This window comes from Vicugna pacos, chromosome 2 (genome assembly GCF_048564905.1).
Source record: "Vicugna pacos chromosome 2, VicPac4, whole genome shotgun sequence".
Classification (NCBI taxonomy): domain Eukaryota; kingdom Metazoa; phylum Chordata; class Mammalia; order Artiodactyla; family Camelidae; genus Vicugna; species Vicugna pacos.
In genome coordinates, this window is record NC_132988.1 from 68,797,258 (window position 1) to 68,904,247 (window position 106,990).

Here is a 106,990-nt window from a genome sequence, read left to right on the forward strand (position 1 = left end):
TATAATACGGCTGCACATCACTGAGATGTGATCTCAATGAGGGTAGGAACCATACTGATTTTGTTCCCTACTATACTTCTTGTACATATAGAGTGCTGGGCACATGGTAAATGTGCATGAAATGAAGTGAATGAATGAAATCAGATTCTTAAACATTTGCATGAATGAAACATTACATGAATACCTATGCATGGGTAATTATACATTATTGCACCATTTTAATTAGTACACATACAAAAGTGGGCTTTTCTCTGCTACCAGTGTTAGAGGCAAATTTGAGCTCTCTGACCTTTTTTTGCTATACACACATATGCAAGAACAAACAATAAAAATAAAAGACGTTGTAGTACAGAAGAGAAATATATATCAATGAAAGTATAAACTGACAAAAGGGCAATTTCTAACAGGTGTTCTAGAGCTCAGTAGCTTTTCTGAAGCTGTGAGCTCTGCTCCTTTGACAAGGTATACACATTTATCATTTCAGCCATTTAACACTGTGAAGCAGTTTGTAGCACAAACACTGTGGTAAGTTCACTGAGCCAGTTAGTGTTTCTCTCCTTCAGATGGATGAGCTCAAGTGCTGAAAAACAGATTATGACCTCCAGATTATTGTCACTCCAGCACCTCATTGACTACTTAGAGAAACTTGTGTTCAGGTTAATTGCATGAGTTAACTCAAATAAAGCTGTTTGAGAAGAGGCAATTTTACTAAATACAATATGATGGAGAACCAAGAAGTGAACAATAACAGAAAATATTTTTCCCATAAAAGACATTACAGAAACCATAGCTATTCATTCATTTCCTCCTTCTATTTTAGACATAAATATTAGTAAGTTTACTTACCTGGTTTCCAGCACAGATAAGAAATAGTAAATTAGCAGCAACAAGATGGCACTGCAAGAAAATAGCACAAAAAGAAGTGATAAGAAGTCATAAGCATGGCTGTTGAGAGCAGCAGGAGGTTACAGTAAAATGACTTGGGACAGTGATTCCTTATCAATAGTTCAAGTTCAGCTTTACCATTTCCTAATTGGTGATCTCAGTTTCCCCATCCAAATAACCAAGATAATAATAGTACTTACTATGTGCTGGAAGGGATCTTATTAGATACAGCAAGTAAAAAAATTTTTAAAACTATTTGGACACAGTAAGTGTTAAGTAAATGCTACATGTTTTTCTTTTATTAATTTTATTATTACCACTTATATATGTCATGTAACCTTAGGAAAGCTACTCAATCTCTCTGAAACTCATTATCCTACTTTGTTACATATGATTCTAACAATAATCAACTAAGAAAATATATATGGAAGCTATTTTTAAGCTGCTAAATTAAAAAATAAATTTCTAAAGGAACAAATCATCCTTTACCCTTTTGTATCCCCAAAGAGCTATAGTGAAATGGACCAAAAAAGGTTAATGGTGGTCATAATAATCTTGAATTATCAAAAATATATTTAATTAATTTCATTCATGTAGTCAACTAATATTTATTAAGATGCCTCAACATACCATGTGCTGGACCAGACTACAGTCTGATCAACCCTCGGACTTCTCGGTCTGATACAGAATAGTTCAGATACTTCAAACATAATATGATAAATACTGTAACAGACCACAGAAGTAGAAGAGAAAGTACTATGAGGGGATGATGCAGGGAAATTATAGTTGAATTACGTGGGTATTAAAAGCTCAGAAGGCATTTACCTTTGGAGAAGAAAACATTCCAGTTGGGTATGGAGGGGTAAAAAGGCATGGCGTGTTTGGGAAATTATGGAAAATGCAGGTGTGTCCTGGGGATAAGGCAGACTAGAGAGAAGCCTGAAAATAAAGGCAGGGCCTTGTATGACTTACTAAGGGGTTTGACTGATATCTGGAATTAGGGGGGGTTTGTTGCAAAAAATAGGAAAACACACGCACACACACATATCACAGTTTGCAGGATTCACAAAATTAGCAAGAAGTGGAAGATAAAGATCTGAAAAACAGAAAAAAACAAGGTGCTCCTTCAGGTTAAAAAAAGAAAGTACAATAGTTGCTTTTAAATTGTAAATAGACTGGCTAGGAGGCCACCTCCACCCACGCGGGATGCTTCTGCAGGTTCAGTGAGTAGATCTCAGTGTCCCTTGGTTCTGGTATAACCACCTGCAGGGTCAATGCCCTGGGCGGGAAGATCCAATTCCTCCCCACTTCAGTGTCCGTAGTAAAAGATGGGCACGGAGTCCTACTGAAACCATACACAACAGCAGATTTTCCAAAAATAGGAAAAGGAAATTGGGTAACAGCAATAACAAAACCAAAAATAACCCCACAAAAACAATTCTGGCAAGCAACAACAACAACCAAAAAACCAGTGCAGAATTTTAAGTCGGTAGTGACAAGATCAGATTCACGTGGGCTGACATGTTTGTCTGCACTGCCCAGTTTCAGCAAGAATTCTTTTAAGTCAGTTTAGACACAACCCGCACCCTTGATAACTAATCACCCTCTATATCTGATTCCTTATCCTCCACCATCCCCCAGGTGATATCTGATCACCCTGGACTGCCGTTAGCAGAAATCCCCTTTTACCCTTGATTTTCCTTCCAGTAACTTTTCACCCACTGATCTCCACCTTGTTCCTTGGCTATAAATCCCCACCTGTCCATGCTGTATTCAGAGTTAAACTTCGATACTGAGTTCTCTTTTCCCCCATTGCAGTAGCTGAATAAAACCTGCTTTCACTGATTTAACACAGCTCTGATTTTTCTTTGACACTGTGTTGTTTCTCTACGTGGCAAAAGGATTAAATTAAGAATCTTGAGATGGGGTATTATCTTGGGTTAACTGGGTGGGTCCAATGCAATCACAGGGTCCTTAAAAGATAGAAGAGAGAGGCAGAAGAGTGAGAGAATGAGATGTAATGACAGAAGCAAAACCTGGAGTGATACAAGGCCAAGAGCAAGGATTGTGAGCAACCTCCAGGAGCTGGAAAAGGTCAAGGAATGAATTCTTTTCCCCTACAGACTTCAAAAGAAACATAGCCCAGTAAAACCCATCTGGACTTCTAACCCTCAGAACTATAGGGTAATAAATTTGTGTTGTGTTAATATACTAAATTTGTGGCAATTTGTTATAGCAACACTAGGAAATTAATAACCCAGTCTTTCAAATACTTCCCTCCCTCTTACTTTTTTAAAATAAATAATAGATACTGTTTTTCTGTATCTTTGCTTTTATCTCTTAGTAATAATTTGAAAGATCATCCAAAATCAGTTTATATGAATGTGCCTCATCTATTTAATAGCTGTAAAACATTCTATTTATGTATTTTTCCCCGTTTTAAAAAATTGTGTTGTGATCTTTTCTTACTGAATTAAAAGAGCTGCTTATAAAGCAAAGAAATAAGGACTACCTCTGTAATATGCTGTAAATATTTCCCCTAATTTATCCATTTAAATATTTTGTTATTAATATCTTCACTATTGGCAAATTATTTTTCATTTACCGGATTTCTCAATATCTGCTGTGAATATCTGTGTGGATTTGGATTCTGGAGTTATGTCAAGCTTGAAGGGTTTTCTCCTTAATGAGGTTATTAGAAATTCTTCAGTGTTTTTTCTAGCATTTTTATGACTCAATTTTTATGTGTAAAACTTTGATCCACTTACAATATAATTTGGCATAAGAAATTAAAGTAGTGATCCAGGATTTTTCAGATGGCTATCCAGTTGTCTCATCATCAATTACTGAATAATCTATTTTTCTTGCATTAATTTTATATATTTTTTGTCTCTGTTCCTTCTGTTCCATTGATCTAGCTTTCTTTATAAATTTTTAAACATTGTAATTTTATAATGTTTTAATAACTGGTAAGCTGACCAGCTCTCACTACCTTTATTTTTTAAATTTTTGGTTAAAGTTTTACTAAACTTGCACATTTAAGTTTTTCTGAAAATTCTTTTTTTTTTTTAAAATCTCCATCTGTGGGTTTATTTTTTGGGTAGAGAATTGCATTAAATTTACAGTTTAATTAGGGAGCACTGATGTATTCACATGTTCCATTTACTTAAACCAACTTCTTGATGTGTGCAAAAACACACTATGTAGTGTGAAATGACATTCATTTAGGTTATGAAACACATTATTAATCAATCATGGAGACCAAGCGCATTCTCCCTACAAGCTGGCAAGTGGCCTCTAATGTGGCCCAGGTAAACGGTTTTGTCCAAAAATAGATGAATTATTGGCTAAGTCAATCATCATCCCCATCCTGGCAATTTGAATTACAAATGCAGAAATAATTAGCCAGTTGGGAGCAGGATGGAAGAAAGTAGAAACATTTAATATAGCAAGGTCACACCAATGCAGAGCATAATAAGGTTTGTGAATTCCATTGCCGAGTACTCCAGAGCCGTCTTGACTCTAGAGTCAATCACCAGGTCTCCTTGAGACTTACTTGGCTTTATTAAGGCACCAGTTTTAAGGTTTGTTTGACATTCACTCCCCATTGTTGTTCCATGAGTGTTTGCATAATAAACTCTACTATGAATGACTAGTTGAGTAGATTTATTATTCTTTTTAAAAAGACCCTTCCAAGAAAAGATATCTTAACAATTACCTATCAGTTTACAAACCAGTTTACAGTGCTTTCACTTACCTCATTTAATCTATCAACAACCCAGTAAACTAATGAACTTCAGAGATAAGAGTTTTTTGGCATCATTGAAAATCATTGAAAGCAAACAATTTACAAGGCTGAACAACCTAAGGCTGAACTTTCATTAAAGGCATGGGATAACTTCCAGAGACAAATTTCTTTTAACATGCTCTGAATATGGTTGGGTGTGAGTGCGAGGTCCCAAACTGCTGTAGCCAATTCACCACGAAGCAGAGGATGAAGCTGGCCAGACTCAAGGGAACTGTAGAAAAATGGAGCTGGAGCCACGGAATTAACATCACTTAGAGACCTCCCAATCTCTGACCTTCATTTCTGCAAGCCGATAGATTTCCTCCTAATTTCAACCATTTGAGGTTGTAGTCTTTTGCCGTCTGTTACTGAAAACATACTAAGTGATATGGCATCAGTTACATTTTTACATGTACATGCATTCAAAAAGCAGGGACTAGAGCCTTGGGAGAAGGGAAGAGCACCCTGCTTTGGGAGGCAGGGGTATAAGAAGTCTGGACAAAAGATGTTGCCTGTCAGCTCATGGGTGTGTGTGCAGAGGGAGGTGTTGGGTGGCAGACTGGAAGAGAAGGCAGGAGAAGAAAAAGGAAGTAAAAAAAGGAGGGGTGAATTTCATGCACTTACTAGTCTAGCCCCTTCTAAGTTGTTTGAGTATTTTTAGCTTTGATAGGAAACTTAGAACATAGTCCAAAACCTGCAACTAAAAATAGTACTCTCTGATTTTTAGAATTTAATTTCAAATAGCACTGTCTTAGAGCAGTGTTTCCCAAACTTCAGTTTCTCCCATTATATGTTGAAATGGTTGTCATATCTAAATATAGTTTTTATCTGATATTTTCCTCTAAATCAGTGGTTCTCAATCAGGGGTGATTCTGCCCCCAGGAGAACATTTGGCAATGTCTGTTAAGTTTTTTGTTTGTCACAACTGGGAGCTACTGGCATCTAGTGGACGGAGGGCAGAGATACTCCTAAACATCCTATAATACACAGCACAGCCTCTAATAAAGAATTATCTGGCCCATAACGTCAGCAGTATCAAGGATGAGAAATCCCGACTTAAATCAGTTCACTTTCTTTTAAATTTCACAAAAACATTTATTGAGCAACAGTATATCTTAAATATTTTTCTTTTTTTTTACATTATTTTTCTAAGTGCTTAACCCACAACATCTCACTGAATCCACACACCAAGCTTATGTGATAGCTAATACCATTAAACTTATTTTACAGGGGAGGAAACTGAGGGTTGATTAACTTGCCCAAGGTCAAACAGGTAGAAAGTAGCTGAATCTGGACGGTATGATGCTGGAGATCCTGAGCGTAACCAATAGGCCTTACTTTGTATCACCACTACAAATGAAAACCAGCATCACTGCCTTCCACAGTAGAAGAACATAAATAAATTCAATAAGGGCAAACATTATTAAGCTCTACCTAGATATTGCTGCCTGCTGACGTCTCTGGGTCTAATTCTTAGAAAGGGAAACGAAGTATTAGAAAGGTGTTTAAGACATACTAGCATCAAACCAAGATTTCCTTCTTGATACAATCAGAAGAAACGAAAATGAATTTAAAGGGGGCAAATTTCTTATTATGTAACTCAATGTTATATAATGCTGTGTTTCCGTTCCACTTAAAATCCCAACTCTTCAACCATATAAAGCTCTAGGATGTTTTGATTCCCCACTAATTAGGTAAATCTAGGTTCAAATTCTGGATCTGATACCACATATATTAGATGTGATTTAATATCCTCATCCAGAGAACTGGGCCAATAACATCTGCCTCCTAGGGATGTGTTCAGAATTAAATGAGATATAAAGAGTCTTGCAAGATTACTGGCAGAAAATCACACAATAGAAAATAAATATTAGTTTCTTATTTCCTGAAGATCCTGTGATCTATTTCCAGCACTGGCTTAGATTCTCACATTCTTCCATGATTACACAAGTTCTCTGAGAGCCATGGCAGGACAGGCAGCAACGGTTGGCTCCAGAGTATCACAGGGAACAAAGAGCTGCTTTATCCAGAGTAATCACTGAGGCCTCCTGAGAGGAACTGGCCTTTTGAGCCATGCTGTGTAGCCACCCCCTCCCCCCATCCCCACTCCTGTGAAGGCTATTGATGATCTAGGGAAGATTTATGGAATTGGCAAGCATGACAGCCCTGAGATAGTGACTCTGATAGATGACACAGGTCGCTGGAGGTTGCCAGGGGGAGGAAAGAAGAAGGGGAGAAAGGGGAGGCTTTGCTCCTGAGAACAGTGTTGTGGGTCAATCCTAATTTCTTTGCACACACATGCCTACTCCAATTTTAGACCCGGCAACTGACCATGCAGCCATTGAGTCTATGGCTAAAGGCTGTACTTTAAATATTCACAGCACCTCCTGTAGGACTGGGTTTGTGAGACTCTGTGATATCAACTAAAGCAGAGTTCAAACGAGCATTGGAACTCATGTCTGCTTTTGTCTTGAAACTGTGACTCCAGAATTTCCTCCCTACTTGATTCTTGATACCTTTATTCTTTTAAAATATTCCTTTAATAAGACTTGGGATTTCATGTCATGATTAGGGATAATTAAAATGCAAATACAACTAGACAGTTAATACATTGACAAATTCAGAATACCTCCTCCTCATTACAATGTAAACTTCTTGGGGTAGAGACTTAGTTTTGTACCCTAGTATATCCCCAAAGCTTAATAAATATTTAAGTCAAATGAATGAGAGATCATAATAAGGTATAAATCATTGCAGCAGTTAACATTTCCTTTACCTACACGTGTAATTTTTTCATGCCTCTGGGCTTTATATATGCTCCATCATCTTTCTGCAATACCTTGTGTCTGCCTCTTACGTCTCTATCACCTTCCTTACCTGGAGAAAATCTACTAACCCTTTAGGACTTGCTTTTTGGGTAAAACTCTCTCTGATCCAATCTTCCTCCTTAAATTAACACTCACTAGCTGGGTTCCTATAGCCCTTTCCATATAATCCTGTAACAAGAGGGATGATTTCATGCTGTAATTATGTTATTTGTATGTGAATCTCTGCCACTAGAAACCAGCTCCTTGAGGGTTGTAATGTTGTGTATTTCTTTTGTACCGTCACCCTTACCATGGGTAACTGGTTCATGGTAGATCTTCAATGAATGTTACTGGCTGAATCTTGTAAATGGTCCCTAATTCTGCAGTGTTCCAGGGCGATCTCAGATAGATCCTTCATAAGGAGTGCATTACAAGATCACCTCCTTTAAAAGTTCTACTTTGGATAGGAAATTTTCCTGCCCATTGTGGTTTTATTTTACTAAATCCCTTTGTCCTGTACTCAAAAGGAATGACTGGTGTGGAAACACAGAGTACAGACTATAAATAAGGGATCTGGATATTCTGGGTCAGATATTTCAGGGTGGGGCTGAGTATCTTGGTCTCCTTCCCTATAGATGCTTCCTGGTTGCCCTGATGCCAAACAACCTTAAGGACAGTGATCTGGGACAGTTGGAATATTTCTCCTGAGGGAAAACAAATAGTTTGACTATGGGGCCAGATTCCTGTTGGTTCAGGACAGGGGAATTATACCATGTAAAGCAGTAGCTCATGTCTCCAGCTCTAAGAGGACTGTGGCTTGCTCAGGTTGTGACTATGACAACGATGGAAAACATAAGAAAGATGCCAAGAAGAGGGTGTGGTAACAGCCATGAGCAAGAGAGAACAAATGGCCAAGACTAGGGACTGCCTAGGGTCCCCGGAGTCCAGTGGTTACACAAGCAGGGATTCAAGACTTGACTTCCACATTTCATTACTTACATTGATGCAAACCAGACTGCTCATAAGGTGACCCTTTGCATTCATCCATTCTGCTGTAAGTTACACTGATGAACGGAATGGAGATGGGGGAGGCAACCTAAGTACCTAGGGCACAACCCAAAGGGTTGCAGGGCTTGAGAACAGGCACAATTTAATTAAGCCAACTGTGAATTTGTGTGGGTGAAAGTAACAGCTGCTGATTCTTAGGGTATTTTTAAGTTGCAGCCAGTTCGGTTACTCTCTCTGCCTATATATGGTCCTTCATGTTAAGGACCTCATGGAGATGGGTGGGCTAAAAACATAGACTCCTTGAAACTACACCATCATCTCCTGGTCTTTGACAGCACGTCAGCAGCCTGCTCTCTGGGAAGCTTCAGCAAGGTTAGAAATTAAGCCTCTCATCTGACATGCTCAGACTCCTCCATCCCCCACCCCTACACCCACCACACTGTTGCTAGGCTTTTTTTTTTCAGATTAAAGGAGAGACGTATTTGTTTAGTCCCCATATTCTTTCAAGCTGCTTAGTTACCACATCTTGTGCACAACGCACACTCCAGGCAAACAAACTTAAGAGCACAGCAGATTTAAGCAGCAAGCAAGCCTTGCAGACTGAGCCCCCTGAGCCCATGTGCTATATGAAGCAAACCAAAACACAGCTGCTGGAGTTAATTTTAGGCTTTCTGACCTTGGCAATGTCCTATCAATTGGGGAAAAGCAGCTCTGAATAGGTTCAAAAAGGAGTCTTTCTCCTCCTCCCCCCCCTGCAGCTGACTGGAAAAGTGGCTACATGGTTTAAGTTTAGTGGGAAAAACAATTAATTATAAACAATAGTAAACTTGTCAGATCAAGAAATTCAACACTTACTGAGCAAGTGCAAGGTCTATGCAAGAAATCTTTTAGGATATTGTCCCATAAACCTAGATCCTCAAAATTATACTCAAAGTAGCACCTTCTGAAAAGTTCTAAAAGATTGGCTTCTCAAAAACAAAAATGAATTTCTGTATCACAGTGCTTCAAGACAACGAAAGCGTTTGGCAATTATAAGAGGGGAAGTACAAGCTTTATTAAACTATGTTGTTTATACATATAACATGAATTTAAACGCCAGGAGTAAATACATACTATTCATTTCTGAATGCACAGGATCCAATTCTCTGACCATCAAAATAGGTGAGGCACCTGTAAAACACTCACATACAACATGGACTTTCCTTCCTGACAATTTCTTACTCAATTTCTAATTTTGCTTTTGTTTGATTGCCTGTATTTCCCAATGATCTACAGATTCATGATGGCAGGATATATCCTTGTTTTTTGCTCACAGAGGCCCATAACAGACAATAAATACTTGTTGAGTGGGTAACTAATGATTTGCACCTCATCATTCTCTTACATCTAGCATTCTAGTGCCCAAACTTCATTCTTAAAGGAACGAACAGCTTGAAGGGAAGGGTAGGGGTTAGGTTTGGGATCAAGGGAAGATCCTTCTTCCACTGTAACATTATTAAATAAAAAGCTTTGTGCTTTGATGCTTTATGGCTTTTAGTGACAAATGAATGCAGAGAGACACAAAGCCTCATGAACCAACATTTAATACTTTCATTCTTTTCTATGACATTAAAATAATATGTCCTTGAGGAGCATTTATAATTATTCATTTGTTTGTAGTTAATGAAGATACAGAATTAAAATCTAAAGAGCATTGATTAAGGATCAAGATGAATTGCTAGCTATGTTAAGTGGAATTGTGTAGCATGCCAAAATTCATTTAGAATATATTCATTCTAATTTAGGTCATCCTGGGAAGAGGGGAAGGAAATGGGCTGTACTGAATTCAGATTGTACTTACTAGCTATGTGATCTTGAGCAAGTTACATACATAATCTCTCATCACTAGCTTCCCTGTCTATACAAGAGGGAAATAACACCTGCTATCAATACCTCAGGGGCAGTGCAAGGAATAAATGAAAGGGGTAAAATATATGAAAAGCCTAGCAGAGTGACTGACCCCTCAGAAATATTCAGTCAATGATAGCTAAAAAAATGAAAATACTATTATGCAATAAACTAATTAGAAGGACCAATTACCACATCAATGTAGATATTACGAAACCAAAACAGTCCTGCACAACAGAACGTGTTTTATCAGGTTACTAAGGATCTGCTGCCCAGGTACACTTTATCTAGTGTTTGTTGTTCAGGCATCTATTCTTTCAGAGTCAGATCACATTTCTGAATCAGAAAAGAACAGCTACCCAAGAAATAACTGAGGCTCAGATTTAGCCACAGGGTTTGAATCCAGCATTTCTTCTCTCTGGCATTCGGAGCATTTGCTTTGAGTTTTACAGATAAAAGAACACCTTTTTAGATACAGGCAGAAAAAGTCGGAGAATGTGAGGGCAAGGAAAGAACTCTTTAGCCTCAAAATTCATCTTCTATATCAACATTTGAATATTTGAATTCTTATTAATAACAACACTTTTCCTCGGCCTTTTCAGAATGAGACCTGTTACTTGCTCACTTTCTTTTCCTTGTAGAAAATTTCAAAACTAAACAAAAGCAGACAGCACAGTATAATGATCCTAACGTGCTCATCACCTGGCTTCAACAATTATCACTCACAGCCAATCTTGCTTCCTGTACACTCCTACTTCCTTTCCTCTCACACATTATTCTGAAGCAAATCCCATATTATTTCATCTGTAAATATTTCAGTACATATTTCTAAAAAGTAAGGGCTCTTATAAAAACATAGCCACAACATCATCACCGCAATTAATAATCACTCCTTAGTAACATCAAATATCCAGTGTTTAAATTTTTCAATTGTCTATAAATGACATTTATAACAAATAACTATTTGTTGTTATTCTTTTTCAGGTTGCTTGTTTGAATCGGGATGCAAATTAATCTACACATTACCGTTGGTTGATACGTCTCATATTTCTTTCGACCTCTAAGTTTCTCCTTCAGCTCTACTTTTCCCTGCAATCCATTTAGTGAAGAAACTAGATCCTGCACAGTTTCCCCAGTTTGGATTTTGCTGACTGTATCCAGGTGGTGTCATTTCACATGTTCTTTACCATATTCTTCTGTTCCCTGTATTTCTGTAATTTGATAAATTTGATTTAAAGGCTTGACCAGATTCAGGTTCTATTTTGTTGTCAAGACTTCTTTACAGGTGATGATCTATTCTTCCATCAGGATGCACATACAATGTGGTTGTCTCTCTCAGCTGTTGGTGATCAGTGTCTAGAGCCATTAATCCAGTAGGGATTGCAAAAATGGTGATATTCTAATAATAATTCAATCATTCCTATTTCTTTTCTTTAAAACTGAAATATTTCTATAAGGAGAAATTTCCTTTCATCTGTTTGGAAACTTGGCTCTAGCGGTGTCTTCTTGGGGAAGGGTAACATGTTAATTAACACATTGGAAGTGATTAATTTATGCTGTAACAAGGTATGATGAATCATTTTCCTTAAGGTTGTAGAAACCCTCACCCTGAGAGAAAAGGAGAATATAAATACAGCCAAGGGAGAGGAAGTAAATGGTGATCAGAAATTTGAAATATCTGAGAAAAGAAGACAGAACACAGATGCTTAAATGTAACACTTTGCTATGCCTGTTCTTATCTGGCATATAAATTCCTATTTGGAAGCCCACCTTATGGCTCTGAATTCTACTTATTTACTTCGGAGTCCCGCATTCATCCTTCCAGTTCAGATCTCTCCCCAGGCTTTGTACAGTAGTCAAAACTCTACCTGACATGGCTATTTTGATGTCTAAAAGACATTTAAGTGTTAACATATCTAAAATGGAACTTTTAGTTTCACCTCAAAATTGTGACTCAGATTTTCCCTACTTCAATAATTGGCAGCACCACCCACCTGTTACTAAAGCCAAAAAACAGGAGTAATCGTTGAAGTCTTTTCTCCAATCCCCATAATCAATCAGTCAATCAGTCACCAAGTGCTGTTGGTTTTACCTGGAGATTATTTTCTTCTATTATTAATGACACCACCCTAAACCAAGTCACAATTGCTGAGAAACAACTGAACTGTTACAACAGTCTTCTGGCTTCCCTGCTGACATGTTGGCCCCTCTAGTCCATTTTCCACAAGGGGAGTGATCTGTCTAAAATGTTAGCCAAGGATCATGAGCTGATAATTGTTGAAGCTGTGTGATGGATTTGTTATGCTAATTTCTTCCCCTTTGTATATGTTTGAAATTTTCCACATTAAAAAAATAAAATATTATTCAGATTATTTATTTTACCTTACTATTTTACTTCCCAACTGACTTCTCAATGTTCTTCAGATAAAATCCAGATCTCTGGCTTAGGCCTGTGAGTCTCATTATATTATATCACATCACAATTTATAATTATCTTGTTTGTTTATATTTATATGTAAATATACTTACTCGTTTATTATTACAAGAAAGTAACTTAAGTGAATATCTGAAGAAAGTGAAGACTATTCATTCTATTTGTGTCATAATTCCAATTCTTTGAAAACTGGTGGTTAGAATACAAACGTTAATAATCTTGCTTCATAAGCAAAGATTTATCAACAAAATAAGAGTTTGATCAGGAGAGTAACTTCTTGAAATTGAAATTGTAGGAAAAGAGCAGTATGAAATATTGACTGGTGAAGCAGAAATCGGAATTAGAAATCTCTATTTGAATATATCCTCTCTTTGATTCTAAATTGCCCCAAAGTTTTGAAGTGTCGAATAATTTTAAGTGATAGCCCATTGTTTGATTTAAATGTCTAACCTCTGGAATTATATTCTCTATTATTAACATGACACTTCTCATGTTTTTAGGACCAATATATTTAAGTTTTATCAGCTGTTAATTTCAGACAATTCTCCTAGTGGTATGATAAAGAAGAACTCAGCAGGTGTTTTTGCAGAGTCTGTTCTCTGCCAATCATTGTGCTGACTGAGAGTCACAGGATTCATTTAAACTGTGTTAGACCAAAAGCACCAGTACATAAGCCAGCCTACCAAGTCAGGGAGCAGATGGAAGTTGACTGCCAGTCATGTGAAGGATGCCCCTGGCATGACAGAATTTTAGAACTGGAAGATACCTTTGGATTGTGTAATACTAAGGCCCTCATTTTAAAGGGGTGAAACTGTTGTTCCAATAGGTTAACTGACTTACTCTTCCCAAAGTAAAAGATAATATCCTAATCTGGTAATTCAAGTCTTACTTTCAGAAAACCCTTAAGGAATTATAGAGTAAGGTAGTCCCATACCAAGATCTGGAACACAGGGATTTTATGCCATAAATCCATTCTTTTCATTATAGTAAGATAATTCTTCCTTTCCTCTCCTTCCCAGCATCTTTGGAAACTTTGGTCTTTTCAAATTACTCCAGTGACCTCTGCTGTTCCTGAGATAGCATCAAATCTTCAATAATTTCTTCTGTTTTTAAAAATGGTTTGATTTACCAACATGCCAAACTAATAGTGCATAAACTCAGCAGAGTACATTTCATATTGGCATTCTATTAGCCCAGAGTGGGTTACTAGCAGCACATACTTAAAGTTTTGTTCAGATTCTTTGAAAACTGATTCGTGGATTTGATGGGTGTTGTGAGTAAAGAAGATGGACAGCTCTTTGTAAATTAATGGGTACCCAAACTGACAATGCTGTGGTAGCCTGGTCATCAGTGACAATGCTAATTAAGCACTTGTGAGGCTCAAGTCCATCACAGCCATCCAGCACTCTGATGCACAAGACATTATAGAAGCTAGAAAGGATTCAGTCCCCGTCATAGAGGGACTTGCATTTCATAGCTAAGGGGCCCAGGGCAAGGCTTTAGACTCTATTTTAAAATGCTCCACATACCTTGAATATGTCACCACAGCAGTTTTCCCAGCTGCTGACGACAGCCTGGCTTGCCTGTAGAGACAGTGATGGACCCCGACCATCTCCTAGTTCAGGGTTTTAAAATATGCCCATAATACGACAGAGACCTTGAAAACCCATTTAGATCCTTTCCTCTCTTCTGGGGGAACCACACCCAAACCATTCCAACCAGATGAAATTCCCTCCTGTTTTTATATACCTAGCAGGGAGACTCCATAACCTTTCAACTGAGCCCTCACAGTGGGCAGAACTCTGGCGGCAATTCATCCCTCACTGCAGGACTGAGACACCTCAGAGTTGAAGCCCACTTCCTTCCTGACCGCGGAAACCCAGCTAAGCAGCTCGGAGCGCTCGGCCACGACCCCCAAGCGGGTGGCCTGGCCTCCACCGGCCGGGCGGCCCCAGGGTCCTCGCGGGGCGTGGTCCGGGGCTGCAAAGGTGCCCGGAATGCGAGGACTTGGGCCGCAGCGGGAGGGGCGGGGGTGGGCGCGCGCCGCTCTCGCGAGAGCTCGCGAGGTGGGAGCAGCAAGGGACAGGGGACTGGAGGTGGAGGATCCGCGGCGGCTGTTCTCCCGGGAGCAGGCTAGCGGCCCTTTCCCCGCCTCCCTTTCCTTCCCCTCCCATTGAGTGATTCAAGCCGTGTGCTTCCCACTTCCGCCCCCTCTGCCTAACATTGGAACTAGCAAAGCCGAACAAGTTGCGGCGGCCGAACAGCCGGGGCTCCCCGCCTCCTCCCCATCCTCGCCTCCTCCTCCTTCTCCTTGCCTGGCCGCCGCCGCCCCAAGGCCTCGCGACCGCCGCGCCCGCAGCCTGCACCGCGGCCGACATGAGCTTCTTGTTGTGAGTAGTCAAGGCCCGCGCGCGCTGGCTTTGTTCGGGCGACCTGGGCCTCGGGCCCCCGCCCGGCCGCTCGCGCTGCCCGCGCCGGGCGTTCCCACCGAGGTCTCCGGGAACCGGCCCCGAGCGTTCGCGCTGCCTGAGGGCCACCGCCTCCCCGGCTCGCTTCGAGCACGCGGGGCAACCCCCCAGCCCCCAGGGAGGCTCTCTCTCCCCGGACCCCCAACCTCAGCATATCCCGATGCCGCGCCGCATTTCTCCATCACCCCACCTCTCGCTCTCCTGCGTTTGTTTGCACGCTCTACAGAGATCTCACTCTCCCGCAAGACGCGTATCCGGCGTGTGCCCCGTCGCTTGTCTCCGTCTCTCCTGTTCATTGCTTTTTTAGGGGGGGGGGTCCCAAGCACAGAAGATAGAGCCCCTACTTTCTCCCGTCACCCAGGACCCTTTTTACTATTCCCCACGTAGGTTTTAGGGGTGGGAAGTTGGAGTGACAAGTCCTGTGGACGTTAACAGTTAACGAGGCTGCTTGCGGGTCAGGACCCCCGGGTGACCGTCTGGGGTCTTGCTTCCCCGAGGTGCCCCTCCTCCCAGCATGCTCTCCTGAAGAGTGCCCACTTTATCTTCTTAGACAACCGCCAAATAGGGTCTAGGTAGTGTGCCCTAGGTTGATTAGGGAGTTGTTTTGCAAATCATTTGTAAATGCCAACTCAACGTCACATTTAGTGCTGGTCATTTTTTCCCTTATCGTTCATTGCAGACGAGTTGAGGGGGATGGGCAGAAGGCTAGGATGGCCGGCGGGAGTATGGTGGCAGCAGACAAGGCTCAGGTCCTCGGTAAACAGGACCTTACACCGGGGGAATTCCTCTTTTGAAGGCTTCGTTGTGATTTACCTATGTTTAATCTGTGGTTGGAAAGCTAATAAAAACTCAGAGATTGAAACTTATCCCAAATGCTCCTTTACTGTTGTGGAGAAAATCAGCATTTAAAGATTATTTTTTTTTGTTCTAATACTCTTCTTTCCCCATCTCCTATAATATTTAGTCATCGCATTGACACCTGAATCCTGAGTATTTAATTGACCCTTCTTTTCACATGTTCATATCTAGAATACTAACCCTTTTTAGGGTGTTTAAAAGCAAAACTGAGCGATCGCAGAAGGCTAAGCGGCAGGCGGACTTGCTAATATTTCTGATATGTACAAGGGGTGCCTGGCTTGTGTCAGCCTGCCTAACATGTTTGAGCTTGTGAAACGTTTTTCTTAGGCTGATTCTAGAAGTTGATACTGATTTTGTCAGATAAGTAGTGCTAGATGAGAGGACTGTGACCTCATCAAAGTCTTTGTTCCCTATTTTGAATCAAGATATCCAAGCATCTCGGCTTGAAGCTTCTTCTCTTGAGTGTTTTTTCCATTGCTGATGTTTGATTTCTTCAAGAATTTAAAAGCTGCCTTTGAAATAGCAATGTAGATGATGTCTTGACTGCTTCTGATGGGCCTGTGTCTTTGGGAACTCGTGGCTAAAATTGGTTGAAGAAGGGAAGAGAACCATATTTGGCTGAAACTAGGGGATAGAGAAGGTTTTGGTGGTATTTCCTGAATATAAATACAATAGTATCCTATTTTTCCACGGCTCAGTATTTAATAATTACAGACATGCAGAGGATAAATTCATTTTTCCTTAAGTATATTATTAGCTACATAAGAAAAATCTTGCTCTAACTAATGTATATAGCACTGTTACTCTTTGAAACTATTTTGCACTATTTGGAACACAGTTTTCCAGTGAGGTTACATTGTAGCAGTTGATAAATTCTCAACTTGTTTTGCCCATGTGCTTGACAGTCCCCAAAAGTTAAACCTAACATTTTTGGTTTTGATTTTTGTCCACCAGTAGTTTAAAATCTGAAGTGAAGACCTCATAAATAGAAATAATTATTATCAGAAGTGAAAGAACAGTTTTGGTTATTCAGTCTATTTGGTATAGTTTCTTGAATATTTCTGTACCACCAAATAAGCAGAGAAGTTAAGAGTTGCAGTTTAAGAGTTAAATACAAATATTTTCCTCCAGTTCTTGGAAGCTTACTTGTAAGGCTACTATACGTGGTTGAAGCTGAGGAAATAAGGGCGTTGTGAGATAGGGTTATGAAGGTGATGACTCATAACTCTTGAGGACTTTAAGAAAGAAGGAAAGATTGATTAAAAAAATCATTTTGCAGGCACTGAGTATCATTTATGAACAAAACAGACAAAAATTCCTGCATTAGTGGAACTTATGTTCTGGTAAATGACCATTAAACACTGAACATCAGTACATTATATAGTATGGTAGGAGGTCGATAAGTGCCATGGAACAAAGTAGAGTAGGATTAAGAGGTTTTGGATAAGAAGGTGAGGTAGCTAGGTAATATTCAGAGTGTTTAGATAATCTATAGCAGTGATACCTTTGTGTCACTTTTGTACAAATGGCTCAGAATAAATTTGCACTGCACATGTAAATCTGACAGGGACAAAGCTTTGGTTGTGCTGCAAATTGGTCTATGTGTATCTTGAAATTAAGCTTAACTCCCAGGTGGTGCATGCAAAAACTTTACAGAAACCTAATTTAACTTCGTAGACTCAAATCTTTAAACACATCCTTAGCACCTCTTATGTGCTAGGCATTGTGCAAGATGTGAGACTCCAGAAATGGCGGACAGTTTATAAATAGTCATCTATAGTAGATGCTATACAAGCACTGGGGTCCAAAGAATACAAAGCTGTTTGTTCCGTTTGAGCAGGAGGAGGGTCTCATTGAAGAAGTGATGGATAGTTAATGAAAGATGTAACAAGAGTTCTCTGAAAGGGTAAGAGGGCATGAGAGATTTCAGTCAGAGGAAATGTCATAGCGGCATGAAATTGCCTGTGAATTGGCCATTTTCAGATTTGTTCAAGATGCTGTAGAATTTGGTAGCTAGATAGGATCTGTCAGTAATACAGCTTACTCCCCTCTTTTTTGCTAAATTGGCAAAATCATGAACTTCAGGTTAGTGGCCTAATCAATGGTCTGGGTAGAATTGAAACACAGGTCTCTTGATGTACAGTTTTTCTTCTGACATTTTATGCATATGAAATTCAGAGAAATTTAGGATCTGAGTGAGTTCTTAACAATCACTCCAAAGATTTATTGAGTGTTATCTAAGTTTCTAGCATTTTTAGATTGCAGATCTTTTCTGAGTGATGGAATTCCACAGAAACATTTGACTTGGAAAAGACCAAGGTATAATTTCCTAATGTAAGGCTACTTAGTTGGAACAGAATTAAAACAAGTATAGTTAACTTTAAAATGGAAGTCTGTAGGAAAGGTGGTTTAGGAATGTGACTGAGTATAAACCAGGTCTATTTCTGTATGGAAAGAAACAAAGAGAAGGTTAGGAAAGGAAGGAAGAAAGGAAGGAACTATTTATTGAGCCTTATGCCAGATAACTTCCATTTGTGTTTTCAAAAGAATAGCAGTTTAGGAAAGAAGACCCAGGGTTTTCGCTGTGTTCATGTGTCTCTTTCTGTCTCTCTCCCTCTTGTACTTCTCTCTTCTCTCCTTCAAACCCTGCTCCCCAGTGCCCTCCCCCCCCCCATCCCAGCATCTTTGTTTTCATGCAGATGACCTGGTTTTAGTGCTTCAGTATCCTCACCTGTAAAAGAAGTTAATAATAAAAATAGTAATAGTAGAAATAGCTTGCTAAGCGTTTACTCTGTGCCAGGCACTAAATGCTTTAAATCAGTAACTCAGTTTAATAACTAGTAGGAATACCATTTTTACAGATGAAGAAACTGGCAAACTTTTCTACTTAGAAACTGACAAAGAACTGGTTAAATAATTTGCTCAAAATTATGTATCCAGTCAGTAGGGTAGCTGAGATATGAATCCTGGCAGTCTAGATCCAAAGAACCTGCCTCATATTGCCTTATCTATAATTGATAAAATGATATTAAAAGGTGGTATTCCGATAGACCTTGTATTTAAGAGAAGTCTTTTGTTACCAGATATTAACTATATTAAAATAGTCCTCATACTGCTAGGACAATTTTATAAGGGTAACCAAGAATATAATGGTGGAAGAGAAAATAGAAACCTTTATATTTAAGTAATACTTTCATTTTTGGTGTCATGCACATGTGGAGTAATGATGAAATACTGATAAGAAAAGAAAATAAAAATTACTCATAATCACATCTCCAGAGATAATTGTTGTATTTTGTGATATTACTTCCTAATCTTTTCTGTCACATTTTGTTTGTACATATTTTAAAACATACAAATGGGTCCCTTCTATACATAGACCAGGCTTTTCACTTGTGAATTTTTTAAGTCGATAAATTTATGTCAGTAAATATACTCTGAACCATCACTTTGAATGGCTGTTGACCAAGTATTATCTTAACAGTTGTGTTATCTGACAACCTGATTTAATATGTTATGCTTTTTGGTGGGGAGAAGGAATGGAAGTAAGTATGGTCATCTTTTCAGAACTGTAGTTTTGGAAATTGCAAATACTTGGCTGGCCTTAGTTTACTTTTACCATCTGATACAGGCTTGCTTTTGTTTTATATTTCTGAGTGCAAAATAATTACTGTGTGATTACTTTTACCATTAATGACTTTTTTCCTTGATGTAGTTGAAGAATTTTTGTACCTTTGGAGTTTTTGATATATGAAATCACATGTAGTACTTCTCTTCAATTGTGTATTTGATGCAGATCAGATATAATTGATACTTGATCAATATTGAAGCAGAATACTTGTTACTTCTTGAAAAATATGAGAAAAATGATACCTGTTAGAAACGTTAAATTAAGTCCTAAAGAGAACTTTTAAAATCTCCTTTCTTTCAACATTTCCGTTTTTTTTTTTAAGATTGAGATATAATTGACCTATAACATTGTATTAGTGTCAGAGTGTAACTTCTATTTTTGTTTTATATCAGTTAACTAACTTAAGGCCATCTTTTACAGTATGTTTAATTAAAAGTGTAGCTCTGAAACCTGTTCATTTGCAGAAGTGATTTTTAAATTTTATTTTGAAACATTTTCAAGTTTTTAGGAAAGAATAGCACAAAGAACTCTTATATATTCCTTATCCAGAGAACGTATTTAGTTTCATTAGCTTCTGTAATACTGTCATCCTCAGCAAAAGGAACCAGTCATGAATCATGTATTACACCGTTTTGTGTGTGCAGCCTTCTTTAAATGGAAATATTTCCTTAGTTTTTCCTTGACTTTCAGGATTTTTACATTTTTGAGGATTATAGGCCAATCATTTTGTAGAACATCCCTCAGTTTGAATTTGTCTGGTATTTCCTTGTGGTTGACCTGGGTATGCATTTGGGGCAGAAATATCACAGAAGTGGTGAATGCTTTTCTTACATCATCATATCAGGTGAATATAGTGTGTGTGTGTGTGTCCATTATTGGAAGTGATTTCTTTGTTTACAGAGATTCCCCATTGTAAAGTTATTATATATATTTTTCCTCTTTGTAATTAATATTTTGTCAGGAGGTATTTTGAGGCTGTATAACCATCCCATTCCTTATTCCATTTTCACCTACCAGTTTTAGTGTCCATTGACGTTTCTTCTCTATATTATTAATGTGATGCTTGCAATGCTCTAATTCTATCATTGCCTTTACATTTATTTGACATTTTTACTGTAAGGGAGCACTTATTCTTCCCATTTATTTATTCTTTTAATGTTACTGTGGGCCTATTTTATTTAATGAGTTATAATCTGTAACTACCATTATTTATTTTGGTGCTCAAATTGTCTTGGTTTTGGCTTGTGGGAGCCCTGTTCAGTCTAGCTTTGGTGTCTCTTTGATTTGATCCTGTCTTTCTCTGAGCATTTCCTTACTTTCTGGCACAACCAGATGTTCCAGGTTTATCTTACACTTTCTCTGTCCCAGTCCTGGAACTGGCTGTTTCTCTAAGGGTCTTGGTTTTGGCCAGTGGAGAACAGTATTTGGAAACCAGAATTTTGCAGCATATGTGCTCATTAGTACAGATGTTTTGCTACTCCCAGGCCCTCTCATTGGACAATGCTAGAAAATACATACACACACATATTTACATCCATTTATTTTTTCTGTATCTATCCATATATATTGAATGAGTTCACACTAATACCTGCAATTCTGAGCACAAGTTTCATTGTAGACTTATCCCTTTACGTGTTTTTCACTTCCTTCTTTGTTGGTGAGAACCTGGCTCCAATATCCTCAATATACTTTTAGTTGAGACCTCTATATATACCTATTCTCCTAACCTGACCACCTTCCCTTGTGGCTTGGGCTGCAGCTGTCATCAGCCACCATTACTCCTCTCCTGAGCATGTGTGAGCCCCTGCTTTGGCCATATTAAAGATGAAAGCATTCTGAAACTCCACTGTGTATGGTATGAGGGTGATAGTAATCTAGTTTTTCCTGCCATGAATCCTGTTTTAGGACCAGTGCCTCAGAGATGTGGGGAGGATTAGGGATACTGAACGTAAAAGGCCTAGCTCAGTAAATTGTAGTTATGTGCAACAGTGATGTCTAATTCATTGTCAGTATCTTAAGTGTGATGGTTGCTTGTTGCTGTTATTATTTTTTATAAACATACTTATTTCCGATTAATAAATTATAGCCAGTTTCTGTTGGTTTATTATCATATGTATTAGTGCTACTTTGATTTTCTGAGGTTAGGACTTAAAAGCAGGAGTTTGAAGGTAAACATTATCTGGGTTATAGTCTAAGTACCTCATAGCCAAGTAGCCTTGTTGTTGTTATTTGTAATGAAAAGTTTGAGTCTTCTTTTACTGCTACTGCTGTTTTATCTGTCGGAGTTCTTTTGTTGTTCTCAAGCTGAAATTTGATGGGAATAGTTCAGTCGTTGCAGTATTGAGTATTAATATTTATGTTTCTTTGTAGAAATAGTTAATGGTTTAATGTAAATACTTTCTGTACAGTATTTGGTGAAAATATAAAGTGGAAGCAGTAGGGATAAAAGTCTTTTATGGCAGCTTTTCTGGTATCTCGGGCTCAGATCATGTTCCAGACAGATGGGCAGCGGCATGACCTTCTCTTTAGAGAATCTGTTTGCTGGTGCCCTGCAGCGTAGACTTAACTACTGAAATAACTCTTTGTTTAAAAACTCCCTGTTGGTTATAGGTTTTCCTCACATACGCCTGGTTGCATTCTCTCTAACCCTTCCCCACACCCTGCCAAATGTTCAGCTGGTTCTCTTACTTTCAGGTCTTAGCAATTGCACTTTTGAGTCAGCGAACAACAAACCAATTTGTCAAAATTGAAGTCTGTCAACCGGAGCACAGCATTGTTTTGAGGACTGATGCTTATGTCTCCACTCTATTGTTAAGGACTCCCAAACATGTCTTATCTGTCAGACTGTTCAACTTTTTAATCGTTCCTTTGTTAACCTTGTCAATTTTTAATTTGGGAAATGGCAAGTTATCAAAAACTGAAATTAAAACATTTTTTTCAGATTATAGTTAGAGCCAAACCATACCAAAAATTGGAGACCAGCCTGTTACATGAATGTGCTCTTCAACAGTTGTGTTCAACTCATTGGTTTTAAGTCCATGGCTGATGAAGGTTAAAGATGATTGATGTTGCATTGAGTATACAAACTTCTTTGGGTGTAGGTGTGAAATGGTTGCATTCGGTATTTATGAAAGTTATAGGATATGTCTGGTATGTTCATGTATTCAGAATAGCAGGAATTTTGCAGATATGTGCTTCTGTATTTTTTGGCAAAGGCTGTTTCTGTTTGGGTGGATTTGGAGGCCTGCTCTGCTTGATTTTGGCGCTGCTGTCTCTATTGCTCCACTCCAGCATCGCTTTTTTAATAAGGAAAGGAGGTGGCTGGACTCCTTTCTTTGGCCCTCTGTCTTCCTGCAGTGACCATGGGCTTTTCAGGTAGAGATGGGAATGGGCTGGAAGTGGCTGGCAAAGTCCCAAGGCATTGAGGGCCCCTAGTGATATGGTGTTTGCCTACCACTCCAGCCTCATCTGCTCCTTCCGCCCTGTTCTCCTGTACAGAGCTTAGCCATTTTATTTGCATTTCATTCAACATGCATTTCTCCCACGCTGCCTTTGTAAATGCTATTCCTGTTGTTCTGGTTGGACTGCCTTCTCCATCCTACTCTCATTTCTTAGTTCTGGAGCCAACTCTTTTTCCCTGACTTGTGCCCTCTTCCCAATTTGTTAGATATCATTTCAGTGTCCTCCGTAGTCCTTATTTTAGCCTGTGGCAAAAGATACTGTACTTGTCAGTTTTCAAGCCTTTCTTCCTCATCAGAGTATGTGACCTCTTTGAAGACGCAGCAGTTTCAAAAACTATTTTTAAATCTCTACCATCTAGCATAGTGCCTGTTATATATTGGTAGCAAAACCTTTTTTTAACATATCAATGACATTTTCAAGTATTTTCATGGTGGTAGGTGGAAGTACGAGTGAGTCCCTTCATTCTGCTCTAATTTTGCCCTTCCAAAGACTTCTGAGAAAATAGAAATAGATGACTAATGTGCACAGAAAGACTTGAAACACTTTTTTTTTGGATCTTTATCTTGCAGTTTTGTAGAGACATTGTTGTCTTACCCTTCTTTCAAAGATTGACATATGCCGGCACGTTCCCTACCTGCCACTGTAAATTGTGTTCAGTAGTAGTGGATAAAGTGCTCATATCCCTGCGTCCCCACCACCATTGTGCACTAAGAATAATAATCATGAGGGTTTCTTGGCTTCTTGGGCTTTTTATATTTATATATATTCAGATATAACCAAATAAAGAAGTTAATAGTAAAGATTCTTCCAAAGAATTTGTCCTCTTTATTTCTAACAGCATGGTTAGGGTGCTTGCTCTTAATGCCATTAACCTTTTCTCTCCATTATTTTAAAAGGGGAAAATAAATGCCTCTTCTGTTAACATTTAGAATGTAAGCCTTTTTTAATAAGTGAAATTTAAAAATTAATAGTCATGTGAAAAGTAATGGTAGAACATAATTTTAAAATCTTGCTAGGAAAATACTACTTTTCTCCAAGATAAGCATGGATCACCTGTAAAGGTGGATTTTACAAAATGAAATCTTTAACTCCAATTGGATTTCTTTTTTTTTTTTAACATTTTTTATTGATTTATAATCATTTTACAATGTTGTGTCAAATTCCAATTGGATTTCTTGTTTCTTAGTTATCTTCCATATATTTTAATGCAAATGTAAGAAGCTGATAATTTAATGCAAGTAATAAACGTGTTTGGAAGGCAGATGGCATACTTAAAGCTGTAAAAATGACCTATAGATTCTGGAGGTAGATCTAAAAACTGCTTTTCACTTACTACTCTTGATGCATATGTTGCTTTTCTCATGGGGTCTGATAGAGAGCTCTGCCAGGGTTTTTCTTTCTGGGTAAGTTCAGAGTGGAAAGTCTTTCTCCCAAACTATAAGTGAATGGTAGTGTCCAGTTGCTAGTTAATCTGAAGAATATGCCTTTATGATACGCTTATTGTTTCTGAGCACTTACAGGTCAAACTGTTATGAGTGTGAGTAAGTTATATGTTACGACAATTCAGAACACTATCATTTTATCAGTAAATACTTTGCATAATTGTATGTGTGAGAAAACCTGCTAGCCTTAATGAATTTGTCCCTTTTTTAACAACAGTTCTGATGTTTACATTTTACATAGTTCAAAAAGAAGCTGGGGAGAAGAGGGGAAGATTTTTGCATTATGTTTTATGCATTTTTTTCTCTTTTGTTTTTTCCTGTTTGATGGCTTTTACTCCTGTTATTCTCTTAGTTTTAAATGGCCACAGCTGAAGCCGTTTCCAAGAAATGGGGAGCTTTGCTGAATCCCAGATAATGTAAAATGTCACTTTTGCAGTTGGCTATATTAGGATTAAAGGGGCTTTTGAAAAATTATACCTTTCCTGGAGTTTTATACAGCCCTTTCTCTGCCTTGTGTTCCCAGGTTTGGCTGCATCTGTGTATTGTTTTCACAGGGACCTTTCTAACATCGCACTGGTAACCATGAACCATTCTTGTTTTTAGCCTTTGTTTGGAGGACTCATGATTGTCCTGTACTTGGGTACCGTATGCTCATGCTGAAGCTGTTAGTGATCTGAAGGATGGAAATCCTTGCTTCTGAACAGAAAGGGAGAATGAAACAATCTTTTTTTTTTTTTTAACATTTTTATTGATTCATAATCATTTTACAGTGTTGTGTGAAACAATCTTGAATAAAAGAAATATTTTCCCTCAGTTCCTTTATGAAGAATTCAGTTATTCTTGTGATCTGCAGTATGTAAGTTGGGCAAAATCATGGTCCTTTTGTGCCTCATTTTCTTATTTCTAAAAGGACAGTTTTATATTTGACAACATTCAGTGTTTCTTCCTAATGGTGTTTGAAAGGTTTATGGCAATTTGTGGGATGAGATCAAATCTCTGGATAAATAATTTACATTTAGTGATTTTTAGGAATGGAAATGATTTTGTTCCAGCCTCTTTATTTTTAGATGAACCAGTTGAGATCCTGAGATCTTTGATTTTTCCAAGGCTATACTTAGTCAATTACATAAACAAATTCTAATGACACTAATCTCAATTATACTAAGAATTCCAAGTGTCTTACTATTTTAGTTGTATTTTTTGACATGACATGACTTCCCACTTTTTACAGTTGCTTATTTAAAAAGTACAAAATTAGATATAATGTAGCTTATTTCTTCACTACAAAGGATAAAGAGATGGTACAGATATTTTTAACTGATAACAATTATTGAGCACTAACTCTGCACTGGGTGGTGCTTTATATTTCTGTACATATTATTTGGTTTCAGAACCATCCTACATGGTAGGTGATACAATTTCTCTTTTTTTGCATTCAAAGTGTTACTGAACTGAGGTTTGGCTGCTTGCCACTCAAAAGCCAATGAACAAGAGGCAAGTGTCCATAGAAAGGGAAGGTGCTTTAATCAGAAAATCCAGCAATCTGGGGAGAAGGTGGACTCACGTCCAGAGATCAACTCTGAAGATTCTGCTCAGCCATGACAGTTTTTCAAGGGAAAAGGTCGGGAGTAGGGTGGGTAAAGAATCTCAGTGAATCATTGAGACAAGAGGTTGGTTTCTACATCTTTCTCTATTGCTTTGCAGACTGGCTGACTCTCTCTTCAGATGTTATCTTGCCACGTGATCTGCCTGCAGGATTGCTGAGAGAGCTGTTGGGGGTAGAGGGCTAATCATTCTTTACTTCATTCTTCATTCTTCTTTTCATCTAGGAAAAGAATCAACAGGTTAGGCAAGATGTGTACATTCAGGAGAGCATAAATCTGGAGTTATTTTAAGTTGCCTAGTGATCTCATTCCTATTATTAGGTTCTTTTGAGGTTATAGGGGAACAGAAAAGAGGCAAAAGGGGGAAAAGTCATTTTCAAGAGCGATAAATTAGCTTACCTAAGGTCACCTAACTAGTATAAGGCGAATTAGGGATTCTAAACCAGGAATGCCTAATTGCACAGACAAGATTTCTACTATTCCATATGGAGAAGATAATGCTTGAGTGAAATAATAATAGTACATGGCTTTCATTGATCTTTGTGCCAGGCATTGCATTATTTTACTTACTGGTTTCCAATGTTTGAAACAACTCTGCAGCACAATGCTTTCTTCATTTTTAGATGAGGGAAATAAGGCTCCAGAGAGGCTAAGTAGTCAAGGTCTCTTACTAAGTGGGGAAGTGCTCTCTGATTCCAGGGCCGTAGGTTCAGTCAGCAGTCACTTTCCACTACCCTGTGCTGCTTTTACAAATTGCAGCTTGATGTGTATCTAACTGATGGCTTTTGGTTTCCTCAGGGGCCATTGGCATATCAAATTGATTGAATCTGGCAAAGTTTCTAAGATGAATGAATGTTTTTGAAACAATTTTTGACAGTAGAGCTAAGGATGATGGCAGTAGCCACCAGCTAATAAACCTAATGGAGGAGAAGTCTGCATACATAGAGGTGATTTTGGCTTACTTGTCTATAGTCTATTGTAAATATGCTGGGGTCATACATACATTATTGTGCAGTATGCTTAGATTTTAGAGATAGACCAAGTTTATTAACATTTCTGTACATAACCTATTTTATTGCCATGTTTTGATAAGTGTTCAGACTTTAAGATTTCAAATTTTTTAAAATTTAGTTTTAATTTTTTGTCAGTATTATCATGTACATGATTTAATTTAGCATCAAATGGTTCTGTAAGACTCGTCATAAAAACAACCCCTCCTTTTTCTGCTTCTAGATACAGATACTTGAACTCTTACCTGATTATTTTCACTTTTAATTTCTTATCTCTAACTTATTTATATCGTTACATATTAATTTTTCATTTCTAGGCATTAACTATTGAATTCTTATGGAAGGAGAGGATGTCACTCCCCCCTCCCCATACCATATATATATACATACTTCATATCCTACCAGCTTCTCATTATAATTAGTACTATATAAACTCTGTTGATAGTTGAGCCAAGTATACCCTGTAATTTTATTTCTCCTTTCTTGGACATCTTTATGCTGTTTCTGGAAATTTTTTGTTTTATTTTCCGTGTACTCAGTACGTTTTTTTTTAAAGTTAATTAATTAATTTGGGGGGGTAATTAGGTTTTTATTTATTTATCTTTAATGGAGCCACTGGGTACTGAACCCAGGACCTTGTGCATGCTAGGCACATACTCTACCACTAAGCTGTACCCTCCCATAGAATAAACTTTTAGCTTCTAGTCTTTTCTCAGGATGAGGGTAGTATAGAAGTCCACTGTATAGATTGCAGAGGGGGTCCTGAGTGTGTAACTCCTTAAATGAACTGTGAAAGTCTTGTTCCATCTTCACTCCTACTTTCAGAATAACCTGCTTATACTAATTCCTGAGCCTTTTATGGGATCTGTGGCTTAAATTGAGTTGCTTTTAAGTTTAGGGTTAGAGTTTTAGGTATGTTAATTCGGTTATTTATTCATCTGCTTTCTAGTTCCTAAAATTTTGTTGTTGTTTCCTCTTTCACTCTTTTTTTGTCCTTATGGGATTGATTATTTTGAAAATTCACTTTATTATCACTTTGAATATGGAGTGGAAACTATGTGTATTTTCAGCCCACCAACTTTAACCATTGTTCTTCAAGATAGTCTTCTTATGGGTACTGATCCATTTTATTGCCATGTTCTCTGCTAATCATCCACAGTTGTATGCTATCTCTAAATGAAAGGAAATTATGTTATTGTGTTAAACTACTTAATGTTTTTTGAGTTCTTTGTTATTGCAATGTATTAGTAGGTAGTGAGTCTAAAAGTCCTTTTTCTAACTGCGTTGCATAACTCACTTTAACCAAAAAAAAAAAAAAAAAAGGATTAATCTAAATTTGAGTTGTGAGGAGCTACCTTTTATTTATTTATTATTTATTATTAGTCTTCACTGATATTCCAGATTATTCATGTTATACTTCTAAAGTATGCTTTAGCAAATCTCATTTAAACTTTAATGTCTTTGACTTTAATTATCCATTGGTTAAAATTTATCTCCAAATCAAGAATGATGTTTGGTTTTATTAAAAAAAAAACAAAATAAAACAAAGCAGCAAGCAAAAACCAGTCAGCTGCATTTGACATCAGACTTATAGGAGAAAAATTATTTATAACTTCTGTGTTCATGTTTCCAATATCTTCCTCTAGTTCCAGTCCTTAAAAGAAATAAAGGCTTTTCCCATTTCCCAGGACACTTAATCAGTTTTTGTAGACATCAACATGGGCTTCTTTATTTTCTTACGAATATTAATTTAATGCATTGAATTTTGCATAAATGCTGTGATTTTGAACTTTAGTATAAATTGTTTTACAAATATGAGCAAAGCTTTCTGTTAGAGTCACTATTGAATAGAAAAAGAATAAACCATAGAATATAGACTGTAGATTTTTTTTTCATTGAGTAAAAGACTTATCTTAAACGTCTGCTTGGTTTTATTCAGAATACATCTAAAGGACTAGAAAATAAGTTAGAGTCTTAGAAGGTTTCAGGAGAAAATGAATGTTCTCCCGATAGCCTGAGAGAAATGAGACAGACTAGGGCAGGAGTTCTTTTTTCTGGGTTTATGAACAGGTTTTAGCACCTCCTTGATTTTATGTGTGCAAAATATTATGTTTCTATGAGAGAAGTCTCATAATGTCTTTCATATTATCAGAGGCTCAAACTAGATTAAGAACTAGAGGCAAAAATGTCAGTAAAAAAAATTATTGTATAAATATTTAGGAACATTATGGGAGGTATTTCCCTATTATGTAGCTCAGAGATATGTATGAGTAGGCTCAAGTTCATTGCTTTAAGTTTATTTTTATTTTTGTTTTATTGAAGTATGATTTACAAATAGTGAAAATGCTCAGGTCTTAAATTTATAGTTTGATTATTTAGACAAATGTGTACCCTTGTGTAATCCACACCCCTTTCAAGTCCCAGAATATTTTCATCACACCAAAATCTCCCTTAATTTTTAAAAGTAAAACTTAAAAATAAAGTGGGTGTTTGATGCAAGGGCATACTTCCACTTCACTTCATGAAGTTTTAGAGATCCCATTAGCTAAATGAGTAGCTCAGCTTTTACGGAGGAGGAACAAGTAGTTTACTACTGCCTATTATTTGCACTTGCTGCTTATTTTCCCCCATTGGACAACACAGCTTTTTCAACTATAATGATCCTTTAGGTGAGCAAAACACTGGGATGACACAGTACTTCAACTCTAGGTCATTGCGTCAATTCTTAGAGTTAATCCTGTTCATACCCATAGTGATGAATCAACATCTAAGATAGTTGAAAGAGCCTTATTGAATAAACTTTCCTAAACATCAAGGAATAGCAACTTCTAAAAAGATCAAGAATTTTTGATCACTTATTTTAAGCATTACAAAATAGCTTCTGAAAAAATACCCACACAAATAAGACATGAATAGGACTGGCTCCTAAACTGCACACGTTAATAGGGGAGACAGATGAGTTAGTTTGGCAATATGATGATAGGAGACTGTACAGAGTTAGCAGTACCTGGAGGAGAGCATGGTTAATTCTGTAGGGGAGGGTCGAGAGTACTTCCTCTGAGAAGGTACCTAACAGGTTTGTGTGTAGATAACTGAGAGAATCAGTTGTATCAGGCTGTAGCTTCTAACTTTTCATCTGCCAGTACCTTTAGTGAGCTTTCAAGTGGGTAGAGACTAATCCAATTTTTGCAGGACCTTTCTTGAGAAAATGAATAAAAAGTTATGAATATAAAATTAGGTAACAAAGTAAATTTTAGAATGAGAAAAAGTTACAATAGATTACAATAATGTAAAGTCAAATTAATAATAATATGCAATTAAGCCTGATATCCCTTAATATTTTTTAATTTATATTTTTAGCTCCATACTTTTTGTCCACTTCTTATGTCAAAAATTTGTAAAATGGGATGATAGTTTTTAATAGAATAGAAAGATTATTTACTTTTTCCTCTAGCTTGGCTGATCAAAATGTGTTTATTATTACTGATAGTAGACATATTCACATTCCCAGCTCATTTTACTGATAATGTCATGGAATATTTTAAGGTTGTTGTCAAATCTGGAGAAATTTTCATTAAGTTTCTTCCATATATGAAACACTGTTCTTACATTGGTGCCAATACCCTGTGGAGCTCATATCCAGGTGATGCTGGTCCTGCGCATTAGTACAAATGATCAGGTAAGGCAGTGCTTGGGTGGTAGGGATACTCCTGGAAGTAATTCCTATACTGAGACTGGCAATCATCTAATCATACATGGAAGTGATTGTGAACTGCGTGTGTCCTCTGAAATCTAAACTAAATATATCCTCAGTTCAATTCCCTTTAGCCAAATACCCAGAATACCTCACTGACCAAGGAAGAAGTTTGCTGGAGGGGAGTCAGAGACAGCAGTCTTAACCAATTGCAGTTAGCTTACCTTTGCAATTTTCGTGAAAACAAGCTTACTTCTGCAATTTTTTGTGAAAGCACACAACCATGGGAACACATTACCAGCACTCATTCCAGTACCTTGGAAGGGACCCTGCTATAGGGGGTCCTTGAAGTTTAAACTGACAGTGTCATGTAAATCCTTATACAGTCTTGTGCTGTAATTTTGTGCTTAGATGATTCCATTTGTTCAACTGAAGTACCGTAATGTTAGTTTAAAACATAATGCATGTACTACTATGCATCTGTAGTATGTGCGGTGCTTCTGTATCTTTTATGACTGGGCATGTTTGTATAAGCTGAGAATGTAAATTTAGCAAATGGCAAAGTATTTGCTTTACCTTTATGTTTTTGACCTGGAATCCTTTATCAGTTTATCTCAACAAACATTTATTAGGGATCTGTTCTGACCTAGACCTCTGCTAGGTTCTGGAGATGAAGTGATGACTTGATTCAGTCCTTGCCTTTGAGACTCTTGTGGTGCCTATAAAATAGAGACATATTATAGTGTTACGTATGAACACAGAGAAGATGTCCTCAACATAGCTTAGAATATCAGTGAAGCTTCCTGAGGGAAAAATAACCCCTGAATTAATTCTCTAGGGATGACTAGGCATCCAATGAAAAAAGAAAGTTCACTTAAAAGTATATGAGATAAATAGGCTACATCTGATTTTAACTTTAGGTTTTTTTTCCTTAGTCAGGCTGGCTTTATTTTAAGAATTTAATTTCAGAGCATTTAGACCATAAAACTGCTATGTCACGATTGCATTGATATCTATCATGTTACTGCTTCAAACTTGAAGGCAAATGATGGACTCTAGGAATTTTAGGTGAACTTTTGCTCTGGTGTTAACTTGAGATTTGTATCTGATATGAAGATTGTACTGTTACCATTACCACCAAGACTATAGACTTGATCTTTTGTTACACCCTTTATAATGAGCTGCAGTTTTAAATTAAATGCCAGGGGAAATTCTGTTCTTTTACTTTGGGGGAAAAAATCCTATTACTACACGGAAGTGCCTATTAGTTTTTAAAGTATAGTTAAATTACTCTAAACTATGGGAGGAAACTGCAACCTATCAAAAATAACTAAATAAAATGAAAAATAAGATCTACATTCTCTCTACTCCTCCCCTCCCCCAATTGGAGAGTTGCTTAAAGTGAAATGTCTTCCTTTGAATGACCCATTTTTCAGCCAAGGTGTAATAGGGCAGGACTCTAAAGGGCCTAAGATGGAAAATGAAATTTTGGTGTCAGGCGTAGGAAATATTCCCAATCCATCTGTTACTTCTCTTGCTGTAGTTAAAAATCTTTTAGATTTGTTGCACCAAATAAAGATAATGGATCAATCCTTTTCTTTAATTCTGGTAAAGCAACTGCTTCTTGCAATAAGAGCAAGATTTTTCTCTCCTTCAAATGGGACCTAATTAAACTCAGAAGCTTTTGCACAGCAAAGGAAACCGTAAACAAAGTGAAAAGACAACCTACAGACTAGGAGAAAATATTTGCAAATGATGCCACTGACAAGGGCTTAACTTCCAGAATATACAAACAGCTCATACAACTCAGTAACAAAAAAACAAAACCCAATTAAAAAATGGGCAGAAGACCTAAACAGACATTTCTCCAGTGAAGACAAACAAATGTTCAGTAGGCACATGAAAAGGTGCTTAGTATCACTAATTATCAGAGAAATGCAAATCAAAATGACAATAAGGTAGAATGGCCATCATTAAAAAGTATACAAATAATAAATGCTGGAGAGGAAGCAGGCTGAGACTTGCTTTCAGGATGGTGGAGTAGAAGGAGCTGGGTTCACCTCCTCTCACAGGCACACCAAGACCACACTAACTGCAGAACAACCAGCGATAAAGACTGGAAACTACCAGAAAGGATCTTCGGTAGCTAAAAACTTGAGAAACCGCAAGAAGACTGGTGGGGGGGGGACTTGCAATATACCCTATTCCCCTGGGTGGGTGACCCGCAAACTGGAGAATAATTACATCATAGAGGTTCTCCCACAGGAATGAGAGATATGAGTCCCATATCAGGCTCCCCAGCCTGGGAATCTGGCACCAGGAAGAGGAGTGCCCAGAGTATTGAGCTTTGAAGGCCAGTGGGGCTGGATTACAGGAGCTCTGTAGGACTGGGGGAATCAGAGGCTGTATGCCTAAGGATCACACAGAAATTCTCATGCTTGCTGAGACCAAGGACAAAAGCAGTAATTTCATAGGAGCCTGGGCCTGACCCCTATGCTGGGTTTGGGGGTCTCCTGGGGAGGTGTGGGTTGGCTGTGGCTCACCCTGGGAGCATGGACACTGTGGCGGACGTTCAAGAGTGTTCATCTGAATGAACTCTCCTTCAAGGAGGCTGACATCTTGCTTGGACATTAGCACCGATACTTGCCCCCACCCAACAACCTTTAGGCTCCAGAGCTGGGATGCCTCAGGCCAAACAACTAACTAGGTGGGGACATATCCCCACCCATCAGCAGACACTGCCTAACACTGACGCCACAGCAGCCTCTAGACATGCCCTTAGACAGCCCTGCCCACCAGAAGGCCAGCTCCACCCATCAGTGGACAGGTACCAGCCCCTCCCACCAGGAAGCTTGCGTCAGCCTTTAGACCAGCCTCACCCACCAGGGGGCAGACATCAGAAGCTATTAAACTTTGATCTTGCAACCTGCAAAACAAGTCCTCAAACATAGGCCAGAATCTACCCTGGGACCAGCTGGCCACAGGCCCCTGGGTGACGAGCAGGGAGTACATTGCTGGGATACATAGTACATCTCCTACAGAGGGCCACTTCTCCAAGGTTGAGAAACATAACTAACGTACATAAAAATGCAAATAGAAATTAGACAAAATGAGGCAGCAGAGGAGTATTTTCCAGGCAAAGGCACAAGATAAAATCCTGGAAGAAGAAATAAGTGATGAGGAGATAGGCAACATACCTAAGAAAGAGTTCAGGGTAATGATTGTGAAGATGATCAGAGAATAGATGCACAGAAGGAAGTTTATAGCAAGGAGTTAGAAAATATACAGAACAAACAGAGTAGAAGAATACAATTACTGCAATGAATAATACACTAGAGGGAACCAAGAATAGACTAAATGAGGCAGAAGAACAGGTCAGTGAGTTAGAAGACAGAGTAGTGGAAATCACTACTGCAGAACAGAAAACAGAATGAGGAGAAATGAAGACAGACAGTTTGAGAGACCTCTGGGACAGTATAAAGTGCACCAACATTCACATTATAGGAGAAGAAAGAGAAAAAGGGCTCCAGAAAATATTCGAAGAGATAATAGCAGAAAACTTCCCTAACCTGGGGAAGAAAAGTCACCCAAGTCCAGGAAGCACAGAGAGTCCCATACAGGATTAACACAAAGAAGAACACACCAAGACATAATTAAAGTGTCAAAAATAATTGCTACAGAGAGTATGGAAAAAAGGGAACCCTCCTATACTGTTGGTGAGAATGTGATTTGGTGCAGCCACTATGGAAATCAGTAGGGAGATTCCTTAAAAAACTACAAATAGACTTACCATATGATCCAGCAATCCCACTCCTGGGCATATGTCTGGAGGAAAATCTAATTCAAAAAGATACACTCATCCCAGTGTTAATAGCAGTACTGTTTTACAATAGCCAAGACCCTGAAGCAACCTAAATGTCCATCGACAGATGATTGGGTAAAGAAGATATGTGGACTACTACTTAGCCATAAAAAATAATGAAATAATGCCATTTGCAGCAACATGGGTAGGCCTAGAGATTATCATACTAAGTGAAGTAAGTCAGACAGAGAAAGATAAATATGTATCATTTATGTGTGGAATCTAAAAAAATTACACAAATGAACTTACTTACAAAACAGAAACACTCACAGATTTGGAAAACTTATGGTTACAAAAGGAAGTGGGAAGGATAAATTAGGAGTTTGGGATTAGCAGATAGAAACTACTATATACAAAATAGGTAACAAGGTCCTGCTGTGTATAGCAGAGGGAACTATATTAAATAGCTTGTAATTAATTACAATGAAAAATAATATGAAAAAGAATATATATAATTGGATCACTATGCTGTGCACCAGAAACTAACAAAACATTGTAAATCAACTCAACTTCAATTAAAAAAATATATATATACACAAAGAGGCTTAAAAAAAGACTTCTCTATTTTCAGTATCATTATTTAAGATAGTAAATATTTTTTTAAAAAGATAGTAAATACTTATTACTGCTATGGTAAATATTATTACCTGCTATGTCCCAGGTTCTGTGTTAGGTACTGGGGATTCAAGGATAACACATGATCCATATTCTTGAGTAATCTACAATCTAGTGAGAGAGAGAGAAAAATATAATCCAGTAAGCATGAGGAGGTAATGTTTTAAGCTGATCCTTTATGGGTTAGTGAGAAGTCTGGCAGGAGGATTGCTGTGGTCTGAATGTGTCTGCCCAAATCCGTAAGCTGAAATCTTAATGCCCAGTGTGATGGTATTAGGAGTTGAGGCCTTTGGAAGGTCATTAGGGTATGAGGACTCTACCGTCATTATTGGAATTAGTGCCCTTGTGAAAAAGACCCCACAGAACTCCCTAGCCTCTTCCACCATATGAGGATGCATTGAAAAGTGGGCATTCAGAAACCTGGAAGAGGGCCTTCACTGTACCTGACAGTGCTGGCACTCTGATCTTGGACTTCCAGTCCCCCAAACAAGGAGAAATAAATTGTTATTGTTTATAAGCCACCTAGTCTGTGGTATTTTGTGACAGCAGCCTGAATGGACTAAGACAGGATCTATATATATGTGTGTGTGTATGTGTGTGTATGTGCATATACCTGAGTATTCACTGAACATTTTTAAGCTGTCATTTCCTATATTGCACATTTGCTATGTGATAGCTACCTCAAAACTAAGGTGCTTTAAATGTATTCATTCATTTAATTGTCATAATGGTCCTGTAAAATTGGTGATACCATGTCTAGTTTTTTAGTTTTAAGCTTAAAGAAGTTGTATAATTTATCCAAGATTTCACAGCTAATAAGTTAAAAGACAGGATATGAAACTGGGTCTTTACTCCAAATCCTTTGCCCTTTCCTCTGCTGTATGCCAGATATCATATTAGTCAGTGTAGTTACAAAAATGAAGAGGACACAGTCTTTCATGTTCAACAGCTATGTAAAAGAGAACACACACACGTATATGTATATATGTTATAGGTTCTTTAAGCTACAGTGAGACACTAGAGAATGGACAGTTTTTCATGGAAGGTCAGGAAATGTTTTTATAAAAGAAGTGATGTTTAAGCTCCCTAGGTATTTCTTGGTTGAAATACCAGTATGTTTGAAATTACTGCCAACTCAGTTGCAGGTTGATGCTCATTCTGAGCTCTGTATGTGCAAGTTTTGGTTTCTTCCTTCTGACAGTCCCCGTTGTATAGTATTCAGAAAGTGTATTTACTGCTGTTGCATGGAAATCACCTAGACATTCGACTATGGGCACTTCCTAAAATCTCCTTTGGTCTAGTACCTACGTACTGACAGGAATAATGAATTTAGTGCTGAGCAAAGGAAACTACAGCCTGTATACAACTCAGAATCTCAAAGGGTGATCAGTGATAAGTGATAAAACTTTAGTGTCTTCATCTCTAGATGAGATAATACCTAACATAACTTCACAGAGGTAGAAACTAATTGGCCTTTGCTTGTGAAGTGCTTTATTATTTTCTAAAAGTATTAGATTATAAAATGTTATGGGGTATTAAATAGTGAATTGACCAACCCCTCTACCTGTTCTTGTATGAAGTCACTGAGTGACTTTATAAAACTGAAGTGCTGTGAGTATGCTGTAAAATTGGGAGGTAACTCAGTTAGCATTTTAATGTACTAGTGCGGTGGTCCCTACTCTGTGTTAAAGAACAAGATGTTAAAAAGTGGAATAAAAGTTCCCATGCCTAAAGATGTTTGGGAAATGCTAAGCTAAACCATAAACGATTTTCTTTACTATAGGACTTCCCATAGTTTATAAAACACTCATTTTAATGATATATACTGCATCTTTTGGCACTGTCCCAACTAGTCCTCACTGGTTAGATTATTAGTTACCCTCAGTCTGACCTTTCCTCTGAGCCTGAGATGTATATGTACAACTGCCTACCTAACTTACTCATTTGGGTGTTTAATAGGTATCTCAAGTTATTATGTCCAAAACCCATCTCCCCAAACCTATCTCAATAAATGGCCCTTTTCTACCTACCTGAGGCTAAAAACCTAGAAGTCTTCTTGATTCTCTCTCCTTCACCACTCTCCACAAATCCTGAAATCTCCTGTTGGTTCTTCCTACAGATATTGGAATCTGGCTTCATCTTTCTATCCCCATTAGTCCAAGCCATCATTCTGTCTTCTTTGTAGTACTTTCCTAACTGGCTTCTCTGTTTTCACTTTTGCCCTCTTCCTAGTCCATTCTTTTTTTTGTTTTGTTTTAATTGAAATATAATCATTTAACAATGTTACGTCAGTTTCTGGTGTACAGCATAATGTTTTAGTCATACATATACATATGTATGTTTGTTTTCATATTCTTTTTCATTATAGGCTACTACAAGATATTGAATATAGTTCCCTGTGCTATACAGAAGAAATTTGTTTCCCAGTCCATTGTTTACATGGCAACTGGAATGATTAGAACATTAAGGCATATTATACTTCTGTTTCTGTTTTTTTTTTTTTTGAAATCTCCAGTGGCTTCCCATTTATGCTTAAAATAATAATCTAAATTCCATGCTTTGGCCTCTAAAATCTTACCTAGTATGGTTCTACAAGCCTTTCTAATTTCTTATACCACTGTTACCATCATTCATGATACCTTAGTCACAGTTACCTTTTTACCCCTCTTCCTGAAAAAGTCACTTTTGTGCTGGTTTATCCTGTAAACCTGGAATGCTCTTCCCTCTTCCCCAGATTGTTCTATGGCTGATTCCTTCTTCTGGTCTTTCTGGCCTTGGAGAAGCTTCTCTAACCACATAATCTACTGTAGTGCCTTGTCACATCACATTATCTGTCACATCATTCTGTTTTTTTCACTATAGCAGTGCTACTTAGAATATAGTAGGTAGTCAGAATATGGTAGTTGGATGAAGGAATGCAAGAGTGCATAAATGGATGAAAGAAAATGACTTATTGAGGAAGTGAGGAACATTATTGGGAGACTATTTTTTAAATAGTAAACATTAAAAAAATTTTAAATTGAGCTGTAATTCATATACCATAGAATTCATTCTTTAAAGTGTTCAATTCAGTGTATTTAATATATTCACAAAGTTGGGCAACCATCACAACTATCTAATTCCAGATCATTTTCATCACCCCTAAAATTTGTATTATTAGTAGTCACCTTTCATTTCTCCTTCTCCAGCCCCTGGCAACTACTGATCTACTTTTTGTTTCAATGGAGTTGTCTATTCTGGATATTTCATATAAATGGAATCATAAAATATGTGATACTACATATTTTGTGTCTTAGTTTTTTCTCTTAGGATAATATTTTCAAGATTCACCATGTTATAGCATGTATCAGTATTTCACTCTTTTAAGGGCTGAATAATAGTTCACTGTATAAATAATACCATGTTTTATTTATCTATGCATCAGTTGATGGACTTCTGGGCTCCTTCTACTTTTTGGCTCTTATGTATAATGGTGCTATGAACATAAGTGTACACGTTTTTGTGGACACATATTTCAGTTTTCTTGGGAATATACCTAGTCATCTGTCCTCCCTTCCCCCCAAACCCCTGGCAGGCACTAATTATTCTACTGTCCTGTAGCTTTTCCAGAGTGCCTTGTATTTAGAATCATACACTGTGTAGCCTTTTCAGTCTAGATTCTTTTACTTAACAACATTTAGTTAAAGCTTCTTCCATGTTTTTGTTTTTCACTTTTCTTTGTGTGTGGCTCCATAGCTCATTTCTTCTTAATCACTAAACATAATATTCCATTTTATGGATATACCACAGTTTGTGTATTGATTCACCTATTGAAATGCATCTTGGTTGCTTCTAGTTTTGGTAACTATGATTGAAGTTGCTATGAACATTCACTGGCAGGTTTTTGTGTGGACACAGGTTTTCAGCTCAATTGGGTAAATACCTAAGAGTGGGATTGCTAGACTATAGAAAGATTGTGTTTAACTTAGTAGCAAACTGCTGAACTGTCTCCCAAAGTGGTTGTGCCATTTTGCATTTTCCATTCCTAACAGCCATGAATGTTGTTCTGCGTCCTCATCAGCTTTTGGTATTGTCAGTTGTTTTGGATAGTAGCCATTTTAATAGGTGTGCAGTAGTATCTCATTGTTTAAGTTTGCAATTCCCTGATGACAGATGATGTTGAGCATCTTTTCATATACTTACTTGCCATCTGTGTATCTTCTTCAGTGAGATTTGTTTATATCTTTTGCCCATTTCTTCATTGGATTGTTTTCTTATTGTTGAGTTCTAAGAACCTCTTGTGTATTTTGGATACAAGTCCTTTATCAGATGTATGGTTTGCAAAGATTTTCTCCTTGTCTGTGGTTTACAGTGTCTTTCACAGAGCAGAAGTTTTAATTTTACTGAACTGCCTACAGAGGAACCTCCTTGCCCTCAAAGCTCTGAGCTTTAGCATAATGTTAAATACCTGCTGCCTCTTGCCTACTTCCCAGAAAAAGGCCACTGGCAGAGCAGGGTATTGGGATTCGCTTGTGCAAAGACTCTAAATCAACGTCCCATATAATTCCTGAAGCATCTCTCAGAGTCCTTTTCCTCTGCTGTACTCCAGACTCTGAGCTTGGAGCACAGCGGGAACCACTCTTACCTTCACCGAGTCCTCTGCTGGGCATGTTCTAGGCTAGGTTTTTTTCAGACTTTCTCTGTCGCTTTATTACATCAACTTTTTCATCTTAACCAGATTTCCTCAATTTCTGATCTGCTTTTGGTGTTCTTTCTTGCTTTCCAGCAATACTAAACGTTTTTTACTCTCCTAATATTAACAGCAACTGTATCACCTATAATAATAGTGATTTTTAAAGGCTGTAAGGGAGATATGTAAATAGATATGTTTATTTATATTGCTGACTTTCTGAATCAAGATTGTCTTTTTGGTACTCTTGGCTTTTAGCCTTTAGCTTTATTATTTCTAGAATACATTGTACTTGACCTTGACAGTTTTTTTTTTTTTTTGACAGTTTCTAACATGTTTTGCTTTTCCCCCTTTTGGGGGAAATGCTCTCTGGTAAAATTGTATTTTTTCCAATGGCAGCACTAAATATTCATATAAATTAGAAGAGGTATGAGGTATTAGGTAGTCTGAAGATTGTTTTTTAAAATGTGCCTATTAATAACACTCTAAGTATAAATTAGCCTTGTATTGTTTCATAAGTGGCTTGATTAAACTGCGATAATAAAGGAAGAAAATTGTTAGAAATAACTGGGTAGAAGATAAGGGTAAGCATCATGCAGTGTTGGGTACTGGATAAAAGAATGAGCTTTAAATATTTAAATCCTAGATTTAAATTCTGGCTCCTTGATTTATCAATTTTATAAGCTTGAGCAAATTATTTAAGTACTTTAAGCCTCAGTTTTGTTACCCATGAAAATAAAGTAATAACATGTACATCATAGAGTTATGGGGTTAAATGAGATATTGCATGTAAAATAATCATCAGTACAAGGCCTGCAGTAAGTGTTACTTAATATTAATCATCTTGATTACTATCCTAATGTAGGAGTTCTCAGTCGGAAGTTGACTGGAACTATCAATTAACAAGTGTTTATCAAGTCCCTGATCTCTCATTTTGAACTTAGACCAATAGAAGGAGCTATTGATGTGAATGATAGATTGGTACCTAGAGGTAGAATAAAGAGAACTAATATTGGTGGAGTTCTTACCACAGAATTCAATAGTAAGTGTTCAATAGGTGTTATTATTCCCATTTTATAGACGAGAAAGCTGAGGCTTGGTAACGTTAAGTAACTTGTGCAAGATAATGGATTGTTGTTGAATTCCACTTCTGACATTTAATTAGTGGGGTGATCAGAGTAAGTCACTTAACTGAAGGTATGGCATCATTGACACAAATAAGTGGATGTTAGTTTGCTTCTAATTTTGAATATATCGACATGTTTTTCTATGTCAAAACACACAGATATCTATTCTAACCTTACTAGTGTACCCTTGTTTTGAGTTCTCTATAAATCACCCCAATTCCTTCAGCCTTAAAATTCTTGAGTCCAACTTAGAAAATACCAAGTTTGTTGAGAGTTGGACTGAACAATAAAGGGTTAAAGTTAAGGGTAATGATGGGTGTAGCTATGTTGAGATGGTAAGAAATGGTTTATGGGAATAAATGTAGATATCATAGTGGGGCCTAATCTATTCTTTAGGGTCTCAAAGAAGAAAGAAATGATGCTTTTGAAATTTACAAAAGGTAGATCAAATTGGATGACTGATTATAAGGGATGTGTATTCATATTTCCCTTAAGGCTCAATTATTTACTTGTCAAACCATCCTGTCTTGCTCTAGAAATAGAATGGCCTTCAAATATGAGTAAGAGGACTGGGGTAAACAAACCTGAATCCTGGATATTTATTTGGAAAGATAAGACCTCAGGGTAATGCTATGAAATGTCAATCACAATCACATTCTAATCAGAAAGCTGTAAATTCTCATATAGTTATGATGCTGTGTTGGGAGCTGTACAAGAGAAACTAGCAGTTGAATCCCTGTCCTCTAAGACTGAAAAAGTATATGGCTACTCTCAAACATTGTTAATGGGACTTTAAAAGTGTACACCTTATTTGGGGGGAAAAATAAGCCTTATATAAAACTTTAAAATGTATATGCTCTTTAGCACAGCAATTTTACTTCTAAGAATTTATGTTTCATAATACGAGGATATTTACTGTAGCGTTGTGTGAAGTGAGAAATGACTGGAAACAACCTAAGTGTTTATCAATAGGTGATTGATTAAAAATATTTTATATCTGTATAAGGAAATACTGTTCAGTTTTTAAAAAGAATAAAATAGAACTACTTCTACCTTAATATACAACAATCTCCTGGATATATTAAGTGAAAAACATTATTTAGTATACTATAGTGTGCAACAATTGTGTAAAAACAAACAAACAGGCACAAGCATTTTTATGCTTGTATGGACATATGGACAGAGACTCTCTGGAACGATACACAAGCTATTTCTCCTGAAATTCTTCGATATACAGCTTTCTTCTGAGGAGAGTGGGGTGGAAGGGCTGCATACTTTATGTTATTGAAAATGTTTTTGAATATTTGCATCAAATATCTTAACATGCCATGTGAGATATATACTTTTGGTCACACATTGTTACTATTAAAGCTTGCAGTCATTACTGAGGACTTTTGTGTACATGCTTTGGTATTTGTGCTTTTGAATTTGTCTGGGTCTTTTGACATGTGAATGAGGACCAGTATTGACTACCCCTTCCAGGGTAGGGTGCATCTTGGCTGAAGTTTCAGGTAGCAGTTGAAGAAAAAGCTGAATATAGTTTCAAAAAAGAATATTTTAAAAAGTCAGAATATTGTTAGTTATTCTGCCTGAATAAAGCAGAAGGGTCATAGGGATAGGGAATTCAATGGAGGACTTGAAAAGCAGTTTGGAAGTATGAATGTACGTGGAAATGGAGAATGGAGAACTAAAATACTTTATAAACATCATCTCATCTCTAAATTATACCCTTTTGTTAAAAGTTATTTTCCAGACTTTCAAAAAACAAAATAAAGAAATTGAAGCTCAAGATGATAATTTGTGGTTTCTTAAGTAACATAAGAAGAAAATAGCAAAATGAGGACCGGGACCTTGTTTTCTTGATTTCCAGTCTAGCCCCAGGGTTATTCTGAGATCACCTGAACCTTGATATGGGAATAGCACCAAACACCAAAACAAAACACTTTTTGAAATTCTGTTTGGAACTTGATATGTAAGAGCACTTGTTTCAAAGTAAGAATATATTTTTCCCATCCAGTCTTAGGAGATGAGAGTGGGAATAGGGGTTGAATCCGGCTTTGGACATTGCACTGCCGTTTTTTTGTGTTTGTTTTTGTTTTCACCTTAGGTCATTCTGGTTCAGGAAAAAGAAGGATAATGAGAGTACTAACATTTGCACAGCATTTTACAGCTTATTTTCTCATCTTGCAACTAACTGTTCTATGATACAGGTAGTAGTGGTGTTTTATTATTTTTATTAGGCTTTCACTGTTAAGAAAATAGGCACAAAATAGTTTGGTAATTTGCCTGAGATAATATTGCCGATAAGTGTCAAAACTGGCCTTCACAAAATCAAATTCAGATTTCTTTTTTCTTTCTACCTAAGTGTAAGGTCTTCTGAGGTGGTTTGTTGAGCATTGTGGAAGAGCAGTTCTGGGTGGGGCATCAATCAAGAGAGCATTTGGAAGCTCGCAGTTTCGGGGCAGAGTGGTTCAGTAAGTAGATGGTTGGGGGGCAGATGAGGCTCTGACCCTGCCGAGTGCAGGCACAGCTGATATGCTTGTTCTCAGGGACTGCCAGCCCTTCTCAAAGCAGCTTGTCACGTCCTCAAGAGCAGTGGGCCCGTTAAAAGGAGTGTACTCAACACTTGACCTGGAGGCATGCACCAGACTGGTGTTAGGAGAGCTGTTTTTGTAATTGGCCACACATAAGTTAGTAAAGTGTCTTTTTGTAAAAATGTTTGTTTCTCACACTAAATTTTAATAAACAAAGGGTGAGAAGAAGCAGGAAAATGAAATAAGCCTCAGGCTCAGTAGGCATAATGATCTTTTCTATGTTTTTGTATTTTAGAGGTGCTGTGAGGGAATTTGGTGTTTGATACATTATCTGATTAAACTGAAAAAGAGTTTCCACACTCTGATGTGGGTCCAGAATTTGACTGTGTCTAATATTTGACTTCAGGATTTACTCTGAGTAAAGCCACTGAGTGGTTGTAAGCAGAGGAGTAACATCATCTGATCAGTGTTTTAAAGATTCCTTGGCTGTTGAGTAGAGACATCTGGCAGGGAGAGGGGCCAGTGTCAGAGCTGAGGAGCATCCTTTACTCTAAATAATCACCTGAGACTTACATTCAAAGGAGAATGCCATTATCTTAGAGTGAAAATACCTGTCACTTGAGTTGGATATTTGAGTAGACTGGTAGATTCTTCTTTTTTTTTTAATTGAAGTATAGTCAGTTTGCAATATTGTGTCAATTTCTGGTGTACAGCATAATGCTTCAGTTATACATATAAGTACATATATTCGTTTTCATATTGACTGGTGAAGTCTTAGTTTATGTTAGGATCCTCAGTACGTTTTGAAAGCTTTTCAACTGATTATAAAATGTACCAGGGATGAGACCTACTGCTTTATCTTGGGGAAAAAAGGAACGATCTTGGGGGTAAGCTTGGGAAAAAGGGGTTGGAGAGTTTGAAGAGTATAATTATTGTTTATCTGTTCTCTTTGGAATTTTATTTTAATTTTCATGTGTTCAAATGTCTGAATATTATGGTGACATGAATTTAATAACATTAAATTTTATGTAATTCCCACTTACCCAGCCTCTTCTAATTCAGTCTTTCCCTAACTATTCCTTTTCATAAGAAGAGGAGGTGTCTAGAGAATGGATGACTGGAATATTGTACAGTTTGAAAAGAATTTGCCAGCATTAACAGAAGACTCCATCTCTTAAGAACTCTTAAAAACCATTTCTAAGACTAGTTTGATTTGATCCATTTAAAAAATATATTTGTATGTGTGTAAATATACACATACATTTAGAAATTTGAGCAACCATATTAATGTCTAGTCACTTACCTGCATACCTGCAACTCTGGATTAAGATTGCTGGTGCTTCCTATAATTGGATAGAAGATGTAGCTTTTCTTTCTTGCTCTAGGATTTTTGTGCTTTATTGATATAAAATTATATCTTTATGCTTTCTATACAAAGGAAACTGTATTAGGGTGAAAGACTTAGAATAAGGGTGAAAAGGAATACAATGACTAAAAATTATCACAGAAGTTACTTTTTGTTTTTATAGATTACAGTTTATAATCCTGAATTGTTAATTTATTGTTGGATTAGTTAGCTGGGTTAGTTCTAGCTAAAAATCCTTTTTCTCCTTGGGAGTTACAGTAGGGAATGTAGAGAAGGTTTGTAGGAGTTTTGGGTAATCAAACACAGTAACTACAGCAGTGATACTGCCAGAATTTAATGTAGCCTGTATGACTTAGGACAGTTTATTTGTGGACTTTGAGGATCACCTCTCTGCTGTTTTATCCAGGAACAGTGTAGTAGACTCTCTTGAAAGTCATGCCTTAAATACTAAAGTGCCCTTTCTTCTTTTCTATTCGTAGTGGTAGCCGTTCCTCTAAAACCTTTAAACCAAAGAAGAACATTCCCGAGGGTTCTCACCAGTATGAGCTCTTAAAGCATGCAGAGGCCACACTTGGCAGTGGAAACCTCCGGATGGCTGTCATGCTTCCTGAGGGGGAAGATCTCAATGAGTGGGTTGCAGTGAACAGTAAGTAGCCTTTCTGTTTCTCAGAAGACTCTACCATAGGGTAGTAGCCTCATTGTAGGTGAGTGTTGGGGTGCTGTCTATTCGAGGATCTAGTTAGCAACCTAATATCACAATATAGTGATATCTCAGTAAAATATGTTTATGGTATATTCTTAACCTCTGGGAAGTAAAAAATATAAATAGAAAATAAATATATTCTTGGAAATTTAGCCAGAGAAAGTTGAGAAATAGAAGTGGTACTTTTAATATTGAGGGCTTTTCAGCATTGGTGAAGAAATTAATAGAATTTTATAATTGGAGGCAATTTATATGACTAGTAAAAATAAAATGAAATTTAATTGAAAATATACACTAAATGTCTATGCTTTGACCAAAGAAAAACAAAACAGTACTTTTAATGTAGTATTTGATGGTGTCTTATTATAATTTGAAACATATCATGGGATTTATAAATTGAGCTGCCACCCACTGGTAACTTTCAGGAACCTAAAGGATTTTACTGAAATGTCTTAAAACTTCGATGTGACAGCATTTACATAAGAGCAGTATTTATTTAATACAGTTATCCTCCTGGACCTAGGGAGTTTAGTTACTAAAGAGATAAAGTGGTTGGTTTGTTTTATTGATGAGGCTGATCTTACCTATATAGATAGTTCTGTGACCCCTCAAGGACAAGATTCAGAGTAAGTTTCCAGTATATGTGTACATTCTTTTGGGGGGCACTTGTTTGTGCCTATTTGTACCATTTATTTGAGAGCTCATTTTCTAATTTAAAAAATCTAAGGAAGGCATCACAGAGCTTCTGTTCTACCTGAAATTCTGATTTTTAAGTATAAAAGCCGATCATCATTTTCTGTCTGTATTCTCTTTGTCTCAAATACCAGAACTGAGTATCTGTACTATTGAAATGCCTAGAGCTCCAGGAACTTCTAAAGTTTCACGGGCATTTTGCATTTATAGCTAGAAGAAAATTACTTTGAGCTGAAATGTTAGAACATTCCCTGTAGAACATAGAGTTCTGCCTTTAAAATACAACATTTCACTCAAAGATTGGATTACAATTTTTTTCTGATTTATAGTAATTTTCCCAAATGACAGTTGATGAAGTGAGTGGGATTTGATGCTAGACAGATATTTCTGTTCACTGACAGTTTCAGGTACTTGAAAGAGTAAAGGGAATTTGTTGATAAGATTGGCATCTTAATGGCCTTCTGGCTTCAATTTACTTACCAGATGAAGATAAAGTGGTAGAAGGTGGGAAATTTTACAAATGCAACAACTAGTCTTATAGCCAGAAAGCAGAGCCTGGTTTTGAACATTCTGCTGCTATAGTGACAGCTTAAAGAAGCTAGAAAGAAGGTTTAGGATTTTGGAAGAAGCTGGATGGATGCTTTATAAATAATTTATGTGACACAGAATCTCGAGGCCATTTCTTTGTGGAAGGAAACTAACATTTACTAAATGCCTACTTTATGGTAGACGCTTTTTTTTTTTAAGCACTCTGCAATAAACCCAATCTTAAAGGTAAGAAACTGAGGTTCAGGGAATTTAAGTAACTCAGCCATTTAGTATAGAAGTTGAGATTCAAAGCCATAGATTTTCCTCTATTCATGTGGAGGACAACTTAAGAGTCATTAAGTTGCAGAGTCATTACTGAGTAAATCTAGGCCCATGGAGAGGAAAGAGGGCAGAGGAAAACTCGTAGGATTAAATTAGTATAATGCTTATTACTGCTCTACTTTCATCTGTAATTAATTCTGACTCCGTTTAAGTCAAATTTTTTTCCTTCTGGTGCTCTAGAAAGTCTGAATTAAAAAAGCAGAGTGCTGTTTATGGGCAATTAATGGGATGGAAAGAGGCATAGGACTGTATAAATAAGAAGGAACAGAAGCGTAACTCATAGTCACCATATGTGGTATTTGTTATTAAACATATGGTTAAATAGTCCCTTTTTGCCTGAGAAACTTAAAAACATATATTTTTGTCCAGGAGAGCATAGACAATAGGGTATTAGAGTCTGGCTAGATAGATGTCAGTGGTTTTGGAACACTCCTTGTAGTTTTGTTAAGTTAATTTGTGCCAAGTTCTTATTGACTGTTTTATACCAACAGAAAGGGCACACTGAGGGGAAGCTGTTTGCTTTCACAACTTATACTTTCCTTTATAATAAGCTCAAGTGATATTTTCCTATTAGCCTGTAAACTCAATGAGGACACGAGTTGAGTCAGTTTTGTTCCTTATTCTTAGAAACTAGCATGGTTTCTGGCATATCTAAAGATCATCCATTGTTTGGAAAGAGCTAAAAATACTTATTTTTGTTTGGACTTAGTTAAATCAAGGATGCTTGTGTTATACGCTAGGACAAGAGTTAACACATTTTTTTGTAAAGGGCCGGACAGTAAACATTTTAGGCTTTGCTGGCCACATGGACTCTGTTGCGCCTATTGAGCTCTACTGCTACAGTGCAAAAGCCGCCATAGACAGTCTGCATCCAAGTAAGCAGGGTTGCATTCCAATACAACTATTTACTAAAACAGGTAATGTGCCAGATTTGCCCTTTGGTCATAATTTGCTAACCCTTGATCTATGGTAGGACTGAAATAATGGTAAATGAATGTATAATTATCTGGCTAATGGAGGAGAAAAATAGACCAGTAAAAATAGTCCTAAAGAACATAAAAAAGAAAAGGAAAAGAATCACATAATAGGATAAATAGATACCAAATAGTAATATGATAAATTGAAATCCCCAAATTAGTAATTGTGTTAAATGTAAAGGACAAAATGCTTCAATAAAAAGACAATTATGTTAAGACAGTTGAAAACAAAACAAATCTAAATTCTGTTTCTAAGAGGCATACTTTAAATAGATGATACAGGTTGAAACTAAAAAGGTGAACACTAATCTAAAGAAAACTGATGTAGTCATGTTAATGTAAAATAAAGTGTACTTGAAGGCAGAAAAACTTGAATAAGGGAGATTTAAAAATGAAAAATGATTTAATTTACAAAGAATATATGAAGTTCTGAATGTATCTTTAATCGGATCCCCAGAATACCTTAAAATCAGTTCCCAGAACTAAAAGAAGAAATAGACAAATCCACACTCATAATGAGAGATTTAAGCATCCCTCTCTCAGAAATGGATAGAAAGTATAGAGGAAAAACTTTATTAAGGAATTAGACAGATTTGAGCAACATAATTAACAGACTTGACCTGAGGGACACATGACCTAAGCACCTCAGACTATGTACATGCACGTCTTTAAAAATTAAAAGGATTGAAATCGTGTAATGTATGTTCTTTGACCATAATAGAATTGAGACAGAAAACAGTGACAAAAGCTGGGAAATCTATCTGTATGTGTTTGGAAAGAATAATCTCAATGGAAATTAGAAAATATTTTTCGCTGAAATATGGTAATGAAAATACTATGTGTGAACACTTGTGGGATGTGACTAATACTGTGTTAGAGGAAAGTTTAGAGCTTTACATACATATATTAGAAGAGATAAAGTATTAAAAATTAAAGATCCAATCATCACTTTCCAGAATTTAGAACAACAGTAAGTCAAATGCAAAGAAAGTTAAGGTACTGGTAAAGATAAGAGCAAAAGTTACTAAAATAGAAAACACATATATAATAGAGAAAATCAACAAAAGAAAAAATGATAGTTCCTTGAAAAGAATCTAATAAAATTGATAACCCTGCTAAGGCTGATCAAGAAAAAGTGAGAGGAAGGACAAGTAACCAATTTCAGGAATGAAAAAATAATTATCACTAAATATCTTATACAATATTAAACATAAGAGAATATTATGAACTAGTTTCATGTTTATGCCAGTAAATTTGAAAATTTAATTGAAATAGGCAGATTCTAAGAAAAATTTAGCATAGCAAAGGTGACACAAAAATTTAAAAATCTGAATAGTCTGGTAACTATTTTTAAAAATTATGATCCAATTAGAAGCATTCCCACAATAGAGATTTCCACCAAACACTTAAGGTAGAAGTTAACACCAATCTTATTAGCAAAAGTAAACAAATGGGACGTAATTAAACTTAAAAGCTTTTGCATAGCAAAGGAAACCATCAACAAAATGAAAAGACAACCTAATGTATGAAGTAAATATTTGCAAGTGATATATGACTGGTAAGAGGTTAATGTCCAAAATATATAGACAGCTTGTACAACCCAATAAGAAAACAGACAGCCTAATCAAAAAACGTGCAGAGGACCTGAATAGATGTTTTTCCAAAGAAAACATAAACATGGCCAACAGGTACATGAAAAGATGCTTAATATCACTAACCAAAGAAATGCAAGTCAAAACCACAGCAAGATATTACCTCATACCCATCAGAAGGGCTATCATCTAAAAGATCACAAATAATAAATATTAGTGATGATGTGAAGAAAAGGGAACTGTAATACACTGTTGGTGGGAATGTACATTGGTGCAACTACTATGGAAAACAGTATGGAGACTCCTCAAAAACAAAAATAGGACTACCATATGATCCAGCAATTGCACTCCCAGGTATATATCTGGAAAAAATGAAAACACTGATTTGAAAAGATACATGCACCACAGTGTAACAGCAGCACTATTTACAATAGTCAAGATATGGAAGCAACCCAAGTGTCCTTCAGATGAATGGATAATGCAGTGGAATATTGTTACAACAACATGAATGGACTTGAGGGGTATTATGCTTAGTGAAATAAGTCAGATACAGAAAGACAGATAGACTGTGTGCTATCACTCATGTGGAATCTAAAAAATAAATGAATATAACAAAACAAGACTCACAGATATAGAGAACAAATTACTGGTTGCAAGTAGGGAGAGGGTAGGCGAAGGGGCAAGATAGGAGTAGGGGATTAAGAGGTATAAACTTCTATGTAAATAAATAAACAACAGAGATATATTGTACGGCACACAGAATACAGCCAGTACTTTATGATAACTTTAAATAGAGTATAGGCTATAAAAGTATTGAATCACTGTGTTGTGTACTTGAAACTAATACAATATTGTAAATCAGCTTTACTTTGATGAAAAAAAGAGAATGAAATATCTTAGCAATGTCCAAAAAAAAAAAGAACCCCAGTCTTACTAAAGCTCTTATGCAGAATGGAGAAAATACTAGTGTTATGAACTTTACATGGACATTACAAGGAAGAAAACTAGGTCATCTAACTTACGAACTTAGATGTAAAAACCCTAATAAAAATATTAGAAATTTGAATATAGCAATACTTAAAAAGTATAACATACCATGACCCAATTGAGCTTATTCCTGAAAGAAAAGGTTGGCTTAACACTTAAAAATCAATTGTAATTCACCATTTAGCCAAAATAAAGGAGGAAGGGAAAAAAATCATATGATCATCTCAATATATGGAGAAAAAACATTTGATAAAACTCAAAATCAATTCATAATTTAAAAACTTATCAAATTAATAGTTGAGAACTTTTTTCTGATAAAGCATATCTATTTACAAAAAAGGTATAGCTAACACTATACTTGGTAATGAAATGTTGAAGTTATTTTCCTCAGATTAGAAAAAAGTTAAGGAACCACCACTCTACTGGAATCTTAGCCAACGCAGTAAGGCAGGAAAAAGAATAAAAGATAATGACTGGAAAGGAAGAAAGAACATTTATACTTATTATAGCCAATATGAATGAATGTTGAAAAACCAAACGACCAAGATTGTTATTACTACACCATGATTAATATTACCAATAGGTAATTTTAATAAACTTGTTGGCTCTAAGGTCAATATAAAAAATTATGAATAGCATCAAAAATATCAAAAACCAAGGAATAACAGTTTTCCAGTGAAACATTTGAAAAACTATTCCTTTATGATTGGTGCTTTTGTGCTTTTCTTAAGAAATATATCCATGCCAAAGTTCACGGAAATATTTTTCTCTGCTTTTAAACTTTATTGTCTTGTCACATTTAGATGTATGATCCACTTGGAATTGCTTTTTGGGTATGCTGTGAGTGAAGGGTCAAGTTTTATTTTCTGTAGAGATAACCAGTAGATTCATAGCTATTTGAGAGGACTGTCCTTTGCCTATTGTTCTGTAGTGACGGCTTTATTATAAATCAAGTGTTTCTTCTATGTTTACATCTGTTTCTGTTCTCAGTTTTGTTCCATTGGTCTACTAAGTCCACACTGTTTTATTCATTGTGCTTTATAATTTTTGGTATGCACCTTGTCCTTTTTTAAGAATGTGTTGGATATTCTTAGCTCTTTGCATTGTCACTTAAATTTTAGCCTTTTTGATGGCTATAGAATGGCATTCCACTGTCATTTAAATTTTCAGTTCCATGATTGCCAACATCTTTTCATATGCTTTTTGACCGTCTGGAAACTTCTTTTGTGACATGTAAGTTCAAAACTCACATTTTTTACTGTGTTGCCTTTTTCTTAGTTATCTATAGTAGTTTTTTATATATTCTGAATTCAAGATTTTTATTGATTATATGTGTTGCAAATAATTTCTCCCACTCTGTGCTTTCCTTTTTACTCCCTTAAGGGAGTCACTTAATAAACAGAAGCTCCTAAGTTTTGTGAGCCAAATATTTGTTTGTATGCTTTTCACCTGTTCTTTGTTGAGGAAAGAACACTGATCTAAGATTCTGCTTGGATAAAAGATTCTGCTTGAGTAAAAGTAAAATTTAATTTTTATTTATTATGTATATTTGCTTTGCAGCTGTAGATTTCTTCAATCAGATCAACATGCTGTATGGAACAATCACAGATTTTTGTACTGAAGAAAGTTGTCCGGTGATGTCAGCAGGCCCAAAGTAAGACATGATTCATGATCACTTCTCATTTTTACTTTATCTTTGTTCTATTTTTCTAGTTACTTTCAGCGTAAGCATACATTATTTGAGGATTTTCTTATTTTCTTAACACAGGCTTGTATTGCTATAAACTTTGCTCCTAGAACTGCTTTTGCTTCATCCCTTATATTTTGGGTCATTACGTTTTTGTTTTCATTTGTCTCCAGGTATTTTTTTAATTTCCTCTTTGATTTCTTCAGTGATCCATTGCTTATTGGGTAGCATGTTGTTTAGATTGCACCTATTGGTGATTTTTGCAGTTTTTCTCTAGTATTTGATGTCTGGTCTTACACCATTTTTGTTGAAAATGATACTTGATATGATTTCAATATTTTTAAATACATTGAGATTTTTGTTGTGGCCTAGCATGTGATCTATTCTGGAGAATGTTCCATATACACTCAAAAAAGAATGTTTGGGTGAGGGTATAGCTTAGTGGTAGAGTGCATTCTTAGCATGCATGAGGTCCTGTGTTCAAGCCCCAGTACCTCCATTAAAAAAAATAAATAAATGAATAAGTAACTACTTTCCCCCTCAAAAAAAAAAGCCAAGATTTTTTTTTTAAATGTTTGGCTCCTTTTTTGATGTCTAATATTCTGGTCATTTAAGGCCAGTGTTTCCTTACTGATTTTCTGTCTGAATGATCTGTTCACTGATATAAATGGGATGTTACTGTCACTTATTAAGGTATTATTTTCAGTTTCTCCCTTTATGTCTGTGATTATTTGCTTTATGTACTTAGGTGCTTCTGTGATGGATGCATATATATTTATAATGTGGTATCTTCATGTTGGATTGATCCCTTTATCATGATGTACTGTGTTCTTCTTTGTCTCTTATTACAGTAATTTTTAAAAAATGTTTTATCTGATAAAAGTATTGCTACCCCAGCTTTCTTGTTGTTTCCATTTACACAGAAAACCTTTTTCCATATCCTTAATGTCAGTCTGTGTGTGTCTTTAGATCTGAAGTGAGTCTCTTGTAGGCAGTATATATATGGGTCTTGTTTCTGTATCTGTTTAGCCATTCTGTGTCTATTTTTTGGAGCATTTAGTTCACTTACATTTAAAATAATTATCAGTATGTATGTCCTTATTGACATGTTCATGATTTTGGGTTGTTTTTGTATTTCTTTTTTGCTCCTTTCTTCTTTTGCTCTCTTCCCTTGTGTTTTGATGACTATCTTCAGTGTATGTTTGGATTCCTTTCTCTTTTTTGTGTATCTATTATAGATTTTTGATTTTTGTTTATTATGAGGTTCATGTATAACAACCATATATTTATATATATAATATATATGATATATAACATATATTGCAATCATATATATATGGTTACTCTAAGTTGATGATCTCTTGAGTTTGAATGCATTATAACCACCCCTATGTTTTTACTCCCTTGCCTCCTAAGCATTTAATGGTTTTGATGTCATATTTTATATCTTTTTGTTTTGTGTATCCCTTAACTACTTATGGTAGATGTAGATGATTTTACTCCTTTTTTCTTTCAACCTTTCTGTTATCTTTATAAGTAGTTGATTTGCTATCTTTACTGTATGTTTACTTTTACCAATGAGATTTTCCCTTTCCTGATTTTCATATTTCTAGTTGTAGCCTTTGCCTTTTAGTTTAGAGACACCCTTTTAACATTTCTTGTAAAGCTAGTTTAGTGCTCCTGAACTCTTTTAGCTTTTGCTTGTCTGTGAAACTCTTTATCTTTACTTCAAATCTGAATGGAAAACCTTGCTACGTAAAGTATTCTTGGTTGTAGGCCTTTTCTTTTATGACTTTGAATATATCATGCTCCTCCCTTCTGGCCACCAAAGTTTCTGCTGAGAATTTGGCTGATAGTCCTATGGGAGATCCCTTGTATGTAACTAGTTGCTTTTCTCTTGCTGCTTTTAGGATTCTTTCTTTATCTTTGATTTTTGCTATTTAATTATAATGTGTCTATGTGGTCCTCTTTGGGTTTATCTTGTTTGGAACTCTGTGCTTCCTGGACCTGGATGTCTGTTTCCTTCCCCAGGTTAGGGAGGTTTTCAGCTATATTTCTTCTAATAAATCTTTTGCCCCTTTTCTGTCTCTTTTCCTTCTGGGACCCCTGTAAGGAAATAAGTTTTAATTTTTAGTACTGACTTTTTATAAAGTACATTCTCTCTCCCCCCCACCGCAGTTATATCCAAGATTTAAATATTAAAACAAAACAATAAAACAAACTGCCCAAACTTACTGTTGCCTAGGAGTGTTACCATTAGAAGTAGTCACTTTGATTTCTCACCACATACTCTACTAATGTTTTCATTGCTCATAATATTTTTGGTAGATTTAAATTGTAGTGTCAGAGTCAAATAACTACCCAAGAGATTTAGTTTTATTACTTAATAGTCCTGCTTTACTTTTTGACCGGTTCACATGTTGAACAAAGTATTACCTAGTTGGAGTAATCAACCTATGCCACAGATTGATTCCAAATGAGTTTAGATGTTTCTCAGAATCCAGTCCTTTTTAAAAAGAATTGACTTTTTGCCATCGTCAGTGATGTTCAGAATAATACGGTTTGAATATTTCCTAAGGTAATTCTTTTGAAAAGGACTTGTTTTTAAACTGTTTCAAACTTTGAAAGTTCATGTGGTTTTAAGTGTACAGAAAAGTTGCCAGAATAGCTCAACGAATTCCCATATCCCTTTCACCCCGGTTCCCTAGTTATAAACATAATTTACTGTACCTGCTTCATCACCTACTCCCTCTAAATGTATACTCATTAACATTAATTTTTCTGAACCCTTTGAACAAGTTGTATACATTATGCCCCTTTACTCCTACATATTTCAGCTGTATTTTCCAAAAACAGGGATACACTTTGACATAACCAGAATATGAACCCTCCGGATCACTTCCTCCTGTCAATAGACACCATTCACCATTCATCAGCAGCCTCAGCAACATCTCAGTTTTTCCTTTCTGGTCCAGGATCCTATCTAGGAGTATGTTCTTCATTTTTTTGACTTATCTCTTCTGGTACCTTGAATCTAGAAGAGTTCCTCCATCTTTCCCCATATTGGCTTTTGTACAGACAAGAGTTAACATTGCAATTCTGACTGCCATCTTTTTAAAGGCCTATTTACCAAGTTGACCCTTGGATGGCATCTGGGAACTTGGAATTTTGAAGAGTTCCTATCACCCTAACTTTTAAGAGTGGCTCTCTGTGCCATTTTTGTACATACAGTATAGGTTATGCTTTCCTTCTGAAGTGTGGAATTTTAGTATGTGCTATGCAGAGATGCCTACTTGGCCATCCCCCAGTAGAAAACCCAGACATTGAGTCTCTAATAAGCTTCCCTGGTGGGAAGTATTTAACACATGTCAATTTTCAGAGAATAAAGTGTGGCCTGTGTGATTCCACAGGGAGAAGACTCTTGAAAGCAAGTGTCTGGTTTCCTCTGGACTTTGCCACTTTTGGTGATTTTGGTTTGTGTTCTTTCATTGTAATAAATCATAGCTGTGAGTACAGCCAGAAGCTGAGTTCTGTAAGTCCTCTTTGCAAATCACTGCACTTGGAGGTGGTTTTCAGGATCCCTGCTACAGTCTGTCTGAATTTTCCTTATGATCACATTCAGGCGGTGCATTTTTGGTGGAACACCACAGAAATGATACCTTCTTTGTCAGGGGATCATGTGAGGAGGCGTATACGTGGACCATCCCATCACCGTTGATGTTAATCCTGACTGCCTTTTCATGTTAGTGTCTGCGAGTTTTCTTCACCTAAAATTTGTCATTTTTTCCCCTTTTCTAGTTGACTAGTATTTTACTGGGAGGTTTTTCTGATATTACACCAATATCCTGTTCCTGTGAACTAGGAAGAATTACTGCCAGTTAGAATACTGCCCTTGTCACTTTCCCCAGAGAAACGTTATCTAAATGGCTGGTGTAGGAGGAATGTGCCTACATTTTCAGAAGTAACAGGCACAGGATCTCTATAGATACTACAAAAATGAGAAGTGATCTCCTTCCTTCCATCCCCCTAACTTCCTTTCTTTCCTCCCTCCACCTCTTCTTCTACCTGCCCTTCTTCCTTCCTTTTTTTTTTTTGGGAGAGCCTTAACTTTTGCCCATTGTTAGTGCTGAGAAGATGTAGTTGTTGCCGTGGTTTACCATCTTTACCAGCAGATGCTCAGGATTGTACCACGGAGAAGTATTTGCCAATAGCTGGTTAAAAAAGCTGATTAGCACTGGTTCCTTGCAAAGTGGTACTGAGTGATGGCTCATAGAATTTTTTCCTAGTTATTATTTATTATTATTAACTAAGAAATGAGTATTTTAGAATTTGCAGTTTATAAGTTCGTACCATGATAACAGAAATAAATTTCAAAGACAGTAGTCTGTCAGAGGTGGAATTAAAAAGTCAATGGGGGCAAAATAGAGTTACAAGATGAAGTCATCTTAAGTATAAACATGGCAAAAGTAAAAGAATCAGGGAATCACATTCATAAACTCTAGAAGTATAAGCAATATACTTTTGTTTTATTTTTAAAAAATCCTTAAGACATTGAAAATTGGTATTTTTTATAAAGCTTCAGGATATTGAAAATGATTTTTTTGCTTACTCTGTCTGCTTTTGATTTTTGCATTTAAAAATGACTATGGAACACCTGAGGATCATTAACAAAATGGAAAACATGACTATAAGGGAAAGGTAAAGACATTAAGGTTTCTTAACATAAGGGAGAAGACATGGGTGAGTTCCTGTCTTTAAGAAGGATAAGTAATGATAGTTAAAAGTCATGTTTTCTGTCTCCTGAGAGATTGAAACAAGAATGGGCTTAAGTCAGTCAAGACTTGTTTTATATTAGGAAGATTCTCTTGACTGTGAAAGTGATTAAATAGTGGAACAGGATGCCAAGAAATGTCGGGGAATCTCCACTTGGAGACCTTCAAAGTAGACTTGACTTGCATCCCTGTTGCCCAGGGTTGGCAATAAGGTATGCTGTTAGAAAGTTTATTCACGTATATCCTGTTTAAGGTTTACTGTTCAAATGTAAGTAGCTATGATTAAATAGGAAGCATCCTTATGTATCCTATTGCAAGATAATTTTCATTGTTTAAAATACCCTGTCATATTTTTCCATTATATTCCCTTCAGTTCCTTTACTAGGCTTACTCACCCATCATTATATCAGTTCAAACTCTGGGATGAGGCTAGAAAAACACAGTTGATTTGAAGAGAGAAGCGAAGTGGGAGAGAGAGCCTTTCAGAAACTAAAAAACTAAATGCTAGTTCAGTTTAGACATTTTTATACTTTAGAGTTTTAGCTGCATGCTTATTTCTTATCTTAAAAATCAGGTTGTGGTTGTGTGTGTGTGTTTGTATGTATGTATGTAATTTATTAGCATTCTGTTGTACTATTTTTACATGCTTATTTACAAGTTTGTCTTCTCTGTCTCTTCTCCTTGAGAGTAGAGAAAATGTCTTTCATCTTAGTGTCCCTTGTTCAAGAACAGTATTCCTTGACACAGTATTTCTCACATGGTAGGTGCGCATTAAATGTTTATTATACCAAAGGACAGTGTTAGGTTAATACCCAAATACTATAGGCGTCTTTATTTGGGTTGCCAGTTTTCCTCAAAGGCATGTTTAGCTCCTCAACCAAATGTATTCAAATAAAATCATTCTCTTCTACATTCACCTTACTTTGACATGTCTGTGTTATTCTCTATCCTTAACCCACAATTTAAAGCCCCAAGTTAAAAAGAATTGTACTGCCTAAAGAGAAATGTTTTTTGAAGAAGAAAAATAATCATAAAGATGGGAGGTAAAAAAGGTTTTCTACTATGGTAATTTATACTATGTGTGATTCTAAAATACAAATGCTATATATGAAGGAAAGCTCATAAAAAATGAGTTTGATGGGATCTGCTTAGGTTGCATTCTGATAAATGCAGAACAGTCCAGTACCAATTTAAAAATGGCTAGATTTAAATGTCATATGCAAAAAATCTTTTTTTGGAGGAGCAGATTGTTTAAAATATATCCTGAATACATTCATAATAAACATACATATGTAATTTAAAAAATATACACACTATGTATAGGTATATACTGATGGTCTGTGTGCTTTTTATCTTTCTACTGCAGATATGAGTATCATTGGGCAGATGGAACAAACATAAAGAAGCCTATTAAGTGCTCTGCACCAAAGTATATTGATTACCTGATGACTTGGGTTCAGGACCAGTTGGATGATGAGACATTATTTCCATCAAAAATAGGTATAACTGTTTTGTATAACTGGGATCCATCGTGATTTATGTAATTTCACACATTTCTAGGGCTTATTGGCTCTCTATTCCAGGAACCATGCTAAATTACCATACCTATCAAAATATTCCTAATGTTATATACTTTAAAGAGTCCTATCTTTTTTACACCAAGTTTGTCATGAACATTAAAGTAAACCTCCCTATAATTTTAAATGGTAAGAACTTCAGTGCATCTTGGATAGTAACAAATTTGGCCTGTGTTAGGAAAAAAAGAGACTAGACGTTGGATCATCTGCTGTAGTCATATCCATTTTTTTGTTTGGGAAGGGAGTTTATATGACTTAAACCAGTTATACATTATTCTTATGGCAAAGAGGGTTTTTGTATTCATGACCCACAGTGTGAACCTTACAAACTGTGAAGTCAGGCTAGGTGAGAAGAAAACAAGAAGATTTGAGGGGTGAGCCTGTTATCAACTGTGTGACACTTGCTTTTTTAATATTTGTTCTTAAGGAGGACTGACCTTTCAAGTGGAAATTGTTTACATTTAGACAGTTCATATGATTTTACCATGTCAAACTCTTTAGAACTTTGTTTTCTGAAAAAATTAAGAATTTGCCCTTCTTGGCTTTTTGACTGTATTTTATGCTTTTTTTAGTTTTGGGGAGAAGTATGTGGTGGAGGAGACAGCAGTGTAAATATTTGCTGTTATTATGGGTTGTTTTAAACACATTTATTGAATGCTTTAACTATTTGAAGCTTTTGTAATAAAAGGTCTACTACTTTTCTACACTGCATTTCTTATATACATAGTAATGGTTTGGGATAAGTGCCCTCATCTTATTTTTTATCTTCCATAATATATTTGTTAATTTTCTATTTTAACCCAATTTCAGACTTTTAGAAAATTTGTAAGAATCGTGCAAAGAATCCTTATATATCCTTCTTCCAGATTCTTCAGTTGCCAACATTTTAACACATTTGATTTCTCTCTCCCTCTCCATCTCTCCCCACCCCACATTCTCTCTTTTTCCTAAACTGTTTGAGAGTAAGTTGCATATATGATGTCCCTTTACCTGTATGTGCTTCAATGTGTATTTCCTTAGAAAATCACAGTATAACCATCAAAATCAAGAAATTAACACTGATACAATACTGTTGTCCAATTTATACATCTTATTCAGATCTTTCAGTATTTCCTAGTCATAACCTTTATAGCAAAAGAAAATGTTTGACATTTATTTTCATTCAGTGCCATGTCTCTTTAGCCTACTTTAATGTGAAATACGTATACTTCAGTCTTTTTTGATCTTTCATGACCACTGACATTTTTTGAAGAGTGTAGGCATACTATTTTATATAGTGTTCCTTCATTTTGGTTTGTCTTATGTTTTCTTGTGACCTATATACTATTTTTAAATGAGCAGTAGGCAATGTGATGACATTGAGTCCAGAAGTACTGGTGTTTGGTTGTGTTTTGCCAATCTGGATCATTTAGCCAGTTTAACAAAGGATATGGAATTTTGTATTTTTCCAGTTTTGTATTTGTTTAATGCTGTAAAAGTGCTCAATTCATAAAAGAAATCTCTCTAGTTGAGCAGAGACTGCAGCTAATTTCAGGTAAATGTAGATCTGGAGTAGTAATGAAAACATTTCCATAGAAAAAAATATATTACAGGCATTTTAAACAAAACTGAACATGATTAATACATTATTTGTGTTCAGCATAAGTAATCTGAAGATCTGAGTATGAGTTTTAGCCCCATTACCATCTTAGGCATTTATAAGTTTCATTTTGGTAAAGTGGTGATACATTAGAGACCTAAAGGGCTATGTTGAAGACTAGTTCTTATTCCATAGAAGTGTTAACGTTTATTATCATTCATGATATATTGAGAACATCTGAAAAGTACAACAGGTATATTAAGTAGTAATTCACAAATACTTCTTATTTTCAGCCTTGTCTTGGTAATTTATGTTACCATTTGCTGACAAACTCATATTGCTTTGCTCTTGTCTCTTGTTTTTAATAGAAGGGATTGTGTATCTATTTTCTAGGTGTCCCATTCCCGAAAAATTTCATGTCTGTGGCAAAAACTATACTCAAACGCCTCTTTAGGGTTTATGCTCACATTTATCATCAGCATTTTGACCCTGTGATCCAGCTTCAGGAGGAAGCACATCTCAATACATCTTTCAAGCACTTTATTTTTTTTGTCCAGGTAAGTTGGATTAGGAGGTTGTTTTTCCTCAGTGAAAGCAGTTATCTGCAGTGTTATGAGGTGAATGAATCCACAACGTCAGGATAAAATTTGCCGTATCTCTCTTGTCTCCATCCTCTTTAATACATGCCATGATGACAGAGACTGGCCTTTGGTTTCTGATTCCATTGCAAGTCTACAGTGAATCTGAGAGGTCTTAGCTTGGATTTGCTTCAGTTCACAGGCCGTAATGGAGCAACTCAATATGAAACCTGGCTAGTTTGGTAGACATATACATGAACTTGGTCTCTGAGCACATCTCCTACTTCTCTTAACCCTCAGTTCCTGTCTACTCTGGACTTTCTTTAGCATACTCTGGCCTGGAAATGGACTCTTAAGTATCACACCTTTTTTTCTTCCTTTTTAAAACAATATATCAAGTAATTTTTAAGTTAGGTACTGTCCATTATTCCAAAGGGGGAAAAATGTCTCAAAGAACATTCATATTCCAGAAGTCCATTAATCTTTGATCTGCCTCCTTAGTTGACCTCCTCTTTCTTCTCTCTTTAGTTCTCAGAGAACTGGCCTTAGAGATGTAGACTTAGAGGAGTGAGGCTATTCTTGCCCTCCTATAATAATTACAGAACTAACAGGTAGGAGTGAAAAGGAGGTAGAAATGCATAAGCTGACCAACTGTTTTTTTGGTGGAGGTTGGAGAAGGGAGATGGTAAGCAGGAGAAGTCCAAGGCTTGAATCTGTGTTGTATTTGTATATCTGTGGGCATAAACTGATAATACTTTCCCTATGCCCATCTCCAAAAAGAAAAATCTGTCTATTTTCCCTCTATACACACTCCTCACACACAGGGCACACATTTCATATTTTAATTTCACCTATACAAACAAATTTTAGGAGATCATAACTTGCCAAAACTGTTGCTCTGAGCAGTTACTTTACTGTCGTATCGCTTCTACAGACACCCATAGAAACAAAGAAAATGTTATCCTAAAGTTTGCATCCATGCTTTGGTTTAGGCAGAACATAACTGCTTGAGGTTTTAGTGGTTTGGGAGAGGATATTCTCCCACCAGACAGTTTTAGTTTTACCTTACTGTATGATAACTCCTAGCAAATAGAACGAGATTAACATGTGGCATTCTGAGATTCAGAATTCCCTGCCCACATGGTCCCAAGTGTATTTCTAGGGTCTATATGGATCTTTTCCTTTGGTTCTCTCTTTCGAGGGAAGGTCCTATCTCTGATGCATATCCATACCTCTAGACCTTAGGAATACCCAGATGGCAGTTGGTTGTAAGTTGCATGGACATTGTCTTTATAAGCCCGCCAGGATGTCCACACAAAGGGCATGTGAGGCCCTTTGAAGTGCAGGAGGAACTGGGGTTAGGTAGATCGGGGAGGTTTGCTGAGGACCAGGGACTGGCTCTTTATGTCACTGCTTTCCAGTACAGAATCCTGAACTATCTTAAGAATTCAAAATTTGAATCTGTTTCCTGGCCACTGTGAAGGTATACATATGTCAATGCAGGAGAATCAAATATATATTAACAATATATTAATATATTAGTTTAATGTAAAATAAAATAACTTAGTCATGTGATATATATCCATTTGTGTTCTTGGTCCAGACCCCACAAATTTTAGGAGTAGGCTTGCTATTAAGTACCTTTTAATGCTTCTCTCCAGTACTTACTGTAATGCTTGGCACATGGTGGATGCTAATAAATGAATATAACTGGGAACTCAGAAAGCCCCACCATGGCAGAATATCAAAAGATCAGAGGTTTGATAGCCTCTATTCGTTAGCCTTATAATTTATTGTTCAGGGGAAATCTATTCAGAATAGAATTTCAGAATGACTGTAGTGGAACTTCTAAAGACGTACATAAACACAGGCTTTCTTATTTGTTCTTTATAGGATTTTATTTATCATTTGTGGACTCCGTATTATTCATGCTATTCTCATACCACATATTATGGTAGCTTGCATGTATGTTCGTTTAGGACATAAACTAACTTATTTACTCTTCATATAGTACTGAAAGTTGCCTGAGATGCTAGATTTTTTAGACCCTGTTTCTTTGACAAATGGTGCCTAAGTTATTCCTTTTAACAGGAAGCAGCAACTCTCATTTATTGAGTGTTTACTTTGTGTGAGGGATTACATGAAGTGGTTAACACACAGTATCACATTTAGTTCGTACAATAATCTTATTAGGTGGGAGGATTTACCCTAAAATTTTTACAGATATAAAACATATCAGAAGTGGTTAATTGATTTGCCTGACACAGAGCTAGGGAATAGAAAAAAAATTCTTTTGAAAAAACATCTGACAAATGTTAATGGAAATCTGTTTTGGAGTAAGATGTAAGTAATGCGTTTTTCCTGTTTCTTCTGCCTCTGTCATGCATAGGAATTCAACCTTATTGATAGAAGAGAACTTGCACCACTCCAAGAACTGATTGAAAAACTCACCTCAAAGGACAGATAAAAGGATGCAGAGCTGGCAAATTGTTCCTCAAATGAAGCTGTGTGGAGTGTATTTGGATTTTATTGTATTTTATTTTTATCTTGGTTGTTTTTGTGTTAGGTTTGGGGGATTTGTTTGGGCTCCTTTTTCTTTATTCTGAATAAATGAAACCATATTCTATTGCTAGAGGAAGCCAAGAACATACATTTGATAGGGATAAATTTTGTCTTAGTGGCATACAGTATTTTTTTTTTAACTTGGGGGAACTTTTGATAATATTGTATGTTGAAAGAAAATGCTTATTGATTGGACTGCTGATGGATGGGGGTTCTCCATTGTGCAAATTGTGGCAGATTTTTGAAATCCCCAAAAGACTTATGTTTTTAAGTGCCTTGGCAGGCTCACTTCTGAGGTGCAAAGCACAGACACAGAACTGAACAGGGCTTGAAACAATATTAGGATTACTACCCAGGGCACTTACTGATGCATGTTTTAAAATATCTATTGATAAAAGCCATAATTTACCTAAATTGGTGATCTCCAGCTTTTACTACATTAAAGAAACACAATTTGTAAAGGTGTGCATGTAGAGCATAAAAAATTAGTATTTCTTAATTATTTTTGATATTACGGTAATTCTGTTCAACAGATGCTTAAAGTTCTACAAGCAGGTCTTTTCCATCTCTTGATATCTGTGATATTGAAACTTGAAGATGTTGAAATGTAATACCCATTACATTTTGGCTTCTTTCTACATGTTAACTGCACTGTAGGTGTGAAAATTCAGGTTATATAGAGGTTTGCCATCTTCAGAGGTGATGCTGAACTGTGAGGTTTCTTAGCAATTGCCAAATGAGCCATAAGTCTGCAGAATCCCCTTCTACTTTGAAGAGGAGGGGATAGGAGTGTGTGTTTGGTTGGGGGGAGGTGGGGGTTAGTTTGTATGGGACATTATGGATGGGATTAAATATGAGGAGTCAAATTCAAGAAAGCCCTGTCTCAGAACCCTTGAGTAGAATGGCATGAAGATTTTAATCAGTACCTTGTAAACAAAGTCTTAGAGACTTCCTTTTAGGAATCGACTTCCATGAGAAGTTAAAAATAAATTATTAATTTTAGGTATAGATATAAACATGGAATTTAAGGACTGTTTAGGGAAATTGATCACTTTCCAGCATTTCCATTCAGTGAATGGAGCTGGTGTTTGCCTGTCATTTTAAAATGATACAGTACCTTCTTTGCTTATTTTAGGCCCAATTTGAAGTATTCTGACTTCTGATTTTTCCACTGTGAAAGGAAATCTTTTTCTGTGCAGTGATATCAAACAAAGTGCTAAATTAGTAGTTATTAACTTTTACATTTTTTTTTGCCATGACTCTCTAGTGAACTATTCCTGTAAGTAAAAAGTTCAGAAACTTAGTTTTTAAAATAAATATTAATGTTTTTCACTTTGGTGTTACTCTTGAGAAATGTCCTTTTTAGACTTCCAGTTTTAATTTTGTCATTGCTAGTAAATCTGTTTTCTTCACTTAGAAATATATCCTCTTCCTTCAGTTAGAAATATATACTTTTCTCCTTGTAGAATAGAAATCTTGCTCTGAAATTGTATAGACTAAAAACAGTAGAAAAGAATCTAAGATGAAATCAGTTTGTTTTTACCATTAACATGTAGAGCAGTGATACAGTTTAATGCCATTACAATTATGATCATTAGGAACTGCCTTTTTCTCCATTTCATTTCTAGCAATCATTCTCCAAGTACCAACAGTAGAAGTAACAGGAAAGCCTGGCAGAAACAAATAATACTGGACATTCACTGGCAATACTTAATAAACTTCAGTGAGAACTAGCTGATTTCCTTAAAACAAATCTTTTAGTATGCATATATGTAATATCAGCCACTGTGGTTTGATTCACAAATAAAATTTGGTATCTAGTGATTCTTTGGTCCTATCTAACTAGGAAAATGAACCACATGATTATTCAAGTAGTCTTCCATACTGCATCTAACCTCATATCAACCTAGTAATCAAGGGGTTGCAATAGCCAAGTGTGGAGAGAAAAGTGAGAAATTGTTTTTGCTCATTTAAGCCTTATACAGTAGTACACTGTACACAATTGTTATTATAAATTAATGTTTAGTAGTAGGACCTACTTTTCCACTCTATGTAGATGAGTTTCTTGTCACTGTGCCAGAATCTCAGGTGCCTGCTTCTGAGTATTCCTTTAAACAGAGGTATTGGGAAGTAAGGAGATATGTATGTGTATATACAGTAACAAAGTAGAGACATTCTCCCAGGGAGAGGCCTGGCATTGTACATGGTGTTATGTGGGTGCAAGTAAGGAAACACCACAGCATGTGAGAAATAACTGATTTAAAAAAAAAAAAGTTGCCTTGATTCATTTGGTTTCCATGATCATTAGTAAGATCCCCTTTATAAAATAAGGATCAAATCTTGGTTTTACAATAGAGTTTGCTTGTAAACACCTCTTGGATTCTTTCCAGATCTCTTTATGTAATTTATAAATAACTGGGATAATGCTCTGCCCCACCCCCTACTCTTCATACAGAGATATGAAGCAGAAGTTGTTTTCTCATCTGCTAATGAAAGCATAAAATATAAAGTAGTAAGTTAACACAGTATAATTGTCACAATGCTTTGTTTAAATGTTGATATGGAGAAACTTAGGAATTCTTTTAAATGGTAGAGTAATGGTGGTGGAGAGAAATTAACAGGAAAGAGTGAAAATCTTTTCATTAGCTGTAGGTGGTGCTACTGGTTTTCATTTGCTGGCTTAATTCTGTTTTCCACAAAAACCATGGCATTAGGCTGCACTAAAACAGTAAGGATATGGTCGTCAGCTGGTAGAGAATTTGGAGGTCAGTTTACCTTAAATAGAAAAATTTTAGATTTTTATCTCTTTGTACCATTGTTTGTCGTTTGTAAATGCTAAATGGTCAGCATAAAATTAGGTAGGAGAAGGCATGTTTGGTGTCTAATAAATGTGTCTCAGTGTAAGTTACTGCCTGGCTAATCAGGAAGGAGAAAGCACTGCATCTCTTATATTCAGGAATTACAGATAATGTAGATATCTGTATTTTACATGTAATCATCACACTCCATTTTCTGTATTAGCATTTTTCTTGCTTATGGAAAATAGCAAAATGACAGATTTCTTTTATACCTTTGTCTACACCCTCTCTGAGAGAGGTTTTGATAACCACTGAAATGGTGAAGTATATGAGGTACAATTCTTAAGTTGTAGGACTTCTTTTTAAAATAAGTGTCATATCTTAAACATCCAGGTGAGAGTTGATCTTCAGAGTGTTTTCTTTGGCAGGTCTACTTCTAGCAATGCTGCAAAGGTATAAGTGTTTTGGGAACACTTTCAGAAATCCCTTGAGAATCGGTTTATGACTTTGCAAGAAAGTTTATTTTATCATTTTAGTTGAACCGAAAACTTTACTGGAAGCTTAATATGACCTGTCTCACTCACCAAAACAACTCTACTTGGCTGTTTTCTTAGAACTAAACTGTTACGGACATTCAAAAGACTGCCATGGGCTCTGAATTTGCAGAAGAAAATGTTTTGAGCATTGATTTGTAGCATCGTTTAATAAAGGAGTAGTTTCCTGATGTCACTACTTTGAAGTAGACAGTATCATTTGGATGTATAAGTTTTATTTTATTTTTAAAAATTTAATTATTTTACAGTTAAATATAATTTAAAAAATCAAAGTCTTTTTAAAATTTTCTGTTTTTTGTTCCTTTCTCTGATAACTTTTGGATCATACCTTGATTACTGTAGGGTAGTTTTGATTGAATGGATAGTAAAAAAAACCCAAAAAAACCCCAATATTTAAGATAGGAGTAGCTTAAGGAAACAACTTACCTCCATCCCTTTTTTTTAAACTTACTTTCACTCAAACGAACAATTTAAAGAGTGGAGGTCATTGTACAAAGAAATTGGAATACATTTTGTGTATTAATTATGCTGAATTAAAGTGTGTATCACAGATATAATATTTCAAATTGTATAATCATTTTATATGTCATTTATAACTAACATTTTGAACATCTTTTTAAAGATACAGGACAAGAAGTATATTTGTCACTACATACCAAGAGGAAAACCTATTTTGAAACTTACCTGGGATATTAAGGAATATACCAATTCCTAGAAACACTATTCTAGATCTATACTTGAAGGACCACTCCTAAAATAATTTAAGTATCAGAGTTTTGTCATAATATTAAGTATCACCATAGGAATTAAGCTATCAGTTTAATGGTGTATGAGATACTTATTTAGAGGTAAAGCTATTTCAAGATTTAATGGAAAAGTTTAATTTTGAGATATAACAGTTCTGACTGCAGACAATTTGAATTTTTGAGGCTTTCCTAATGAGCTCATCATGGAGAAAAATTCATTTTTGAAAGTATAAAACTGTGCTCCATGTCTGCCACTTGTAGCTCAACTGGAACTTAAACTTTGACAAAAGAGAGAAAGTAACATTAAAATACTGACTACTCTCAGTTTTGCAAGTGTGATGCAAATTTCTTTTCCTATTAAAATACTATACAATAGAAAACTTTGGATTACAATTCTCAGAGCGAACTCACTGGCCTTTCCAAGCTGTATGTTTACCTGTCATCTTCTACACTGCCCCCACCCCGTACCCCTGCAACACACACACAGACATGAAAAACAAAACAGGTTGATTGTGTAGGTCCTCATTGTTAGTGATTCTGAAGTAATTGCTGTCAGTACATAGTTTGCAGCTGAAGTGTTGAAAGATACAACTTAACATAAGCATTTTTGGTTGTGGTTGATGGCTTGCTTTCTGTCACATAAGCTGAGATTATGAGTGATATAATTTTAAAATTTTAATATTTAATTTCTGTTACATATTATTAAATTCTTATATGTGTGGGTGTTTCTTACAGATTTGCACGTTTTCATTTTTTTTGTTTACTTAATTGTGCAGGTTGTGAAATAGATTAACACATTTTCATTTTAAGAACACTTCTCTCCTTAAATTGTTCTGCAGAGATAACTATTTTTAGGGGAAATAGTTTTTTACAGCCACTAAATTGTATTTCTTATTTTTGTACATGCATAAGTAGGTTGGTAATGGCACTAATCTTGTGAGGAAAACTTTTATTTTATTTGAACTTTTCCTATACATTACTACTTAAAATAATCTACCAACAGCATCATGAAATCTAGGTTGAGAGAGAGTACAATAAACATGAGACCACTTAAAGTTTGAATAGGATCATTTCTGAGGACAAAACTGCCAGTGCCAGAAATGGAAGCAAGAGGCAGCACTCACACTGCAAGTATTGTAGAACATGAGTAAGGACAGGACCCTGCTCTCCTGGAGATGGACAGTTCCTCTAGTAAAGTAGCTGGAAGGGAAAAAAATGGTCTAACACCTGAAATGCAGTGTGGGCGCCATATTGTAAACTGTGCCAAGATTACTCAAATTGTTGTCGTCATTGATCAAACTTCAATTGCTTCGTCATTTTTGTTTTAAAGGAGGATACTGAATATCAGAGAATCTGTAATATGTTTTAACTGAGAGATGTAAATAATGTATACAGACTTGTATGTGATGGGATTGGAAATATTTAAATTTTAGGGTTTTTTTAAAGGAAGAAGCTGAATGTTTATTTAAAAATAATAATAAATAGTTATGTTTGGCCATGAATCCTGACTTTGCATTACTATTTATTTTTGCTTTAGGTATTCCCACACTGAAAACGTTCCTAGAAAAATATTGAAGGTGTACGAAATATGTTGAACATTTAAAATTTGTTAGGCATTATATTTTTTTATAATGTTGAAAACAACCCTAGAAATTAGTGTCTCTGTCTTCTGTACTAGAAAACAAAAGTTCAGAAAATTGTGTAAGTCACTGATTAGGACTAGGGTTTAAAAACCCAAATATGCTTGACCTTGAAGCTAGTGTTTTGTTTATTCTTTAAATATACTATTACCTTGAAAATAGTTAGCAAAATAATTATTTATATATATATATATAGCTTGACCTTTTTTTTAGTTTGATTAGTCTTTTTTTAAAACATTTTTTATTGATTTATAATCATTTTACAATGTTGTGTCAAATTCCAGTGTAAAGCACAATTTTTCAGTTATACATGAACATATATATTCATTGTCAACATTTTTTTCTCTGTGAGCTACCATAAGATCTTGTATATATTTCCCTGTGCTATACAGTATAATCTTGTTTATCTATTCTACGAGCTTGACCTTTCTGTCAAGCTAAGATTTTACTTAATATTTTGTCTTCATTATAGACCATTAAAGAGTATGGGAGAATCTTCATTTTACCCTGATACCTAAGTATCAAAAGGAAATGTGTATTTTAGAGTATTCTTAGAGTATCATTATTTAGATGTATTTATGGTTAGAGGCATTTGTGTTTGGACCATTAAGTTGAAAATATTTTGATGGTAGTCGCCAAAGTAGCCCAATGTCACTAACTGGTATTTGAGATAAAGACTAGGAGTAGAAAATGTGAGTCCATGCTGATGTGGACTGTGTCTGCATGCTTTAATAAAAACACCTTGTTATTCTGCACATATAGCATGTACAAAGCATCTACTGTGTGTAAAGAAGTCTACACATACTCATATAAACATTAACTATTCTGATAATTAGGTTGATCTGCCTCTAATGTATTAAATTTAAATAGTTAATTCTTTTATTATATAATGTCTGGAATGATAATGATGCATTTTGGTAACAAAGGTTCTAAATAATTACTAAATAATACTTGAACAGCCATGCTTAATAGATATTTTACACTGCTGTTTCAAACAGCATAATTATTACAGTGTCATTATTTTTTGATGACTTAAGTTCACCTTTACAAGAATGCAGCAAAATATAAGTTCCTTTGCTCTATAGGGCTGATGGCTTCTTCCTATGCTGAAAGCACCCTGACTTCCCACTCTTGCTTTTATGATGGCTTCTGCATCCTTCTGTTTTCTAGGCAGTAACAAAGGTTGCAAGGAGAAATTTATTAAGCAAGCTGATTAAGTTGACAAACATCCTTTTACAGATGTTGTTGGGTTAGTGTCCACAAAGGCATGGGCTGTGTGACCACCACTTATCAATGTTCAGAGCCTGATATTTTTTCTGCCTTTGTTCTTGTTTTCTCAGTTGGTTTCTTCTTAATAAACCTGTATGTTATCAGTCAGGAGACCCTGTTTCATTCTTAAGTTACACCAGCATTTCCGTAAGAGAGAAGGAATTCTCAAACTGAAGGAGTAGGAAAATTTCTGGCAAGGAAGAGTTAAGATGGTAGAATGGTCAAGCCTGGTTGAGTGTTCCAATACCCTGTATTCTATCTGCAATTCCAGAATCTGAAAAGTTCAGAAAACCGGTATTTTCTTGAATTCAGTGCAAACTGAACCTGATCTGAGATTAATAGTCTTTATCCCACTTAATTTAAAAACGTTTTCACTGCAGAACGTTAGTGTATTTAACACTTATGCAGAAGAGTGCGGAATGGCTACATAATATTTATATAGCATATGACTTTCTTTTCTAATTTCAAAGTTCAAAGAATTGTGAAACAATTGATTTACAAGGGTTCAGATAAGAGATTGTGGACAAAAATTAGGGAGGTGCCTTTGAAAGTGCTTTTTCTCTAGTCTCTTCCTGGTGTTCTCCACAGGTTATGTAGGGTAATGGGAAATTATGCTGAACTTGATGTCAGCACAGTTAGGTTCCCTGTTTCCCTGTTTACTTCATTTGCATTTTTGATGTACACTCTTAAATGTGGAACAACTCAAGTTTTCACAGCCAGAAACTGGCAGAGCTGGAATTTGTTTCTAGTGCTTAAATTCTTAATCACTCCACTATACAAGTATTTTTTTTGGTTTTGGTTTTTGTTTAGTTTTGGGGGGCTGGAGACCACACTTGGAGATTTCTACTTCTTAAACCCAAACATCTTTATCGGATCCATATGGGACTTAGTTCCACTTTCCTCCTGTTTGAAGGTCTCAGAGACTTACTCTCCCTTATTCCTCTCTCAGTAGCTGCCCATACCCTTACCGTTTCCTGGTTCATAGCTTCCCCAGCTTCCTCGCCATCCTGATGTCAAGTATTAAGGCCCTTTTCATTTCAAGGATTCTGCTACTAATCACTGTAGGGATAAACAAAAAGTAATACACATAAAATAACAGTGTAACAAGATAATACAGAACTGTTATCAAAAAAAAGATATTTGCAGTTTTCATTCTAGAGTTCCCCATGGAATCACATTTTGATTTCTGCCCTTTATTTCTGAGAACAGATTCACCATTTACCCTCCTTTTCTGACCTCACTTTTAGATGCATCTCAGGTCATGATAGTTGTAAGGGAGAAAAGAACCGGGCCTTTGGTTTCTGTAGACAATTTGAACTTGGGAACTTCTAGACTGGGGGGTGGTCTGTTTACTAAGTCTTTACTATGATTAAAAATGAATTCCTCTAGGTGTTTCTACAGTGCATTTGTCTGCAGCTAAAATAGTCATCTAGCAGAGTGTATGGCACATAAGTAGGCATTCAAAATTCAACATACATTAGTTAACTATGTGCCAAGTGTAGGTCATGCAAAGCTAATTAAGCTTATAGTCATGCTGAACAGAAACCTACCCAGTATGGTAACTTCTTCACGGCATGGTAGGGGTGGAGAAATGTTCCCTCTTAGGTTGTTTGACTTGTCTAATAATTAAATCGATCTCAGACAGATTAACAGGAGAAAAACCAATTACGTGTGGGAGCCCCATAAAAATAGGAGACTCAATGAAATGACCAAAGCAGGAAGGTTTTATACCTTTTAGAAAAAGAGGCAATAAATTTGTGACGATTGACAAGGCGAAGGGGTTTGGGCCTGCTGTAGTAAACTGACGAAGCAGTAACAAGGTTTATTCATCTAGCCTTCTCTGCCTTAAATTTCCAATATCTGGTGATAAGGATGCCCTCTACCTTCCTGATACAGGGAGGGTACCTTTTACTTGGGAGATTTATATGCTGCTTTCAGGAGGAACAAGAGGGTCAGGGTGTCCTTATTCAAAGTAATATGCCTAAGTGGCACATTTTGGAATGGCCAACTCTGCTCCCCTTCAGCACAAACAAGGCATCCAAATCAGGATATGAGAGATCAGGAAAGGCTTCCTGTGGGGTGGCATCTGAATACCTAAATTCCCATTCCGGTTCTACTCACTGACTTTGAGACTTTCAACAGGTAACCTCTCAGTGTCCGTTTCCTCACAGGAAGAGGATAAATAGGGCTAATGGTAGGATCTCCGGCATTCGATTGCTAGTTACTCCAGTGTGAAGGAAAAGCCCAGCTGGGCTAACAAGCTAACTCACAAATCTAAGTGTAACAAGTGTCGGATTACTGATCTGAGTTCTGCTGGGCTAACTTATAAATCTGAGTTAATTATTGTTGGTTTGCTGATTCCCTGTTCATGTTTTTTTTGTTGTTGTTGTTGTTGTTAGCCAGCTGGATTTTCAAAGAGACATATCTGGCCTTGAAATGTTGGTTTCCTGCCTCCCTGCCTCTACTTTTGTGATAATGATGTTGCTAAAGCTGTTCCATGCCTACTGGCCAAATACCCCAAGCTTGTAGTTAACCCTATAAAACCTCATGCACACGTCTTGAAGGTGCTCAGAGCTTTGGAGCAGAAGCCCCTCTGAGCCCGCCGGCGTAATAAATCTGAGTACTCCAACCCTCCGAGTGGTGCTTGTTTCTTGGCTGGCCTGTCATTTCCGTAACACCAGGAATAACGCTGGAAATAATGTCTGGCACACATTAAGAATGCCATACATTCCGTGAAAGCTGGGCTGCCCAGCGCCACCTGGCCTGATGATAGTCCTCCAGGCTTAGCACACAGGGTAATTAATACGTTCGATTTTCCTGCTACTCACTGCCCCTCCCCTGGAGAGTTCAAAGTCTCAAGTCCAACCAGTTCCGTCCAGACGCTCTGAACCCACACGCCCCACGGGACAGGCGAATTCTCCAAAGCCCAGCCCACTCTAGGTGAAGAGGTCAGACAACGCCCTCTGCCCGCGGACGCCCTCCGACCTGGGGCGCACGCCCGCGGTTCCCAGACGATCCCGGGAACGCCCACGCCCCCATGTACCGGGAAGGAACGCCTCACGGCGCGCGCGCGGCCCCGCCCTCCGCTGCGCCGTGACCCGACGTGCGGGCGCGCACGCAGGCGCCCCGCTCGAGGCGGGCGAAGGCCTGGGGGCCGCGGAGGGTTCGCAGGTTTAGGAGACGGCGGGGGCGTGGCTTCCCGCTGGGCGGGCGGCCTCTTCGCAGTCCCGCCCCCGTCGGCAGCGGCCTCCGCGCGCCAAAATCAAACTCGTAGATCCGCCAGCCGGAGAGCTTCCAGTTCAGGCTGCAGGTCCCGGCACATTTGGCGCCGCGAGCCCCGGCGCGTGCACCTGTGGACACCTCCCAGCGCTCGCTGCCCGACGCGCTCGGGCCGCCACCAGGAGAGGCATGGCCACCCCACCCAAGAGGAGCTGCCCGTCTCCGGCAACCAGCTCTGAGGGGACCCGTGTCAAGAAAATTTCCATCGAAGGAAACATCGGTAAGGCACCTCGGGAAATGTTGGTCCCAAGGCAGGGACGGCGATGGCTGCGGCTGAAGCGCCCCTTCGCTGCATCTCTGCCGCTCCTCAGTGAGGGCTTTCCTCCCTTCCTGGTCCTGGGGATGCGGGCAAGCACTCAAATTCCCGTTCCGCCGAAAGCATCCGTCTGCCCTCCCCAGCTTCCCTCCGGTGCCCCGAGGGTGGCGGCGGCTCCTGGGCGGGAAGCTGCGCGCCTTGGCCTGCGGGCCTTGGTGAGGCGCGCTTGGGAGCCCTTTCATCCTCTTTGTTGGGGTCGCGCAAATGAAGGTTTGCTTTTAAAAGGGAAATGTCTGTGTGTCAGTTATTGAAGTACAATTTACATAGATTCATTGTCCCTTTTTAGGTGTATTCCTCCATGAGGTTTGACAAACATAATGTTTTATTACCACCAAAATCAAGATTCAGAACCTTCCCATCAATGCAGAAAGTTCCCTCGTGCTCCTTAGTAGTCAACCCCCTCTCCATTCCTGTCCCCTGGCAAACAGTGTCTGATTTCTATTGCCTGTCAGTTTTGCCTTTTCCAGAATGTCATATAAATGGAATTAGACTATGTAGCCTTTTGTGTCTTGCTTCTCTGATTTAGCATAATGCTTTTAGATTTATTCGTGTTGCTTGTCTCTGTGGTTTGTTCTTTTTTGTTGCTAAGTAATAGCCCATTGCGTGGATATACCACAGTTTCTCTCTTCCCCAGTTGTGGACATTTGGATTGCTCCCAATTTTCAGATTATGAATAAAACTGCTATAAACATTCGAGTACAAGGAAAGAGTTTTTTAATGATCTCAGCAGCATAGAGTTCTGAACTCCCCTACCCAGCATCCAAGTAAACATTGTGTTATAATTCAAAGACCACTACTATTTCTGTTCTTAATCCAGATGTCATTTTACAGGATATATGAGAACTTCTGGTTCTTCTCTATTCCTACCACAGGAAACCTATGCTTGATACTTCCTGTTTTGATAGGATTTTTTTTTAGTTCCAAGTTAGATATTGGCTATTCATGCATACAGCAAGTGTTTTACTTCTTACCACATTCAAAGCACTTATACCTGTTTTAAAAGGCAAGACAAGCAGATACTTTAGTGGCATTCCAAGGAATAGAAAAAGCTGAACACACCCTCAAAGAGGACATCTTGTTTCATTGCTCCAGTATTAAGGCACCAGTGGGAAAGATTCATGTAATAGACTCTCACCTTCTTATCTGGATAAATTCTTTGAAGGTGTATGTTTACTAGTATGACTCCTCACAGCTACTTATTGGATATGGAAGACCAAATATAAAGACAGAGAAAGTAATTGAACAAAGCCATTTCAAAAGTAAATTTGAATGAACAGCCTCTCAGATCCATACCACAATGAATTAATCCCTTCCCTTTCCTAAATCTAGTTAAGCAACATATCATAGAAGAAATTTACTTCCTTCCAAGCATCTTTAATCTTCTTGGCACCTGAAATTATTTCCTAATATGTCACCCCATCTCCAGTTTCTCTGAATTCTTCCAGAGCAGTCTTCATACAAATGTGATTGTTTTATCCCCTGCTTAGAATTCTCTGACCTCCCCATTGCCTACACTGGAAGGAGTTGCAAAACTGATGGCCTGCATTTACACAATATTGGCCTGTCCAAATTCGAAAAAAAATTTTTTTAATTCGTTGGTAGAATTTCACATTTTTGAGATATCCCATAAACGTCTAGGTTCTTGGCTTCCTTTGGAAAATCTGAAGATCTGGCAACACTGCGCCTGCGTTTTTGTAAGACAACAGTTTGCTGTTTGGATGGAATATATTCCTTACCATTTAACTGTTTTCCCCAGCACTGAGGCTTTGTCAGTAGCTGTTTATTAATGCTCTTGTACTATTGTTCATGTGCCCTCTGCCTTATTTGCCAGACCCAAATAAGCTTGAAATGTACAGATCACTAATCTGGGTGTAGAAGGGTATTTCGTGATTCCTCTGTTTTCTAGAATGTAAACTTTAACTGATTATTTTCATTTCATACTCATGTAACTTGTTTTCTCATGTTCTCTGTTACTAAAATACTCCCTTATGTTAAGTTTTGGAGGCCTTACCTACTTCTCATCTTAATGGCCTGTATAGAATAATTATTGACATTGTAATGCCTGCTTGGCATTAGTAATTTTGTTAGGTCCCATGACTTTTTAAAGTATTAACATCAACATCAGTGTCCTTGGTTCTTGTTCTCCTTTGCCTTCTTAGAATATTAATGAATTAATTAGCTTGTTTTCAAGCCCCCCTCTTCCTCCCCCAAGGTTCAGGAACTGGATATTAGTCTGATTGGGAACTGCAGGTAACAATTTTTACACTGCTTAAACTAAAGAGTAATTTTATAGAGTAACTGTTATTAATCTTTAAATTTCAGAGTATGACCACATGAACTTCTGTTTGTAAGCAGTGTCAGAAGAAAGCTGAATGCTCTGGCCTTAAGGTCTTTCAGACTGGCTGACGGCTGATGTTTTAATGTGTTCCTTGGGTGCTCTTAACATCAGGTTTTCTTTCCTTCCTCCTTCTAGCTCAGTGAATGTCTGGTGAGCGTTTTATGCTTCCTTACCCTTCTTCTAAATGCCTTACAGTTTCTATGCTTACCCTCTTCATGTGAAATCCATGGTTACCAGGGTTTTTTGGTTTTTTTTTTAAGATTAAACCTGATGGTCACCTAGTTCATTCTTTAAAGTTTTTTTTCTCCTGTCCTTTGATGATATGACTTTTTTGTTTTGATTCTCAACTGTCGTCTTTTCCCTGTGTCACCCTCTTACTGACCCTCTTTTTTTTTCCTGTGTGACCCTTTAAAATTCTTCCAGTTTTTTTTTTTCTGTTGCCCGCTGTAATGTTTTAGGTTTGATTATTATTCAAGTCAAAGGTCAGCTCTTTTTGCACTCTTTGGATCCAATTTGTAAGAAAGAGGCGGCTCTGCTGCAGTTTCTTTTTTTTATGTTTATGTGTGTGTGCATTTGTTTATACATATGGAGAGAGAGAGAAAGCATGCCGACCAATGACTAAATCACATTTGGTGACTTCAGTGGAAGGGTGTGGTGGTCATTAAGAGTATTGCTACATCCTGTGAAATTCTAGGTCATGACTTTTCCTACTATTAAATTAAATGAATTATCAGGTAATTTTAAAGTAATGAATATAATGTCTTGATTATACCTGAGCTGTTTTTTTTTCCTCCTAAATAGCTCAGAAACTAGTAAATGATCAGGGAGAAGTAAAGTACATACAACTTTTTTTTTTTTTTAAGGAGTCGGATAGAGTGCACGGAACCATGAAAATGAAGCAGAATAAACATGGCTATTGTTTGTAGGAATTGCTTTACAAACATATTTTTATAATTTCTGTTAGCCATCGTGCCATATAATTAGTGTCATAATAATAATCATATTATTTCCTATCCTAAAACTCTAGGCATTGGATGTGTCTTTATATTAATTTTGTAATTTAGTTGTTTCTAAATTGGTTTCAGATAGGAAAGACCTGAGCTTGTTTGTAAACTGAACAAATAGAGCTAGCAGAAAGGAAAATTTTGAAAATGCAAGGGTCTTGTTGACTTGTTTATCACAACAGTTCCCTTGAGGAAGATATTATTACAGTCTCCATTGTATTATGAGAAAACAGGCTCAGGGAGGTTCCGTGACTTGCCCAAAATTACATAACCTAATTAAGTGGGAGCATAGCCTTAACCACTTCCTACAGAGTTATCTCCAACTGTTTTCTTAAGGAAAGTAAGTCTAGGACTAGGATTTTTAAATTCTTCTGTTCCATGGCTTTGGTACACTAAAAACAGTTAACAAAAAAAAATGTGCTTAATACAAGTTGGTAGGGACACTTTTACTTTTCTTTTTAAAAAAATCTAAAAGAGAAAGTTTAGAAAATTGAGTGTTTTTCTTTTTGTATGGTTTGCTATTAGAAATTTTGTAAAAGTTGGTGGCCATCTTGGCATTTTTTTTCCTGATAAGTTTCCTTCCTCAGTTTCACTTTTCCTCTCACAACAGCTGCTGGAAAGTCAACATTTGTGAACATCCTTAAACAAGTCTGTGAGGATTGGGAAGTGGTTCCGGAACCTGTTGCCAGATGGTGCAATGTTCAAAGTACTCAAGATGAATTTGAGGTATGAAAATAAATTTAACTATTTAGTAAAAAAAAAAAATCTTTTCATTTAGACAAGCAGTTGTATTTTTGGGTTTTTTGTTTGTTTTTCCTTTTCTAATAAAACTTTCAAATATAGCTTTAAGTCTATATCTTCTTTTGGGCAGTAGTTACGTGAAAGTGTATATATGTAAACACTCATTGAGCTATGCACTTAGGATCATGCACTTCATTGCATCTAAGTAGAATTTTTAAAGTTTTAAAAAATTAATTAACAAGTTTCAGAAAATCTAAATTGTAAGTTAAATTCCTTTAGTGGCTTTTTACATTTTGAAAACAAATAAATGAGAAAAACAAAAACAACTATCTGATAGCTAAATTTGATTAGTTTAACTTTTCAAGCCTTTTGTCTTAGAGACAGTTGTTTATGTCTCATTTCTTTGTACTTTGATTCTTGTCAGACTTTCACCCTGGACACAAGTTTCAAATTCCCAGCAATTTCTGTCCTACATTGCAAATGAGGAAGAGGGAATAATAGTTAAATCCCATTTTTTTACAGCAAACTTTTAATGTATGTATATGAAGGAGAGAGATTGGATTGCTAAGATTTTCATTTCTGGAGAAAGAAGAATTAAAATTGAAAGCAATATAGAAATCTTCAAAATGGAAATGCATGCTAGAAACTTTGTTAGGTCTCAGGAGGACAGAGATTTTTTGGGGAAAAAAGTGTATTTTTAAAAGTTTAGCTGTTGGTATGAGGAATCTGGGAATAATAATTGAATATTTAAAATGTAAATCATGCACACAAGGAGGAATCACCAGCAAGATGCTCTACAGACTTTGAGGATATATGGCTTTGAATAACTGAAAGTATTTTCTCACATACCTGTTTGCCAAGCATGGTTAACTTTAGGTCTGGAACCCAGCTCACTACACCCCAATCCTTTGAATAAACCAGGACTAAATCCTGAAGGGACTTCCTTTCCATATAGGCTCCATCTTCTTAAGAAATTGATATTTCAGTCTGGTCTTGGAGGAAAGGCAGGGTTAGCCTTAAGCAGAGTTTTTAAATGGATAGATTTATTTGCTTTTTTCAACATTTTTTATTGACATTATGTAATTATAGGAAGGTATATGTATGAAACCTATGTACAGTTTGAAGAGCAATTTGAAGGCTGACATCTTTATAACCATCATGTAGGTCAAGAAGTAAAACATTACTCTCATTCTAGAAGTCCCTGTTTGTCTCACAGGACACAGGAAAGTCACAATATCTCCTTCCCAGGGGTGTTAACTCTGCTAGGGATAATCACTCACATAGAGTAATTTTTGTGATAATAATTTTCCTACTTTCTAAAAAGAATTTGATGTACATAAATATATCTCTAAGAAATGTAATTTAGTTTTGCTTGTTTTTTAATGTTATATGAATATCTCGAGTTGGCATTCCTTTTCCTCTTCTTTCGCTTAGTAAGTTTGTGAAATTTATCTATATCGTTGTATGCAGCTATAGCGTGCTCATTTTCATTGCCGTATGGTATTCAGTTGAGTTCATATCCCTATTTGTCCATTCTCTATACTTTTGATCAGTTTTTGAGTGATTCCTGGTTTAGTTGCTGTAAAAACAGCCCTGTTACGAATATGAATCCTGGTATACACATGCAAGGGGTTCTCTTGGAATAAGAAGTAAAATTGCTAGGTGGTGGGGTATGTGTATGAAGCTTGTTTTCCGAAGCAGTTTTACCAGTTTACACTCCCCACAATGTAGTCTACTCAGGCTGTCATTAGTCCACCCCTTTGCCTTATTTAGTATTGTCCAACTTCCTAATTTTTGTCATTATGTTGAACATTTAATATCTTTTATGTTTTTAATTTGTATTTTCCTTATTGCTAATGAGATTATGCTCCTTTAATTAACTAATTTATTAGCCATTTGGATTTCTTTTGTGAAGCCCCTCTTCAGGTCCTTTTACCCATTTTCCTTTGGATCCTCTGTTCCCTCACCCTGCGTTTTAACCTCCTGAAGTATGTCTTGTGGCCTGTTTCACTGAAGTGCTCTACTCAAGTTTGCTTACCTTTAGGAATGAGAGACCTGTGTTCTGAAAATGCTTTCTCCCCCTTATTTCTAGGGTCAACTATCAGTGCAATTTTTCTCAGGGATAGGTGGAAAGTAGTCAAATTAAACCAATGTCAGAAATAGAGAAGGGATTCTTTCATTGGGGGAATGTTCCACTAGATTGGATTAGGTGACCTTCATTTAAGGTCCATTCTGGTTTTGATATTATAGCTTCTAACTCATATTAAATATGTATAACTGGTGTGTTGGCACATTAAATGTCTCTGTCTCTCAGTATACCTTAACAGTAACCAAATGCACAGAAACATATAAAAACCAAAATGTCAAAAATTTTAATTTGCAGAGAGAAATATAATTATCAGATTCATTGAATTAGGTCAATCCATTCTCTATGTAGGCCCATAATTCCCAACCAATGGAAGAAACTCATAAGAATCTCAAGAATATAGAGGTGTTTTTTTCAAACAACAAACAATCCCTTGGGAATTTAAATATGTGGGATGCTTCCTGGTTAAAAATGCCCTAGTGAATCACTGTTGGTGTGGAGAGTGTTGAGCCCTTTAGTTATGTTGGAGAGGAAAGGTTGAAAACATTGCATTAATATACACGGGAAGACAATGTATCAGAAAGTTATTAAGCTTAGAGTCAGAGTCCAGGGTTATTAGTTACATTAGCTTAATGACTGATGTCATAGACTATGATGCATTGATGCATCTCTGTCTCCATTTTTAGACTCTGTTGGCTTCATGGATCTGATATGTTTGTGGGCTGGGGAATTTTCTTCCTGTGTACTAGAGTCAAAATTCCAAACTTTATAGCTACCATGCAGAGAATCCTATTATTATCGTTAAGATATACTTTTATTAACATATACTTGCCTCAATTTAGTGTACATCTGTCATGTCTCCATGATGTTACAGTTCAGTTACCTTCATTGGATTTTAGTGTACATTCTTAAAAGTTAGTTTTATTTTTGTCTGTGTATTCAAAGCTACTATGTTGTTAATCCCCTGTACTTCTAGGTGGAGTTTCAGACTATGGGAATAGTATTTTGGGGATAAGGTAGTAGAATGTGAGGGTAGTAATGGGTGGATGGGTTTCCAGGATCTTTGGATATTTTCTTCTTTTTTCTTGGACCTCAAAAAATGAGATTTTCTTCTTTCATCCTGGAGTAGTCCTTCTTTCCCAGACCCATCCCCGATCTATCCCTTGTGATTATGGTGTGAATCACATACCAAATCTCAGCTTTCTTAGCATGCTGTCAGTAGTGAGAAGTAGATCATCTTCAGACCCAGCCCTGGTAAGGCCGGTCCTTTGGATGTTCTCCATTTACTCACACTCCTAGGCAGTAGCTATAGAATTGGATGAGTTGGGCTCTTGGTACCTTTGATCTCTTCCCCTAGTCAGTAGCTTAATTTGCACCTGCATACTTAGCTTGTTTTGTTTTTTTACCTGCCACCTAGTGGCTGAAATGTTGCTATACTATTGATGAGCTGCCACCAATTTTAGCAAAGTAAGGAGGCAAAGTGCCTAAAAAGATTGTTATCTCCCCCTTCCATGATAAGATCATCTTTAAATCACCCAGATGATTATCAGTCTTTGAATTAAAGGTTTATTTCAAATAGCAGTGTGCTTTATTTGATGATTTGTTATTATTTAGGTGCAAAGCTTTGATTTGATTGCTTCCTTTTAGCTTATTTTTGAGATATACAGACAGGGAGATATCTTTACTCTGTTCCTTTGTTATTCATTGTGAGGTGCTATTTTACTTTTATCTAACCTTCTTACCACTAAGAAGCCACTGAAAAATTAGTAAATCCGAGAAAGAAAGAATAAAGTGTACTTATCTGTAAAACAACAGCATATTTATTGGTAACTCATTTTTGAAAATTAATTAGGAATGCTTGATAAAGTACTTTCCCTCATACCCTCTGAAATCACCTAACTTTTGTTGACTATTGTATGATTATCATGTTTGGTATACTGATTCTTTTGATTGAACTAACTCTTTTGTAGTGTTTCAAAGGTTAGATTAGAATTAAAAGATAAATGATTTTGTATCTTTGCTTGATAATTCTCATTTTTCCTTATGTTGGCAATAATCTGCCCTTTCTGTAAAATCATGAAGTGTTCTATCATGGAGTGAATTACAGCGTTACAGATATGAATTAGAGAAACAGAATAAAACTTATTCATAATCCCACCACTCTATATGTATCTTTTACCTACTTAAGGTGATAATTTATTTTATCCAACTTTGACAGATGGGTGGGGATACATAATTAAAAAAAATGAAAAGTAGTAAGTACTCACTATTCAAAGTTAAGAAAATATCACTACCAAAGGAGGGAAGTAAAACTTAACTATATCTTGTCACCCAGAGAAAACTAACTACAGGTCTTACTTGGCCCAGCAATATACAGTTTTATACCTTGCTTTTTTCCCTCACAGTGTTTATATCATTTTATATCTAAAATGTCATTAAAAGTTTACTATAAATGATTTCTAAAGGCAGTATTTACCATTATTTACTTAATATAAATGCCTAATAGAGGAATGATAGCCTATTTGCTTAGCACTGTAATAATTGTCTTTGTGGTTAAATCTGTGTTTTGTTTTGTTTTGTTTTTTGGTGGGGGTAGATAATTAGGTTTACTTATTTATTTTTAGAGGAGGTCCTTGGGGATTGAACTGAGGACCTCATGAATGCTATGCATGCGCTCTACTGCTTGAGCTATATGCTCCCCACCCCCCAATCTGTATTTTGGATTATTTCTTTAAGATAAATTTTTCAAAAGTGAAATTAAGTGGGCCTAGGGATACAGATTTTTTTAAAGTAAATATACCCAAACTGTTTTCCAAAGATGTTCTATTAATTTTTACTTAATGTAATTTGACCCTGAGGCATTCACATTTTTTATCTAGGTAGTTTTTAGAGAGGAAAAACTAATAAAATTATACATAATTTGCTGAAGATGATACATAGTATTTTTTGGGTAAATTTCTAATAAGTATTTTATTCTTAACATTTGTAATTGCATATGAAAACCCCAGCAGTTTGTAGTCTCAAAAATATCATTCATAGGATTAGAAGAAAAAATTTTGTATGGGCTCTTAGGTTATCCTGAAGAACTAGAAAATGATATCCTGGCTAATAGTTAATTTTCTAATTTGGTACAATGTTAAACTAAGAGCCAAAACTAACGTCTTCAAGGCTATAAAATTTTATTACAGACTTTTGATTTAGTTTTAAGCATTTGTATTTTTAGAACAACTAGCTGATTATTATTTTTATAATTAGGTGGTGAATCAGGATTGGTCCTCTAAATTATCTTCATATAGCAGACTTTGGGATTGCTTTGGGCAAGAGAGATTACATTTATTAGGAAATCCAAATAAAAGGAGATGTGTGGCCGTTGTTTATGTGATTAATTTTTTATTGTGGTAAAAGACACATATAATAATTTTACCATCTTAATCATTTTTAAATGTACAGCTCAGCAGTATTAAGTATTTATATTGTTGTGAAACAGATCTCTGGAAGTTTTTGTCTTGCAGAACTGAAACTCTGTACTCTTTAAACAACTCTCCTTTGCTCCCTTCCCCCAGCTTCTGGTTACTGTCATTCTGCTTTTTATATCTCTGAATCTTGACTACTTTAGATACCTCATATAATTGGAATCATACAATATTTGTCATTTTTGTGACTGCCTTATTTCACCGAGTATAATGTCCTTAAGTGTATTCGGAAAAAGTTTCAAACTTCTGTTCACTCTCTGTATTGTAACAAGCCCATTTAATTTTAATATACATGCCCTATTTTGTTATTTCAGTATTATTCACAGTACATAGCAAATTGATCCTAAGTGCTTTCCAGATGAACCAAGTTCACTTCTGATAGATTTTATTAAGTGTATCAGGTAAATTTAAAGTAACACGTACTGCTATAGTAAACTCTAAAATCTCTGGTTTAAGACAATAAAATTCCATTTCTCAGTCAGAGAACAGTACAATATGGTATTGAGTGGATGGCATACCATGCTATGACTGAGAGACCTCGGCCCCTTCTAGCTTGTGGCTCATCAAACCTCTGGGACAGCACTTCAAACTTTAATGTTCATTAGAGTCACTTGAAGGACTTGCTAGACCACAGGTCTAGGCCTCATCCCTAATTTTTCATTTAATAGGTTTGATGGGGAAATACCAATAACTCGCATTTCCCACAAGTTCCCAAGTGATGTTGTTGCTGCTGTTCTGGGGACCATACTTCAATACCTCTGCCCTGCAGCTGAAGTTGAAAACTGCTGCTAGGGCCTTGGTTTCCTTTTGCTTCCAGATGATGGATAAAGAAAGAATCATATTTATGAGGCTTCTGTGAGTCCAGCCTGGACCTGATATGCACTGCTTCTGCCCTACTTCCTCTGTCTAGAAGTGAGTCCCATGGCCACAGTTAATTACAAGGGAGACTGGAAAATAAAGCCTAGCTCTAAGTCCAGGGAGAAAAGCAACCTGGTGTTAGGGAACACATAGCAGTGCCTGCCACACACAATTTCTAAATAGAAGTACCTTAAATTTATTTTTTAATGTAACTTCAACTCAGAAGTGCTATGTTTAATTAATTAATCTGGAAGTTGTTGAAATTTATTTTAAAGTTGATGATTTTGGTGAGACGTATTTGTGCAGCAAAGACAACCTGAAATAGCTCAAAGATAAAGACAAAAAATTGTTTTTCATGGTTAGTTTTATTTTAAAAAAATAACTCAGGTGTATTTTCACTAGTGAATCTGTATTTATGTCATTAGTGAATTCTCTATCGTATAATTCTGTAAAGTTGTCCATGTCTAAAATAAAATTATGAAAATACAGAGCACCAGCACCAGTTAATCATCCACATACTATCTGAATATCTCCTTTCAAGAAATCAAATGTAAGTATTGTTTACTTTATAATTATACTTCAGTATTTAATAGCAGAGCAACATTTTGGAAAGAATGTGGCTTTAGAATCAGTCTTAGGAGAATCCTCGCTTTGCTGCATATCAGGCATATTGATATTAATGAGTTATTCAACATTCTAAGCTCCTTTTTAAAATTTATTAACTAGGTTTCATAGGTTTGATATAATGTATGTAAAGTTTTTCATATAGTCCTTGGCATAAAATAGACAATAAATGGTAGGTATTGTTATAATTATCATTAAAATTGAAGTACATTTTCTTAATGAAAGGATATTTTGAATAGTGAACATATTAGTTCTTCAACAGATATTCTCTATTTTCTAATTCTAAGACATACAAAATAAACTTTTGGAAAACATATGCCCTTTGTGCTCACATTCCTATACACACTTATTTTTTTAAAACCATGCCACATAATCTATGGATAATGTAACCGAGGATAGAGCAGACTAATCTAAGACTTAAATTTTCTGTTTTGAATTAACATTTATGCTGCAGAGAATTCCATGTATACATGAATACTGCCACCACCACCTTGCCCTTCTTTTTTAGTATCAAATAAATCTTTTCATTAAGTGAAAAAAACTTTTTATATTTTTCTTGATTATTTAATATTGAATAACTTAGTATTTATGTATTTACTATTTTACTATATTTTTTATTAAGATGTAATTGACCTACAATATTGTATTAGTTTCAGGTGTACAATATAGTAATTTAACATTTGTATACATAGTGAAATTACCACCACAGTAAGTCTAGTTACCATTTGTCACCATACAAACAAGAACAAGATTTTGTTCTCTTTTATGGCCAAATAGTTTTCCATTGTATACATATACAGCATCTTTATCCATTCACCTATCGACGGACACTTAGGTTTCCATATTTTGGCTATTGTAAATAAAGCTGCAGTGAACATAGGGGTACATATATCTTTTCCAATTAGTGTTTTTGTTTTCTGCAGATAGATACTCAGAAGTTGAGTTGTTGGATCACATGGTAGCTCTATTTTTAATTTTTTGAGGAACCTCCATACTGTTTTCCACAGTGACTGCACCAATTTACATTCCCACCAGCAGTGTATGAGGGTTCTCTTTTCTCTACAACCTCACCAACACTTGTTATTTCTTGTCTTTTTGATAATAGCCATTCTGACAGGTATAAGTTAATACCTCATTGTGGTTTTGATTTGCATTTCCCTGATGACTAGTGATTTATAGATCTTTTCATGAGCCTGTTGGCTGTATGTCTTTGGGAAAATGTCTATTTAGGTTTTCTACTAGTTTTTTAATCGGATAGTTTTTTTTGTTACTGAGTTGTATAAGTTCTTTATATATTTTGGAACTTAACCCCTTATTGGATATGTTTTGTAGATATCTTCTTCCATTCAGTACAAAGTCCTAGCCACAGCAATTAGGCAAGAAAAAGAAATGGAAAACATACAAATTGGAAAGGAAGAAGTAAAACTGTCATTATTTATAGATGACATGATATTATGTATAGAAAACCCTTAAGACTCCACCAAAAATTGTTAGAACTCATTAATGAATTCAGTAGAGTTGTAGGACGCAAAATTAATATACAAAAATCTGTTGTGTTTCTATACATTAGTAATATCAGAAAGAAGAAATCAAGAAAACAATCTCATTTATAATTGCATCAAAAGAATAACATACTTAGGAGTAAATTTAACCAAGGAGGTGAAAAGACCTGTACACTAAATTTGTAAGACATTTATGAAAAAAATTAAAGAAGACACAAATAAATGGAAAGATATTTTGTGCTCATGGATTAGAAGAATTAATATTGTTAAAATGTCCATACTATCCCAAACAATGTACAGATTCATTGCAGTGGCTATGAAAATTTCAGTGGTATTTTTCACAGAACTAGAACAAGTAATTCTGGAATTTGTATGGAACCACAGAAGATCCTGAATAGCCAAAGCAATCTTGAGAAAGAACAAAGCTGGAGGTATCACACGCCCTGATTTCAAACTATACTATAGAGCTATAGTAAATCAAAACTCTATGGCACTAGCATAAAAACAGACACACGGATCAGTGGAATGGAGTAGAATAGGTAAACCCATGCATGTATGGTCAGTTAATTTACAGTAAAAGAGGCAAGAATATACAATGGGGAAGGACAGTCTCTTCAATACTGGGATGTTGGGGAAACTGGATAGCTACCTCTAAAAGAATGAAACTGAACCACTATCTTACACCATATAGAAAAATTAACTAAAAATGGATTAAAAACTTGAAGGTAAGACTTGAAACAATAAAACTCATAGAAGAAAACATAGGCAGTAAGCTTCTTGACATAGGTCCTAGTGATGTTTTTTGGATCTGACTCCAAAGGCAAGGGAAATAAAAGGAAAAATAAACAAATGGGGCCACACCAAATTTAAAAGTTTTTCACAGTGAAAAAAATTATCAGCAAAATGAAAAAGCCACCTACTGAATGAAAAACCTTTGCCATCAGATGAGTGCTAGCACCTGCCATGAAATCAGCTGTAACTTGTGAATGATGGATTAATGAATCATGACTGATAATTTTTTTCATAAAGTTTTTCATAACTGTATCTCTGTATCACTTTTTTCCCCTCAAGCTGTTTTGAATTTCAGTTGCTTTAAAATAATCACAACTCTCCTCCTTTCTGAAAAATAAATTTGCCTAAAATCTGGTGTCAGTACTGAAAGAATTTTAATGTGGCCTAGTATTTCTGTTTTATTGGAGTTTTGTTTTTGTATTTTTTTTGTTTTCCCCACTGTGGGTATATGCCTAAATTTTTGGTCCTACTCAGACCCTTTTTCAGGAGTAGTTGAAATCTAAGAAAGATAAGGAAATTTTATTAAGAGCTTGTTGATCTGTCAAAAGTTTACAACATTATCTTAGGCCTCCTAAACTTTACTTAAATGACAATACATGATGAAAATATACACAACTTTAATTAAATTTTCTTTTGAGGAGAGAATGTTTGCAATAGTTGGAAGTACTGGATAAGGGAAGTACTGGATAAGGGACGCACAAACAGCTGAGAACAAGGAAGGAAGCAGATCATTTGAGTGGCCAAAATGGAGGTCCCAAAATTATGCATTAAAGTTAATGTGGTTTAGTCATAGGGTATGTAATTACACTTTTGTCACAATCTAATAAACTTATTTTTTATTAGGGCTGTCAAGGGAGGAACTGTGAAGAGGCAGCCATGTCAACAACTTGACATGAAAGGAGGAAACAGAAAAACTGAAAAACAGACATAAACTGAAGAGTAATGCCAATTTGAGCTCATTTAGTTTAAGATGAAATAGCAACGTAAACATTTTGTGCCTGATATTTTTATGTGCCGAATAGAGACTTATGCTGTTTGGCTAACTTCTCTTATAAATCCAGCAGTCACTGTTCATAAAGTTGTCTCAGTCACTAATTTTCAAACTGCTATACTTACTATGGTGGGAAAATATACACTTGTGTCCTCTTTATAAAAATAACTACACGAAAAGTTTTAGTTGGGTTGATAAACTTCATTTAGCCTGAAAAATTCACTTGCATGAAACGTTTTCTCCATGGAGGATGATGAATAAGTGGGCAATTTGTAATTAAATCAGCAAAGCTCTTGAAACTCTAATAAAAATAAATTTATTCTTTAAGCAGTTTGGGAAGGCAACTACTATACCCTAATTTCAGTTCATCATCTGCTCAGTATTTTCTAAACAGACCTATTGTTGACTGTTAGCCTCTAGCCGTTTTATGCTTTTTCTTCTTCAGTTTTGAGAGGAAGTTTCACTTAATTTTGTGGTTTGTGGTATGAAATTTAAATTCTGCCTCCAAGTGCCATGTGTTTGTGTGGTTTTTAGTTCTTAACTGAAACTTTGAGGTCCGTTGTAGTATTTACACTTCTGAACTCCATCCCCCCGTCCTGCTCCCCCCGGAATAAAACCACCTACTTTGAGCATGGACTTTCAGAAGTGTTCAGGGGTATTTATTTGAACTAGGATTGAGAATAGGAATTAAGCAGTCATATTTTATTCCTTAAAAGTTAATAAACAAGATTAAAGACTTGATACAGCTTTGAGGGGAATCTTCACATAGCTTGACATTATAGAAAAGGCTGATGAAGCATCTCTGGGTCCTGGGTTTTTGTTTTTTCTTTTTTAATCTGACAACTCATATCAAAAGTATTCTACTATATTCTGTTACTGTGCAATCAATTTTAATTTAAAAAGACAGAAAATACTATCACGCAAGGGAAGAAATTTCAGTGGCTTCTTTCTGTTCACCCCCTTATTTTTATTTGGAAGCCTGGAATGATAGGAATTGCTGAGTTTGGCCTGTAGCAGTGAAGTGGCAATGGATAGGTCTCAGATGCTCAAAATTATTTTCTATATTTTTTGCAAATTAGAGATTCATTTAGGATACCAAGCTTCTTTTTTAAAAAAAAATCCGTAGATTAAATAAGATATTCCCTAACATAAGTTGCTTTAATCAGACTATATAAAAATCTAATAACAAGAAATCGGCTATATAGAATATAGAATATTTTAGTGGATACTGTGGTTGGAGAGAGATTAGCAATAGGCCCCACTTAAGTATCTCAGGGGTTTTTAAGTGTGAAAGGAGTACTGGGAGGAACCTAAGATGACTTTGTGTATTTAATTACTCAAACACATAGTACTTTGTCCAAAGTAGATGCTAAGCTAGAAACCTGAACAAAGCAGTGAAACATGTTAGTAGTTAACTTCCTTGATATTTTGAAAGAGTAATGAATAATTTTATTATTTCCAGAGGCAAGTGTGAATATCTCATTGTTTTGATTTGTGTTTCTCTAAGTCAGCAATGTTGAGCATCTTTTCATGTGCCTGTTAGCCATGTGTGTATCTTCTTTGGCAAAATATCTATCAGATCTTTTGCTCATTTTTAGATTTGGTTGTTCGTCTTTTTAATTTATCCAAATTCTTTTTTTTTCCAACTTAAAAAATATTTAAATAGCCCTATTAATCATTATTTTGCTTTTTGCTTCTTTTTTCAAATTCAAAATAGGAACTGACAACGTCTCAGAAGAGTGGTGGAAATGTTCTTCAGATGATGTATGAGAAACCTGAACGATGGTCTTTTACCTTCCAATCATATGCCTGCCTCAGTCGAATCCGAGCACAGCTTGCTGCTCTCAATGGCAAGCTCAAAGATGCGGAGGAACCTGTGTTATTTTTTGAACGATCTGTGTATAGTGACAGGTATATATAAATGATAGTACTTGTCAGTTTACAATATTGGCTTAGAACTGGACTTTTTTCCCCCTGTTTCCTGGGAATCAAAGTAATAAGAGAGGCTGAGTTGGAGATTTGAGTTGGAAGATGGCATTTTAATACCTTCAGCAGTTTGGAACCAGTGGCTTTAGGGAAGTTCTACATAATTGCTAGCTGCTATGGAAACTGCGGTGGAATGTGGTGGTCATCTCATCTCATTCAAATTTGCAAAGAATTTTTTTCCTCCAACTCTCTTAAAGTTCTTATCTGCTCTGGTTAAATCTGGATCTGTATTCTAGACTTGTACCTGGAGCAAGGAGATCATATATCTCTAAGGAGGGCTTGGAATTACCTGCTTATTTTGTGAGGGTTCTTTTACTAGCTTAAAATTGAGGTTCTCAAACTTCAGGACCCCTTTCCATTCTTACCAGTTATTAAGGAGCCCAAAGAGCTGTGTGTCTTAGAGATATTTATGTTAGTAGAAATTAAGATTGACAAATATAAAAAATTATTACTGTACTTTAAGTTAGAAATAATCAATCTATTATATATCAACATAAATAACATACTTGTGAAAATTAAATTTTTCAAAACAAAAAATTAGAAAAGTAGCATTTTTTACATTTTTGCAAATCTCTTTCGTGTCTGACTTAATAGAAGTCAACTGGATGCTCATTTGTGCTTCTATTTTTAAGCTGTTGTAATATGTTCTTTTCATTGAAGTATAGCATATAAATTAATCTGGCCTCACAAAACCCCCAGAAGGATCTTGGACTACCAATGGTTCTCATACCATATTTTTGGGAACCGCTGACCAAGGCCATATATTCTATGGTTGGAGATACTCTTGTTATTTTTTTTTCTGTTGTTATTTTTTTTTCTGCTAACGAAAGCATTATCTGCCTTGGGTTTTAGGAGAATGTTTCATGTCTATTAGAAATTGGATCTAATTTCTCTTTTCTTTGTGCTTTTTGGAAAGAATTTATGAGTTGACATAGACTCTCTTTCAGGTATATTTTTGCATCTAATTTGTATGAATCTGACTGCATGAATGAAACAGAGTGGACCATTTATCAAGACTGGCATGACTGGATGAATAACCAGTTTGGCCAAAGCCTTGAACTGGATGGAATCATTTATCTTCGAGCCACTCCAGAGGTGAGTAAAAATCTGTTTGCTCCATTGACATTTCAAAGTAATATTTAGAAATCTTTTCAATGGTATGCAGTGAAGGCAGTTCAGTTAACTTCACTCTCCACCTCCAAATTAGAAACTCATAACTGTGTAGATAGGAGCATTCTATTTTCTCAGCAAACTGTAAACCCAGATTTGGAAGTTGCTCTTGTAGGCGCTTTCTCTGGTCTTCCTCAGTTCCATTCTTCATTATTTGTTCCTAACTATTGCTTATCTATCATAGCTAGATTAAGAAACTTGCCCAAGCAACTCTTACAATGTAGGCTTCATGAGGTGGGACTTTGGGTATTTTAATTACTGTTGAATTTCCAGTGCCTAGAACAGGGCCTGAGTACATAGTAGGAGCTCAATTAAATATTTGCTGAATCAGTGGCAAAGTTGATAGAGGTTCATTTCAAGAAATCTTTTATGATTATTTGTGGCTTGGAATGTGGCTTGAAATGGGTAGGTGGTAGCAGCTGCAGTTGAGAAGAGACCTAGAAGACCATTGTCAAGTTGGAAGTGTGCCTTTCATGATAGGCTGTAAATAGCTATTCTTGTTTACATATGAAATTATGTAATGATTCCAGGAAGACCAAGTACATAGATGCCTTTCATAAAATTAACCTAAGAGCTTACATTTGTTAAGAAATTTCTGGTTTTGCTGCTTGCATCCCCATTTTTCTCTTGTTTTTTATTCCTGGTTTTTCCCTAAGTCACAAAGTAGGCTCTGATGTACATGTTGCTATTGAAGCTGAATTTTCAAAGAAACTAGGTTTGTAATGATTTTGTTCCTCTTCTAATATCAAGTAAGCTAGAATTTAACAACAACAATTTTGAAATCCACTTTTATTTTTGAAAAGAATTTTTCGTTTTTATTATGAATTATAGATGAATATGAAGAATACAAATAATTTCATTATCTAGAAACATTCATAGTCAATATCTTAATGTGTAAAACAAAATTTTATTTCATCAATATTGTTTATGATATCATTTGATTAGAGGATCATTTAAATTTGAAAAGAGGGGATTTATAATAGACTTTGAAGCACAGTTTGTATACTGAACTTTTTAATTTTTTGTTTTTTAAACAAACTTATTTTATGCAGTATATTTCAAGTATGGATGTCAAAAGTTTATAGACATATTTTGACTTATTTTTGAGAGTACTACTTGGTTTAGAGCCACCAGGTGGTTGAAAAGTATAGGGAGGGAAAAAATGAACTATTCCACCTTTCTAGTAGAAATAAATAGAGATTTTGGCTGGCACAACTAAAGAGACACTGAAGGAAAAAAATTTAATGACAGCTGACAAGAATAAGTGTTCCTTGCCTCCCTCACTCCTCCTATCCCTTACTGCTTGCTTTTAGAAATGCTTGAATAGAATATATTTACGGGGAAGAAGTGAAGAACAAGGTATTCCACTTGAATACTTACAGAAGCTTCACTGTAAGCATGAAAGCTGGCTCCTGCATAGAACACTAAAGTAAGGTTTCCATATTCTTATTTACTCTTCATTTTTAATACCTTTATCAAACATTAATCCAAACAAGTACAGTTTTTCCTTTTCAGCCATTTTTATTTATTAGTTTTGTAGGATCTCCCAGAATTAAGTGGATTTTTTTTTCACGGGGGAGGTAATTAGGTATTTATTTATTTATTTAAATGGAGGTACTGGGGATTGAACCCAGGACCTTGTGCATGCCAAGCATGCACTTTACCACTGAGCTATACCCGCCCCACTAGGTGTGGATTTTGATTCTTTTTATTTTCTTAAAGTCTTTGTAGCTGATCTCCCCCAGTGATATTTGCGACATAATATATGGAATTTCACATTAAGTGATAAAGTAGGAAATATATCTATATACATTATTTAAGTACAAGCATACCTCATTGTATTGCACTTTGCTTTATTGCACTTTGTGGATATTGTACTTTTTACGGATGGAAGGTTTTTGGTAACCCTGTTCAAGCAAGTCTCCCGGAACCATTTTTCCAATAGCATTTGCTAATTCTGTGTTTCTGTGTCACATTTTGTAAATTCTTGCAATGTTTCAAACCCTCTGCCAGCAAAAAGATTACAACTTTCCAAAGGGTCAGATGATGGTTAGCATTTTTTAGCAATAAAGTATTTTTTAATTAAGGTATCTACTTTTTCTTAGACATAATGCTATTGCACACTTAATAGGCTGCATTATAGTGTAAATGTAACTTTTATGCTCACTGGGAAACCTTTTGATTTGTGTGACTTCTTTTGTTGTGATATTCACTTTATTGCAGTGGTCTGGACCCAGATCTGCAGTATCTCCTAGATATGCCTCTACTCTTTTTTTTTTTTTTCTTTTTTGATGGGGGAGGTATTAGGTATTACTTATTTATATTTCAGAGGAGGCACTGGGGATTGAATCCAGGATCTTGAACATGCTAGGCATGCACTCTACCACTTGAGCTATACCCTCCCCCATGCCTCTACTCTTGTTCATAGAGAATTTTAAGATATTTCAAATTTGTTTCTTAGATCACCGTACTTTGTCATTAATCAGATCTTAGTTCAAATCCATCTCGCATTTTAATGTGCAACCTTAGGCAATTTGTGAGCCTCAGAGTGACCTCCCTGAGATTCAGTTTTCTCATCTTTAAAAAAAAAATTCCTACAACATTGTAAAATGACTATAAATCAATAAAAAATGTTAAACAAAATTCCTACTTTATGGTATGATTTTGGTCTTTAAGGAGAATTACATTTCACAGTGCCTAGCTTTATATAATTTTATACCTGAGGTTTTTGGATATGTATAGTAAATGTAGGTGAGAAAAAAGTGACTACCAGATGAAGTACTTGCAGGATAACTTTAATATAAAATGATTGATAACATTTTGATTTTCTAATGATGACATAAGAATAAACTTTTAGTGTTTCTCTTTTATTTACTGCCTTTTCTAATTATTTTGTTCATCTCTCTTTAAATAGAACCAACTTTGATTATCTACAAGAAGTGCCTATCTTAACACTGGATGTTAATGAAGACTTTAAAGACAAACATGACATTCTGGTTGAAAAGGTAGATTTATACAAAGACTATAAAATAACATTTGTTTTATCTTGTCTAAAGAAGTGTTCTAACTTGTGAGAAAACAATTTTATAACAAAAGATTACATAGAGTTACAGTAAGAGACAGTTAAGAGCTTTAGAGGGATTTAGACTGTTTAGATTCTCATCCTAACTTCAAATTCTAGCTTTGTAACACTACCTAAAATAAAGAACTTCTTTATCCTTGAGTTTCTTTATCTGTAACACAGAGTTAATTAACCACATTGACAAAAGTTCTTGCTCACCCTCTTCTCTGCTTTGTTCTCTTTTCTTCCCCTCTTCCCTATACCACCAATCTTTAGATATTTTAATAATAAACTGTGAAATTAATCTTTTTCTACTAAATTCAGTATAGAAGATGTTTGAAATTATAGGATATAGATCTTATTCATTTTTATATTTAGCTTAAGTCTTGAGATTAAAGACTTTTAGGTTTGAGTTTTATTGGGGACCTTCTCGATGGTGAATTGGCATTGTCTAATCATTGAGTCATTGTCTTAATCAGAGTTAATTTATCCTCTTGATATTTGGGAGTTGACCATATTCTGTTGGGTGAAAGATGCTCATATTGATAAAGGGGCTGAGAGGGAACCTACTGATGAACACCTGAGAGACAATAGTAATGGGAATTGTGTAACAAATGTCCCTGTATCCATGTTAATTAACTTAGTGATCTAAGCTCTAAAGAAGAAGCCACATTTTTTGTTTGTTCAGTTTTGAGAGAAACTTGATTTTTCTTTTTGCTTGTCACAAAACATCTGTTGTTTACTGTAATAGATATTTAACATTCATAAGGGATAGATATCAGGAATTTTGAAAATTTCAGCATATGGATAACTACTATAGCATATCATTATGTTCCCCATGATACAAAGAAAAGCATATCTGGAAAATTCAAGTGACTTCTTCATACTAATTAATGATAAAAATATAGGATAGAATTCACTTGTGATACTGTTAAAATAAATTAAAAAAGTAAGTCAGCCATGGCAGTACTAACAGCCAACCATCATTTTAACTGAATGAATCTGTAAAACCACTTTTTAATTTTATCTAACACTTCTGTGTTTTGATTAATAATCATTTTATGTTATTATTTATTTTTACTTTCATTAATAATGCTAAAAGTTGGCCTTCTTTTTCAGGTATTTTTACAAGGCAATAATCTTTGTCTATTCAGGAGAATTACTGTGTAGTCTAGAATATGTAGAGAATAGTGTATCTTTTGCAGGGGCTAGGTAATTAAGTTATTTATTTATTTATTTACTTACTTACTTACTTACTTATTTACTTACTTGCTTTAATGGAGGTACTGGGGATTGAACCCAGGACCTTGGGCATGCTCTACCCAAGCTATACCATACCACTGAGCTATACCATACCACTCCCCTGACAATAGTATCTTGTTTTGTGATGTTGATCAGTTGGCTAAGTTCATTCACTGCTTATGACCTTTCCTCACACATTAATATTACAACATGTATATATGATTCAGATCTGTGCTTCAGAAAAATTATAAATCTATTATATAGATTACATACATAATCAGGACCTTTGGAGTTATTTAACTCATTGCAGATATTAATGTTATCAATGCTAAAGCTGTACATGTCTGTGGCCTCTAATATAAAGAGATAACAAAATTAGTGTTATGGCTGTTTAGAACTGTATCAATCTTAGATGTAAATTTAATAACTCCTGTAGTGGCATTTTAGGTTAGTCATCTTTTACTATTGAAATATTTGTTAATATTTCCTTTGAAAGTAAATGCTCTGGCTTTGTGATAGAGTTAACTTATAAAAGTGTGATTCTTCAGCTGTTAGATACTTTTAAAAGAAGATGAATATTAGATATCTCAAATTAGCCAATGAATTAAATTAACATTTTTTCCTCTCCTCAGGTAAAAGAATTTTTGAGCACTCTGTGATCTTGCTGAAGACTACAGGCAGCCAAATGATTCCAGATACTTCAGCTTTGTGTATCTTCATAGCTCTGTATTTACACAGCTCTCTCTAGAAAACCCAAGTTTTTAACTGTTTTTGTTAAAAAAGAAAAATTTTTTTTGATGACTTCAATACAAAACTTTATAACCAATTTCTTTTTTTTTTTTCTTTTTTGCGGGTTTGAAAAAACAAAGACATTTAATTATTCTTTACAACAGGAAGTCTGGAGGTAAATGGTTCCAGAATCACTATAGTAGCTAAGCAACATTATGAAAGACCCAGCCGCCTTCTGTCTTTCCCCTCTGTTCTCCTCCTCAGCGGGTTGACGTTTTATTCCTGGTGCTTCTGGTCTCGCTGACCAGTTTCTTAATTGCAGACTTTAATGTTACATAGTAAATGGTAATGTGTCCTGTGTAAATTAGTACACCTATTAAAAATTGAAAAGTGGAATTTAAGGAATCCTTAGAAAAAGGATTATGAAGTTTTATTTTAAATACTTTTGATCAGGTGCCTTCCCTTCCACTGTAGTTTATGTGGAAGATAAGACCACGTTTAGTATTTAATCACTTCATTGATAGTTATTAATATAACATATTTGTAGAGGAGGTTAGACTTTGTTCCCAGTTTTTAATGGCATCACTTATAAGTCATTTAATCTTTTTCCTGCCTTTGTTTCTACATCTGTGGTGTGGGTGAGACTTCATCTTTTTGCATGGGATTTTGGAGGGTTAAAGTAGAAATGTTTCTATACTTAAAAGATAACTGAAGATTATTACATGAGCATAGAGATTCAGTTTCTTTGGAACTTAGCTACTTGCTTTTTCCCTTCTCAGACCATTCTTTTGGAAACAGTATTTAAAAGGTTGATTTAAGCTATGATTGCCTTTAAATCATTTGAGGTGGAAGTATAGTTTTCCCTGAATTTCTTCCCATTTTTATAGGCAAAATGTTAATAGGAAATAGTGAGGGATTAGTTTTTCCGTGTTATTCTTTATTGACCCTCTACTGGGAATAAGTAGTCTTTCTTCACCTTTACACTTGGTAAGAAGTCAAAAGGGAAACTGAAGACAGTATCTTCTTAGCAATTGAGTCTGTTTAGTTAGAACTAACTCCTGCTTCCTGCCTTATCCTACTTTCCCGACTGTCTGGAGTAGTTAGGCAACCTGCTATTTTAAAGTTTTATTTACAAGTAAGTAAAAGTCACACATTTCTACTTCGAAAACATCATAATCACTCTTCAGTTCATAGTTTGCTTGCTTCTCTGTTGTGTTATACCATCAGTTTTCCCCTTCTAAGAGAAATTACTGATAAAAATGATCTTGCTTTATGTTACACATCTTGAAAGCAAAATCATTTTTTGTTGATTATATATTAGAGAATACACATGTTAATAAAGAAGACAAGGGGTATAATGGTTGTAATTTTTAAAAATGTGTGGATTCATTTCAAGTATGTATATATAGATTTAGGTATGTAAGTATAGATTTTTTTCAACTTTATTTAGTAAAAATGTGCAGTGTGTTTGTATTTAACCTTTCTGCTTGACATTTTAGAAAAATTCTATGGTTTTGAAATGAGAGGAAGAGTTACTTTTACTTTGAAACTATAATTTTCCTTTTTAAAATGTCATCTTTTGTTTTTGATTTCTTAACATTCAAAGATGATGATTTATTGAATTACACAGTCTAGATGCACTCATCTTTGAGAGAGAGACTTGGTTTCAAATCTGTAATTGCCATGAATATTTGAATTGTCTCATGATATTGTATGGGTTTGTTTTTGTTTGACATATATGGGTTTGTTTGCTAAATTAAATATTTGCTTAATAAATAAGTATAAATCATATGAACTCTAATGGAGCTACACTCATTGAAATGATTGTATCTTTTTTAGAAATAAAATTTATTCTACTTTTGAAGAAAATTATGACTATAAAAATGTTGACAATGGTTTATATAAATTGACATTGGTTTTATTTTAAGTGGAGACATATTTCAGAGATTTTTCTATAAACTTTAAAAATGGTTAGCTTAATGACTTTTTAAATCTGTAGAATTGAAAAGCTAAAAAATGTATTATTTGTCATAACTCAAAATAAAAGCTATACCACTTTTATTTTGGGCATAAAGGTATTGAGCCAGGTGGTGCGCATTATCTTTTGGATCCTGTCTCCCATATCAGATCATCTCGCATCAAAGTATATGTTCTACTTTTTATAGTTTACTCTTCTAAAAGGTAATTAGTTGTACAAGGCTTATACCCTCATTCAGAGTTTTCTCATCTTCTATGCCCAAAACTTAGAGCACTGTTTACCAAGCCCCTAGGTCTTGGTAAATTAGGTCTGTGATATTTTAAAGGACAAGGAGTCCCAAAGTGTTTTTCACATAAAGGTGTAAATCTCATTATCTCCAGAAAAATGCTAGAAAAGTTTCTTAAGGGTTTTACAAATCCTGGTAGGTAATAGCCTTCCTCATTTGAAAAATGTTATTATTTAAAAAAAATTTTTTTTTGGAAATAATTTTAGACTCACAAAAAGTTACAAAATTATTAGAGTTTCTGTGTACCCCCATGATAACATTTTACTTAACTATGGTATATTATCATGTCTAGGAAATTGACTTTGGTACACTGCTATTAATTAAACTACAGAACTTATTTTTAATAGGGCTTTTTTTTTTTTTCATAGAAATTTTAGGTTCACAACAAAGCTGAGTGGAAAGTACAGAATTCCCATGTACTTTCAGCCCCAGCACTTGCACAGCCTCCTCCAATGATCAGCATCCCTGACCAGAGTGGTACATTCGTTGTATTCAGTGAACATATATTGACACATCATTATCACTCAAAGTCCATAGTTTGCATTAGGATTTACTCAGTGTTGTATCTTCTATGGGTTTTGAGAAATGAATAATGACATGTCACCACCATTATAGTTTAACTGCCCTGAAAATCCTCTGTGTTCTGTTCATCCCTCCCTTCCCCCTAATCTCTGCCAATCACTAATCTTTTTATTGTCTCCATAGTTTCTCTTTTCCAAGGATGTCATAGAGTTGGAATCATTCAGTAGGGAGCTCTTTCAGTGGCTTCTTTTACTTAGCAACTTGCATTTAATTTCCTCCATGTCTTCGTGGCTTGGTAATCATGTCTCTTTAGCACTGAAAGAATATTCTGTTGTCTGGTTATACCACAGTTTATCCATTTACCTACTGAGGGACATCTTGGTTGCTTCCAAGTTTTGGCAATTATGAATAAAGCTACTATAAACAACTGTGTACAGGTTTTTGTATGGATATAAGTTTTCAGTTCATTTGTATAACTACTAAGGAGCGGAAATGCTGGATCATATGTTAAGAGTATGTTTAGGTTTCTGAGAAATTGCCAAATTGTCTACCAAAGTGGTTGTATCATTTTGCCTTTCTGCCAATAAGAGTTCCTGTTGCTCCACATCCTTACCAGCATTTGTTGTCAGTGGTCTGGATTTTAGCCGTTCTAATAGGTATGTGGTTGTATCTTCTTTGAATTTGTAATTCCCTAAAGACATATGATGTTAACTATATTTTCCTACGCTTACTTGCCATCTGTGTATCTTCTTTAGTGAGGTATCCATTAAGGTCTCTTGCCTGTTTTTCAATTGGGTTCATTTTCTTAATACTGAATCTTAAGAGTTCTTTGTACGTTTTGGGTACTAGTCCTTTATTAAATGTGTCTTTGCAAATATTTTTTCTATCTGTGGTTGTCATATTCTCTTGATACTGTCTTTTGTAAAGCAGATGTTTAAATTATAATAACATCGAGCTTATCAGTTATTTCTTTCATGGATCATAGCTTGTGTTGTATCTAAAACATTACATACCTAAGGTCATCTAGGTTTTCTCCTGTTATCCTCTAGGAGTTTTACAATTATGTGTTTTATGTTTAGATTTATGATCCATTTTTAGTTAATTTTTATGAAGGATGTAAGGATTGCATCTGGATTCATTTTTTTTGCACAAAGAGATCCAGTTGTTCCAGCACCATTTGTTGAAAGACTATCTTTGCTTAATTGAATTGCCTTTGCTTCTTTGTTGGAGATCAGTTGACTATAATTATGTGGGTCTATTTCTAGGCTCTCTATTTTGTTTTATTGATCTATTTGTCTATTCTTTTGCCAGTGCCACAGTCTTGATTACTGTAGCTCCATATTAAGTCTTAAAGTTGAGTAATTTTGCATTTCCTAGAAGCATGAGCTACTTAGGTTTAATAATATTTTGGGTGCTTTCTGAAGCTATCCTAATAAGATTTTTCTTTAAATAATTTATTTGTATAATAAAGTCATTTTTTCTCATCTTCAGTTAGATAGTTGAATATTGAAAATGAAGGCACATTTGATATAATTCATTTTTTTCCTTATTCTGTGCAGTTCCTTGGAATGTTGTCATTAATTATAAAATGTATTAGTACTGAGATTAGTAATGCCAAAAATGTTTAAATACAGTCTTCACTTGTAAGAGCTGTTCAGTTAATAACTTTCTATCATAATATCTCTTAAATGATTATATCATTTTCCAGACAATCACCTGTTTTTCTCCTTGGATATAAAGGCTCTTCCCACTTCAAAATACACTAAACAAGTTTGCAACCAAGAACGATATTTAAACATTGTCATCTCAGACAAAAACAATAATTTACTTGACACTTCCTACACAGAGATTATCATTTTGAAGACATTTGAATTGTGTATCCTGCTATTTTGCTTTGATTAAGTATGTCAAATGAGAGGATGAAAAGGTTAAATCTTCTAGGACTCTGGTCTGTTATGTGCAGATGCCATTTTCATGTGTTCTAAAGTTGCCTAAAGGTGTTTTCGTGTGTTATAACTTAATTTTAAGTAGAGTTTGAATGCATTAGTTCCCAAAAGGATGGAAAATTGGTGGGGGGAAATGGTGCAGAAAGCAGAATTTACCTTCCAAAGAATGATTTCTTTATTTCACCCCACCATCACCAACTATCAAGTTTTCTTCCTGGGCAAGTACAATAAACCTTGTTTAGAATATATTTTATGCACAGTCTATCTTGTGTGTTACTTATAAACTTCTATTATTCAGTTGGTACTTTTTTTGTATCCTAGAGTATAATATAATGTGCCCTATTAAAATGAATGGAAAAATTTTATTTAAAGCTTTTTACTTAGTGACAGTGCTTTCAGGAATAAAAGACATTAATTGAGGGATAGGTATGTAATTTGAATCTGATTCAGTTTTACCTACTCCCTTTCCCCTAGCTTTTTAACGATTATTGTGACTACAGCTCTGTAATTGTATGTTTAATGAGGTATAAATTCTTAGTATGATATTGATATTCTCAGAATATTTTCTATCATTGAAGATTTGGATTTGGTTCAAAGATTTCACAAAATATTAACACCAAGTTCTGGTTTGGCAGATTTTGAATTGATAAAGTGTTTCTTTTAAGAATTAAGACTATCCTCAAAAAAGATTACTAGCAATATGGCTACTCTTTGAATTTGTTTAATTTTAGTTCTAGGTGTGGAATAAAATAAGTACTATACCAATCAGTATCCATTGCACTAGAATAAAAGGTGATAATTAGAAGTCAGAGTAGGTAACAGTATTTTAGTTTTTGGTATAGTTTTATAATGAGCTTAAAAACGTTTTAGATATAGAATAGTAAGTACCATAAATAGAATAAAAGTACACATAAATACTAGATATTAAAATCCTTTCATAACTATTTTAACCTTGGAGTCTGTTGTAGACAGAATTTATTACCATTTTACTGATGTGAGAACCTAAGGGATTTCTCAAGATTCCACAAAAAATTAAAGCTGAAACAAGAACCCAAATATTACGACTTTCTAGTGAGGGGGTTCATTTTGTTTTAGTTTGTTTCATTTTTACCTCTGCTCTTTATATCTAAGGTCATTTTTCTCTTCTTCCCTAACTGGGCAGTATTTAATCCCCATTTAAAGTAGCAATTTGAAAATAAAAATCTAATAATGAAAGTAGTTCAAGTCCATGATGATTTCATACTTAAATCAGTAGTTGTAGTCCTTTGCCACATGAGGTCATTATATACTTGGTTCTCTGCTTTGCTCTGGCTATAATCCAGGCATCATTATCTTGATGGTGAGTGGCTAAGAAGGATAAGAGCTGATGAGAGGTCTTTTGCACTGCCAGAGCAAAAGCATTAATAGATTAATAAAAACTTTATTGAGTGAGATTGTATGTATACAGATGTGGGGGGAAGAAGAAAATGAGCTGTTGGATTAAATATAGGCAATCAGAAAGGCAGTGTTTTTAGAATTCTCTTACTTAAAGAAAGTCTGGTACACAACTCCCAGCTGCTTCACTAAGTATTAGATTGAATATTACCAATCGTTGGGGTTTTTTATGGGATGGTACTCGGTTAGATAATTATGCCTAACAGGTTGCCAGGAAATTTAATTTTCTAATGTTCACTCTTTAGACTTTGTATTAGCTATTTTGCAAAACTGTTTGCCATTTACTTAGCAATTATGTATACAAAGAAACTTACAGTTATTATTACTACTCTATGAAACTACATGGAGCTCAGATGATTATTTTTCCAAGAAGAAAGTTTTGCTTAACAAAACCGTGATCTAAAAAGTGATTCAGTAACAGAGGTAGGTGAAACCTGTTCTTCGATTGACGCATCTTCCGAAACATATCACCTTTTCATGTCACTTGACGTCACTTCACAATGGTGGTGGTGATGCTGGTGTTTTGGTGATATACGTGTGTGTGTGTGCACTGTTGTTACTGTTATCCTTTGTTTAAACTAATAATATTCAGTCAAAGGTGAAGCATCTCCTAAAGCTACTGTTTTGTTCTTGCTGTTACTGTCAGCTGGAGTGGACTCCCTTTATGTTAGAAGAGTAAATTAGGAAATTGGCTAATGTTATGAAACAATTTATGCTTCTCTTGGCTCAGCAACACGACTTTGGTATGTTATACTGTGCTTAAAATACTAGCTGTTAAACCACTGGCTTGGGGATAGCGTGGACAGTATGGCTGTAAGTTACTGTTGTGTTGGTGGTTGACAAGAAATGGTTGCTAGATTAGTAAGTGAATGAAACCTGTTAACTAACTTTTAACAGATTGACCTTAAACAGGCAATTGAATATTGCCCTCTTCAGAATGGTTATCTTGAAAGACTATACTTATTCCAAAGATTCTGCCATTATTCAAAACACGTGTACCCTTGGACCCGAGTTTAGAGTCTGAGTCATATATTTTTCCAATGTTGAGTCAAGTTCTTTTTTTGTGCCTGACTGGATATAGTTTTTTATTTTTTTTAATGACAGTAAATCATTTAGTGACAATTCTTAAGAACAAAATGGGTAGTAAAAGTTGAAAAGAGCTGCTTTTGGCCATAAAAAAAGGTAACAATAGGCACTTAGATCCATTTTTTTTGTTCAGCTTATGAAATATATGTGAGGGAAATTCATATTTTTTTTTACTAATTCAAGTGTTTTTGACTGATGGCAGACTCTAAACTGAACATATAACCTCTTGGTATGGTTACTTTGAATGCACTACTTCGTGTAGAAGGTTCTGGTGTAGTTAAAACATACCCAGACATTGTATCCTATTATGTTTACATCAGCCAGTTGTTAAGTAAGAATTTATCTTTAGTGGTTTAACATCACAGAGGCAATACTGATTAAGAACACAGGCTCATAAGACAGACATCTGGCTTCAAATCCTAGCCCTGCCACTTATTGTCTAACTTTAGGCAAGTGATTATAATCTTGGGCAAGTAATACTTGTTAATTTCTTTGTAAGAGTGCTAGATGTAATACTACCTACATAGAAAGTTGCGCAGTTTTAAAGTGTAGTATATATAAAGCATTTAGAACAGTGCTCAATACATGTTTGCCATTACTATTAGTACTTTTATTTCCTTTCATTCAATATCTTAGTTGCTGAAAGCATCTGGAAAACTGTTAAGTTTGTGCAGTTATTTAAAGAAGAATGAGTGAAGTGAAACTACAGTAGGATATTCACTGTATTTTTTAAGTGGAAATAGTTATGGTATGTATCTCCCACTTCTTCCTCCCTGGTGCATGTATGTGTGGAGACAGATTCACCATACTTCACTGTGGTTACCTCTGGTGACTGGGACTGGAGTGATGGTTGAGATTCTTGGGAGAAGGTCTTTGGCATAAAATTTTAAATTAGGCAATTCATTTACTATTAAATTTATTCATTCAGCAAATATTTATTGACTTCCTACTGCATTCCAGGGACTGATGAAGGAACATGTAAGTTGTTAGGAATTACTCTTCCCCTTGAGGGAGTTTGAAGCTACATAAAGAAGATTAGGTTGCTATCCAAGTTCTTAGCATTTTCTTTTATTTTTATTTTCTGTACTTTAATTTTTTTTTAGATATAGAACACTTCATGAATGTGCATGTCATCCTTGTGCAGGGGCCACGCTCATCTCTGTATCATTCCAGTTTTAGTATATGTGCTGCCGAAGCGAGCACTGTACTTTTATGTTTTGGGTGGTGCAGAATATAAACATTCTTGGTATCTCCACTGGTATTTCAGGAAATTATAATTTCTCATTTGTGACTAGAATCCTGCTAATTTTGAAATAAAGTAGCATTATTTTCAGATTATAAAAATAATAAATATTTGTTACGGAAAACTCATGAGAATTTGATGCTTGATACTTCTAACATCAAGAGACCTTCCTTCTCTTGGGAAGTAGATGAGATTAATTGGCCATGGTTTTTATCTATTGTTTTTAAGCAAGATGCATAAGGATCTTTGTACCCCTTCCTAGAAGATAGGTTGCAATGAAGAGACCTCTTAATGCCTATAAATTATCTTTGAAGTCTGTTTAGAAATTGCCTTGCTCCTTCTATTTGTGTTAAGGTTAGGAAGAAATCTATTATTCTATTCTTATTTGAGTAAAAGAATATTATTCCTAGTGTTAGGAATCTAGTATTTCTGCCCTGGGAAAGTGATAAGGGGCAGAATGCTCTGTTCCCCTCCACCCACACCCGAGCTGTTACCCAGATGTTCCTATGAGTGAATGGCTATAGGCTAGAGGCAAAACTCCTGTGTTGGTCCCGTAGTTGGTCGGAACCCCAGGATTATTCAGACATTAAAGAATGCTGTCTGTTTTTGGTGGAGTAGTGCAGGTAATTCCTAGGTAATACTGGGTATTATTTAATAGGGACCAAAAAGGAAGTGAATGAAACCCTTGACTGGTCTTGGTGTTCTGCAATTTCTATTTTATTGCAAACAAAGTAATCAAGGTAAAGGAGAGAGGGGAGGTATTTCTAATTTCATGGGTCCTAGAGCAATATTTAGTATAGAAAGTTAAACAATCTAGAAAATTATAAAGAAAAAAGTATAGTCTGCTAGAAATCCTACCTCATCCCTGCCCACCAGTTCACTGTATATAAATCCTCATAGGTTGCACGTATGCATAGACGTAGACCTAATTTCTACATTTGTGTACATTTGTAATCTTTAGAGGGCTTTTGTTTATATTCAGAAACCAAAATCCTGAATTCTACATTGAAAATATTACTGTAATAATACAGAGTTTTTTAGACTAAGATTGGATTATCAGCAAAATTTACTGACTTTTATGTTTAGTGAGAGATACTTGTACCCAACTTAATGGGCACAAGCTGAAAGTTCTATAAATTAGAATTTAGGTACATTAATGTTTTTCCAGTGATTTGTAATTTGAGATAATTTTTTTAAACTCCACTTGATTTCCAGTTAGCAGTGACAGTAAGCCTAAACATTTTTCTTTTATTTATAAAAGTACAACATGCCCATTAAAACAATTTGGAGATTGCAGAAATGTTAAAATAAGATAATCCCTGGATCCCATCATTCAGAGGTATCACTGTCCTAGCAGACTATATCGTCTTCCAGTTTTACGTACTTCCATCTATAAAGAAACATTTTTCTTTCACCAGACTGAGACCACATGATAGATTCAATGTTCTGTCCTGCTTTTTTTTTTCCCTTAAAGTATATTGTAAAAAATTTTCTTACATCTAAGTTATCTTTGAAAGTGCAGTTAAACTCATAATTTCTTGGCTCTTTAAAGTTTGAAATGTACAGAAA

The 106,990-nt window shown here is 35.7% G+C and overlaps 2 protein-coding genes and 1 non-coding gene across 3 annotated transcripts; 2 read left to right on the forward strand and 1 right to left on the reverse strand.

The window, feature by feature from the left end:
* Positions 1–14,930: 14,930 nt before the first annotated feature.
* Positions 14,931–69,327, forward strand: MOB1B (MOB kinase activator 1B). The gene is made up of 6 exons (XM_072941121.1): positions 14,931–15,198; positions 45,630–45,796; positions 52,533–52,626; positions 58,798–58,931; positions 60,981–61,144; positions 63,555–69,327. The coding sequence occupies exons 1-6, from the start codon at positions 15,185–15,187 to the stop codon at positions 63,630–63,632; spliced, it is 651 nt and encodes a 216-aa protein (XP_072797222.1). The 5' UTR covers positions 14,931–15,184; the 3' UTR covers positions 63,633–69,327.
* A 3,613-nt stretch (positions 69,328–72,940) lies between these two features.
* Positions 72,941–98,987, forward strand: DCK (deoxycytidine kinase). The gene is made up of 7 exons (XM_006212515.4): positions 72,941–74,233; positions 78,282–78,397; positions 90,456–90,649; positions 91,672–91,819; positions 93,208–93,323; positions 94,809–94,899; positions 96,830–98,987. Exons 1-7 carry the CDS (start codon positions 74,143–74,145, stop codon positions 96,854–96,856), a joined length of 783 nt encoding a protein of 260 aa, XP_006212577.1. The 5' UTR covers positions 72,941–74,142; the 3' UTR covers positions 96,857–98,987.
* Positions 98,988–105,277: 6,290 nt separating this feature from the next.
* Positions 105,278–105,381, reverse strand: LOC116276869 (U6 spliceosomal RNA). Its single transcript, XR_004186398.1, has one exon. It is a non-coding gene; the product is annotated as a U6 spliceosomal RNA (small nuclear RNA).
* Positions 105,382–106,990: the final 1,609 nt, after the last annotated feature.

Excerpts from the sequence above, each read along its gene's own strand:
- DCK (XM_006212515.4), top strand. The coding sequence starts at position 74,143 with ATGGCCACCCCACCCAAGAGGAGCTGCCCGTCTCCGGCAACCAGCTCT. Across the intron at positions 90,650-91,671 it reads CGATCTGTGTATAGTGACAG|GTATATTTTTGCATCTAATT; the intron begins GTATATATAAAT and ends ACTCTCTTTCAG. Across the intron at positions 94,900-96,829 it reads ATGACATTCTGGTTGAAAAG|GTAAAAGAATTTTTGAGCAC; the intron begins GTAGATTTATAC and ends TCCTCTCCTCAG.
- MOB1B (XM_072941121.1), top strand. Across the intron at positions 52,627-58,797 it reads GTGATGTCAGCAGGCCCAAA|ATATGAGTATCATTGGGCAG; the intron begins GTAAGACATGAT and ends TTTCTACTGCAG. Across the intron at positions 61,145-63,554 it reads ACTTTATTTTTTTTGTCCAG|GAATTCAACCTTATTGATAG; the intron begins GTAAGTTGGATT and ends TGTCATGCATAG.